Source organism: Pecten maximus, chromosome 13, assembly GCF_902652985.1.
Source record: "Pecten maximus chromosome 13, xPecMax1.1, whole genome shotgun sequence".
Classification (NCBI taxonomy): Eukaryota; Metazoa; Mollusca; class Bivalvia; order Pectinida; family Pectinidae; genus Pecten; species Pecten maximus.
The window spans coordinates 36,934,710-37,078,888 of NC_047027.1; the positions used below are offsets into that span (position 1 = coordinate 36,934,710).

Sequence of the window (144,179 nt, forward strand, 5' to 3'; positions counted from 1 at the left end):
GTAGATAACAGTATTGTAAGCACAACTTTCCAGGTTACAACCGAAAACCCTGAAATATTACTGAGTTGAACATCCCATTCAGAATGGTGCTGTTGTCGTCAAGCATGACGTCATAAGAATTCAACGTCAAAGATTTCGCCAATGATTCCCGCCCTTTCTAATCCCATATATTTCAAGAGTTTTCGTCTTCCAGATGTCTTTGAAATATGTGATAATTTAAGGGAAACAATGCAATATCTTCTGTATTTTCTAAGTGGGAATAGATTGCATTAACTGCGGTAGTTGTTGCATTTTTTATTATATTTTTTATCATAATCAAAAAAATCTTACTGCGCCGACCTCTTTACACCCTGGCCTTAAATTACTAGATATTGTGATCAACAAGGCATAATGAAAAATATATAGCACAAGTTATCATTGTACAGCGTGTATCAAAACATGTGAATGAGGAGATTTCATGATGTTTGTATTAGTCTATCCAGAGACACGTATCTTTCCAAAATCTATATGATGTTCTATTGCAAACTTCCACATTATAATTCTCATTGTCTAAGCATATAGTGAGGACGTTACGTATACCAAAATTTCCAGGAGAAAACGGACTTTGTAATTTGTTTTTATGTGTGGAAAACGAAACCTGTTTTTCACAACTTGTTCAATACGCACTCACTTCAATTTAAAAACCTCAATAATTATCATATATTTCAAATAATAGTCTAAGTGGGTGATTTAGATATACATAGATCTACTAATATATGTCCGTGCTTCAAAAACAAAACAAAAACAGAACCAAAACCCAAAACAGTTTATATAGTGATACGGTTGCCTTCTAGCCCTTTTGCTCGTCTGTAAAGCGGCTGACTAGTAAACCGGGGGTCGCGTGTTCGATCCCGGTGGAGACTACTTGCTTTTCTGTTATATTTGGTGCCGTTGACCACTCCGAGAGCAAGTTTTAGAAAATGAGAGGCTTCGTTGGGGATAAAACCTGGGTTAATGTGTGTTCGAGACGAACACGTTTGAAAAGTGAGAATAGTGGGGCAGATTTTAATTGTAAATAGAGTACATAGTGATACGGCCGTCTTGCTTCTAGTGTCGGTGATGGGTTTTTTTCCCTTTAGCTTATAGTCGGTAGAGCGGCAGGCCAGTAAATAAGGGTCGCGGGTTCGATCCGCTGTGGAGGCGCACTATATTCGCTTTCCTGTTATATATATCATGACAATCTTGTATCGTCGGCACTTTTACGTTGTTAGTAGCATATGTAATGTGGCAGTAGAATAATTTAATGATGTCATGATATGCAGTGCACATGTCATCACGGATATGATATGTGCGATCATCTGGAATCCGACAATGCAAAGTGAAGACAATGCTAGTCACATCTGGACAAACAATAAGAATTTCAGCCGATATACATATAGATGTAATGCATTGTTAATTTTACAAGGTGTTAACATGTTGTTGTTGTTTTTTGGGGTTTTTTTTTTGGTTTTGGAATGGGGGATTTATTAGGACCTATTATTGGTATACTTTGTAGCATATTTTGCAGACGCAATGTGGCATAATTAAAAAAAATAATGACAAAAACAAATAATCTAAAAATCTTAAAATGTAGTACAAGTTCTTAGACTGTTATATAGTGTTATTCGCAGGTCCCTGTGTTTCCTTTTGATTAACGGCGAGTCAGGTGATTGTAGCTGCGCTCTTCTAAGGCTTTGCCTTCATTCATATTATATTCATTATTGTAACGTGCCCCTGTGAGAAATGCATGATGAAGTTTCATGTTAGGCCTAATTGCTTGTTTTGCTAAAAAAACAGCTTACCGGCAATGTCGCATAAGAATGCACAATCCTAATTAATACACTAAAATACTTCACTGTCTTCACATATCAAAACGTTCTGGACACGCGTGGTTGAGACGACGCCATTTTCAAAAACAATCGAATCATACGCAGAAACAAAAACATCATTTGAGAAGCTCCAAATCCCGTAGGACAAGCATAGTGCACAATACACGGTGCTTTGTTTGTTTATCGGAATAAGTTTGTCGTAGTTTCGGACCTGACCAATGTATTATCATCAATAATTCATGTTTTTCCTCAGCAAATTTTCCTCTGTGCTTTCTTACCTGGATGTCTTCCGGAAATGACGAAACCTCGCATCGGTCACGAAAACGCTTCGTTTGGGTCGCACTAATAACAGGGTTGGACCGGATCCCGGAAAACACGGAGTAGACTTTTATTGGGGTTTATTTAAAGGCGCTATGATGATCAGGGGTGTTGCCCCAGTTGCCCGGGCAACACCCTTTTTTGCCGATCCTAAAAAAATTGGACCTGGGATTTTCGGGCAAAATCCAGAGTAAAATAGTTTGTTGGAGTGATATTCCTAATTGACCGCCAGTAAGATAATTATCAGACCAAACCTCAGTGTTGTCCAATACCCAGCTTTTACCTTTGGTCATTGACACTAAGGGCGAATTTGTTCTCCTAAAACCAGTTTCAGTTTCGAACCGGTTCTGTAAACTTTCCATTTGTTGAGTAAACCAGTTTCAAACCACATTTAAACTGAAATCGGTTCATTCATTTGTTTCTGATAAACCTAAACTAGTTTATTAAACCATTCAAACCACCACCGGTTGTGGTTTGGAAGGTTTCGTATCTGAAAACAAGATGGCGAATGTTGTCAACATGCAGAATGTGCTCTTGAAGTGCGCTACGTGCTCATAGTAGTGTCATTTGACTGGACAAATAAAATATAAATTATAAATATTAATAATTGTTTTCCCATTGGTATGACAGTTTTTCCCTTGTGTTTGAAAGAAAGTCTGCTAGAACTGCATGCGTTTCCCTGTCATTGCATTGTGGAAGTATGTCTTCAACATAATTAGTTATTCGGGGGATTTTTGTGCGTTCAGGAGGTATTAAACGTTTCAAATACTGCTCTGAAGCCTTTTCTTCCAAAGACACCATATTGAAAACTAGAATTTTGCATTTGTTTCTCAAGAGCAAACCAGTTTTAGTTTACAAACCGTTTTGAAAACCAGGTTTAAACCATAAACCCAAACCTAAACCAGTTTATTTGCAACAAATTTGCCCTAATTGGTAGAACATGTAAACCCTAGGGGTCAATTATAAGAGCCAGTCAACTGTGACTAATCCGACTCTCGGCCGGTGGATGCTAATTTGAACACAGGTGGCTCAGGTGTAATATTGTTAGTTTCTTTTCTACCTCTATAGCTGTTCGTATGACAATATTACAGCATCCTTATTCAGACCAACCAAACATTAGAAAACGCAGTAATTATATACATATGAAAGTCACAATTGTTTTACTTACATAAACAACTAAGCCTTATAATTATCTGACAAGCAAAAACGATCTTTTCAAAACAGTGAAAGTGCTTAAGTCGGTAAATCCGGATTTCATTACCTTATTTTGAAGAAAAAAAAAACAAAATAAAGAAAATGCTTTAATTAGTTTAGGATTTTGGCAATCACAACTTTTTTTTTTTCCAAGAGTTACTATAAACTTAGAAATCATTTATATGGAAAACAGATGTACATATACAAGTATCTATTTTTGTGCAGAGTTATTTCAGTTAAGGAACTAAATGAAAGTAGATGTTTTACTTTCATATTGTTTAAAAATATTAATAATGATCAAAAAGATCGGGTAGCAGAACGTTACTTCATAGGGGGAAAAAAATCTCTCTCTAACAAGGGAAATAATCCATGTAAACAAATTATCTCCCTTTAATCAAAATAATGTTGGTGGTCCCAGTTGACGTAGCATAGCAAAGAGATCTTTTTGTGTTGCTTGCCAATATGGTGGAGTGCCTCTTACGGGTTTAAGGACATGGTCGTCCGTAGTAAAATCTTAATTGCATCTTAGGATAAAGGTTGTTTACTCTACAAATGTATGATTGCAAAATATTGGTAATATTTGAAAAATGTAGTTTGATTAGTGATCTTATAGTTTATTTTTGTTAGCTTATATCGTCATATTTTATCCCATTTTGTCACCCCGAGGGTGGAATAGACCTATCTTACATCGGTACATATGAAAGAGTATTTTTCTCTCATACATTTTAAGCGCAAACGCCAAAAATGTGACGCACGCGCGTCGATTTCCTCTTTTTTCTATCTATTTTTGTATTGAACATTTTGGAAAATAAACAGCAGAATCTGATTCAGCATACCCCTAAATGGCAAACAATGTTTGAGCATGAAATTAAATGTTGTCTTACGTAGTGAAGGATAAAGTTAATTTCTACGAAGTTTTTTATGCGAAGTCTTACAGGGAGACAGCCATTTTGTTAACGTCGTGACGTAACGTCATATATTTTCATTGTTGCGTCATAATCAGAGCCGTATTACATGGGTAGCCATGTAATACGGCCTCATGCGACATAGGTGTATTGCATTGGATAAACCGGTACTACACCCGTAGGTATGAGAGAAAGATTTATCTTACATGGCTTTCTTACATTGGCAAACTCTATCCGACATGGCCAGGTATGAGAGAAATATATATACGTCTCTGTCCCGATTAAGTCTTTACTCCGCAAAGTGCGCATATTGTATAACAATTTATGCTGTTCAAAATGTGTATGTGTTACTCAATAAGTGCTATTTTGTGATGTTTGATTTCCTAACCATGATATTCACAAGTTAGCAATCCCGGGAAACATGTTCAGGAAAATAAAACAAATCTTCTAAAAAAATATCAGTGTAACAATTACTTTTAAATTCATATCTAAGTGTTGAGCAGAATGGATCATCCCAAGGGTGCTTGGGATTTCTTGAACATATATAGATGTCATATAATTTAGGCATGAAACATCAACATACGAATATACGAAATTTATATAGCGCCCTATCTAATTTACAAAATTACTCTAAGGCCAGCAACAAAATGACCTCAACAACACCGGCGAAACGTAGGCCTGCCGATGAAATGGAGGATGTTGTTGGATATGTTCATTATGCATCGCCAATGAAAAAAGCTGCAAGAAACAACACAAATTATTTCAACTGTCTGCTCCAAACGGAAAAGTCAACGTATGACCACCTAGTAGCATTCTCCCCCGAGCAAAGACAGCTTTTTGTGCATGCGTCCGAGACTAAAACACCTATACGACTGAAGAATGTATCAAAGTCCCGAAGTAAGTATACTTCCACTTTAAGCTCGAACAATTATGTACTTTACAATTTATTGAAATTTAAATGAATTCGCAATATCGTTATATTATAGCAATGTCCAACCAAAGGGCGGATCACTTTGTTTTAATTTTGGGAATCAGCAGGATTCTGTGCTTGGATTTCCCCATAGTTTATTTTTAGTGTAAAGACGTTATTTACCATAAATGCTGCCTTGACGATTCCCAGGATGCTCTGTACATTTAGTTTATGTAATAATGCTTCCTATAGAAAATGTCAAAAGGGTAAGAAATGCGCGATAATTTAATATTTCTTATTTTTTATTTTCCTTTCCCGGCCGACTACACTTAAGATATTGATTTTGTTTAATAATTACATCATATATGATATCTTGAAGTTGCCAAACAAATTTGACGGTAACATTTTGGGATTTGTTGCAATTGGTCATGACATGAGGTAACCCCTCTCACTCACTACATTCAGCTGTCATTCCAATATGGCGACCAACCTCCCCGCAACATGAGTACTACATTATTGAAAAGAAACATATCAGAACTTTATTCTGTAATATAGTCATGTTTTGTTACATTCGTATCGCAATACTATAACATTGGTAGTATCCTACCTAGAAATTATGAATCTCAAGAGTTACATCCCTTTGCGCAATCTTTTACTATACCAAAATGGCTGACGCTATTGTTATTAATCGACAGGCTTTTACCAGCGGGTTTACAAGTGTATGTCATCCTTTTGAACTGTAGGGACAGACTACTTAACACACGGAAGTAGTTATTTATCTGCATTTGCGACTCCTGTTTAAAATGTTTCAATGGCTATATACTGATGCCGTAATTATAACTGCTGTTATATTTTCGGTGGGTCTGACAATGTGATGACGTCTAACAGGTTGGGCATAACGTTACAACTTTTTAAAGAGAAAATGTTAACGTTTTATATAGGGTAAGCTGAACCGTAAACTACAAAGATTTACCGTAAACTTGAGATTGTCTTGACTTTGCGGTTTTATACCTAACTTGTCTAAGATGAGTTGTATATTCCCGCTGTACATGTACTTCAGGAGAATCCTCCTTTCACAACATCCGTTATCTGTCCTAGAGGTCCATTAAGCATCTATGACCCATCAGCATGCATGTTTGTGATTATATTATCATCTTTCAAAAATCCAAACGATCTTATACATTGACAGATGATGCTAATATAAGCAGACAACTTTAGTATTGTTATTACATTTTTGTTTAATTAAGATTTGCATTGAATTAATATTTTTAATTTGATGAACCTGTGTTGTGTTGTGCGAGTGTATTGAACATGGGAAATGACAAAGCGTGTTATGCATTTATTACAAATTACAATCACTTTGTCTGTTTTTATTGTTGTAGTTTGACTTCACGATACGTATCGCAATACTGGTGTATCGTGATACGTATCGTATTGTGAATTTACTAGCGATACTCAGCACTACAGTGAGCGAGTTTTTTTCCAGACTTTTTTCTTTTTGAGGGGAGATAACTTTTGACAATTTTTTACCCGAAAACATGTTCATTGAACTTACAGAATTGATTATCAATTTTCATAATCGATTGTCGCTGCATTTGTCTGCAATCAATTAATTTTCGATTATAATCGATGACCAGCGCACCACTACTGTGGATTTGTACGGTATACAATGTAATTTCCTTTCATTTACATATATGTAGGTCCGACTTCACCAAGCGGAACTAGCATCTGCTGCAAAAAGACTACTCAAATCTCATTGCCTACCACTGATGTGCAGTTCCATTTTAAACAACGCCACAACACACCACTGCCCCAAATTCAACTCGCAGATGTTCAAGAACAAATAACAGGAGCCAATGTAAGTATGCATGCATTTAAGCAGGCCAACCTTAAAAGTATGTGTGTTTCCCCTTCCCCAACCCTGTTTGTGAAAGTTGGGTAGGTACTAAGGTAGGAACTTTTTTTGTGAAGTTGATCACAATGCTACAGAATGAATACTATTATGAAGGAGTATTATTGGATATATATAAGCTGACAATTCACAATGATGAATACAATTAAGTCACATTGATATCATTATAATTAATCATTGGCGGGGCCACCATTAAGATGTTATTTGAAATACCAGAAGGTGTTAAAAGTTACCTCAAAATTTGAGGCAAAATGTCTTTCATTCTGTATGAAAAGTTCCTTGACAATTTTGTATTATGGTCGTTGAATTTTGTCTTGACGAAATCTGCATGCACCGGTACCTGACCCGGTATAGAATTGTTTTCTTTTTTTTCTTAGGTAACTGTCGCTGGTCAAATTATTCGTGAGTTCACCACACAGACATGGAAGACAAGGGCAGGACATGACATTCTCTTGAAAGATGTGGTCATAGCTGATTCCACAGCCTCTGTGAAACTAGCACTTTCGGCTGACCATAAAAACAAAGTGGTTGTAGGAAAGTCCTACAGGTGCACCTCTGTAAACATAAAAGATTTGAACGGGAAAAAGTTTGTCGCTACAACACCCAGCACCACAATTGATATCTGCAATGACATTGTAGATATCAAGGAAGATGAAGCATTGCTGCCTGTAACAATATCTGGAACTCCAACATCCATCACAGTGGAGATTATAAAATCTTGCAACAGTTGCCATGCCACCCTCACCATATCGCCCCGACAAAAATTTGCCAGTACATTCAAATGCCCCTCGTGCAAAATGACTCAACTACAGGCAAGAATACAGACCAACTTCATTGCCAAAATGCAGCTACCTGGCAACAGCTCAACCTATATCCTCACCCATAATGTAGTACAAAGCTGTCTGGATACAGCCTTTCTGGAAAATCCTCTACTAGACACTTCTGACACCAATGCTCTTGAAAAATATTTCCTCACCAACGACTCGGAAATCACCATTATGGCAGATTCGCTGTACCCGTTAACTCTCAGGGTTCATCCTGCCAATTAATAGCATGATATGATGAAGTGCTACAAACTTTCCTTCAATAAATAACTTTGACCTACTTCCAAGGTCAGGGTCAAATAATTGTACACAATCAAAAGGCCTAGGCCAACAATATTTGGTCAGTACTAGCTAGGACTGATGATATACTGAAAGGTGGTTTCCTCAAAATCACAGGTCTGGGTTAAACATACATTGTATACAAACCTTTACATTACATGTTCCTTCTTCTGAAAAACTAATAGGCCCTGACCTTGAACTAATTTAGGAATTTTCGATACATAGCCTACGAATCAGTAGGTCTCTTGGATGAAGTGTTGTTCAGCTTTGCCAAATACCGATAAACTGATCACTTTAAACCCCACAGGACGCAATGTCCAATTCAAATGAGTGATACAGGCCCTCTAGATCTGGGTTTCTTGTTTATTTGTTACCATTTAACATTGTTAATTATATACATTTAAGACTCTGCTGGTCTTTTCCAAGTAGTCTAGACCACACATAAAGATGGAATGATCACAATTTTAATTTCTTTAAAACGATTCGTTTTAGCAGACTGATTACACCAGCACAAAAGGTGCAACAGATAAAGGCCTAGGCCGACAATATTTGGTAGTGTACCTCCTATATTTCAAATGCTAATATTTGTCAGTTTGTATTATCATTTCTGTTTTTATTTTAAAAATAACCTATGTATAATCTAAACATGCACGGCTTTTCTGATTCTGATTAATGACTATAAGTGTATAATATTATCATGTATCATACATGTACTATGTTACTTATCATGATACCATTTCAAATAACATCATAATGGTGGCCCCGCCATTGATTAATTATAATGATATCATTGTGACTAAATTGTATTCAACATTGTGAATTGTCAGCTTAATAAGAACTTGGACATCAATGTTTGATGCAATTGCATTATATGTATATATCCAATAATACTCTTATTATTCATTCTGTAGCATTGTCATCAGCTTCACATGTCTATACTAAGATTGACTTTCTTAATATTTGACTGTGCATTGTTAGCTCACCTGCCCAAAAGGCAAATGAGCTTATGCCATGGTGCGATGTCCACTGTCAACGTTTTCCTTTCAAAGACTTCTTCTCTATAACTGACAGGCCCAGAGTCATGATATTTTACAAGTAGCCTCCTGGGATGAAGGCCTTTCAAGTTTGTTAAAATTAATAACCTTGATCCACTTTGAAGGGCACTGGGGTCAAACGAATTAAAATCTTAAACAACTTCTTCTCTATAACCAGAATGCCCAGGCTCATGATATTTCGTCAGTAGCATGCTGGGATAAAGGGCTATCAACTTTGTTAAAATGAATGACCTTTATAACTTACTTTCAAGGTCACAGGGGTCAAATGTGTTAAAATCTTCAAACAACTTCTCTATATTTGGACAGTGCAGATGGCATGCTTCACCCACTTCCAAGGTCACATCATAGAAGTCAAATGCATGAAAAAATTTAACAACTTCTTTTGAATAACCAACAGGCCAATAGTCATTAATGATTATAATTGGCGAATATCATGATAAATAACAAAGCCTATTTGAATATATTCTTTCTCGTAGACATGACTTAAATTTAATACAGGTGAGTGATACAGGCCCATTGGGCCTCTTGTTCTAACTAAAAAAATTTGCTTTGTGTTTTTAACTGTTTTCATTTGAAAAATTTGTTTTCAACTGTACAAGTTCTAACTTGTTTGTAAACATTCCCCTTTAAGAAATCACATCCCTGTACATTTAAGAATGAATAGTTTCCCCTATATCCTAGATTAATCCCTGGTAGTTTGTTTTCCCTTGAGTTATAATTAGCTGAATATATATATAACTGTGTACCATTGGAACAGTGAACATTCCATCTTTGTTGTACACATTCGCAATCACGGTTCATTTCGTTTTTCTCTCGCCTTCGACGATAGTCGAGGTAGGCAAGACTAAGGTGTTGCTTTTCCAACACCGACGAAGGCGGCGGCGGCGGCGTCAACATTTGCGTTAAAGTCCACTTTTGACAATGTTAATGTTAACCGATTGAATTGAAACTTGGTGAAGTTAATGATACTAATCTACTAAACACCTATGCAAGGTTTGGAAGTAATGTGATATCAGGTTCACCTATTTTTGGGTAAACAACAGTGAATTTTGAGAATTTATTGACAAAGCGGGAAAGGCGAGACATATGATTACGCGTAATTCTTGTTCCTTAACCTATAAATCTAGCTAAAATTTAAATATACCTATTCTATTACCATGTAGTTAACCGTCAATATTCCATGTTGCATATGCACTTCTACAACAGTTTCCTTCATTTTTATACGCCTGTCAAAATTGATAGGACGTATTATGGTATGGCGTTGTCCGTCCGTACGCACATAGGTCCGTCGTTGGGACGCAATTTCGGGCAATATGTAGAAAACGTCGGAACTTTTTTTTTGTTTTCTTTAATTCCTCTCAAATTTGGTATAGTACTTAGCAAAGCTATAATATTTAACATATATTACGGGCTTTGTTGAGTTGTTTAGCATTTCATAGTTAAATATAGGCATTATGTAAAAAATGCATTTCTGTTGTAAACTATTTTTTTGTCCAGTGATCTTCTACAGTTTTCAACCAATATCTTTTAAACTGAAGTTGTGTTTTCCTGAATGACAGTTTGATTCGACAATATTTACCAGAGTTATGGCTCTTTGCAATTGGAACTTTGTATCTGATCCTATTTCAGGCATTATGTAGTAAACATCAGAACATTTTTTTTGTTTCCTTCAATTCCTCTCAATTTTAGTATAGTACTTCGAAAGGTTATAATATTTAACATGTATTATGGGTTTTGTTGAGATGTTTCAAATGTTCACGTAACAGCATTGCATAGTTGCTATTGCAAAATAAAGGCATTTATATACATGTAGAACATGCATTTCTGTTGTAAACTATTGTTTGTCCGAGATCTTCTACAGTTTTCAATCAATATCTTTCAAACTTGTTAGGCTTAATCATGATTTGACAATATTTAGTAGAGTTATGGCCCTTTGTGGTCGTTATTAAGACATACTAAGTCACTATTACGACATAGCTAAGTTGTTATTATGACATACCTATTTGCTATTACGACATAATATTTTTTCACACCAGTTATCTACAGAAGCCTATTTGGGTCACAGTGGAAAAAAACATTGTCGTATTAATCACAACTTTGTATGTCGTAATAGCAACTGCACTATCTTGTAATAACGACTTATCTATGTTGTAATAACAACTTAGTATCTTGTATAATAATAAAAATAATAGACTTTATTTAAATTCGATAACACATTGAGTCAGAGACTCTTCTCACATGTGGTCGACATAAAATTTACTATATTTACAACTACAATTACAACTCGTAATCGTTATTACGACATACCTTAAGTCATTATTCACACATACTAAGTCGTTATTACGACATAACCAGTCATAATTACAACATAACTAAGTCTTTATTATGAAAATACCGCAGTCTCCCAAACACACGCTTGCAACACACGCACTCACCCCACATTATGGGAGGCCGTCCTTATATGACCTAAGCTATTAATAGGATGTACAGCAATGCAAAACCAAACCAAACCATCAGCTTCCGTAGTTATGTCTATATATTCTTCATACATACATTTGATTAACATTTCTACAACACTGGATTCTAGCCGTAGCAGGGTTACCTCCTTACAAACATTGTAATAATCACACTACTTCCTTTATTATTTTTTCTCTTTTCAATTTTATCATCCACTGCATCCCTTTTTAAGTGTCATTTTCATTATTTTGTTTAGAAAAAGTAACATTATGTTTCATTTGTGAATAGCTCAGTATGTCATGTGAAATAAATACTCCATTGTTATCGCACATTTTGTTTTGGTTGTGAATCACATAGGAAATTGGCCAGTAGCTAATGACCTTGACTTACTTTCAAGGTCAAATGGTGTGAAAAGCCCGTCAAATTGTTCCGAAACAATTTCTAGTTTAATTTGTTATTGGAAAAGGAATTGGCATTCTTTTTTCGGCGTTGTTCGAATGAACGGACAATTAATGGAATATTTTTAACAACTTTAATAGATAATGAGAAATGCGTTCAGTACCTGATATCTTTATTCTTAACGAGACCTCATTGAATATATAATATGAATGAAGGCAAAGCCTTGGAAGAGCACAGCTAATCTAATTGTCCCTTGTATAGGTGTATATATATATGTTTGTTATATATGTAATTTTTTTCATTATATTCATGCATCATGATAAGTCATCAAAAGGCCTTAAATAACAAGAATTATACAGAATTCTATATCTCATCTTTCCCGCTTTATCAATAACATTTTTCAATTTATGAAGTAGTATTCAAGTAATTAAATAATATCAGTAACCAAGTGTTCAGTGAGACATTAAGATAGGGTGAAAACTGAACTTTAATGAAAATTCTCAAAATTCAGTTTTGAGGCCAAAATATGTGAATCTGTAAAGACATTTAAGTTTCAATTAGATTAATATTGCTTTTATAACACAGTTTAAAGTGAATCTTAACATAACTTCACAAAATCACCTGTTAGTATTTTTTATTTTACCCAAAAATAGGTGAACCTGGAAAAAAATCCTCTAAATGATGGATACTGGTGCATGTACAACAGTATATATGATTGTATCAGTACCCTCACCAGTTTCAATTCAATCTGACAGCATGCAACTCAATAACACTGTCAAATGTGGACTTTAAACAAATATTGACGCCACTGCTATTAAATACATTTGTAGTGATGGTTGTAAACTCGCTTTTATTTAATAAATTAATTGAACATTTTAAATAAGGCCAAAAAGTGTGATTTCTGTATATGAATTAAACAATTATTTCAATAACCCATCCCTTGTAGAGATCAACCAACCAATTGTTTTCCCATAGACCTTAGTGTTAACGTTTTGGATTATTTCATTCAAATTCTTGAATTGAATATGACGATTATGGTTTATAACAAAAGTTTAGGGTCTGATATAACACCTAATCAAAAAAAAAAGTTGGGTCCTTCAGCTCAAATTTTCTCCAGGGTAGCCATTTTGAAAATAGGTGAATTTCGCAGTAAAAACTCTCAAAAATCTTAAATGTTTACCTGTTTACTATTATTACGTGAACTTTTGGGAAAAAAACCAATCGGACTTAAGAAATTTATATCAACATTTCTTATTGATAGTTACCTATCAGGCTACATATCTATTTTCTCACTTCATAACATACTGGCCAATCAGTGGCTGCCAGACATTTTATCCTTGGCTCAACGTTCTATACACAGGGGCTGTTTCAAAAATATATTTTTTCCATTGGTTGGTTGTTCCCTATAGGGTATAACAGATCTAGAACAGGACACCATGTGGTAAAAAAAATAAAGGAAAAAAAAACCTAATATATTGAAAAGTGCCTTAATCAAGTCTCTTTCATCCATGAAGGATGTTTGATTTCTTCATATCTGGAAGTTTAGAAGTTTCGTCAATTTTACGCTTTTTGGTCCCACTACTCAGGCCACTGTACATGTGGATCAGTCATTATAGTGCCAATATATATATTTATATATATATTTAATCGATACACAAAGTTTCTACGAGTTTTATTCTATATATATGTATATACACATATACATAAATATATAAACATATACTATTGCACAGATATTGCCCATTCCGATACTTCTATTAAAGTTTGTGTTATTTCCAATAGCAATATTCAATATAATTTCTGTTTTTGTATTTTCCCTTATTTCTGCAGAGTAAACAGAGTAAACTAATAACACGGATCCCCTCATCTTAAAAAAAAGACCAAAGGTGCATTAAATTATATCAACTTTAAAGGACTTGAATTGAAGATCCTACTACCATGTGTAATATTTGATTCTACCATATATTTGGAATGGAATAGAACATTTTGAACTGTTATTCAGTCACTTCAGCTCAAAACCGCTTTGGACCGAGGACATGTACTTATAACATATGATTTGAAGATCTGTTTATAGAGAACTTTTAAAAGAAATTCACTTAACAGTTAACATTGTGCGCCTTTAAAAATAAAATATGAATCCACTTTGGGATTACATCAGTATATAATGTTCTGTCAATTTTGTAAAATCTGATTAAAAGTTTAAATTTAGTTATTTATGTCAAAGTTTTTCGAGTTGTCAAACTTTGAATTATCTTATATATATTTTATTACTATAGAAACAAAGATTTTGACTTGGACCAGTGAGATACTTTAATTTATAATCAGTGTTTTTGAGTTATCATAGTTCGAGTTAATTAATTTTGATTGTAAATACATGTATTCTCTTGTCTCCACTAAAACAGAATTTGTAGCAAATTTAAGTTAAACCTACTAAGAGTCAACACCATAGACAATTACTCTCCTTTTGTAATTATGATTAATTACAAAATAATTATAGACATTCTATAATCTTCCAGGCTTTGAAAATTAACAGCAGTTGTTTATAAGGTTTTAATCATATTACACTGTACATGTAAATGTGTTCATAAACATTGTAATAAATTTGGTTTAAATTTGGTTTACTTCATTTCAAGGGTCATTCCTTCATTAGTTTAAATTCAAAGGTTAGGTCATCAAAATTAAACTTATTGGAAAATATGATTTTTTTTCCCCAAATAGTGAATCTTTAATTTACATAAATCAAACAGTTTGACTCGCAGGGTAATTAAGACAAGTTCTCCAAATTCTAAGTCCTAAAAATTCTTTATTCCTACCAAAATATCACTTTTTACTTGAAAGCCAGTCAGTATTTTTGCAGGATTCATCATTTTTCTGTACATTTTGGCATTGATTCATTTCCCTGTTCAAAAGTGGATTTCATCAGTAAAAAATGTACATGGTTTTGATATCTGAAAGAAGGAATGTCCCTCTTAATTGAGTCTCATTATATAATTAACTGCCAGGGTCATTTAAAAACATGCCAGGCATTGGAGAAGTGTTGGAACCTCGAACACCTAAGATTGTTTTAAATTTCCTTTTTATTAATTTCAGGCAATATTTTTGTAATAAACAGTTACTATACTTAGCAATAGAAATCTGATCTATAATACTCTCAACAGTATAATAATACAATGATTTTATAAACATTGCAAAGAATTATTTTTCAGATAAATTTCATTTAAAATTCAATCATTATTTTTGGTACAACCTACATATTTGCCATGTTGATCTATGTTTATTTCTACTGACTAATGTAGACTAACTACACATGTACTAAGCCTGCATTTCATAAATGATAAAAATCTAGGGTTATCACATGGGCTTTATATAACTATACAGTAGCCTAGTAGGCCTATTACTCGGACACATTTTAAATGGTTACTAGCCCCATGTGGCACACAGTGCTGTAGGTAATATAACCTACTTCTAATTATAATAAACAATGCGAGTCAGACACATCGTATCATCTGTAACTAACAATACAAAAGCTGGGACGTAACCGATAGGTACTTGTTTCCAATGCATACTATGCCTAGCCTAGTTGTCTTTCGGCATGTTATTGTTTACAATGTAAAATCAAGTGCCTGTGACGTAAGCCTAACGCACTGAGAAAATAAATCGACAAGGCGGCCTAAATATGTACGATTGAATCGATCATAACACAGTGTTATCGGCAAATGCCTACCTTAGATCAGATCAGACTGGAACCACATACAAAAATAATTACAAGGACCCTATACTGAGTTTAATTCTATCATACTCGCATGTCTTGTTGTGTACAATGTATCTAGGTCAGACGTGAATGGAGACGATGACGTTCGGTAATTCCCGATCGGTTACGGACGACATGATAAAAATAAAAGCGAAAACATACCGCTGTTTTGTTATTATTTTTTCATCTGAGAACAAAAGACATATATCACTAATGTTAAAACACTATAGAGAGACTTTGGTGTTGATATTGTTCAAGATTTTTACTACATCCGGTTTTGAGCCATTCCGGTACCGGTTTTTTGGACCATACGATTTTCTTTGTTCGTATGTATGTGAAGGGAGGCAACTCTTGTTGGAGGTACCGTTTTCCAGTATTTAGAGAGCTTCGCTCGGGCGCCTTCGGCGCCCTAGAGCTGCGCTCTTAATATGAATGAAGGCAAAGCCTTAGAAGAGCGCAGCTACAATGAAACACAGGGACATGGAATAAAAGTCTAAGAACTTGTACTACATTTAAAGATTTTTAGTTTTTTTTTTTTTTTGTCATTATTTTTTTAATTATGCTACATTGCGTCTGCAAAATATGCTACAAAGTATGCCAATAATAGGTCCTAATACATCCCCCATTCCAAAAAAAAAAAAAAACACAAAAAACACAAAAAAACAACAACAACAACATGTAAACACCTTGTAAAATTAACAATGCATTACATCTATACGTATATCGGCTGAAATTCTTATTGTTTGTCCTGATGTGACTAGCATTGTCTTCACTTTGCATTGGCGGATTCCAGATTATCGCACATATCATATCCGTGATGACATGTGCACTGCATATAATGACATCATTATTCTACTGCCACATTGCATATGCTACTAATGCAACGTAAAAGTGCCGACGATACAAGATTGGCATGATATATATAACAGGAAAGCGAATATAGTGCGCCTCCACAGGGGATCGAACCCGTGACCCTTACTTACTGGCCTGCCCCTCTACCGACTGAGCTAAAGGAAAAATCCCCCATCACCGGCACTAGAAGCAAGGCGGCCGTATCACTATGTACACTATTTATAATTAAAATCTCCCCCACTATTCTCACTTTTCAAACGTGTTCGTCTCGAACACACATTAACCCAGGTTTTATCCCCAACGAAGCCTCTCATTTTCTAAAACTTGATCTCGGAGTGGTCAACGGCACCAAATATAACAGAAAAGCAAGTAGTCTCCACCAGGATCGAACACGCGACCCCCGGTTTACTAGTCAGCCGCTTTGCAGACGAGCAAAAGGGCTAGAAGGCAACCGTATCACTATATATTAACTATTTGCGATTAAACTTGCGACGTATATTATCTTTTGTTTTATGCATGTTTTGGGTTTTGGTTCTGTTTTTGTTTTGTTTTTGAAGCACGGACATATATTAGTATGTATATCTAAATCACCCACTTAGACTATTATTTGAAATATATTATAAACATCGATGTTTTTAATTTGAAGTGAATGCGTATTGAACAAGTTGTGAAAAAACAGGTTTCGTTTTCCACACATAGAAACAAATTACAAAGTCTGTTTTCTCCTGGAAATTTTGGTATACGTAACGTACGCTGTACAATGATAACTTGTGCTATATATTTTTCATTATGCCTTGTTATTCACAATATCTAGTAATTTAAGGCCATGGTGTAAAGAGGTCGGCACAGTAAGATTTTTTTTTATTATGAAGTTTTGATAAAATTCTATAATAAAAAATGCAAAAACTACTGCAGTTAATGCAATCTATACCCACTTAGAAAATACAGAAGATATTGAATTGTTTCCCTTAAATTATCACATATTTCAAAGACATCTGGAAGACGAAAAACTCTTAAAATATATGGGCTTAGAAAGGGCGGGAATCATTGGCGAAATCTTTGACGTTGAATTCTTATGACGTCACGCTTGACGACTACAGCACCATTCTGCATGGGATGTTCAACTCAGTAATATTTCAGGGTTTTCGGTTGTAACCTTGAAATTTGTGCTTACAATGCTGTTATCTAATGATAATACAATTAAAAACTGTTCTATATAATGCACATGTGCAGCAAAATAACCTCTTAGTCCACTCTCGCCTCCAATTTGATCAGTACCGAAACTGGGAGGGTTCAGATTTAGGTAACTAACAAAATATCTCAAGCCAATCAAATTCGCAAAATACATTTACCTCGTCAGTCAAAAGAAAAATAGAAATGGTAACTTTTAAATGAATCATGCCTTTGACATGGGTTGTGTGGATATTTCGAGAATTAAGTAATTTGAACTAACTTTCAGTTATTTGTTTCGACGAGAGAGAAACCAGTCAGATCTCGTCGTGTAGGGAATGAGATTTCAAACATGGCTGCCTCTACTGGAGGCGCGCGACTTTTCCCGCGGGACACGATTTCAATGTTGAAGGGGTATAGATTTGATTGGAAATATAGCTTATACACATGTTGTCTTAAAGAGAGCTTCGCTCTCGCGCCCTTCGGGCGCGATGAGCTGCGCTCTTATTATTTGTCGCTGTTCAGATTCCACACTCGACTTTACATAAGAATGGTCGTTATGAGAATTCAACCTGAAATTCACTTTGGACAGAGTTTTGAAATAAGAATGGTCACTTAAAAATCCGGACATTTTCAGGCAATTGGCGCCAAAAAAGTCTAGTAAACACACAATGAATATTTACATGTTTAAATCTGCCTGCTTGAATTTAGAATTAATATTATACCCGGTTTTAAGTTTAAGACAGACTGGCTTTATTTCATAATCTACCTCTAATTAGATCAAACATCTAGCCTACATTGCATTTTTTTTTCAAATTAAAAGGGAGGCCTTGTTATATAGTCTATTCTGGGCAAATGATCACGTGAATTTTCATCTTTACGTACAGTACATAGGTCCTACATATCTTATAGACTAGCTACACGCATTGTAAGCTTAATCTCCAGCCGTCCGCGCGATCGGCAGTAAAGTTAGTCTAAAAATTTTAAGCTTTGAAAGTGAATATTTTCTACTAGAATTCTATGCCATTTCTCCTGATAAATTTGGCAAAATAATTGTTGTTATTATTGATTTAAACTGTATTGATTGTAAGTTAAAACTCCATTTTGTTTACATGTACGTGTATATAGACACCTTGCATGAACTTACTACACTTGATATGCTATGGGATAGGCCCGACGTAGATTTCTATGACGCTGGGTTAACCTGCAGTCGTCTGGCGAATATTGTCGTCTGCGACAGGAAATTTAGTGTGCAAAGTAAAAATAAAAGTATAGAATGTATCTAAGTGTTTTAAAATTTCCATTCTATCATAAAATTTATTTTTGCGACAATGGCAGTTCAAGCGCATCACAATTTAGTCGTCTGCACTTAGCGTTCCTATTTTTGGTAACAAACCAAATATTTTCATCCAATCAAATTCGCCGATTACATTCATGTCATCAGTCATAACAGAAATGGAAGATAGTCGGTATACCGGCGTATGAGGTATGTCGATCAGAAAGAAATGGATCAAGTCTCACCATACAGGTAACGAGAATTAAAACATGGCTGCCTGCATGGAGGCGCGAGACTTTTCCCGCGGGACACAATTTCAAAGTCCAAGGGGTATAGGATTGTATTGGACTGTATTGCTTACACACGTGTTATGGTTAGTAGAGCTTCGCTCTACGCGGCCTTCGGCCGCGTAAGAGCTGCGCTCTTATTAAAGAAAATTGTATACCTTGATCAAGTATTATCGCGTCAATCTGGAATGTTTTCTTTAATAAAAATAAGTTTTAACACCGCTGGTATGATTTGTAAATTTGTACATTTCAGATTTCTAACGATGTCGACACGGGAAAGACAACTGCATTTTCTCGGGAAGGCGTCGTACAGGAAAGGTTAGATATATTCACCTAGATTATTTGAATAATCAAGTGAAAAAATAGGATATGCAGGAAAAAAATAAGAAGTACATTGTTAACATTCATCAGATATTCGCCTTATGTCATATAAATGACATTTTGATTAATACGTCTATTCGGTACCGGTTTGTTATGTTGAATATTTCAATTTAAGAAATCATTGTTTTATTTCCCCCTGTAATAGTACTGTGTCAAAGATAAGACAAAAAGCGAGTATATACTGGTAGGTTTAGTTACACTCAATGGTAGCGACATCGAATGATGTAGTTCCATTACATCTGACGTTAAAAATTATTCTGATAAAGCATATACATGTACATATTTCAACACTCAAGGGTAGATAATGAAACCTTATCTCTTTTTCTCTAGGATTGTCAAGTTTGAGGATGCAATCTTAGAAGAACTATATACTCCAAGCATGGAATGCTGCTTTCCCTTTCCTAAAGTGGACGGCGAACGTCTTTGCAACTCAGACATTCAAACCTTTAAAGGAAAGATTTATATCTGGTCGGAAATTACAAATTACGTTCTTGAAGCTCAAAACATCCGTTCTGACTCAATATACATTAACACTGACTGTACGAAAGTTAACCCTCAGACTGGGTTTGCAATTTCACCAGGTACTGGTGCAATTTGGTATACAAGAAATGATAACTATGTTTTAAGACATTTTAACGGGAAATGTGAGAAAATGTTTTGGACAAATTTTCCTCCAAAGTTGCTCCTTGTAAAATCTTCAAATGACAAAGACACCCTTTACTTATCCCAAAGAAATGAACTAGAAATGCGGGGGGAGAACGGCCAAACGTCAGGGCAGGGAATACGTTTTGTTTCTCGTGGTGAGTACAGTTTTGAGCCGGCAACAATGAAAAGGGATTCAAATTCCAAAAGACTCTTGGTCACTGATGACACCCTTAGATGTCCTTACGCTGTTTTGATTGATAAATCGCTACAACAAACAATTGTCAACTTTGAATACAAAGGCCAGATTAGAAACATCCAATGTGGTTGTTTTGGCCACAATGGAGACATCATTGTTGGAAGTCCAGTGGGAATATGCGTGTTGTCGGGTTCAGATTTAACTGTTAAACAGCATTTCGAGTACCCCACATTTGCATCTCGCTTATTATGTTTGCAAAATAATTCTATTATGGCTCTTCGCGATGGAAACATTTTTTATTCATTTGAGGCAAAAAACAATCAGCATTTCCCAACACCTGTATCACAAAGCCATTGAGTTACAGCGGAGTACCGACAAATTTTGTCTGAACTGTCCTCGTGATTACATGCTGATGTAACAACTCACAATTCAGTCTAAATAATGAATTATTTTCGTAGGTCACCATTGTGTTATTGTCAGACTGCGCTATATAAATACATAACCGTGATTACGAAACTATGTCCTTCATTTGGATGAATCTTGGAATTAAAGAACCCATAATTGTATGTGTTTGAATGTATACTTTAAGCGTTTAATTCGAATCCTCGATTTCTCGACATTTTGTTACTAAACCAAGAAAGATTCAGTAGTGTCAGAAAACGTAAATGTTCAAATACATAATTTACAGTAAATTTTATTGCGTCATTAAAACACAATCCTCTACACGTTTGGACTGACTTGTTAACACCTCACTACAATTTGTTGCTAAGTTTAGCAGATGCGAAACCACATAAATCGGTGACATCATGCACACACAAAAATGCATGTCTATTGGGCCTCTTCTTTTTGAAGTACATATGTCAAGTATGTTGAATGATTTGTATACTAATTGATTGATTTGTATACTTGTTGATTGGTTTGTATATTAATTGATTCATTTGTATTTTGATAAATTGATTTGTGTACGAGTTGTTTGAATTGTATACTGATCAATTTATTTCTTGTATTTTTTTATTATATAATGAACTGGGGTTATTTTTCGCTGCAAATATTTTAATATCGTAACCATATTATTACCTTAATGTTTTGAAATAAAGTCCACATATATGTAAAACGGCCCTGTGTTGGTATGTTTATAACTTAGTATAACATATATAAGTATATTTCATCAAAACATCTCTTTGGTTTAACTATTACAAGGATGGAAGTTTGTGTTTATCATTTACATTTCTGATTGTGTTTACGATGACTTTCAACATCCAGTGTGTATTTCATACTATACCAAATTCCCAAATTAAAAAATACCTGCATCAAATTTGAGTATGACATGTTTTTCAATATTATAATAACGTCCGTCCAGTCAATGTGTGTTTTCAAATGTACCTGTATCCTTCCAAGCTATCTCTTTAAATATTGACAAAATTAGTTACACACCATAACACCATACTATCAATGTCTACGCATGAATATATTGTGGTAATTGCTCTATATATTAAGTCAAATGTCAAAATTGAACTCTTTTGAAATCAAACCGCCCCTTGTGTATTATATATATCAGGAAACTCGGCATAGATTCAGTTGATATTCACACGTTAATAATACAACAGTCAACTCCTAGTAAGGTAAGCTTCTCAAGTCGCACAGTGGGATTTAGCTTAATCTGGCATGAAATAATCTTGAGATTGTCCTAAACAAAGCTTTTTGACATTTTTTTCGGATCGATCCGAAATCAAAGATGGTCGCCATGGCAGTCATCTTGAACAAAATATTTCAATTTTTTCTCAAGTTCAACCAGTGATATTCAGATAAACCTTTCTTCAAATGATCCCGATAGGTTTTTTGTTTAAATCCTAATTATATACCCGACTAACAACTATGGTCAAAGTCAGAGATCCACTTTGTCCTTGACATTTGCATCCAAATGATGTCATTTACCTTTGATCAAGTGACCTTGATCTATGGAAAGTTAATTCTAGTTTCATTTGGACAACATTGCTTCATAGTCAATAACAAAATGTTGAGCAGTGAATAACCTACAAAATGTGACCTTGGCATCTGACATCATAACCTTGATCTTGGGTCAGTTATCTCCTTGTTTAAAGATACAAAATGTGACCTTGACTTTCGACCAAGTGACCTTGACCTTTAGTCAAGTGACTTATTTATTTTAAATTCTGATAGATTTCAGAGTGTCATTAACATATTCATCAGTAAAAATTTGGCCTTGACCCTTGACACAGTGACCTTGGCATTTTGTCAGTTTACTCTCACCAATTTTGTAATGTTGATGTTAACAGTGATGATATATAAAACGCGGCCTTGGCTTCTGACCCAGTAACCTTGACCTTTAGTCAGACTCATTTAATTGAGAGCAAGTTAGCTTAATGGTGTCATAAGAAATCATCAATCATTGAATAATTCTAACACCCAGTGACCTTGACCTTTGGTCAGTTAATTTCATTAATGTATAACAATATTGCTTCATCATGACATAGAAAAGTATTAATTAGTAAATAAAGGGCCAAACTTGACCTTAATCATGATCTTGACCTCTGACCATGTGGCTTTAATATTTCGTCAGTTGACGCCTTGTTTAATTCTGACCAATTTTGCCTGATCGTGACAAAATGTTTATCAGTAACACTATACAATATTCGACCTTGACATTTGCAGTTATCTGTCAATACCGAATAACCGAGAACAAACTTAAAGGGCCTGTTTCCAGTAATGTTAATTCTCCATAGGAGCCTGCCCCCGTATAATTTCTTATCTAGTTCAACTACAGTTTTTTTTCTTTTCCGAAGAATAATTTTACACCTTTCCGACACCAAGATTTCATAATGTCAGTGAAAATGTATTTTTATAAAGTTGTCATTTTGAGCATCAAAGACATAAGGTCGTAAATAAAAGAAGGTTATCTCGAAATAGCAATTCGCAACATAGTGTAAATTTCTTTTGATAAATATTTCCAAAACATCGTGTTTATTCATAAAACATAAAACAAAAATTTTCTCGGATGAAAATGCACTTGCAGAGACACAATTATGAACAAAAATGCCATAAAATTGCAATTTTCTCCCGTTATATAGTTTTGGATGCAAATTTCCATCACAAAATCGGATAGAGCTTTACTTGTTTCATATGTGTACCAACAATCAGCTAATTCCATGTGGTGGAACGTTCTCATATCGCCGCCTGAATGGGGTTGTGAATTGAAAGAAAAGGGGAAATGAGTAACAACCTTGTCTGAAACCCTATTATATAGCTTATTATATACAAAATTTTATATTGAATATCAGAGCGGATATTTCCATGACAGTTTTATAATATCTACGCATGTGGGTTAATGTTGCGTCCCGTTTTGTTGCTCATTAGTGTATTCATGTAAAAAATACATTGTTGTACATTGTTGCAACTTGTACATTCCAATGACGTCACATTGTTTACAGATCCCGCGTTGTGTCTGCACTGCCTGACACGAAGGCTTCATTCTGTGTTTTTTAGTGTTTTTGTTAGTTTTCTTACAATTCAATTGATCAGGTATGATTAAACAACCCCAATCAATATGAGGTGTGAATGTAACTTTAAGTTTAAACGGCATGTTGCGAAAAATACTTCAACTTTCACTTTGACAGTGCATTCGTGATCGGAGCTTCGATCGGCTGTCATGGCAACGACGAGGACGGTGGTTTTATCACAGTGTCGAATTTACAAACTTGCATGTACAGCCGAAAACGTCTAACTATACCTTATGTCTTTGGAAATCATCTGTAAATAATTATTTGAATTAATTACGATCCATTGCATTCGTTTATTAACGTTTGTTCCTTTCTATATGCCGATTTCGATACTTAAAACACTGAAGAGTTCCAATATTGGAGAATGAACATTAACACTTGCTCTATAAATTGTTCTAGAGCACCCGACTACCCTAAATCAATAATTATGAAACAGGTAAGAGCGTGAAGGTAATTGTATGAGAACAACGAAAAGTGCTGTACATTCTTACGAAAATGACAAACATCGTCAAAATTACTTAAAAAGTAGTCAATTAATCGGCACTTCGTCAATTAAGACCAGTTTATAACGCCGTTATGTAACCATACTTAAATAAATAGAAGAATGTACAGCACTTTTTCTCGGTTTCTTAGCACGATGAATAAGTGCATCGTATTTGTTTGTACGACAAAATACGTTGGTCGGGTGCTCTGGCCATATTTACCGACCAAGTGTTAATGTAGTCCTTCGTGCCGGTCACGTGACCACGCGAGAACAGGAGGACCGACGAAAACATCCCGATAAAGACGTTGGACACCTAACATTAAAATCCGATCAAGAAAACAAACAAAACTTACCGGGAAATCATTAAATATTGAATTTATATAAAAACATGACGATTTTTGTTCTTTTTAATTATAAATGCAACATTAACCCACATGCGTAACGACTAAATAAACAGTATCGATATAAAGATGTACACTGAGGACACCCTGATACATGAATACTGTTCTTTCTCAAGTTGTCCTCTTTTGAATTTTCTGATCGTGTGGCTTTGTACATTTATCCGTATCTTCTTGTCTTTGTCTATACGTTTACGGATTCATTGACTCGACGCTAGCTATTCTTGTCTCACTTTCCTTGTTTTATTGTCCCATCTCCAAAGCGTTGTGGCTCTGTCAGGGTTGGGACCCTGACTTGTCTCACTTTCTTTGTGCCTGCCGACCACGCCACATCGAATAGATAGATTATCCATATGAAATACTTTATTTTGTTCTATAAGTAATCAATCAATTCTGCGCTTCTTGGAGGTATTGAATGTGATTTATTATATTGTCTTGTTATTTTGTTTAATTAGTTGTTCGTTATTTATCACACATGTTCGCATAATTGTACCAAACTACTAAGTATTAGCTGTTTACAGCAATCATCGGTGGCTTACTATTTTGTTACTTTATCGACGCTTCATAAACCAATCGTTATTGTTTCAAGATGGAGGGTAAATGTGTTGGAGAAGGCTGTCAAGTATACTTCAAGAAACGTAGTGGCAATAAGAACGGAAGTGCACGCAATGTAAATAGTCCACAATATAAATGGCGCCTAGATACGCTGGTGCAACAAGGATTGATGTCAGCAAAGGAGCAAGCACTTATTTGCCAGAAGTGCTACATGAAGTATCTTCGGAACGAAAATCATCCTGAACCTTAACCCGAGCAGAACCAGGAAATAGAGGAAGAAGACGACTCCCCGTCCCATATCCTGCCGTTGCTGACCCTTCATGATCTTTTGAATGGATCATCTTCACACAAAAAATGCTGTCTCTGTCTTGTTACCTTTGCAATAAATGGAACAAAATCATCAGTCTTACCAAAACGTGCAAGACATCACCTGATCTATTCACACAAACTTTGGTGTCCTACCTCATCCCGCGTCTGCTCCATTCACCTTATTGGTAACGACTTAGATCCGTCTACAGACTTTTTCCTTGATGGTAGAGGTTCCTTGGTACCATCAAAATCGTCCGAAATCATTAATGACCTCCTAGAGGTGTCGCACGTCCTTTCACAGAACCAGTCTGCGTTTGCAATAAGGTTTTCTTCTCTTGATGACTCGGCATGCATGTCCTGGACAGGTTGGTCCAAAGATCAGTTCCTCGAAATCCACTCGCACTGTTCCCCATATCTTTTATCTGGTATATGTACCAATACTACACACGATGCTCTATTACTGTTCTGGGTAAAACTGAAAACCGACATTTCCTGGAGTCAGTGTTCTTCTCTTTTTGGAATTTCCAAGTCAAGTGTCCAAAACTTTCCACTTCATAGTACAGGCATTAGACACATCGATAGTCCCACAATTTCTAGGTCCGCATCATTTGACAAGAGAACAGTTGCTCGGGCACAATACTGTCTTTTCAGAAGCATTTTGTAGAGATAAAGCCACTGCCATATTAGATGGCACCTATATTTATATCCAGAAAAGCTCCAACCACAAGCTCCAGAGAATGTCCTACTGTGGCCAGAAGAAGAGAAACTATCTCAAATTCATGAGCATCGCCTTACCAGATGGCTACATTTTGGACACAGTAGGACCATTCACTGGCAGCGAAAATGATGCTACAATTACAAAAAAAGTCATGGACAAGCTAGTTACTTGGCTACAACCAGATGACAACGTTGTCGTTGACCGAGGTTTTAGAGATGTCCTACCAGTTCTCGAAGTCTCTGGCCTCAATGCTAGCATGCCGTCATACCTGATACCCGGTCAAAGTCAACATTCTGACGTCCAAGCAAATCTTGACAGAACAATCACCAAATCGAGTTGGATTGTGGAATCCTATCATGGTCGTCTGAAACACTGGACGTTCTTCCGAACGCAATTGGTGTCTAACAGCTTATCAATGTCATCGAGGCTTTGCTTCGAACCGTCAGAGCCTGTCTGAATGGAATTAGAGGACCGATCTACCAGATATTTCCAGAGAGAGATGCCAAAGACAGGCTAATGGCTGAACGTATGAAGGACCGTTTGACAACACCGAATGGTTTAGCTCAGAGAGTCAAGACAGATCCGGATCTATCTAGACGGGCAAGGTCCGTGTTTGTCAAGATGGATGCATCTTCCGTACTGTTTCCCTGTCTCGATCTCGATTACTTGAGAACCATTACGTGTGGAACGTATCAGATATCTCTGGCTCCTGGTTACATCGCCGAACATTTAAGTGATGACGGAGACTATGAGGTGTGGCTTTACCAGCACTCCCCAGACCTTCTACGATGTTCAAATACATTCTCGACACAAAAGCCAAACGAAATATAACGTTTGGATACGGTTCACCGTTTCACCCGATGATGAGGCCCCAATAAAGGACTACTACTGCCAGTGTCCAGTTGGAGAGAGAACGACGGGAATGTGTGCGCACATCTCCAGTATCTTGTACTACCTTGGGTATTACAGGGCGCTGGAAAACCCTCGACCATTACAACCACATGTGAAGAAATTCCGACAAAACTTGAAATAGTTTTCCATGCGGCAACGGAGTGCATATGTCGAAAGAATGTTTGGGGCTCGATATGAAAGATCCCCGTTACCATGTGACTAACCAAACTGATAAATATAGGTATTATACAATCGCCCGTAGCTATGAATACTCCCGTAAATGCGAAAACCAACCAAAATCATAAGGAACACGTTTTGTTTGTTGTTCTGTCTATTTGTCAGCCAATGTCTTCAACCACGGGGACTTGTGAAGTAGCCATCTTGGATTTTTTTTTATGAAAAAGTGTTTCTCTCACTTTTTTTCACATCTGTGTACATATTCTCAACTACTCTCGTGTTTTTGTTAATTATCTAAAGAAAGTCGAAAATCGGCAATTCAACCATATGCTAATTCAACCCAAGATTTGAAAATGTTCCACCACTTACATGTTGATGATTTTTCTTCTCATTAATAGCATATTACGTACTGTTCAATAGGATAAAAATTGGTTTGCATCCAACGCCCATAAAAGGGTGTATTCTCTAAAAAAAACACAGTTTTTGTGTCTAAAATGTTATCATCGAAAATGGCATTTTTGAGATTGTTTCTTCCATTAAACAGCCAAATGGCGCGATGGAAACATGATTTTTTTTGTCACAATCATGCCATGAATGTATTCTTTACGGTGACCATCATTTGATTAGATTTTCATTAATATTTTACATAACATGCACATTTTATCAACACTTAGACAGCTTCTGAAAGGTACAACTTTGAGGAGCCATAAAAAAACAAACCAAGTGACCTAAATCTGTATACTTTATAGATTTGTGACCACAACGACATGGGTAATGCACCACCAACAGGAAATTTGAATCAGAGAAGGGGCCATTTTGGAAACAGGCCCTTTCTTGACGGAATGATTGTCGACTGTGCGGATGTCGGACGAAGAGCTATCAACGTGGCTATCAAAATTGCCAAATGTCATAATGGTGGGCTAAAATGCAGTCCACACACCGATGAACAACAAAAAAGGACTATTTTGAACAATTGAGACTTACAAAAATGGATTTAATCACACTATCGCAGGAAACACGATTAATAAATATACATATTATAGCTTTTTAAATGCAGTCTAGCACGAGCAACACTTCCCTGAGGCAGTTCCAAACCTCAGTTCTATATCAGACATCTTCTTTGTTAATTAATGATGTGAGGTAAATTCATAGTAACTCTCAGAAAAAACTACCCGCCAAAGACAGAAGGAATCGTAAGAAAGCGTATTGAATAAATGCAAAGCCAGCCTATATTATGTTTTCATGTAGTCTTTCGAATTTCTCCTTTACAACATGCAGTAAAATAAATGCCTGGTAACCACTCCGATCCAACAAGGTGTATGTTTCCTTTCCTGTATGTGTTTGCATGCCTGCTTCTCATCCTAAATACTATCAGGTAGATATCTTCATTCCTCTATGTGTATGCATGTCTGTTTACCGTCCCCTATCCTACAAGGTATATATTTTGAGAAATGTCCCTCCGGTACTCAATAGTTGTAATTAATAAGGTGGCGTTGTAAATTAACTACTCGTAGGGCATCTTTCTTAGTTGTTTTATACATGACTTAAGGTCCATTGTTGTCGTAACAGTGGCTAAATGTAAACAAGTGTAAACTGGACAAATTACGGTGATATTGGGACAATACGCGTACAATACGGGTAATTTACCCGTGTCTTGATAAAGGGGCAGATTGCCTCGAAAATTCGACAATTTACTTGTCTGTACTGTCGTTATTACTACTTGACATATATCTATTTCTAGTAATACGCATCCAACATTTGTTTGTTAGGATCCAGTACCTATATTGGTTTATACCGTCATTATTACTTACTAGACCCTATATATATATATATATGAATTTCCTGTCGTAGTTGTACCGAGAGAAATATATATAATATATGTACAATTCGTATCCATGTATGTAAATACATTGCGATCCAGGTATTCTATATCACCTTATAGACGACTTCCCCAATGATCATGTCAGGGTATCGGGCCGACCATCACTGCGCCATTGAAACGTTCTTTTTTAAGAACGCCGATGTGGCGCAGCGGTATAGGCTGCGGGTATTTCTGGCTAGGCGATTGGGTGCCGTAGATCGTGAGTTCGAGGCCCGGTCAGGGCACGAGTCAAAAAGTTGTCTTCTTTCGTCATTTGTGTTTCTAAGCTATAAATATATTTCTCTCGGTACAACCACGACTATCATTATACATGATCAAGGAAAATGAATATGCTGAACTACTAACTTTTATTAAATCATATCAATGTAAATGTTTATATACAAATAATCTTTAAGTTTTATATAAAGTACTCCATCTCTTCCAATTATCAACTGGATGTTCAATTCAATTCTTTTATTAACTTAGGCCTTTCGGTTTTTAACAAACATATATACATATACATGATACATTTACACAAAATCCCACGCTCTACAGTGTACATGTTACACAAGAGGCCCAATGGGCCTGTATCGCTCACCTGGCTCTACAGCAACTTTGAAGTTGATTGAGGTCATTTCTACAGATGCTATGTTGATTACCTCTTTATTCAAATATCATAGTAAGCTAGTTTTATTCGTATTAATAAATTTTCTAGTCCTTCATTTAAGCATTCTATTGGCCTAATATCAGGTCTTGCAGGCTCTTGGCTATTGCAAAATTATTGTTAACAGATTAAAGCCGATTTCACCCTTGTGACCTTGAATGTAGGTTAAGGTCATTTATTTGAACAAAATTGGTAGCCATTCACCCCAGCATGCTCAAACCCTAATGTCAAGTCCCTGGGCCTCTTGGTTATTGAGAAGAAGTTGTTTGAAGTTGATAGCCTATTTGACCCATGTGACCTTGAATGAAGGTCAATGTCATTTATTTGAACAAACTTTGTAGCCGTTCAACCCAGCATGCTACAGGCCCAATATCAAGTCCCTGGGCCTCTTGGTTATTGAGAAGAAGTCGTTTGAAGATTATAGCCTATTTGACCCATGAGACCTTGAATGAAGGTCAAGGTCATTTATTTGAACAAACTTTGTAGTCGTTCAACCCAGCATGCTACAGGCCAAATATCAAGTCCCTGGGCCTCTTGGTTATTGAGAAGAAGTCATTTGAAGATTATAGCCTATTTGACCCATGTGACATTAAATGAAGGTCAAGGGCATTTATTTGAACAAACTTTGTATCCGTTCAACCCAGCATGCTACAGGCCCAATATCAAGTCCCTGGGCCTCTTGGTTATTGAGAAGAAGTCGTTTGAAGATTATAGCCTATTTGACCCATGTGACTTTGAATGAAGGTCAAGGTCATTTATTTGAACAAACTTTGTAGCCCTTCACCCCAGCATGCTACAGGCCCAATATCAAGTCCCTGGGCCTCTTGGTTATTGAGAAGAAGTCATTTGAAGATTATAGCCTATTTGACCCACGTGACCTTGAATGAAGGTCAAGGTCAATTATTTGAACAAACTTTGTAGCCCTTCACCCAAGCATGCTACAGGCCCGATATCAAGTCCCTGGGCCTCTTGGTTATTGAGAAGAAGTCGTATGAAGATTATAGCCTATTTGACCCATGTGACCTTGAATGAAGGTCAAAGTCATTTATTTGAACAAACTTTGTAGCCCTTCACCCCAGCATGCTACAGGCCCGATATCCAGTCCAAGGGCCTCTTGGTTATTGAGAAGTCGTTTGAAGATTATAGCCTATTTGACCCATGTGACCTTGAATGAAGGTCAAAGTCATTTATTTGAACAAACTTTGTAGCCCTTCACCCCAGCATGCTACAGGCCCGATATCAAGTCCATGGGCCTCTTGGTTATTGAGAAGAAGTCGTTTGAAGATTATAGCCTATTTGACCCATGTGACCTTGAATGAAGGTCAAGGTCAATTATTTGAACAAACTTTGTAGCCCTTCACCCCAGCATGCTACAGGCCCGATATCAAGTCCCTGGGCCTCTTGGTTATTGAGAAGAAGTCGTTTGAATGAAAAAGTTGACGCCGGACGGCCGGACGGACGCTGTACCACGGCATAAGCTCACTTGCCCTTCGGGCAGGTGAGCTAATAATACTAAAGCGGTACACATTTTCCACCTATAGTAATGATATGAAATTTCATACATATAATCATTACATAATACTTTGAATTGATATGTATTTATATGTACCAAGGTTAATCGAAATTGAACGGTTAATACTTACACCTGTACAGGTATCAAAAAAATGGAACAGGCGGACGAACGGACAGATTGAAGAACATACAAATATCGGACAGAGAGCAGCCCTTTGAAAAATACATTGCAGTAATAATGTAGTTACACAATTCTACGTTTATAGGCTTCTGAAATAAATCTTCCTAACAAATTCAATTCTTTCTGACTTCTTGAGTTTAATAATTCGATAACTTTGAGAACTGATGGCTTGTGCCAAAAATATTTCTTTATATATTTCTTCCTAATATCAGTATAACAATGACAGACAAGTAGAAAATGATATTCATCTTCAACATCTGATGAATTACAATATGGACCTCAAACTGTTCTACCCGGACATCAGTGGAAACCCCTGGTTACGTTTGTTACCGCAGTACTATTTTTAGCAATGACTCCCGAACATTCGGTCTGTGTTCGTACACAAAGCGTCCGAATGCTAATGGAAAATAAATAAATAAATAAATAATGTCCCTTTAAAGGTAAAAAAATATTGTATTGTACTTATATACCGTCGCTACATGAATCAAATTCTAAAATTTCTCAATCCTCATTTGCAGCATAATTGTGTTATAAATCTGAAGAATTTTGAAACGAAATAGTTTTTCTTTAATGCAATTGAATTTTTTTTTTTTGAATTAATGTCTACGTTCGCTGTTTATTAATGAAAGCGCCTGAAATCAGCTGATATTATATTGGCCCATTTATTAGGCCTTGTGATATTACCCCGCGGTATTCGTACCCGGAATCATAACACAATAGTAAACCTATTTATGTATTGTATTGCCACGATTCTATTTTTAGAATCATCACCAAGTAGCACTACAGGTGTGTGTTCGTATGTTCGTACAAAATTGACCAATCAACGAAGCCGCGGTCTCATTGTGAACGAACGAACACGTACGTATACAGGATAGTTTGGTAACATGACTATATAGGCGAGAACTAAAACCAGCGATATGGAACGGTCCACCCTTCTTACGGTTACAAATCAAGTATCTATATATAGACCCTGCCTGCTAATATTTCACACGGAATTCATTGTGATGATAATTATAATGATAACTTAAAAGGTTTAATCATTCGATCTTTTTTTACACTCATCCTTGCAGTGATCACTGAAAATCATTCAGGAAATGTTTATGGGGATGAAATGTTAAAATATAAGTAGTATTTTTTTGCCGATAATTTACCCGAGATTCTTCAGGAGAATAAAAGAATACCGCCTGTGAAGAAACATTAGTTCTTACCAATTTTAGAAATGAAGGAATATGTTACAACGATATAAAACTCTGACAACTGACCAGGGAAAATGGACTAGATGTTCTGGAAAGTTTCTCAAACAGAACAAATGAAGATATATGAGACATTTAGTTTGGTTTATTTTGTTTAACGTCCTATTAACAGCCAGGGTCATTTAAGGACGTGCCAGGTTTTGGAGGTGGAGGAAAGCCACCGGCCAACGGTCAGTACAGCAGTACCTTGCGTAGGTTGCGAACTCGCAACCCAGAGGTGGAGGGCTAGTGATAAAGTGTCAAGACACCTTAACCACTCGGCCACCGCGAGACCACAACTATTGTTAGATACCTACAGGATCACATTAATAAACGTTGAAATATTATATATACATCAATATGCAATAGCACAGATAATAGATATGCTCAAGTACTTCTTTTATTAAGATATACATGTACTAGGTTTTAAACATATATATGGATTTGTCTATAGAATTATGTACGTATAACTTTAACTAATTCAAACAGTACACAGTTACATCTAAATATAGCTGGCGTCGTTACCGCAGCATTATTTTTAGAAATAACTCCCGAACATTCGGTCTCTGTTCGTACACAAAGCGTCCGAATGCTTACTGGAAACTCACACGAATGCGACCAAACACAGAGTATATAAGCTATAGAATTAAAAAGTCAGCCTAGAGCAGACGACACTTCTGAAAGGCAGACAAGACAGACAGTAGGTATTTAGCTTTTTCCTGTATTGGTTGTAAGCGTTTCTTCTGTATATGTTTGCTTGATGTAATGATAAACAGGATTTATGTTATGTGTATGATAAAACATTTTTCATGTCATATGTATGATAAACATATTTTATATTATGCTTATGATATATATTTTTTCTTAAGTAGGTTCTAATAGGTATCGTTTTTGACTTCATTAAAAAATTTATTATTTTTCGATAATCTAGAAATGTACAAAATCAACTTCTTCAAAGTCACTAAATTCGTGAAAATAGCATTAGATGCATCAGTTACCATATAGAAGAAAAATTAGAAATATGTTCCCATTTCACAAAATATTCCAGTAAAGTGTGGTGGTATTTTATAATAAATAGTAGTTATGTTGTGCATTCCAGGATGGTAACAATTGAAGCTTATATTAATTTCGTGAAATTTTGACTGTGAAGGATATTTTTGTACATTTCTGTAGTGGAGTAAGTAAATTTATAATAAGTTTATTTTTCAATGATTTTATTTTGTTTTCACTATAATGTTGTTTCTCTGTGAATATCTTTCCAAAGCAATACCTAGGGAATTTGTAAAACACCACTGTTGGATAAGTTTGCAATATTTCATATAATGACATGATGTTCCAAATACTCATTTAAGATGTCTGTTTCAATACCCCTTAAACTCGCTTAGATTATAAAATAGCAGTTTTAAAGTAAAACCCGAAAACCTATGGTCATGTAACATGCATTTAAAAAAAAAATAATTACTACAATTAAAAAATAAGTACAGTAAGTTACTCGTAGCCATTAACTGTAAATGTGATTAGCTTACATTACCATAACAAAAGTTTATTAACTGATTTTATAGGACGGTTGTGACAACATGGATGGATGCTTGGATTCCGATGAGCCTTCTGATAGTCCTACGACTAGTATGGAGACCTCCAGTGATTCGTCAATGCCCTTGGCGCCATCTAGTGGCAGTATGCAGTCAGTAGATCTTGATGAAGCATGTTCATCCATCATGAACGGGTATGTGGTCACATTATATGATATCATTCAGTGATATAGGGTCAATGATTAATACTGCTTTTCTAATAGCATCTCAATACTGTTGAATGTGATATTGCGCACACCTGCTGTGTATTTGATACATTTGCTTTAATTTCAACATGCTCTTATGAAGGTGTGTGAAATGTTTCAAAGTCAAATCATCAAGGTACACATTGCATTTATTTATATCTAGTATATAGTTTATGTATTACAATTAATAACATTATAAAAATGTTTCCTTTTCACAAAATGGTCCAGTAAGTTGTGGTGGTATCTTATCAAAATAGTAGTTTAACTGTGCATTCCAGGATGATAACACTGCATTTCTCACTGTTATAGCTGAACATACTCGAAAATCCATATAAGGCCCTTCGAAAAACCAATCCTCACCAATATTCAAAATTGTCGAAATATTGCTCTTTTAACTTCTTAAAAGTAAAATAAATTACATAGAATAACATACGCTTTATCTGTTACCACCCCAGAATGCACAACTAAATGACTTTACTGAAGCATTTTCTGAAAGCGGAAAATATTTCTAATTTTGTTAATAGTAATACATAAACTATATGAAATGTAGTAATTGTAATTGTTACCTTCATTTAAATAAACTGATTTAGTGTGATCAACAATAAAACAATATTATATATGTATATGTATATGTTGTAGTTTCATTACAATAAAAAAGAAATACAAATTATAAACTATAAATGGAAAAATCGCGACTTTGGTGACATTTGACCTCGTAACATCCATCGTATATATATTTACAGCTCACAACTGAAGAGGAAACCTGACGAGAGAAAACATTTGTCACGCGATCAAAGCAGGACTTGGCGACAGAGACAAAAGCTGGATCCACCGTTTCAGAAGAAGGAACGCAAAAGATCTAAGGATAGACATCAGAAATCACAAAAGTACGGTTCTAACTTTACTTGTTTTGTTCAGCAGAACGCAATCATGAGTTTTTGAATTATCTAGTGTATACAGGGAAATTTTCAATAGATACTTTCGCGATTGATAGCCATGGTTTGCAAATCACTTAGTAAATTCTTGTCCTGTTTAAGAATTGCCCTGACCATGCGTGAGATATAAAAACATTGCTGTTTTCTATTTTTTTTTTTTTTTTTTTTTCAAAAATGATAAACACTATAGTTACAGCTCTACAGCACCAAACAGTATATCTATTTAAAGAAAAATGTAAACGTATTTACACAATGTAGGTTAATGTTACGCTTGATTCTGTGGGTCGGTTGATTACAATAGTACTATTCCCCCAAGACATTATATGTCGTTTGGTTACCATAGTAACCATTAAAAACCCATTATTAGGCAGATTTTGTCCAGACTACGCCCAGTACACTTTACTAATTTGTAGATGTGCAAGTGTTTTGTTTTGTTTTGGTAAAGTTCATTGTTGCTATGAAATTGATTTCCACTCTTTGGACCGCTAACATCACTGTCAGTCGCTCATGAATCCAAGGAGAACGAAGGGATTGTGTGGTGCAGTTTAAAATTCATGATATGAAGTATACTGTTTCTAAATTCCTCAACGCCATACCTTTATACAAATAAGCTAATATAGCACGATAAACACAAAAACAATATTCTATATACCTGGTATATTGATATGGTTTCATAACAATAAAATCCAAATACATGATATAAAGTATGTATGTCAAAATCGCGACTTTGGTGACATTTGACCTCGTAACATCCATCGTATTATATTTACAGATCAAAACCGAAGGGAAAACCCGACGAGAGAAAAATTCCGTCACGCGAGCGAAGCAGGACTTGGCGACAAAGACAGAATCTGGATCCACCGTTTCAGGAGAAGGAACGAAAAAGATCTAGGGAGAGACGTCAGAAATGTCGCCAATTTGGGATTAACTATGCTTGTTTTGTTCAATAGGACACAATCGCAGTGGGAATTGTGAGATACTTTTGTATCGATAATTTTTTTTCAAATGACCAACTATTTTTTCCTTCTGTTTAAGAGTCACCATAACCATACGTGATATAAGTACATTGTTAATTTCGGGTTTTTTTCTCGAAAATGATAAAAGCTAATGGTACCGTTTCCAAGACATCATATGTCAATTGGTTACCTTAGTAACCAGAAGACTCATAATTAGGCAGATTATGTCCAGATTAACATAATTATATTATATTTTTCCGGATTTTACCGACACTTTGTAGATGTGCATTTAGTTTTTTTGTATATTAATTTATAGCTTTTGTAAACTGTTTTTATACATTTATCAACCCGGTGTTTTTGGAATAAATTCTACTGATATGTATTAGCATGTGTTAGTTTGTTTATAACTTCGTATAAAATTTAGATTTTTAAAAGAAAATAAATTTCATCAATAATAGCTATTTGGTTTTACTACTGCAAGTTTGGAAGAATATATATAGATCATATTAATTTTGATTAAATCATACATTGCTATCATCACCCAAAGTTTATTTTATACTTCAAAAAATAAAATAAAAAATACCTGCATTAAATTTGAGTATGACTTGTCATTCCTGAGTATTGTGATAATGTGTTTTATATGTACTCACATTCTTCCAAATTTTCTCATGAAATACGGACAGAATTAGTTCATATATGTAACATAACCCCACAGTATCAAGGTCTACACCTAAGTGTATGTTGTGGTCATCTTTCTATGCATTAGGTCATAGGTCAAAATTGAACTATTTTGAAAAAAAAAATTCACCTCTTGTGTCTATCTAGAGGTAAGCCCAGGAACCTCAGCATAGATTTAGTTCATATTCACACCATAACAATTCAGCATGGAATTCTAAACCTGACTATGGCAATGGCAGCTATATTGAAAGCATATTTCAATTATTTCAACGAGTGACCTTGACCTTTGGTCAGTTGACTTCTTTAATGTGTACAAATATTGCTACATCATGACTTAGCAAAGTGTTTATCAGTAAAAAGATAAAAAAAAATTGACTTTTGACATAACCTAGACCTTTGATCATGTGGCTTTGATAATTCGTCAGTTAACCCCTTGTTTATTTCTGACTAATCCTGCCATAATGAAATGTTTATCAGTATTACTTTTTAAAAATTTGACCTTCACTTTTGGAGCTATCTGTCAACAAGAGGCCCAATGGGCCTGTATCGCTCACCTGGCTCTACAGCAACTTTGAAGTTGATTGAGGTCATTTCTAAAGATACTATGTTGATTACCTCTTTATTCAAATATCATTGTAAGCTAGTTTTATTCATATTGAAAATTTTCTAGTCCTTCATTCCAGCATTCTATTGGCCTAATATCAGGTCTTGGAGGCTCTTGGCTATCGCAAAATAATTGTTTATAGATTTAAGCTGATTTCACCCCTGTGACCTTTAATGTAGGTCAAGGTCATTTATTTTAACAAAATTGGTAGCCCTTCACGCCAGCATGCTACAGGCCCAATATCAAGTCCCTGGGCCTCTTGGTTATTGAGAAGTCGTTTGAAGATTGTAGCCTATTTGACCGATGTGACCTTGAATGAAGGTCAAGGTCATTTATTTGAACAAACTTTGTAGCCCTTCACCCCAGCATGCTGCAGGCCAAATATCAAGTCCCTGGGCCTCTTGGTTATTGAGAAGAGGTCGTTTGAAGAATATAGCCTATTTGACCCATGTGACCTTGAATGAAGGTCAAGGTCATTTATTTGAACAAACTTTGTAGCCCTTCACCCCAGCATGCTACAGGCCTAATATCAAGTCCCTGGGCCTCTTGGTTATTGAGAAGTCGTTTGAAGGTTATAGCCTATTTGACCCATGTGACCTTGAATGAAGGTCAAGGTCATTTATTTGAACAAACTTTGTAGCCCTTCACCCCAGCATGCTACGGGCCCAATATCAAGTACCTGGGCCTCTTGGTTATTGAGAAGAAGTCGTTTGAAGATTAAAGCCTATTTGACCCATGTGACCTTGAATGAAGGTCAAGGTCATTTATTTGAACAAACTTTGTAGCCCTTCACCCCAGCATGCTACAGGCCAAATATCAAGTCCCTGGGCCTCTTGGTTATTGAGAATGGGTCGTTTGAAGAATATAGCCTATTTGACCCATGTGACCTTGAATGAAGGTCAAGGTAATTTATTTGAACAAACTTTGTAGCACTTCACCCCAGCATGCTACAGGCCCAACATCAAGTCCCTGGGCCTCTTGGTTATTGAGAAGAAGTCGTTTGAAGATTATAGCCTATTTGACCCATGTGACCTTAAATGAAGGTCAAGGTCATTTATTTGAACAAACTTTGTAGCCCTTCACCCCAGCATGCTACGGGCCCAATATCAAGTCCCATCGGCAACTTGGTTATTGAGAAGAAGTCGTTCGAAGATTATAGCCTATTTGACCCATGTGACCTTGAATGAAAGTCAAGGTCATTTATTTGAACAAAATTTGGAGCCCTTCACCCCAGCATGTTACAGGCCCAATATCAAGTCCCTGGGCCTCTTGGTTATAGAGAAGAAGTCGTTTGAAGATTATAGCCTATTTGATCCATGTGACCTTGAATGAAGGTCAAGGTCATTTATTTGAACAAACTTTGTAGCCCTTCATCCCAGCCTGTTAGAGGCCAAATATCAAGTCCCTGGGCCTCTTGGTTATTGAGAAGAAGTCGTTTGAAGATTATAGCCTATTTGACCCATGTGACCTTAAATGAAGGTCAAGGTCATTTATTTGAACAAACTTTGTAGCGCTTCACCCCAGCATGCTACGGGCCCAATATCAAGTCCCTGGGCAACTTGGTTATTGAGAAGAAGTCGTTTGAAGATTATAGCCTATTTGACCCATGTGACCTTAAATGAAGGTCAAGGTCATTTATTTGAACAAACTTTGTAGCCCTTCACCCCAGCATGCTACGGGCCCAATATCAAGTCCCTGGGCAACTTGGTTATTGAGAAGAAGTCGTTCGAAAATTATAGCCTATTTGACCCATGTGACCTTGAATGAAGGTCAAGGTCATTTATTTGAACAAAATTCGGAGCCCTTCACCCCAGCATGCTACAGGCCCAATATCAAGTCCCTGGGCCTCTTGGTTATAGAGAAGAAGTCGTTTGAAGATTATAGCCTATTTGACCCATGTGACCTTAAATGAAGGTCAAGGTCATTTATTTGAACAAACTTTGTAGCCCTTCACCCCAGCATGCTACGGGCCCAATATCAAGTCCCTGGGCAACTTGGTTATTGAGAAGAAGTCGTTCGAAAATTATAGCCTATTTGACCCATGTGACCTTGAATGAAGGTCAAGGTCATTTATTTGAACAAAATTCGGAGCCCTTCACCCCAGCATGCTACAGGCCCAATATCAAGTCCCTGGGCCTCTTGGTTATAGAGAAGAAGTCGTTTGAAGATTATAGCCTATTTGACCCATGTGACCTTGAATGAAGGTCAAGGTCATTTATTTGAACAAACTTTGTAGCCCTTCATCCCAGCATGCAACGGGCCCAATATCAAGTCCCTGTGCAACTTGGTTATTGAGAAGAAGTCGTTCGAAGATTATAGCCTATTTGACCCATGTGACCTTGAATGAAGGTCAAGGTCATTTATTTGAACAAACTTTGGAGCCCTTCACCCCAGCATGTTACAGGCCAAATATCAAGTCACTGGGCCTCTTGGTTATTGAGAAGTCGTTTGAAGATTATAGCCTATTTGACCCATGTGACCTTGAATGAGGGTCAAGGTCATTTATTTGAACAAACTTTGTAGCGCTTCACCCCAGCATGCTACAGGCCCAATATTAAGTCCCTGGGCCTCTTGGTTATAGAGAAGAAGTCGTTTGAAGATTATAGCCTATTTGACCCATGTGACCTTGAATGAAGGTCAAGGTCATTTATTTGAACAAACTTTGTAGCCCTTCACCCCAGCATGCTACAGGCCAAATATCAAGTCCCTGGGCCTCTTGGTTATTGAGAAGAAGTCGTTTGAAGATTATAGCCTATTTGACCCATGTGACCTTGAATGAAGGTCAAGGTCATTTATTTGAACAAACTTTGTAGTCCTTCACCCCAGCATGCTACAGGCCCGATATCAAGTCCCTGGGCCTCTTGGTTATTGAGAAGTCGTATGAAGATTATAGCCTATTTGACCCATGTGACCTTGAATGAAGGTCAAAGTCATTTATTTGAACAAACTTTGTAGCCCTTCACCAGCGCATGCTTCAGGCCAAATATCAAGTCCCTGGGCCTCTTGGTTATTGAGAAGAAGTCGTATGAAGATTATAGCCTATTTGACCCATGTGACCTTGAATGAAGGTCAAAGTCATTTATTTCAACAAACTTTGTAGCCCTTCACCCCAGCATGCTACAGGCCCGATATCAAGTCCATGGGCCTCTTGGTTATTGAGAAGAAGTCGTATGAAGATTATAGCCTATTTGACCCATGTGACCTTGAATGAAGGTCAAGGTCAATTATTTGAACAAACTTTGTAGCCCTTCACCCCAGCATGCTACAGGCCCGATATCAAGTCCATGGGCCTCTTGGTTATTGAGAAGAAGTCGTTTGAATGAAAAAGTTGACGCCGGACGGCCGGACGGACGCTGCACCACGGCATAAGCTCACTTGCCCTTCGGGCAGGTGAGCTAATAATACTAAAGCGGTACACATTTTCCACCTATAGTAATGATATGAAATTTCATACATATAATCATTACATAATACTTTGAATTGTTATGTAGTTATATGTACTAAGGTTAATCGAAATTGAACGGTTAATACTTACACCTGTACAGGTATCAAAAAAATGGAACAGGCGGACGAACGGACAGATTGAAGAACATACAAATATCGGACAGAGAGCAGCCCTTTAAAAAATACATTGCAGTAATAATGTAGTTACACAATTCTACGTTTATAGGCTTCTGAAATAAATCTTCCTACCAAATTCAATTCTTTCTGACTTCTTGAGTTTAATAATTCGATAACTTTGAGAACTGATGGCTTGTGCCAAAAATATTTCTTTATATATTTCTTCCTAATATCAATATAACAATGACAGACAAGTAGAAAATGATATTCATCTTCAACATCTAATGAATTACAATATTGGCCTCAAACTGTTCTACCCGGACATCAGTGGAAACCCCTGGTTACGTTTGTTTGAGTCGTTACCGCATTACTATTTTTAACAATGACTCCCGAACATTCGGTCTGTGTTCGTACACAAAGCGTCCGAATGCTAATGGAAAATAAATAAATAAATAAATAATGTCCCTTTAAAGGTAAAAAAATATTGTATTGTACTTATATACCATCGCTACATGAATCAAATTCTAAAATTTCTCAATCCTCATTTGCAGCATAATTGTGTTATAAATCTGAAGAATTTTGAAACGAAATAGTTTTTCTTTAATGCAATTGAATTTTTTTTTTTTTGAATTAATGTCTACGTTCGCTGTTTATTAATGAAAGCGCCTGAAATCAGCTGATATTATATTGGCCCATTTATTAGGCCTTGTGATATTACCCCGCGGTATTCGTACCCGGAATCATAACACAATAGTAAACCTATTTATGTATTGTATTGCCACGATTCTATTTTTAGAATCATCACCAAGTAGCACTACAGGTGTGTGTTCGTATGTTCGTACAAAATTGACCTCTCAACGAAGCCGCGGTCTCATTGTGAACGAACGAACACGTACGTATACAGGATAGTTTAGTAGCATGAATATATAGGCGAGAACTAAAACCAGCAATATGGAACTGTCCGCCCTTCTTACGTTTACAAATCAACTATCTATATATAGAACCTGCCTGATAATATTTCACACGGAATTCATTGTGATGATAATTATAATGATAACTTAAAAGGTTTAATCATTCTTATTTTACACTCATCCTTGCAGTGATCCATGAAAATCATTCAGGAAAGGTTTATGGGGTTGAAATGTTAAAATATAAGTAGTATTTTTTGTCGATAATTTACCCGAGATTCTCCAGGAGAATAAAAGAATACCGCCTGTGAAGAAACATTAGTTCTTACCAATTTTAGAAATGAAGGAATATATTACAACGATATATAACTCGGACAACTGACCAGGGAAAATGGACTAGATGTTCTGGAAAGTTTCTCAACAGAACAAATGAAGATCTATATGAGACATTTAGTTTGGTTTATTTTGTTTAACGTCCTATTAACAGCCAGGGTCATTTAAGGACGTGCCAGGTTTTGGAGGTGGAGGAAAGCCACTGGCCAACGGTCAGTACAGCAGTACCTTGCGTAGGTTTCAAACTCGCAACCCAGAAGTGGAGGGCTAGTGATAAAGTGTCAAGACACCTTAACCACTCGGCCACCGCGAGACCACAACTATTGTTAGATACCTACAGGATCACATTAATAAACGTTGAAATATTATATATACATCAATATGCAATAGCACAGATAATAGATATGCTCAAGTACTTCTTTTATTAAGATATACATGTACTAGGTTTTAAACATATATATGGATTTGTCTATAGAATTATGTACGTATAACTTTAACTAATTCATACATCTAAATATAGCTGGCGTCGTTACCGCAGCATTATTTTTAGAAAGCACAAAGCACAAAGCGTCCGAATGCTTACTGGAAACTCACACGAATGCGACCAAACACAGAGTATATAAGCTATAGAATTAAAAAGTCAGCCTAGAGCAGACGACACTTCTGAAAGGCAGACAAGACAGACAGTAGGTATTTAGCTTTTTCCTGTATTGGTTGTAAGCGTTTCTTCTGTATATGTTTGCTTGATGTAATGATAAACAGGATTTATGTTATGTGTATGATAAAACATTTTTCATGTCATATGTATGATAAACATATTTTATATTATGCTTATGATATATATTTTTTCTTAAGTAGGTTCTAATAGGTATCGTTTTTGACTTCATTAAAAAATTTATTATTTTTTGATAATCTAGAAATGTACAAAATCAACTTCTTCAAAGTCACTAAATTCGTGAAAATAGCATTAGATGCATCAGTTACCATATAGAAGAAAAATTAGAAATATGTTCCCATTTCACAAAATATTCCAGTAAAGTGTGGTGGTATTTTATAATAAATAGTAGCTATGTTGTGCATTCCAGGATGGTAACAATTGAAGCTTATATTAATTTCGTGAAATTTTGACTGTGAAGGATATTTTTGTACATTTCTGTAGTGGAGTAAGTAAACTTATAATAAGTTTATTTTTCAATGATTTTATTTTGTTTTCACTATAATGTTGTTTCTCTGTGAATATCTTTCCAAAGCAATACCTAGGGAATTTGTAAAACACCACTGTTTTGGATAAGTTTGCAATATTTCATATAATGACATGATGTTCCAAATACTCATTTAAGATGTCTGTTTCAATACCCCTTAAACTCGCTTAGATTATAAAATAGCAGTTTAAAAGTAAAACCCGAAAACCTATGGTCATGTAACATGCATTTAAAAAAAAAAAAATTACTACAATTAAAAAATAAGTACAGTAAGTTACTCGTAACCATTAACTGTAAATGTGATTAGCTTACATTACCATAACAAAAGTTTATTAACTGATTTTATAGGACGGTTGTGACAACATGGATGGATGTTTGGATTCCGATGAGCCTTCTGATAGTCCAACGACTAGTATGGAGACCTCCAGTGATTCGTCAATGCCCTTGGCGCCATCTAGTGGCAGTATGCAGTCAGTAGATCTTGATGAAGCATGTTCATCCGTCATGAACGGGTATGTGGTCACATTATATGATATCATTCAGTGATATAGGGTCAATGATTAATACTGCTTTTCTAATAGCATCTCAATACTGTTGAATGTGATATTGCGCACACCTGCTGTGTATTTGATATATTTGCTTTAATTTCAACATGCTCTTATGAAGGTGTGTAAAATGTTTCAAAGTCAAATCATCAAGGTACACATTGCATTTATTTATATCTAGTATATAGTTTATGTATTACAATTAATAACATTATAAAAATGTTTCCTTTTCACAAAATGGTCCAGTAAGTTGTGGTGGTATCTTATCAAAATAGTAGTTTAACTGTGCATTCCAGGATGATAACACTGCATTTCTCACTGTTATAGCTGAACATACTCGAAAATCCATATAAGGCCCTTTGAAAAACCAATCCCCACCAATATTCAAAATTGTCGAAATATTGCTCTTTTAACTTCTTCAAAGTAAAATAAATTCCATAGAATAACATACGCTTTATCTGTTACCACCCCAGAATGCACAACTAAACGACTTTACTGAAGCATTTTCTGAAAGCGGAAACTATTTCTAATTTTGTTAATAGTAATACATAAACTATATGAAATGTAGTACAGTGTAATTGTAATTGTTACCTTCATTTAAATAAACTGATTTAGCGTGATCAACACTAAAACAATATTATATATACATATATATATATGTATATGTTGTAGTTTCATTACAATAAAAAAGAAATACAAATCATGAACTATAAATGGAAAAAACGCAACTTTGGTGACATTTGACCTCGTAACATCCATCGTATATATATCTACAGGTCACAACTGAAGAAAAAACCTGACGAGAAAAAAATTTCGTCACGCGAGCGAAGCAGGACTTGGCGACAGAGACAAAAGCTGGATCCACCGTTTCAGAAGAAGGAACGAAAAAGATCTAAGGATAGACATCAGAAATCACAAAAGTACGGTTCTAACTTTACTTGTTTTGTTTAGCAGAACGCACATCATGAGTTTTGAATTATCTAGTGTATACAGGGAAATTTTCAAAGATACTTTCACGATTGATAGCCATGGTTTGCAAATCACTTAGTAAATTCTTGTCCTGTTTAAGAATCGCCCTGACCACGCGTGAGATATAAAAACATTGCTGATTTCTATTTTTTTTTTTTTTTTTTTCAAAAATGATAAACACTATAGTTACAGCTCTACAGCACCAAACAGTATATCTATTTAAAGAAAAATGTAAACGTATTTACACAATGTAGGTTAATGTTACGCTTGATTCTGTGGGTCGGTTGATTACAATAGTACTATTCCCCCAAGACATTATATGTCGTTTGGTTACCATAGTAACCATTACAAGACCTATTATTAGGTAGATTTGGTCCAGACTACGCCCAGTAATCTTTACTAGACACTTTGTAGATGTCCATGTGTTTTGTTTTGTTTTGGTAAAGTTCATTGTTGCTATGAAATTGATTTCCACTCTTTGGACCGCTAACATCACTGTCAGTCGCTCATGAATCCAAGGAGAACGAAGGGATTGTGTGGTGCAGTTTAAAATTCATGATATGAAGTATACTGTTTCTAAATTCCTCAACGCCATACCTTTATACAAATGAGCTAATATAGCATGGTAAACACTAAAACAATATTCTATATATATTGATATGGTTTCATAACAATAAAATCCAAATACATATTATAAAGTATGCATGGCAAAATCGCGACTTTGGTGACATTTGACCTCGTAACATCCATCGTATATATATCTACAGGTCACAACTGAAGAAAAAACCTGACGGGAAAAAAATTTCGTCACGCGAGCGAAGCAGGACTTGGCGACAGAGACAAAAGCTGGATCCACCGTTTCAGAAGAAGGAACGAAAAAGATCTAAGGATAGACATCAGAAATCACAAAAGTACGGTTCTAACTTTACTTGTTTTGTTTAGCAGAACGCAATCATGAGTTTTGAATTATCTAGTGTATACAGGGAAATTTTCAATAGATACTTTCGCGATTGATAGCCATGGTTTGCAAATCACTTAGTAAATTCTTGTCCTGTTTAAGAATTGCCCTGACCATGCGTGAGATATAAAAACATTGCTGTTTTCTATTTTTTTTTTTTTTTTTCAAAAATGATAAACACTATAGTTACAGCTCTACAGCACCAAACAGTATATCTATTTAAAGAAAAATGTAAACGTATTTACACAATGTAGGTTAATGTTACGCTTGATTCTGTGGGTCGGTTGATTACAATTGTACTATTTCCCCAAGACATTATATGTCGTTTGGTTACCATAGTAACCATTACAAGACCTATTATTAGGTAGATTTTGTCCAGACTACGCCCAGTAATCTTTACTAGACACTTTGTAGATGTCCATGTGTTTTGTTTTGTTTTGGTAAAGTTCATTGTTGCTATGAAATTGATTGCCACTCTTTGGACCGCTAACATCACTGTCAGTCGTTCATGACAGCATGGAGAACGAAGGGATTGTGTGGTGCAGTTTAAAATTCATGATATGAAGTATACTGTTTCTAAATTCCTCAACGCCATACCTTTATACAAATAAGCTAATATAGCATGATAAACACAAAAACAATATTCTATATACCTGGTATATTGATATGGTTTCATAACAATAAAATCCAAATACATGATATAAAGTATGTATGTCAAAATCGCGACTTTGGTGACATTTGACCTCGTAACATCCATCGTATATATATTTACAGGTCAAAACCGAAGAGAAAACCCGACGAGAGAAAAATTCCGTCATGCGAGCGAAGCAGGACTTGGCGACAAAGACAGAATCTGGATCCACCGTTTCAGGAGAAGGAACGAAAAAGATCTAGGGAGAGACGTCAGAACTGTCGCCAATTTGGGATTAACTATGCTTGTTTTGTTCAGTAGGACACAATCGCAGTGGGAATTGTGAGATACTTTTGTATCGATAATTTTTTTTCAAATGACCAACTCTTTTTTCCTTCTGTTTAAGAGTCACCCTAACCATACGTGATATAAGTACATTGTTAATTTCGGGTTTTTTTCTCGAAAATGATAAAAGCTAATGGTACCGTTTCCAAGACATTATATGTCAATTGGTTACCTTAGTAACCAGAAGACTCATAATTAGGCAGAGTATGTCCAGATTAACATATATATTATATTTTTTACGGATTTTAACGACACTTTGTGATGTGCATTTAGTGTTTTTGTATATTAATTTATAGCTTTTGTAAACTGTTTTTATACAGTTATCAACCCGGTGTTTTTGGAATAAATTCTACTGATATGTTTAAGCCTGTGCTAGTTTGTTTATAACTTCGTATAAAATTTATAACGAAGATTTTTAAATGAAAATAAATTTCATCAATAACAGCTATTTGGTTTTACTACTGCAAGTTTGGAAGAATATATATAGATCGTATTAATTTCGATTAAATCATACATTGCTATCATCACCCAAAGTTTATTTTATACTTCAAAAACAAATAAAAATACCTGCATTAAATTTGAGTATGACTTGTCATTCCTGAGTATTGTGATAATGTGTTTTATATGTACTCACATTCTTCCAAATTTTCTCATGAAATACGGACAGAATTAGTTCATATCTACGCCATAACCCCACACTATCAAGGTCTACACCTAAGTATATGTTGTGGTCATCTTTCTATACATTAGGTCATAGGTCAAAATTTAACTATTTTGAAAAAAAAATTCACCTCTTGTGTCTATCTAGAGGTAAGCCCAGGAATCTCAGCATAGATTTAGTTCATATTCACACCATAACAATTCAGCATGGAAGTCTAAACCTGGCTATGGCAGTGGCAGCTATATTGAAAGGCATATTTCAATTATTTCAACGAGTGACCTTGACCTTTGGTCAGTTGACTTCTTTATTGTGTACAAATATTGCTACATCATGACTTAGCAAAGTGTTTATCAGTAAAAAGATAAAAAAAAATTTGACTTTTGACATAACCTAGACCTTTGATCATGTGGCTTTGATAATTCGTCAGTTAACCCCTTGTTTAATTCTGACTAATCCTGCCATAATAAAATGTTTATCAGTATTAATTTTTAAAAATTTGACCTTGACTTTTGGAGCTATCTGTCAATAAACGCTTATTAGCTGAGAACAAAATTAAATTTCTGGACGGATTGATTGACGGCTAGATAGACACCGGATGAAGAGCTAGTTAAATTGCCCACTCTCTGATGATAGTTTTCTAAAATGCAGTTTTACACAACAGTGAACAAAAAAATGATAAGCATAGCTGTTTAAATGCAGTCTAGAACAATAAAAAACACTTTTCTGTGGTGGCAATGATATCTTGTTATAATCTTCAAATTCCAGAGCCTGGATTTCTTCTATGTACCTTTGGCATATTGTTGGTCCATTAATGAATGAAAAGCGTAAAGAAAAAACATAAAGTTAGCCTATATTGGTTTTTGAAGTAGTCTTTCGAATTTTTTTATCTTGTCAAAAACATGCAGCAAAATAAATGCCTGGTTACCACTCCGATCCAACAAGAAATATGTTTTGAGAAATATCCCTCTGGTAATGTTCATGAAATTGAGAAAACAAATTTCAATTCTCAGAATCCAAGATGGCCACCTGTCGGCCATCTTGTTTTCTGATCAAAAATCTAAATTCAATTTGCACAACAAGGGACCAAGAGGAATCTACACATAAAGTTTGAGAAATATTTCTGTAATATGTCTCAAGAATTAGCGACAAGAATGATTGTTTACAGATGGACGGACGACAGACAGAAGATGGATCAGTAACCATGGACGCAGGGCGATTTGAATAGACCACCATCTGATGATGTTGGGCTAAAAAGGTGTGATGCATTTTCAATTTTTAAAGAGCTTTTATTAGATATTTAAAGATTCACATTTAACATACCACAACATAGAACAGATATGAAAGACTGGTTTATAATGAATGTACTTCTGAAAGACGAATAACATTCCTTCACATACATTTCAACACTTCAGAGTTGTATGAAAGGTCATGACCTTATTGGTTAGCCGCCATAACCCAATTAGTCATCAGCAAGTCCCATTATCAGACTGATCCAGTGGAGTAAACAATCACTTGGCCAACAGCTCTACTTTCGTTTCATTCTTATCTTATAAATAGCCATACCAATTTCCATTAATTACCAGAAGAGCGTGAAAAATTATAATCATTTAAAAGAATGAAGCAAAGCTAGGCTGGTGTGTTATCCGAGGCGGTGAAAACCATTGACGTGACATGGGTGAAACATGATTCCCTTAATATATGGTTGAAAAGTGTTCAGAGAAAACCAGAGATTGCATTTTAACGACAGAGTACTAAAAATAGATATTTATCTTTAAAACCTGGCAAGTTTAGTTCAAATAAATATCAAATAATTGGTCATTACTCTTCAAATTTAAGAAAGAGAAATGGTGTTTTTAATGTCTGGTTGACGATAAAACGCCTCAACTACAATACTTATGACAATGGTATTTAGATAAAATCGGAGAATATGTTCTATTCTGTGTTTAAACATTCTTTTGATGATTTCATTTTTCAAAAATCGACATAATCAATCTTTCTAATTAAATGATAAATGGTTGATCCCTGCGTATCACAATTTAAGCAGGTCATGGTTTGGACAGTAAAAGATTGGCCTGACCAAATCAGGTGAGCCGACAACATATGAATACATATTTGAAAATAGTCTCAAAATATTGAACACATCACACAATTGATAATTTATCAAAAAATAACTATAAGATATTAACAATAAACGGTTTTACAGAAGACTTTGTAAGGATTGTACCAGTCTGGCAAGCTGATGTAATATCATTGTATATTTCATAAATTATAAATGTAATTATATATCTGAAGAAAAAATGAAACAAATGTAAAACATAGCCACAAAAGATACAGAATTATATTTAAGAAAAACAAAAACACAATATGTTATTTTTTAGAATAAGGATTATAAAACATAATATTTTAATTGAGGTGATAAAATGATTATCAATAAATGCTATAATATATATATATATATATATACAAAATGTATTACAATTATGAATGTAAATACAAATGTAACAGTAATTTCTTCAAGAGGATGTTTTGGAGTTTGAGATGGGTTGATGTTGATTTAAAAATATTTCTTTTTAGGTTCAAATCTCAAAATAAATCTTGAAATCAGTGGTAAATTTTGCTACAAATTTTACACACATCAGTTGGAAACCATTTTTGATTGTGATTATTTATTTATTTATTTCGTTTAGATCCATCCATTCCCAGGTCTTTGCACATTTTATGTTCGCAGATTTAAGCCATTTGTGGCTCGAACAGTTTCATTTCCTACAGAAAATATCAATAAAAGAAAAAAAAAAAGTGAACAAATATACCATGTGTAAATGAGTAGGAAATTGTCAACAGAGACATTATACAAAGTCATGTACATTGTATATGCAAACTTAGAGATAAACTTTATTACATATTTATAATACAACTGTAATGTTTTGTGGCATAATATGTACAACCCACCTGGTAGCATTGTCTCTGTTGATTAAATAGCTGTTATTTATCAAAATGATGTATGCATATTATGTGATGTGCGACTTTAAACTTTTAAATTACAGAATTTTCAATTAAAACAAATGTATGTACCTTGTATAATAAATTGTGACATTTTAAAGCAGTGCTATATTAAGTAATGCACATACCTTGTTTAATAAATTGTGACATTTTAAAACAGTGCTATATTAAGTAGAGCTCCATGTACCATATATACACAAGCCTTCACAGTGTAAACTTAGATCATATTTTGAACCAACAGATTCAGTTACCGTATACAGAAATTACTTATGTTTTAGTTACCGTATACAGAAATTACTTATGTTTTAGTTACCAGATATACAAATTACTTATGATTTAATTACCACACACACAAGTTAAACTGTACTTAAGATTTTATAAAAAAAAAAATTTTTTAATAGCTCAGGAATTTATTTAATCTGAGAGTATGCCTGGCCCTAATGATCAAATATCACAAAATCAGCATTAATAGAAAGAAGTAGAAATAATTAAGGAAAAATAATGAAAGAAGTATATTTCATAAAAATACACAGAGAAGATTATCACGGTATTTAAAGAGGATAAATGTACAAGCTCTCTAACATGTATAATTAACGCTGATCTTTTGTGATGTCCAGTTTAAATGAAGACCTCGATTGTAGCACCATGAAACACATTCATTGTATATTCGCACACGTATCTGATATATTTATAAGACATATTTATTCAGGTTTATACACATTTCTGATAAAGGCATGCTTATTCAGGTTACCACACCTATCTGATAAATACATGCTTATTCAGGTTTACACACCTATCTGATAAATATATGCTTATACAGGTTTACATACCTATCTGATAAATACATGCTTATTCTGGTTTACACACCTATCTGATAAATACATGCTTATTCAGGTTTACATACCTATCTGATAAATACATGCTTATTCAGGTTTATACACATATCTGATAAATACATGCTTATTCAGGTTGACACACCTATCTGATAAATACATGCTTATTCAGGTTTATACACATATCTGATAAATACATGCTTATTCAGGTTGACACACCTATCTGATAAATACATGCTTATTCAGGTTTACACACCTATCTGATAAATACAATGTATTCAGGTTTACAGAGTATTGTGTGGCCTGCTTGTGTGGACTGCTAATATCGACTGTATTTCAAATACGGTAAACCTCCGGTCAGTTTGAATAGCAGATAGTTCAAATACACATTTTTTTCAATAAGAAAAATAATTTCTAGTGTTAGTTTGAACTCTATAATTGATAATTTTTGGGATAGTACCTATCTGTGTCACAATCCAGTCACGCAAAATTTTTCTTCATGGACAGTTAATATCAACTGTATTTTAAATACTTATCAGTCTCACAATCCAGCCATGCTTATTTTCCATCACAGAGTGTTAACATCGCCTGTATTTTAAATGACCATTTTGTGTCACAATGCAGCCTCGGTAATCCATAATCAGGATGGCTATATATTTATGATTCCTCTAAACTTCAGTTTTGCTCTTTGAAAGACCATGAAAAATACACAAAATCGGGTATACTGAAGCACTGAAAACTGATAATTCTGCAAATATGAAGAAGGCTTATTTATGATAAATATTCTAAGTTCAAAACTTATTACAAATTACCATATGGAAAATCCAGGGGAGTTAACTCTTGAGTAAACTGAAAATTCAAGGGAGTTAACTCTTGAATAAACTGACAAGTAACCAGCTGGCATGAAGTATCCTAAAAACACAACAATGGTTTCATCCTGACTTACCTCCCGAATATATAGATAAAGGTTATCAGGTAAATGTATGCAGATCTTTGTCTACATGTTAATATAGGAAGCACAGGTCTATACAGCTTAAAACTAGTAAATATTTACTTTGTAACAGGAGAGGAGAAAATGTAGCGGCCAGACCGGGGTTCGAACCTGGGACCTCCGAACACTAGCCAATGCTCTACTAATTGAGCTACCTGGTCACTGATGATCGACCCAGTCCAGTCCTGCTACACACCTCCCTCCTTTTTTTCTAGTCTTCGCCCTCGAAGACACACAGACCCTTATACCACCACCGTGGGTATTTTAGTTGGCTGCCAATTTTGTAACAGGAGAGGTGAAAAGGTAGCGGCCAGACCGGGATTCGAACCCGGGACCTACGAACACTAGCCGGATGCTCTACCAACTGAGCTACCTGGTCACCGTTGATCGAGCCAGTCCAGTCCCACTACAACTGCATGTATGTAAGAAGGTAAGTACTAGTTTAAGTTCTAAGTCTACAGATATTGAGATAAGTACAACTTACAGGTAAATTTATCAAGGTACGTAGGTATACAGGTATACATACAATACAATACAAAGTAAATGTATACTCAGTCTGGTAAGTAGGTGTATAGCATATTAAGTATACTTGCTTACAATCTAATTAAAATCTAGATGGTCATTCACACTACTTACATGAACATCTAACAACATCCCATAAGGGGTCACGTTCTGATGACCTTGTATTTCATTTTCATGGCAAATCGTCAATTTGTCGATGTTATCGAAGCAAACTATTTCGTCACAGTATGCATCTGAAGCTAACCATTTCGGCACAGCATGTATAAACATATATTTACATTAACACTGCAGCCCCACTATATAACTTTACTAAGCTCACTTGGAAGTTATGAGTCCATAACGTCCAAATCTTTATCATGACGTCATTATTATAGTGACGTCATAATTGTCACTTCGGCGATAACGAAAGATGGCTGTTGAAAAGGCTGTTCCGTCTTTGACGATAATAAGTTGTTCATTCATTATCAGAGTAAAATTCCTGGATATAGTCTTTCAAATTCGTTGTCAAATGTAAATATAAGCATTGAACTGCTTTCATTTGGAAGTTATGGGCTAGCGCGCTTCATTAAATTTGCCATAGTCCAGTTGGCATTCATCAGCCCATAACTTCCAAATGAAAGCAGTTCAATGCTTAAGTAGTTATATGCTTTCAGGGACGAAGTGACTTGAAACAAATTGACAGATTATGCAAGAAATGCACTCTAGTCATGCTAATTCGGACAAAAAAAATTCACTTCCAAGATCCTGGAAGTAGTCATTTGATTGGCTAATCCAAAAGGTCACCCTGACGTGACCCCATATGGGATGTTGTTAGATGTTCATGTAACGAAGTGAGAATAACCATCTAGATTTTAATTAGATTGACTTGCTTACTAAAATGATGTAATAGAATTTTGATATAAATGTACAAAGAAATGAAAATATCAAAATAATCACATGAAAAACAGGCTCAGTGTAAGTAACTAGGGCTGAGCAATGAAGAATATGATATTCAATAATGACTAGTTAATTAAAATATTTATAAATCAAACAAACATTGATACTTAAAATCAATATAAAATCTTACTTTAACATTCAAATATTTTATAAATACTACAAATAAAACAAGCAGAAATGACAGCAGAATAAATAATTACAAAAATAAAAATTCAAAATCAATTTGACTACACTGGGTTTCAAAGTAACCAAAGTCAGAGTTACCTCCCTTCATTTCACTCAGACAATATGACCTTGACTTTGAACCATTAATGGCTGCCAATATTGAGACAATATCAACATAACACAGAATCTATATGATCACAATTTGAGGGTACATCTATTGATCCTGTATATTGTTTCTTCATTTCATAGATAAAATCTTAGAATTTCCTCACATGAATTATTAATTGGCATTAAAAAATTAGGGCTTATTATAATAAGTAAAACCTTAATTTTTATCTTTAAATTTTCTTTGCTATTTTTCAAGCTAAAATGAAAATTTTCAGACAATTTTCATAAATTGAAATCATAGCAAATGGAAGCAATAAAACATCTTTTTATCACATAATTCTCCACATAATATTTATATAAACATTTTCTCATGCCGCTTGAAATAAAGAACGTCAATATGTTTTTGATGACATTTGGCTTCAGGGAATTATCCTAGTTAAAAGTCACAATTAAACAGCGACAAGCAAATCACACTCTACAACAGCCGAGTAAAACATATATTGTGACACTGTTGAAATTTGTTATTTATGTGATGTAACGAAAATAACCTGTGCTCAATGTGACAAAATAAACACTGGATTTTCTCCATTACCATCAACTGAAGACTGGTTAATCAGAGAATAATTCAATACCTGGTGTTTTAAAGTAATGCTCCGTAAAATAATTTACATGTTAAACATTTTTCAAAAAATGTCACCTAATGCTGGAAAGATAAACATGTCAATCAAATACAAAATTGAAAATGCTTCAAAAGGACATTATACACACACAATTTTATAAACATTATAATTTACAGGTAAATGTAATTTTTTTGATGGTTGAAAAAATCACAGGAATTTTGATCATAATACTTATGAATAAGAATAAAACTATCACATGTACTTCTTTGCTTTTGCAAAAATCATACAAAACACCATTTTTGTTTCATAACCTAAAAATAACACTTCATAGTGGACAAATATTCATTAATGAATTATTTAAAATCATGTTTGATTATATACATGAATTAAAACATCAATATTTAAGTAGTATTAAGTTAAGACTTTGAACTTTCCAGCCACATTTACACAGATCTGGTTCAAAATACAATAAAATGTGATTAATATAAAGAATTAATTGCACAGAGGAGAGAATTGGGCGGTGTGGTCGGCCGTGGGGGCTTATAGGGGAAATGAAATAATGTATCTATTAAAATTAATTATTTAATACAAACAAAGGAGACAATTCCTTTAAGTTTGGAATGCGTTCAGTGAGGAGGCGAAGTATTTACAGATTCTGTATCGTTTTGTTCCTCTTTGAGTGAAGAGTGAAAAACTTTTCGGATCTTGTCGACAAGAACATCAGATCCAAGCTTTGCCTCCGCACTGACGAGACTGAAGTTCAGAAATCCGTGAGGAAGATCTTCTATCATGTGCAGATCTACAGTCCGGCCTAAACTCCTCAGCTTCCTCGCAAACATCACAGAGTCATCCAGTAGTGGGTCTAGGTGACAACCCTGAAACAACAAACAGCACTGTCCGTCACTAAATAACCCTGTCTGTCACAAAATAACCCTGTCTCACAAATAACCCTGTCTCACTAATCACCCTACCTCACAAATAACCCTGCCTCACAAATAACCCTGTCTCACAAATAACCGTCTCACAAATAACCCTGTCTCACAAATAACCCTGTCTCACAAAATAACCGTCTCACAAAATAACCGTCTCACAAATAACCCTGTCTCACTAATCACCCTGTCTCACTAATAACCCTGTCTCACAAATAACCCTGCCTCACAAATAACTGTCTCACAAATAACCCTGTCTCACAAAATAACCCTGTCTCACAAAATAACCATCTCACAAATAACCCTGTCTCACAAATAACCCTGTCTCACAAAATAACCATCTCACAAATAACCCTGTCTCACAAATAAGCCTGTCTCACAAATAACCGTCTCACCAATAACCCTGTCTCACAAATCACCCTGTCTCACAAAATAACCGTCTCACAAATAACCCTGTCTCACAAGTAACCATGTCTCACTAATAACCCTGTCTCACTAATAACCCTGTCACAAAATAACCCTCTCTCACAAAATAACCCTGTCACAAAATAACCCTTTCTCACAAAATAACCCTGCCTCACAGATAGCACTGCCTCTCAAATAACCCTTTCTCACTAATAACCCTCTCTCACAAAATAACCCTGTCACAAAATAACCCTTTCTCACAAAATAACCCTGCCTCACAGATAGCACTGCCTCTCAAATAACCCTTTCTCACTAATAACCCTGTCACAAAATAACCCTCTCTCACAAAATAACCCTGTCACAAAATAACCCTTTCTCACAAAATAACCCTGCCTCACAGATAGCACTGCCTCTCAAATAACCCTTTCTCACTAATAACCCTGTCTCACAAAATAACCCTGTCTCACAAAATAACCCTGACTCACTAATAACCCTGTCTCACTAATCACCCTGTCTCACTAATAACCCTGTCTCACAAATAACCCTGTCTCACAAAATAACTGCCTCACTAATAACCCTGTCTCACTAGTACTAGTAACCCTGTCACACTAGTAACCCTATCTCACAAAAAAACCTTGCCTCACAAAATAACCGTCTCACTAATCATCCTATCTCTCTAATCAACCTGTCTCACTAATAACCCTGTCTCACAAAATAACCCTGTCTCACAAAATAACCCTGTCTCACAAAATAACCCTGTCTCACTAATAAGGTTCCGTGTCTCACAAATAACCCTGCCTCACAAATAACCATGTCTCACATATTGGTTTGTGTCTGGCTTAAAATTGGGAGAAAAACACTTGAATACTCATGTCTTGAAAATAAGCCACAAAATCCTTACTGTACAGAATCACTGATTTTCAAGAAACACTAGAAATAATGGCAAAAGAAACGACCCATTACGAGTCACACCACATGGTAATCTATTCCAAACTTCTGTATAAATACGTTGTGGTACCTCATTGGTAAAAAAATCCAGTATAAACAAAATATTAACTTACCACCAGATAGAGTGGAGGAAGAGACGCCAGCATCTCATCTGGGGCCACCATGGGTGACATGTACGGGTTTTTCACTATAGGAAGACTTCGGAATATACGCACAGGACTCTCTATGTGGTGTCGCGCCTCATATACGGGACTGAATCCTTTCTTGTATCCAAGACGATCAGAAATGCCAATAGCTGGCATACTGGGACTAATAGGAAAAGTTTTTTTAGGTTTTGTGGGAGAACTTGGCAGACTCAGATGTAGAGATTGACGAGGAGGGGGTAGACTCCGACGACTGTTGGCAAGCTCTAACTGAGAGATCTGTTTACCTGACTCATCAGCCTCCTCAGCTAAGGGGAGATCACCCAGAGTAGAGGCTGCTAAAGAGCTTCCCCCACTTGTGTCCAGACACACGCTGTTGAATTCATCCGGAGAAGCCACCTCACTCACACCTGCATCAGATTGTCCCAGAGTACCTGTTTCTACGGCCACAGAATCAGATTGAACCTGGTTGCCCCCGACCACAAGGACAGCAGAGTCGTTATCATCCACATTGAGAATCTGATTAGTTTTAGACACAGGGAAACCCAGATCAGAGTCGAGAGATTCAAGGGAAGTAACTCTGTTAAGAATGTCTACTGAAGAGCTATCGTCCTGAATGTACGAGTCACTGGAAGGGCTGTCCTCTTCACAGTCCACTGTTTCTATGACAACAAACTCCTCCTCAATATCCCGACTGCTACGTCGCTGGTCCAGGAAATCATTAGGAATACCAGCGTAGGCTGAAAATGTGAACAAAATTATGGTACAAAACACAGGGGCTTGGCACGATTTTATAAATGATAGTCCATATATATATGTATTATAGTGAGGCTTGGCACAATTTTATAAATGGTAGTCCATATATATATGTATTATAGTGAGGCTTGGCACGATTTTATAAATGATAGTCTTAGTATGATAGTCCATATATATATATGTATTATAGTGAGGCTTGGCACGATTTTATAAATGGTAGTCCATATATATATGTATAATTGTTTCTATAATACATATATTTATGGACTATCATTTATAAAATCGTGCCAAGCCCCTGTGGTACAAGAGTTTGTGAACAAACAGATTCAGATCTGGTATGAAAAGAAAATGCAGAAAGTTATAAATGATAAAAGTAGGCGTGTTCACATAGAATTAAAGCCCCCTTCCCCACTTTTTCAGTTTACGGTGTACGTGACAATATTGATTCAATCTATTTCTTCTAAACTTATATTTGAATCTGATCAGAGAATCTTCAAAACAAGCTCAGTGTTAGGGATTGACTCATATAACAATTAAACGCTTGGTAGATTGTATTTATTGGCAAGATTAATGCAATCTAGGTGACAGATAAATAGATTGATGCCCGTTAGCGCGTCATGAATATTTATCTGTCACCCAGATTGCATTGATATTAACAATAAATATAATCTAACAAGCGTTTAATTGTTATATTTACATTAAGACACGTTAAACTTCACTTTCTCTTTGCTAAATTTGGGGTTTAAGTTCAGCTATACCCCTGTTTGTTCAATTGAAAGAACGGCACATGTGAAATCGATTTCATTGTAGTGCTTTTCTTGCATTCAAATTCATGTGTAATACAAAGCCTCGGAGTGACTATGATCAACAAAGCACCAAAATGATTATATTTACGCGATTGTTCTAAAGTCGAAATCCGTGCTAGGTTTGATTCACCCGCAACGCATTGCCAAACATTTTTTTGACACTGACGGAAGTGACGTCATGTGATCTGGGCTGCATTTATACGGTGATCAATACCATCTGGTTTAACACAGGAGTAATGGGAGACCGTCACACACAATGTAAATATAAACCAATGAATGCAGAGACAAAGACTATTATTTACCCTCCCCTCCACAGCCAATTTTACAAACTTGGGTAAAGGCTTTCAATTAGTTTGATATGAATTATAGGCATACAATTATATTTATGAGACATTAATTGAATGAAAATTAATAGTGATAGATGTTTAACATTCCATTCATACGTAACTTACCAATACGCATGATCAGCAACAAAAATACTACTGTTAACGTGATTATTTTTAAGGGGGGTTAATTTCACGGTTTTAATATGTAAACTATATGCGTGGGGGTAATTTTCACGATCGATCCACTTTCGCTTGTAGTTCAAGATTACACAAATTGATATCAAAATAATATGCGTGGGGGAAATTATCGCGAACAAAAGGAGTCCCCGTAATTAGCGTAAATTTCCCCCTCACGTAAATTTTAACGTTTACAGTATAAACTAAGAAATTTTGCTAAATATTTATTGTTATTTTATACTTTTGACACAAACAATAAAAGGAACTAACCGGCCATGCAGCGGACGAGAATGCCAACAGGAAGAAGGGGGTCCATCAGTGAAAGCATGCGAGAAGGTGACGGTGTGTAATGGACCAATACAGGTGTGTAGGCGGCCACAATCCCATCCGGGACTCGGATCCCAAACGAGGCTGCTCTCATCGCCGTGGAGATCATTAGATTGCCTCCAGCACTGTCACCTGCGAGGCAGATTACCTCCCCTGTCGAGCCTGTTAAACGAAAAAATAATTCACTTAGCAGAGATTTCGGTGTACTTATACCCATTTTCTGAGAAACAATCTACATGCAGTCTTTAATGTTGATATTTAAAGCGATCATCAATAAATCGGTACAAGTGTATTACAATAGAATCATATTAAAATCAGATGATGTAAACTTTTACATCAAAAAGGATTAATACTGCATTCATAGTTAATACAAGAGGCCCAGAGGGCCTGTATCGCTCACCTGGTTTCATGAGATATGAAACAAGAATGATGCTTGAGTATATTTGTTGCTGGTATTGCTACATTGTATGTCAATATATATCATAAGCATATGGGTACATGTACATTGGTTTTATTTTAATACTAAAAATGCCACAAAGTGCATTAATCCATGAAATGAAATTGACTTTTGGCGCGACCCATAGGGATGCTACCACACAAATGTGAGTGATATCCATTGCTTATTTTCAGAGGAAAACTTGTTTAGACCAATTGACCCCGTTTTACCCTGCCCTCTGCCCCCTGGGGGGTCAGCTCCTTCCTTTATACAATTTTGAATCCCTACTCCAATCCAATAGGATGATACCAGTCAAACCATCGCTAAGTTTCCGAGAATAAGTTGTTTAAATCAATTTAGCCAAATTGACCCCTTTTGGCCCCACCCCTCAGCCCCCTGGCGCCCCGGGTCAGCCCCACCATTTGTACAATTTTGAATCCCCACCCCATAACCATGCTACCAGGCAAATATGAGCGATATACATTACTTAGTTTCATAGCAGAAGTCGTTTATATCAATTCTGCAAAACTGACCCCGTTTGACCCCGCCCCTCAGGCCCCTGGGGGGTCAGCCCCATCATTTGTACAATTTTGAATCCCCACCCCATAGTGATGCTACCAGGCAAATATGAGCGACAGCCATTGCTCGATTTCAGAGAAGTCGTTTATATCAATATAGCCGGATTGACCACATTCGGCCCTGCCCCTCATGCCCCTGGGGGGTCAGCCCCATCATTTGTACAATTTTGAATCCCCACCCAATAGTGATGCTACCAGGCAAATATGAGCAATATCCATTGCTCGGATTCAGAGAAGAAGTCGTTTATATCAATGTAGCCCAATTGAACACATTTGGCCCCGCCCCTCAGGCCCCTGGGGGGTCAGCCCCATCATTTGTACAATTTTGAATCCCCACCCCATAGTGATGCTACCAGACAAATATGAGCGATATCCATTGCTCGGTGTCAGAGAAGAAGTCGTTTATATTAACAGAGCCAAATTGACCCTTTTTGGCCCCGCCCCTCAGACCCCTGGGGGGGTCAGCCCCACCATTTGTACAATTTTGAGTCCCCACCCCATAGGGATGCTTCTGACCAAATTTGGTCAAATTCTGATCAGTAGTTATGAAGAAGAAGTCAATTGTTGACGGACGGACGACGGACGCCACAGTATGGCATAAGCTCACCTTGGTCCTTCGGACCAGGTGAGCTAATAAAATGAAATGATGTTGACTTTAACATCAAAATGTATTGATATGGCATTCATAGTTAATATCAAATCAAACAGCCTTGCAGGCAAAATTTATGCATGTCAATGTTATTTGCCTTCAAAATTCTGTCATTCATATTGAGTGTACAAGCCATATCTATAAACTGATTATTTCACTTTACGGTGATCTTTGATGTAACATGTAAGTGAATCCTGATCCAACTTAATTTATCACAAATCAGTAATTTAACTACTTTTTGTACGGATTAAAACTAATCACTTCACAAGCTTTCTCTCTCTGTTGCTATCATAGTTACTGAAATATGATTCATAACGGGTCACATATAAGCAATGGCATTTACAGTCTGATAAATGCCACTTGTGTACAAATTCCACTTCAGTCTAGTAAGTATTTAGGGAATGTAGCTACATTGTACAGTATATATAGGTTGTCACACTTCAAACCTTCATAAAAAATATTCTATATTGTAACAAAAACAGAAATGAAGACCAAAAATTAAATTCAAATTTGATAAAAATATCTTGGGAAAGTTGTTTCTTGATATGAATAAGGAAATATTTTAAAGCAAAAATGATTATTAAAATTTCATCAGCTTTAGTTCAAAGCCAGGAATTTTTTTTTATTTTGCAAAGATCTCAAAATTTACCAAGACTGCGGCAATTTTTGACAGCCCATGCATAAGCATAGAAACACTCCTCCAGTGCACGAGGGAATGGATGTTCTGGCGAGAGGGAGTAGTCTATTGACAGGATCGGCGCATTCAAGTCCTTTGCCCATTGTCTCAGATAAACCTGAAAATAGTACAACAAACTGAACGTGTAAATAAAAATAACTAGAACTGTCGCCAGGATGGCAGACTAATACCCCCGCAATCTGCACGAGCCATGGTGAATTGGAACTCTTAATTAGAGGCTAACTAAGATAACCCAGTAATATAGTGACCAGTTGCCATAGCAACCATAATTTTGAGAAAAAGAAAGTGGCATGCACAGCTACACATGGTCCTCTATATTTGTGTGAAGTTTCATTGAAATTGGCCCTTCGGTTTAGGAGGAGTTGTCCGGACAAACTTAAAGTTATGGTTCTTATCGGATAACCTGTTTATAGTGACCAGTTGCTATATAGCAACCATAATTTTGAGAAAAAGAAAGTGGCATGCACATCTACACATGATCATTAATATATGTGTGAAGTTTCATTGGAATCAGCCCATCGGTTTAGGAGGAGTTGGCCGGACAAAATGTGTCTACAGACACATTTTGTCCCCCCCCCCCTAACTTCGTTGCGGGGGTATAAAAAGTTATTGGTTATCTGAGCTCCATAATCAAATCATCATTATATCAATGAAAACGAAGTGCCATAATTATACAATATCATTTTCTAGTTGAATCAAGCGAGTTTGTAACAATTCATACAATTTTTTATTTTTGAAATAAGGGTTTACGCCGAAAGTTGAAAATTTTACCTCGTGTGATTTAGATGATTGGGCTACAAATCCTCCGCCATGACAGTGGACTAGAAGACAAGGTGACAGGGGCAGTGGTACTGTCTTTTTCGGTAGTGGCTTGCTAGATTTCCTGGGCTGAAAAAGGCAGAGGTCAATTAATTGTCTAGATGTTTTATGTAAAAATAAAACCAAACACATTGTGAACCTGTAGGTAATGATGACTTAGAAAGGCCAGTATCAGGAAATGAAAACATAGATAATCTGACAAGAGGTCCAATGGGCCTGTATCGCTCTGACAGGTATTTTATAGACAAGAGGCCCAATAAGCCTATATCACTCACCTTTTTTTAAAGACAGGAGGCGGGATTGGCCTCGTATCGCTCTGACAGGTATTTTATAAAGACAAGAGGCCCAATTGGCCTGTACTGCTCACCTGATTCTACAGGTATTTTATAAGGACAATTGAAAAACAACAGGCACTTGGGGCCTACATTGATCACAGAACCATGTATTGAACTTCCTTTTATGTTACATTTAGCCTTCTTGTTCCAAAGAAGATTCATAGAAAATTAAGACGAAAAGCACTCAACATTAATTGCAATAAACATTTAGCCTTCTCGTTCAAAGGAAGATTCATAGAAAATTAAGATGAAAAGCACTCAACATTAATTGCAATAGACTTCCTTTATTTGTCATGCGCCTCTACCTCTGGGAGGAATAGACTTGGTGTAAAATCATATTCAGCTTTTGTTGCCCAAGGGTTCTGTAGCCCAAAATTGATCAAAAGCCTTTCTTCTTCTTAATGGTTTGCTAACTCTCTCAGAATTGATGATTACATTAGTATGGATCTGTTGGAGAAATTCCACTTCCCTCGTTTGGGCCCTACTGTTCCTATCACTCAACCTCAAAGTCAAAGTAATACAGAGCCTGTATTTCAACAGCATTGTGTCTCCTTCATCAAATACCACAAAATTGAAAATTATTTTTAAAAAGAATGCTTCAGACCAGATACCAAATTTGGTCAAAATCCACAAAGTCATTCACAACTAGTAATGATTATATATGTAATCAAAGTACTGAAAGTACTGAAGTGGGCGTTAGTCAGATATAAAAAGGCGATATTTGAAATAAAGCAATAATACCAATTAATTACATGACGGATTTAAACAGCCCTGATGAATGTAATGGTTTAAATTGTCCCAATGTACATAATAGTTTAACCATATTCAAGTTCGACAGAAAGACAATACATTTTGACATAAACTCATCGGTCCTTCTGTCCAAGTTAGCTAATGATTAGTTCCATGGATAAAGTTTTATTTTACAACTTTGGCAATAAATGATGTATCTGCTTCGAGTAAAGCGGGGTATTCAAATTTTGAGAGTTCGAGTTAACGAAGTTCCACTGTATCTGATGTCCTTTCTATCATTGAATGAGTCTTAGTTTAGGATGAAATAGACTATGTTAATGTAAACTTTATTTATAAGCTGCATAAACTTATATTAATCACGTTCGTTGGCTCCCGGGGAACCATGGGAAAACCCACATGGCCGGGCAGGTGACCCCAATACCTTTTCAAGTCCAATCAGCGAATTGAACCACGGCCGCCTAGGTGACAGGCAAGTGTGTTACCACTGTGCCACCCGACCACCCTTAAATAGACTATAACTTCTTAATTTGATCTTAAACTCATTTTGCAAACAGGGTGCATTCTAATGTCAATAATTTAATATCTTTTAGCGATAAAAACATTAATTGTAAACCAACTATTAAGGTCAGAGGCTAAATCTTTAGTGACAGCTTTTTTCTTATATCTTTTTTAAAACGACATAACATATGGCGTTATCTACCCTAACCAAAGGTTCATCACCATTGGTAAAATCAGATCTCTCTATGAACTGATATACTGACCTGGCCAACTCTATACTCGCTGGAGAGAAGGCGGACGTTCACTGGACCATGACCGGTATGGGCACATGGAGGTGTAATTGTCACAGTTTCTTTACTCTCGACTGCCTCTATTTCAAACGACTCTGGCTGTAGTGCCATCACTTCATTTACCTGCACTGACGGACACACAAATGTTGGCAGCTGCTGTAAACACAAAAGAAATTTCTGTTTTTGTCTTGCCTTGAAAGGTTTTCATTGTAAAGTGAAACCTGACTTTACCGACCATTGACAAGTCAGTGGGCAGTAAAGTCAGTGATCGATAAAGTCAGTGATAGGTAAAGTCAGTGGTCGGTAAAGTGGTCGGTAAAGTCAGTGGTAGGTAAAGTCAGTGGTCGGAGTCAGTGATCGATAAAGTCAGTGGTCGGTAAAGTCAGTGGTCGGAGTCAGTGATCGATAAAGTCAGTGATAGGTAAAGTCAGTGGTCGGTAAAGTCAGTGGTCGGTAAAGTCAGTGGTCGGAGTCAGTGATCGATAAAGTCAGTGGTTGGTTAAACTCAGTGGTCGGTAAAGTCAGTGGTCGTTAAAGTCAGTGGTCGGTAAAGCCAGTGGTCGGTAAAGCCAGTGGTCGGTAAAGCCAGTGGTCGGTAAAGTCAGTGGTCGGTAAAGTCAGTGGTCGTTAAAGTCAGTTGTCGGTAAAGTCAGTGGTCAGTAAAGTCAGTGGTTGGAAATGCCAGTGGTCGGTAAAGCCAGTGGTCAGTAAAGTCAGTGGTCAGTAAAGTCAGTGGTGGGTAAAGTCAGTGGTCGGTAAAGTCAGTGGTTGGTAAAGCCAGTGGTCGGTAAAGTCAGTGGTTGGTAAAGTCAGTGGTCGGTAAAGCCAGTGGTCGGTAAAGTCAGTGGTCGGTAAAGTCAGTGGTCGGTAAAGTCAGTTGTCGGTAAAGTCAGTGGTCGGTAAAGTCAGTGGTCGGTAAAGTTAGTGGTCGGTAAAGTCAGTGGTCGGTAAAGTCAGTGGTAGGTAAATTCAGTGGTCGGTAAAGTCAGTGGTCGGTAAAGTCAGTGGTCGGTAAAGTCAGTGGTTGGTAAAGCCAGTGGTCGGTAAAGCCAGTGGTCGGTAAAGTCAGTGGTTGTTAAAGTCAGTTGTCGGTAAAGTCAGTGGTCAGTAAAGTCAGTGGTAGGTAAATTCAGTGGTCTGTAAATTCAGTGGTCGGAGTCAGTGGTCGGTAAAGTCAGTGGTCAGTAAAGTCAGTGGGCGGTAAAGTCAGTGGTCGGTAAAGTCAGTGGTCGGTAAAGTCAGTTGTTGGTAAAGTCAGTAGTTGGTAAAGTCAGTGGTCGGTAAAGTCAGTTGTTGGTAAAGTCAGTAGTTGGTAAAGTCAGTGGTCGGTAAAGTCAGTGGTTGGTAAAGTCAGTGGTCAATAAAGTCAGTTGTTGGTAAAGTCAGTGGTCGGTAAAGTCAGTGGTCGATAAAGTCAGTGGTCGGTAAAGTCAGTGGTCAATAAAGTCAGTTGTTGGTAAAGTCAGTGGTCGGTAAAGTCAGTGGTCGGTAAAGTCAGTGGTCGATAAAGTCAGTTGTTGGTAAAGTCAGTGGTCGGTAAAGTCAGTGGTCGGTAAAGTCAGTGGTCGATAAAGTCAGTTGTCAGTAAAGTCAGTGGTCGATAAAATCAGTGGTCGTTAAAGTCAGTGGTTGGTAAAGTCGGGTTTCTCTGTACAAATTTTACTTTGACGTAAAAGTCTGTAAATTTTTTAAATATGTTTCAGGCTATAAATGAAAATATTTCAAAACAATCAAAATACCTCTTTAGCTTTATAATTATATAAACAATGTACACATTATCTTTAGACATCTATCTCCATAAAAACCCCTCCATGGAAGTCTTTACAACAATCTAACTTTGCTCAATTATAACTTTTTCTTACCTGCATGATCCCAGATTCGGTGATGGACCAGAATGCCTTGCAAAACCTGACATCAGCCATTCTTGTTACTGCACATATCTGTTTAAACAATTCTCATAATATACAAACAATGTCACCAATGCAGTTTCCTTCACAATATCTCAAGAATGGTACCGGTAATCTAAAATGAAGATAACGAGTAAGAATCTAGAAACATCAAGATGGGAGTACATGTATTCTAAAAGGTAATCCAGAGAAAGATGAATGCTTCAATTTCTTAATGGTTGTATGATATTGTTGCAATCATGGTTGTATGATTATGCTGAAATGGTTGTCATGGTTGTATGATATTACTGTAAAGGTTGTATGATATTACTGTAATGGTTGTATAATATTACTGTAATGGTTGTAAGATATTGCTGCAAAGGTTGTACCTGTCTTGCACGGAGTTCAGGATTTAGGAGGTACTTTCCACTACTAAGCACTGTGCCTGCAAACTGCATGAAGTGTGACTTATTATCCAGGTAATTTTCACTGAAGGAAGCCATCGTAACTCCAACTGTGCTCAGCGGCTTCTGCATAGAGCTGCAAAACTGGAATGTAATCAATAATAGATAATTAAATAATTACTTAATAATAGCTAATATTAAGGTGCAGGGATAACTCTGGCTCTTTAAACCTATGGGAGATTTTATGAGATTAGCAAAATTCCGATGAGATTTGTCTGTATAAAGAGGTACAATTTTGAATTTTTAATGAGATTTTTTTTAAAAACATGGGTAAAAATCCCCAAATCTCTGCCCAAAGTGATCCCTGAAGGTGAATCAATTAAATTTGATCATAATTTAATCCCAAAAGAAGAAATTATACAAATGAAAAACCTTGAATACTAATATACAACTGAGGTTTTATATCTGGGGGAGGATCCTTTTTCTATAGAGAGACGACCAAATCATTAAAAAAATAAATAAATCAGAACTAGTTATGCATCAGATACTGCACTAGCTACAAATTTGAAATGCAACAATAGCAAGCCATGAATCTCCCAAACACTGGAGTAGTAGTGCTGGTTGAAATATTTAAGTGTAAGTATATATTGACCATGGCCAGCAAATTGTCTGTTGATGATCACCAGCAAACTTTTGATGCAAAGTCTTAAAATGTAAGTAGAGAGCTGCAAGTACATTGCAGGCCGAAATTATAGAGATATAATGCCCGAAATATACCTAGTTATTTTTTGCAGTATAAATGATAAAAAAAAATTAAGATGTCATTTTGCTACCAGTATTTTTAATCAAAGGTTTGATCTATCTGGTCCCCATATATATATAGCTCCATATATATATATATTGTCAGGGCTTCCAGATAAATAGTAGGCCCTTTGAGAGCTTGTTTTTGACATCCAAAACCCATATTTGACTCTTGAGAATGAAGGGTCAGGTCTATTTGACAATGTTTTGATCATTCAGATTTCCATGAAAAAGTTATTTGACTTGTAAAATTGTTAATTTATATATGTTTGCCAAAATATTGTAATTCTGCTAATTGTCAGTAACCACACTTGCATCCCCCAGGGATCGACCCTTTGACCAAGTCTGTACTTATATTTTACTAATGACAATAATAAGAAATATTCCTATCAGTCTAATGATACCATTCCGTTGTTCATAGATGATCATAGTTATACCATTGTGAATCTAGTCATAAACTCCACCAAGCAAATAATCTTGGAAAAAAGAATGGCTTCTATCAGAGCAAATGCAATATTGTATACAATATGATGTTCTCTCTAGTTATAAAAACAAACTCTCCATATTTCATGATTATTTCCTACATGGACATATATCTTAGAATACATCTAGATCAAAAGCAATACCCAAATTTATCTATTCAATCTTACCTAAAATGAGATTCCACTATACTGACAATTGATATGCATATGTTCAAAAGCAAATTCCACTGTGTGTTTTTAAGACATAACCTGATGACAGACTCGACAACTGTCAAAACTCACACTTACAAAGCTCTAAATTGGGCCTGTGGTGTTTGAATTTGAGATCCTTGCAACTGGGAGATCGGCACAGGACAACATGTTCTATACATGCTGAATTATCACAGTCAAACCACTGTGCACATATCTGATGTGTCACTGATGCTGGATCAACTGAGATGCATATATGTCTCACTGTACATGTGCTTTTCAATATTGTCGATATTATAGACTTCTAGTCTGCTTCCCGACTCGGCCCCCAGTTAGGCATTCTAGGCATTATTAATTAACTTCTCTCCTTGTAAATCCCATGTCAGAAAACAACTGTTCTTCCCCCAGCACCATAAATCCGAACAAACTTCCACTAAACCTAATTACTTCCTGTTCAACTACAGATTATTTTGAAGTCATCCTTTTTGTACACATTTCTATCGCTTGTAAATGTATCCCTCCTATAAAATTATCAAGTTAGCCATTATTCTTTAAAAGAAGCAGAAAAGTCAGAGAAAACTGGGGCTATAATTTTGGACAAGTTGTAGAAGGGAACATACATATATATTTTGAAATTATACCTGAAAACCCATGGTTCTGCCATAAAAACATTCTTGACTAAGTTTCTCTACTTGTTGTGTTAGTTCCTCTGCTATTGCGTCATCGATCATCTCCTCGTCGGCAAAAAGACTTCCATCCTTACAAAAGTCCATCAGTTTGTAAGCGTGTTCCAGACAAGCCCGGAGTTGCCCGAGTGTCTCCACATAGGCCTCCAACTCTGAACTGTAATGGGATGACCGAAAAAACATGGACTCTCTGTTGACATGGATGTGTCGTACCAGCTGTAGAATATGGAGGCAACATTTGTGGATGATTTTGATAATGCTCCGAAATCCATTGGCCTGAACGTCTGGCGAGAGGTCGTATTCGTCCAAACGCGGGGCGATTAACTCCACAGTCGGTTGGATACCACGGTCAATGTGTTCGTGTAATAAACAAAATGCCGCATGAAATCTGGCTTGCGTGTTACCTTTACCATTTTGAAAATACGCTATGTTACTGACGGCGAACGATCGGAGGTCTTTGAATAATGCGGTGAACATATTGAGTAAAAAACACGAGTTATGTTAGAGTTCAAAGTCGACGTTTGTTTTCATGTCAGCCATTGCAGATACCCGCAGTAAATATGTCACCTGTCAAACTTTCAAAAATCAAATAAATTACTTTGAACTAAGATTTTTATTACTATGATCACAAAATATGAAACGATATCTTTTCATATAATAAAATAATTTTTGAACGTCGCAGTTTTAGAAAGTTACATTTATTAGCATTATTGACCAATCATATTGGAGAATTTGATTTACCTCGGTGAAAACGCAAAAAGGAAAACAAGAACCAGCCAGCGAGAAGCTGATGATCATGGACATTTGAAGAAAGGATTGTATGTATAAATGTCATGTCTTCGTTACAATTTTGTGTTTGACGTCACAATTTTAGTATGAAAGACTATCTAGCGTGTTTCTTACAAATAGACAAGGTTCCCTTTTTGGTAATTTCCATCTCTGAAGTATGGCTGAAAACGATTTTTTTTACAGAAAAAAATGTCAGCATAACAGACGGATATAAAATAAATACGTTAATTATTTGTTTTAACTTAACCCCTAGGCCCGAAACTATTACTAAAACGAATCTAAGATTATGTCAGGATTACGTCGTATCAATTGAGAATTGATATTATAGATGCATGATTCATACGGATAAAAAAAAATGCTATTCATTGTGATGTGTAAGTATATATGTACAGCGAATTTGCATTTCATGTTGTCTATATCAAGTATCTATTTCTGGTATGTGTGCAGGAGCCATATGGTGCCAAATCATTTATAACCAAATAAATGAATCTGATTAAACATTTTTTTTTTACGAAAAAACAAAACTAAACAGCATGACCGGGACAAATTTGCGCTATTGGAAGCTTAAGATGGCCTTAATTACTCCAACAATGTTAGAGGTTTTACACGGCAAGATACTTTTGACAGGCGCCGTGTATTTCCCGATGTGAACGATGAAATTTTCAAAGTTCGTATATTGAGAAAATATAGCGTGTCAACTTACATTTAAATGATCAACGGGGTCCAATATGTATTTCTTTCCATAATCCAATGAGCATGATTAAATGAGAATAATTTCGTAAAAGACACAAATTATGAAGTTTTCTTCTTCCGAAGCAGAGCAGAGCTCAAGCAGACAATACTGCTGGTATAGTGATAGTAGAAATATCGGGGATATATACAAAAATGGATAACAACCTATGTCCTACAAGCGGAATACAATAAAGTCTGTATCATTTCGTTCCGTTTGAAATAACTACAACTGTTTTGTACCAACCTTTAAGCAGCCATTTTTAAAAACGACTAGAAAAGTGCTACAACGACATGGGCATGTATTTTATGTGCTCTACACCGTATTATACTATATATTTGTGTGTGTTACATACATATGGGACATATATTGCATACATGATACGTATTGCATACATGATACGTAGACATCATTGTAATGACCTGTCAACCACTAAAGTGTTTTTTTTTCAAGCATATTTCGTTGCGCCCGGATTTCGGGCGGAAACTGCATCAAAGAATTAGTGCTTCGGAAATAAGAGGTCGCAGTGGGCAAAATAATATCCGATACAAAAAGAGCCGGCCAGCGGCCTCTTATGTTATAGTATAGGAGTAAAGATGGCCTATGCTATATAAGCCTGAGCAAGTGTAATATGTTGTCTGGGGGGGGGGGGGGGGGGGGAACCATGTCCATAGTTACCTCATTGGGCTAGAAAATGTCACAGGCTCCTGGAATGTAATATATATATATATATATATATATATATTGTGGAGTATCATAATATTCTGCAATACAATTTTGAATGAACATTATTGTTCAATATTGAATTGATATCACATCATCAGGGCCAAAATTAGCTCTTCAACATATTATACAGGACACACATTTTTTTAAGATTATTTATTTGATAAAGTTCCTGATCATACACAAAGAAATGGGTCGAATGAAAGCAGAAAAATGTTACAAACAATAATGAAACCTAAACAATATGCATTTTGGTTGATGTACCATTTTCGATAACTTCAGTTTTGATTTTTAATCATTCTTCGATCCCGTGGGTAACCAGAAGTGTTTACAAAGCAATGACAGTTGGATGAACTATACTATAGCTGTTTGTTCTAGGTATTACTGGTGAGGCTTCAGTGCAAAGATGGCTGAAGTGGGAAATGACGATAGTGACATCACCAAAGAGAAAGGGCAGAGCAGCAGCTCCCCTGCCAAGGGAGACCACTCTCACAGTGAATCTGGAATTGAATGCGACCTGGTTTCTCCTGTGAAGCTGGGGGCCATTGTTATAGATGGAGCTAGTGCAGATTCTTCCCATTGTGTTGACAGAGAGCAGGAGGTAAGTGGGGCTGTAGAGGAGGAAGACAACCACCTTAGTCTGGGTTTCATGAAAAAGGACGACAGTGGCATTGATATCAGTAGATCTCCCACCAGTGGAAAAGACAGCTCAATCCTCTCGGACAATAATGAGTCCCTTAGTGACAGTGGTGCAGGATCTAGGACTAATTCAGTCAGTGAGGCCTCTTTATCTAAAGACTGTATGCAGAAACCTTCAAAGGGTGGAGGCAAGACATTTGTAACCGAAACTGAAAACATGGACACCGATGAAAACAATCAAGCATGTGCACAAAAAGTCTCCTCCTCATCAGTGTCTTGTTCGGAAAATGATGAAAAGGACAGCGATGACAGTGTAGATGATTCTGGCCAGTCAAGTAGAGTAAGAAAGTTGCGCGAATCGATACGACGGAGACTCCGTGACAAACGCCGAAGACACTTTCTCTTGGATAGTGATGACACCGACAGTGACAATGACGATTTATCTCCTTCAAATCAAGAGAACGCAAAAACCAATGATGATTCTGATGAGGACAATTCAGATGATGATGACGATGATGATGATGATGAACACTCCAGTGTGAAAAAGGCAAAATCATCTAAAGATAAAAAAGCAGATTCTGACTCGGAGGAAGATATTATGGTGGATATGAGTAAAAAGCCAAAGCAAATTTGGCGAGCATTGTATGACTGTCGTGATAGGGAGTATGGCTTCAATAGTCGTGTGCCCCCTGCCAGCTTCAGGGAGAAAGTGCAAGGTAGTCTACAGATGGTACAGAGGTTTGATCTACAGTATAAAATGGAATACCATGAAGGTTGCGTGAATGCTCTCCACTTCAACAGAATTGGTAAGGAACATTAATTTGCAATTATATGGGGCCTTAATTTTTATCTCATGAATGATCTTTAATAATATTTAATCTCAGGGCATCCAGTAGGATTAAAATCTCAAGAGTCAGTGACCCTCAGCTCTAAAATCCTGAGAGTCAAATCAAAATCCTGAGAGTCAAAATATGAAATTCTCAAACTTGACGGTTAATCGTTTCCAAATGTTAACTGATAAAAGTGTCTTTTTTTAAAAATTATAATTAATTGAATAATATTCAAAAGAATTTAGTTCATCTTAATTAATTATCCAATATTTGTTTTTATTAAATAAATAAAAGTATTTTAAAAATTTGAACTTTTCTTTTAATTATATATTTTTGTTTGAATAAAGTACAATTAAAAATTATATATTTTTGTTTGAATAAAGTACAATTAAAACAATTAAGTTTTTTATTTGATTTAAATAACTGAAATAAATTTCTTGTAAACCTTTTAACAAAAAAACTTGTATCACAGTTTCCTTGCTGAAATTATGTTTAAATTTGTTACATTGGTTAAGCATAATTTGTAAAACTATCATTATATTTCTTTTTTTTTAATCTGCTCAGCCTCTAGAGGTTATTTTTGTATGCTAATCATGTTTTCATATTTGCCGCCAAAATGGAACATGAATCAGTGATCACCATTGCCTGTTTTAACGTGGCGGCCCGCCACCCTTAGCTGGGTACCCGCCACGCTTACACAACCAAATTCACTCGATCCGCCACGCATGTAATTGTTACCTAACACCCCTATTTTGTATCGATTTCAAGCAGAAAACTGACCCGTTTCTATAGCGTCCGATACTCATTACCTATGGCCCCTGTTTTTACAGGTGAACTAGGCCTAATTGACGAATTGCGATCTCGGTAAGGTGCCTCACCGTTATGTTTTGATACGGTTGACTGATCTCTTGATCACACCTATATCGATGGTGATAATTAATTAATAGTAGGTGTACTGTTCTGACCATGGGAACAGATGTGAATGTATGGTTTCAGTCGATCGGGACATCAGAGAAAATGTTACCATCGTCTACATTGGAAAAACCGACGGTCCGATAAGATTTTTTTTTTCACAAGAATTAATATTCAGCTGGGATAATCAAACTGATAATATCAATACCTAAGCCGATGTTTGAGAAGCATGGATACATTTTTGAAAACTTTATGGCAATGTCACCATGAAGAGAGGAGTATCAGCTCCTTTTTTGGAACACCATGTGAACGACATGCGATCGCGACAACCGATCTAGAAAACCTGCAGCCAACAGACTGAAATCTGATATATCGCGCAAGCCACGGCTACAGAAATGCGCATGGATTAATTGTGTATGAAGATGACCAAGGTAAGCTTACAATTAGCCTATATTTGATTTGCTAGATAATGATAATAATCTAATGAATATTTCGTGCATTGGTTTTCTTGTCACGTGCTATTTTTAGAAAGTACTATTAGAGTGATCTCCCTTCCAAAAACGATCTCGAAACGTCCAATAATATAAATAATCTCAGAATCTCTCCTAATGTATCTCTCTATTTATTATTTGATAAGTGTTATCTAGGTTTTTGATTTTCTTTAATTATTATTAAATAAAGATAAGTTAATTAGCACCTCAAGTATATACAATGTAATTAAAAAATAACATGTACATTTGTAATGAATATATACTAGATCTAATTTGATTATATTTGTTAAAATATAATTAATTTGTTTTTTCAGAGACATATATACTGTATATATGTCTCTGGTTTTTTGGGGGGTTTTTTTTCCAAAGATTTATTGATGGTTTTAATTGTTTTGCTTATTACAAATTTGTAGGAATAAGAAGTTCATAATTATAATATGGTAATGACCACAATAAGATTCATTAAGCTTTTCAAAAATATTTATTTATTTATTTATTTATTTATCTATTTATTTATTTATTTATTTATTTATTACCACCAGCAGGAACAGGCTCTCTCAGAGGATCTTGAACTCTCTGATGATGGTGTTTACCCAGAAAGTTCCCTACAAGAAAGCTGCTTCATTTTAGAAGGGACTGTGCAACAGCAGAATGTTCATGTCATTTGGAGAGACAAATTGTGTTTGGCTTCAATTGTTCATATACACTGGTAACTGTAAAAGTCTGAATTTTGGCGAAAAATCTGAGTTTTAAAATACATATCTGAATTTCAGCCGAAAAGTCTTAGTTTTTCAGATATACATTTTATATTCTGATAAGTTGGGGGAAACTCAGATAAGTATTATAAAATTCCGATTTGCATGCTGGAATTCAGATATGTTGGGTAAAATTCAGATGTTTTCTTATTTGTGCCCTCGGGCACCCCTTCTTGCCGGCGAGAGCAGCACGGGGTTTCACACCTCCCGCGGAGCCGGGTGTTCATGGTCCACCGGCACCAGCTTACCTTTACCTGTGCTGTATAAATCATCCACGTGCGACTCGATCGGTCACCAATATAGACTATCCTACACCGGTAGCTGTAAACTTCAACATTACGGCCGGTAAAGTGTTTTAATTTGTGATTATCTTCGTCTGTTTTTAGTGTAATGACCAGTGTCGTTGTTCCGTGTGTTGCGTGTGTTTGATACTTTTCTACCTCCGATAACAAAAGATCTGACTGCACGGTGATGCAATCGGAACGACGACGTTTTGTACAAGGGCATATCACAATCGACAACCAATATCTCTTATTTCCAATTGGTATCTAAGCTTAATTAAAATGATATTCTCAATAAATCTGTTCACCTGTTGTTATCTGTTGAAACAGTCGGTTCGTAACGTAAGTAGCCGCCCATATGTACAGTACTGTGCAGTGCGTAATTAATAAAAATCGTGTGTTGATACCGATATTCACACTGTTATAGACCAAACATTATTTATGTGCACTTGACGAAAAATCAGACGCAAATCAACATTACTAGCCTAGATCTACTGTGTATAAATTGTTCGTACACTTTCGATGGCTTGTGGTCGCATGATAGTCATACGTCTGGCCGTACGCAGCGCCAGCAGGCGGTCTATTTTAAGACCGATCAAAAGCCGTACGTCTGTCATGGGCTACCAGCTAGCTACCAGTACAAACAGAATCACCTACCGTAAGTGTCGCTGCTGTCCTTTATATTTCTTACAGAACCATCGTTTTGTTAATGATTATTTGGCGAGATTGGAAAATGTTAGTCTTTGTGAACAACTTAATCGTATAATTGTTTTGACGTATAGATAACACAGTTACTATATTCTTGTTTCAGGTATCCCATGGCTGTAATACGGTTGCAGAAAAATTAGACCAACTTTCTAACCAGTTGCAGTTTTCTTCTTTGTGCCTGGCCTGAACCATGCTTGCTATTTATTGACTTTGATATATACTGTATACCTTTATCCGTTAACATTATTTGACATATTTACCCTGTAGCATTTTAATAATTTCCTAAATACGTAGACGTATATATCGCATACATGTGACCTTTATATACGTCTCTGCTTATAAAATAATGGGGCATATCAGAACTCATTTCACGACATGTATGTCGTACAATATGTTTTATACTTTGCCGAATACAACAGAGATACACATTTAAATATATATTTTAGATCGTGGAAAAATATTTCGATAATTTTCTGAATCGCACGTATATATCGTGTAACATTTTGATGATGTTCTGAATAGAACTCGAGCATCAAAGTTTCTTAATGTATCGGTACGAATATATATCGGCAACATTTTGATAATTCTTCGTGATTTATAGCGGGGCGTTTTTTGTTTGTTTGTTATGTTTTTGTATTTTTAATATAATCGAGGGTAGAGAGTGGTGAAAATTTGATCATTTTCTTAAGATAATTGGACAGACGTAAATGGTGTGCCATATATCCTGCAACATTTTGATAATTTTCTAAATAGATTGGGACGTATACATTGTGTAACGTTTTTTTTTTTTTTTTTTTTTATAATTTTCTAAATAGAATGGGACGTATAAATTGTTAAACGTTTTTGTTTATATAATTTTCTAAATGTATCTGGATTTATAAGCATCATTTTGCTTTCATTTTACGTGTTTTACTCCCGACCCTCATAAAGTTAAACTCATAAAATCATAGCCGGAATCATTTTATCGATATCAAATCTTCTAATAAAATCCGAAACGTTACGTGTAGATTATCTTTTTATTCATACAATACATGAACGAACATTTCATCTTAACCCTGGGATACTGTCCACCTTTTTATAGTCGATAAAATATGGGTCTCCATTCCCTACGGGATGTCGCCACAGCAAGTACCCATTTCTCCCCGTAGCTCAACAAGGACTCTTCTGTATTTTACCTTCGAGATAGGATATTACGTAATTCAATTCATTTCCAAAAGCAACACAGTATGAAGGATTCCAGGATACATACAGAATATAGTAGTCTTGTCACAGCTCATGGTCTTGAAATTTGTTTAAATATGCATTCCTATGTCATGGGTGTGTAATGAGTTCCTGCCTATACAATTGTCCCTATATTTATATTATTGTAGAACTCGACACTGCGACATTGTCGATGGCACGCCGACTTCTCCACGGTCCAGTGAACAAGATAATTGACCTGTAATCAGTGTCATCTGGACTAGCAGAGGTTGTGTATTGTAACTGACTAGGGCAGTGACCACACCATATTTGAAACAATGATCTAGTACATGAACGTTTTGCTTATGAAAACTCCTCACCTTAACAATAAAGTTCGCAAAATTGGTAAAACGAATTATGGATTGACGACTGATATCCAAACCGGTACAAATTAAGGATGTATCGTGGATTCCCATAGCAAGGACCCATTGTAATACTTTGATCAAACATTCGTTACGATAATCTACAGTAAGTATTTAACCGAGATAAATACTTAAGATAAATGCGAACTGTTAAGTGATTAAACAGTATGTAGTATTATTTTTTTTTTTTTTTTAAGGACAGTGATGGAATAAGAAAGAGTGCGTGTATGAAGACTAGTATTTTGCACGAATTTACCTGGACCCGAGACGTGAATATCAGATAACGCGTCTCTGTCTTGACAAAATTAAAATTATAAACGATGACATATAGACATAAAACATGGTCGATTATTAATTCGCCTATTGTAATTTGTAATTAATTAGAAAACATCTTAGGTGGTGTACAAATGATATAACTAAATAGCCAAATAAAAAGTTTGCTATGAAGCAAACGTTTCTGTTTTTCTCCACAGTCCCCACAAAACTCCGCCAAACCTGAGGCCAGCGGTTAGAAGTGACAATGTCGGGTGGCAAATTCCATACTCCTGACTGACAATAGTATGTTTTGACGTAAATTGAATCGACTGTTAATTATCGACAAACGAAATCTAGGACCCGGGGAGGGGTCATGTATATGCATGTGTGGATTATATATTTTGATCAATGTTACATAAGAAGAAAACGAGATGCTGATATCGAGCTGCTTAACTCACCTGCGTATCATCAATAACAACTGCTGTGTTTAATCAATAAGCATCTTGATTATCTGATTGCTCCAAGCTATGTCCCTTACCTGTACTCGAATCAGATCAAACGGACTTGAGGCGTCCTTTAGAAAGGTACTCTACCTACCTGTCAAAGCGCTATCCACGGGTGGCCACATTAGCCATGTGCAGGTGTCAGGTACATCCAGTTCAAGTTCTTTAGGACTTTGAGCGAATTAGCTCATCAGTTTAGAGCACAGACATATTATTTAACATAATTCACAAAATCATATATATACAGGTTCAACCGTGGAACGGCTGATAAACAACGATGATTGGAGAGTGTATTTTTATATTCGTTACATCAAAGTTTCATGTATTTATGATTATGTAATTACATGTTAAAAAGTATGTGTACACATGAGCACATGCATTGAAGTAATAATTCTAACCTTTTCTTTTCCATGTGCAGGTGTCAGGTACGTCCGGTAGACATTCTTTTCTGACCTGATGTAAATGTAATTTTTGATAGCGTTGGCGCTTTCGTAACTGCAGCAAGTTATTTATATAACCACGAAAATAACATATTTTTGTTAGTTTTACATCATTTGTGAAACGGGATATTTTCACCTATATCAGACGATTCAATGTTGACGTTTTACAGCCGTTTTACCGCTCCCTGCTATGTACACAAACGGGGTACGGACAAAGCCCGCTCTTGACATTAGCCCCCGGGACATTAGCCCCTAGGACGAAAGCCCTTCACACTAATAAAAAGGTGGACATTTGCGACATCGATCATATAATACTTGCAAAAGGGAACACTATAATAATTCAACAAGTTCGGTAAGTTAATTTGTGTTTCTGTTTTATGTTCTATTACGGACACGTATCTAATCAAAAGTCCGTGGAACAACTGACGTAACAACTAACAGTGATAAATAAAGGCATTCAAAAACCTATTGTATATTCAAATCCCATACGACTAATTTATCAGACGACACGTACCCATTCCGACTCGTATCCGTAAATCTATACAGATGTGGTTTACTCTACTCACAAAAAAATACCAACATTTGGTTAAGTCGTTCCTTAATTATTTTCGGATTTGGAAGATGCATTTATTTCAGCTTTAACGAAGTTGTCAAATAGCTGGTTTAAATGATGCATGTGCAGTCGATATCATACAGTAATGTGGTTGCAAGTTGCCAGAATTTGCATTGACTGCTTCCACTCGTTCTACTTACTTACTTAACAGGTGTTACGTCCGCTGTATTACGACCTTACGGTCTTTCAGCTGACGAAATGACGAAGATGCCCTCTTGCTGGTCATCAATTGATAAATATTTCCACTTCAAGAATGGTTTTGAGGAAGATGGACATCAGCTTGACCGGCATATTCTGATGGACATCAGCTTGACCGGCATATTCTAAGTCCTGTGCATCGACGAATCATTACATAAAATAATCTTTTGGTTTTCATTCCTTTATATTTGCCTAGAGACCAATTACATTACATCGTTAGCATGTGGAGCTTTATCAAATTGTTGTATATGAAGAAAATTGTCAAAATGTTATGCAACACATATCCTGTTATATAAATATATAAGAGAAATAATCCAATAGTCGTACGCTGTGCGCTTCGTCCTGTTCTGCTTAATGAATTATCAAAATGTGACCCAATATGGTAAAATACGGCCCATTATTGATAGAAAGTTATCCTGATGAACAATACATCCGGTCCTGTTACATTTCACAAAAGTATTAACATTACGATAAACGATACACATGCAAGTTCTATTCAGAAAATTAGCATGATACATTATATGTGTCGGTATAATATTTACGTATACCATTTATTTAGAATATACGTCCCAGTATATCAAGAAATTTGTCAAAATTTTACACGATGCACATATCAAATTATTTAAAAATGATCAAATTCTAAGAGCGTGTTTGAACTGAACAAAGATAGTCAGAATCGCCAGGGCTAGATACAGGAAAGGGAACTGGTAAGAAAGTTGGTTTGATGTTTTCAGTTCTCGGACACCTGAAACAAGAAAATGGCAATAGTGTTATATTAACGTAAACACAATTATGATATAACGAACCTGCTCCCTAAGACAATTATGAAAATGTCAAAGAGAACACGACACTTACGGCGACACACTGCGTAAGTATGCCTTTTGATCGGTCTTAAAATAGACCGCCTGCTGGCGCTGTGTTCGTCCAGACGTATAACTAGTCATGTGACAACAAGCTATCGAACGGGTGAAAAATACACACAAAAATATAGATACAATGTGGGTTTGGGTCCGTTTTTTACGTTAAATGTATGCTGATCAGCGCATATATAGTTAATATTAGGTCTATAACAGTGTGAATATCGGTATCAACACACGATTTTTATTAGCTCACCTGCCCGAAGGGCAAGTGAGCTTATGCCGTGGCGCGGCGTCCGTCGTCCGTCCGTCGTCCGTCCGGCCGTCCGGCCGTCCGTCCGGCGTCAACTTTCCATTCAAGCAACTTCTTCTCAATAACCAAAAGGCCTAGAGACCTAATATTGGGCCTGTAGCATGCTGGGGTGAAGGGCTACCAAGTTTGTTCAAATGAATGACCTTGACCTTCATTCAAGGTCACAGGAGTCAAAAAGGCTAAAATCTTCAAACGACTTCTTCTCAACAACCAACAGTCCCAGGGAGTTGATATTGGGTCTGTAGCATGCTGAGGTAAAGGGCTACCAAGTTTGTTCAAATGAATGACCTTGACTTTCATTCAAGGTCACAGGAGTCAAAAAGGCTAAAAAAAAATTAGACGACTTCTTCTAAATAGCCAAAAGACCCAGGGACTTGATATTGGGTCTGTAGCATGCTGGGGTGAAGGGCTACCAAGTTTGTTCAAATGAATGACCTTGACCTTCATTCAAGGTCACAGGAGTCAAAAAGGCTAAAATCTTTAAACAACTTCTTCTCAATAACCAAGAGTCCCAGGGACTTGATATTGGGTCTGTAGCATGCTGGGGTGAAGGGCTACCAAGTTTGTTCAAATGAATGACCTTGACTTTCATTCAAGGTCACAGGAGTCAAAAAGGCTAAAATCTTTAAACGACTTCTTCTCAATAACCAAGAGTCCCAGGGAGTTGATATTGGGTCTGTAGCATGCTCGGGTGAAGGGCTACCAAGTTTGTTCAAATGAATGACCTTGACTTTCATTCAAGGTCACAGGGGTCAAAAAGGCTAAAATCTTTAAACGACTTCTTCTCAATAACCAAGAGTCCCAGGGAGTTGATATTGGGTCTGTAGCATGCTGGGGTGAAGGGCTACCAAGTTTGTTCAAATGAATGACCTTGACCGTCATTCAAGGTCACAGGAGTCAAAAAGGCTAAAATGTTTAAACGACTTCTTCTCAATAACCAAGAGTCCCAGAGGCCTAATATTTGGCCTGTAGCATGCTGGGGTGAAGGGCTCCCAAGTTTGTTCAAATGAATGACCTTGACTTTCATTCAAGGTCACAGGAGTCAAAAAGGCTAAAATCTTTAAACGACTTCTTCTCAATAACCAAGAGTCTCAGGGAGTTGATATTGGGTCTGTAGCATTCTGCGGTAAAGGGCTACCAATTTTGTTCAAATGAATGACCTTGACCTTCATTCAAGGTCACAGGGGTCAAAAAGGCTAAAATCTTTAAACAACTTCTTCTCAATAACCAAGAGTCCCAGGGAGTTGATATTGGGTCTGTAGCATGCTGGGGTGAAGGGCTACCAAGTTTGTTCAAATGAATGACCTTGACTTTCATTCAAGGTCACAGGAGTCAAAAAGGCTAAAATCTTTAAACGACTTCTTCTCAATAACCAAGAGTCCCAGAGACCTAATATTTGGCCTGTAGCATGCTGGGGTGAAGGGCTACCAAGTTTGTTCAAATGAATGACCTTGACCTTCATTCAAGGTCACAGGGGTCAAAAAGGCTAAAATCTTCAAACGACTTCTTCTCAATAACCAACAGTCCCAGGGAGTTGATATTGGGTCTGTAGCATGCTGGGGTGAAGGGCTACCAAGTTTGTTCAAATGAATGACCTTGACCTTCATTCAAGGTCACGTCGATCAAGTATGCTTAAATCTTTAAATGACTTTTAGAGAAAAGCCAAAGTGCAGAGAGACATTATATTGGTCCTGTAGCATGCTTTCAAATAACTGCAGGATCCATATATGAAAAGATCACTGCATTGCAGGTGAGCGATTTGGGCCCATTGGGCCCTTGTTAATTACGCACTGCACAGTAGTCTACTGTAGACTCTACATATGAGCGGCTACTTACGTTACGAACCGACTGTTTCAACAGATAACAACAGGTGAACAGATTTATTGAGAATATCATTTTAATTAAGCTTAGATACCAATTGGAAATAAGAGATATTGGTTGTCGATTGTGATATGCCCTTGTACAAAACGTCGTCGTTCCGATTGCATCACCGTGCAGTCAGATCTTTTGTTATCGGAGGTAGAAAAGTATCAAACACACGCAACACACGGAACAACGACACTGGTCATTACATTAAAAACAGACGAAGATAATCACAAATTAAAACACTTTACCGGCCGTAATGTTGAAGTTTACAGCGACCGATGTAGGATAGTCTATATTGGTGACCGATCGAGTCGCACGCGGATGATTTATAACAGCACAGGTAAAGGTAAGCTGGTGCCGGTGGGCCATGAACACCCGGCTCCGCGGGAGGTGTGAAACCCTGTGCTGCTCTCGCCGGCAAGAAGGGGTGCCCGAGGGCACAAATAAGAAAACATCTGAATTTTACCCAACATATCTGAATTCCAGCATGCAAATCGGAATTTTATAATACTTATCCGAGTTTCCCCCAACTTATCTGAATATAAAATGTATATCTGAAAAACTAAGACTTTTCGGCTGAAATTCAGATATGTATTTTAAAACTCAGATTTTTCGCCAAAATTCAGACTTTTACAGTTACCAGTGATATAGTGAAGACTATTTTCAGGAGAAAATTATAGTGACTGTGTTGAATTGATATCTTAATTGAAATTATATTGTGGCTTGTGCATTGCTTTAAATACATTATATATTCTTATATTATGTCCAGTAAAAGTTGCCATTGAGTTTGATTTGTAGATGCTGTATCATAGATATAATAGTTGCTATTAATATGTTCACTGATAATATTATAGTGCAATTTATGAAATTAATAATTGAAATGTTTTAACTTATAATACTTGACAATGCAATATGATCTTGGTGTGAATGTTTATCATATTTATAACAGTAAAAGATGCTATTTGAGTTTGTTTTATTCAATGTTATATTAAAGAACAGCGAGTTGGAATTGAGATTGAAATGGTTTTGTGAAAATAAATTGATGATTGTTTAAATGAGGAATGTATGTTTGTAGTTTTTAGCCCACCATCATCAGATGGTGGGCTATTCAAATCGCCCTGCGTCCGTGGTCCGTCGTCCGTCCGTCCGTCCGTAAACAATTCTTGTTATCGCTAATCCTCAGAAAGTACTGAAGGGATCTTTCTCAAATTTCATATGTGGGTTCCCCTTGGTGCCTAGTTATGCATATTGCATTTTGAGACCAATCGTAAAACAACATGGCCGACAGGCAGCCATCTTGGATTTTGACAATTGAAGATTGTTATCGCTATTTCTGAGAAAGTACTGAAGGGATCTTTCTCAAATTTCATATGTGAGTTCCCCTTGGTGCCTAGTTATGCATATTGCATTTTGAGACCAATCGTAAAACAACATGGCCGACAGGCAGCCATCTTGGATTTTGACAATTGAAGTTTGTTATCGCTATTTCTGAGAAAGCACTGAAGGGATCTTTCTCAAATTTCATATGTAGGTTTCCCTTGGTGCCTAGTTATGCATATTGCATTTTGAGACCAATCGGAAAACAACATGGCCGACAGGCAGCCATCTTGGATTTTGACAATTGAAGTTTGTTATCACTATTTCTGAGAAAGTACTGAAGGGATCTTTCTCAAATTTCATATGTAGATTCCCCTTGGTGCCTAGTTATGCATATTGCATTTTGAGATCAATCGGAAAACAACATGGCTGACAGGCAGCCATCTTGAATTTTGACAATTGAAGTTTGTTATCGCTATTTCTGAGAAAGTACTGAAGGGATCTTTCTCAAATTTCATATGTAGGTTTCCCTTGGTGCCTAGTTATGCATATTGCATTTTGAGACCTATCGGAAAACAACATGGCCGACAGGTAGCCATCTTGGATTTTGACAATTGAAGTTTGTTATCGCTATTTCTGAGAAAGTACTGAAGGGATCTTTTTCAAATTTCATATGTAGATTCCCCTTGGTGCCTAGTTATGCATATTGCATTTTGAGACCAATCGGAAAACAACATGGCCGACAGGCAGCCATCTTGGATTTTGACAATTGAAGTTTGTTATCGCTATTTCTGAGAAAGTACTGAAGGGATCTTTCTCAAATTTCATATGTAGATTCCCCTTGGTGCCTTGTTATGCATATTGCATTTTGAGACCTATCAGAAAACAACATGGCCGACAGGCAGCAATCTTAGATTTTGACAATTGAAGTTTGTTATCGCTATTTCTCAGAAAGTACTGAAGGGATCTTTCTCAAATTTCATATATAGGTTCCCCTTGGTGCCTAGTTATGCATATGACATTTTGAGACCTATCAGAAAACAACATGGCCAACAGGCAGCCATCTTAGATTTTGACAATTGAAGTTTGTTATCGCTATTTCTGAGAAAGTACTGAAGGGATCTTTCTCAAATTTTCATATTTAGGTTCCCCTCGGTGCCTAGTTATGCATATTGCATTTTGAGACTAATCGTAAAACAACATGGCCGACAGGCAGCCATCTTAGATTTTGACAATTGAAACTTATTATCGCTATTTTTCAGAAAGTACTGAAGGGATCTTTCTCAAACATTTTTATAAGTTCCCCTTGATCTGTAGTTCTGCATATTGCATCTTGGGACCAATAGGAAAACAACATGGCTGACAGGCAGCCATCTTGTATTTTGACAATTGAAGTTTGTTATCGCTATTTTACAGAAGGTACTGAAGGGATCTTTCTCAAATTTCATATGTAGGTTCCCCTTTGTCCCTGGTGTTGCATTTTGGGACCAATCCGAAAACAACAGACAGCCATTATCGCTAAATCTTAAATTTTATATATAGGTTCCCCTTGTTTGAAAAGTACTAGAGGGCTGTTTCTGAATTTACACAGATTAGTAAGACATAGAGGAAGGGAAAAGTAGAGAAAAGATCAATCTGACATGGAACCTATAAAGATCATTCAATGGTGGGCGCCAAGATCCCTCTGGGATCTCTTGTTTAAAGTAATGGTATAAGCTGTTATTTTGTTTTAATTTACACGATATATATGGCATAGAGTGAGCAAATGATTAAAATGCAAATTTATTTAGAACTAAATCAAACAACATAATTAAATCTCTATTCTTAATGTCATAATTGATGTTGTTTCTCGAAACGTCGCACCGCGAGGCTGCATGACATCCACAAAAATACATATTCAGAAAAAATTGTCAAAAAATTTTCCTCCACCCATCATTTTGAAATTGTGGTGATCCCTGATGAATGATTTACGCTTCCCACTCTGTCACAAGCACTACAGAGGTCATGTACATGTAAGGTTATTCAGGTTAACAACAAAATGGCTGCCGCCTGTGTTGGCATGCTGGGCCTGCTTACGATCTCATTCTTGTTATGTACATGATTGAAAGTTATCACAAACATATGTTACATTTATTTGTTGGGATGGGAATCTACTATAGCTTACTTATTTTAATTATTAAAATGTGATTGCTTAGAACAAAGTGCAGATCGGCCGCTACAGGTAGGTACAGTGGATACTTCACCTGTACCCCAATATGACAATCAGCAGCGACAGTTGGATTAGTCACAGTTGAGTGGCTCTTTTAATTGACCCCTAGGGGAATTCTACTAATTAGTGTCACTGACCATAGCAAATATATCCTTTGTTGAGCCTGGGTATTGGACAACACATAGACTAATTACAGTGGTGGTCAAAATGTGAAGCGTCAGATTGACGCACGGCATGCAAAAGTCGTGCGTCAAATTAAATTTTGCTGCGTCATTGACCCGAGGTCTCGGGTTAATGCATGCCCTGAATCTGATAACATGATATATATATATACATGACTGAAAAAAGCGTTGGATTCATTGTTTGGACAACAATCATATGTATGTAAACTTTGTTGTTTTGTGAGATTGTGTGTGTTAGTTAATGTTGTAAATAGTCATAATGGTTTGTAGGAACATTACTGGCCAGTGGATCCGATGATTTAAACATCGTCCTGTGGAACTGGATAAGAAATCGTCCTGCACTTGTTTATGACAGTGGACATCGTAGCAACGTCTTTCAGGTAAGTTAAATACAATTGAAATTCAGAATAATACATGCATATAACCTTTATTATTTTTGTATTGTTTCATGCAAAAGTGAAACTTGTGATCATGATTGATCATGACTTAAAAGTATTCTTAAAAAGAGAAATATTGTAGCTTGCTGTCTCAATAGTGTCATATATATATGTTAAATGATACAAACGTCATACTATATTTATGACATGGACAGATGTTGTTTTTCTTGTAGGCAAAGTTCATGCCATTCAGTGGCGACTGCCATGTAGTGAGTTGTGCCAGAGACGGCCAGGTGAGACTAGCTGAGCTGTCCCTCACCGGTATATGTAAGCAGACCAAGAAATTAGCACAACACAAAGGTGGCGCTCACAAGGTAAGGCATTCCTGGGGGCAGGGATTTGCTTTCCCAGGGGTAAGGGTGCTCAGTGGTCAGAGCTTCCCAGGGGGTAGGGAAATTATGTTGTTAAAATTCAAACATATATATAAGTCATTTTCTAGGCTAACAAATTAAAGGAAAGACCTTTCCTTGGGGCAGGGATTTTTATAATATAAAAGAAAAATTCTACTGCAATATTTGGAAAAAAGAATTAAAACTGTGTTTGCCATCTTTCAAAATAATATGATTCCTTTGTCAAGCAAAGAGTGCAAATGACTGAGCCTTGATGACCATTCATTATTTAGATGAAAGTTAAAAGTCAGCTGTTAAATGTCCAGATGCATTTTTGTTCCAATTACGCTTTTATACTGAGGGACGGTTCATGATGTTGTAACCATGATGTTTAATGTTAAAATGGGGCACCGATATGTATGGTCATGGACTGGTAACATTTAAAATCTTCTTTATTAATAGTTTTGTGTTTACCTTTATTAGTTTCTCAAAAGTATTCTAACTAAACCTGGAATATAGTTGTATTATAGTTTGGACATATAATTATGTGTTATTCTTGTGAAGTCTAAATATTAACATTATTTTTGTGTAGCTGGCCCTGGAACTTGACTCTCCTCATGTATTCCTAAGTTGTGGTGAGGATGCAGTTGTGTATGAAATTGACCTGAGGGAGGACAAGTCAAATAAGTAAATGCTAAGAAAAAATATATGTGTGTATTTTTTTACCACAGGCTTCTGTAGGTGTTAAGAAAAAATATATTTGTGGTTTTTTTTATCACAGGCTAAGAAAAAATATATTTGTGTTTTTTTTATCACAGGCTTCTGCATCTGGTAATTTAATTATTTACAGAAAAAAAATCTTAGAAATGTTTTTTTCTATAAATACAAATCAGATACAGACCCCTGTGCTTGAACATAAGGATTATAAACATGTTAGTATAAAACATACTCCTTGTATTGTCCTAGGCAACATAGTATATATAGTGAAACTAGACCCTATCACTCTATTACATTAATTTCATACATCATACCATGTAACTCCATATTTATAGAATGACAAACATTTATTAAAGAACTTTTTACTTAATCCACTTTTTGATTTCTGTCATGATGGTACATAAAGAATGCTTCGGGTCTAGTAGGATTCACAGAGAAAATATTGTTTGTATTGAAGATGGGAAATCAAATACTGGAATATATTTCAAAAAAAAATCAGGTAAAAATTACTAAAAAGTTGTTTTTCAAATGTCATGAAATATTGAAATATATTGTCCTTTTTCCGTGATGCACTCAGCAATGTAATTATTCAACTAAATTTGTACTATAAACTCAATTAACTTTGAGTATTTGTGTGTGTGTGTGTGTGTGGGGGGGATTAAAACATCAAAAGACGAAAACAGGATTTCTAATTTCCAAATGAAAATCAGACTTTTCTAAAGCACTCTCATACAAATTCTGATAAGGAATTGTCATACAAATGTAAAAGGTGTGTAATTTAACCTTTTTCATATGTTTAAAGGCTTGTCCTCACAAAAGAAGGGGAGAAAAAGGTGCCTCTCTATTCCATCCACTCCAATCCGGCAAACTCCATGGAGTTCTGTGTAGGGGGTCGAGACCACTACATCAGGTAAATATACCCCAAACCAGAGTTCTGTGTAGGGGGTCGTGACCTCTACATCAGGTAAATATACCCCAAACCAGAGTTCTGTGTAGGGGGTCGTGATCACTACATCAGGTAACTATACCCAAAAACGGAGATCTGTGTAGGGGGTCGTGACCTCTATATCAGGTAACTATACCCCAAACCGGAGATCTGGGTAGGGGGTCGTGATCACTACATCAGGTAACTATACCCAAAAACGGAGATCTGTGTAGGGGGTCGTGACCTCTACATCAGGTAACTATACCCCAAACCAGAGTTCTGTGTAGGGGGTCGTGACCTCTACATCAGGTAAATATACCCCAAACCAGAGTTCTGTGTAGGGGGGTCGTGACCTCTATATCAGGTAACTATACCCCAAACCAGAGTTCTGTGTAGGGGGTCATGACCACTACATCAGGTAAATATACCCCAAACCAGAGTTCTGTGTAGGCGGGTCGTGACCTCTATATCAGGTAACTATACCCCAAACCAGAGTTCTGTGTAGGGGGTCATGACCACTACATACCCCAAACCAGAGTTCTGTGTAGGCGGGTCGTGACCTCTATATCAGGTAACTATACCCCAAACCAGAGTTCTGTGTAGGGGGTCATGACCACTACATACCCCAAACCAGAGTTCTGTGTAGGGGGGTCGTGACCTCTATATCAGGTAACTATACCCCAAACCAGAGTTCTGTGTAGGGGGTCATGACCACTACATCAGGTAAATATACCCCAAACCAGAGTTCTGTGTAGGGGGTCGTGACCTCTACATCAGGTAACTATACCCCAAACCAGAGTTCTGTGTAGGGGGGTCGTGACCTCTACATCAGGTAAATATACCCCAAACCAGAGTTCTGTGTAGGGGGTCGTGACCTCTACATCAGGTAACTATACCCAAACCAGAGTTCTGTGTAGGGGGTCGTGACCTCTATATCAGGTAACTATACCCCCAAACCAGAGTTCTGTGTAGGGAGTCGTGACCTCTATATCAGGTATATATACCCCAAACCTGAGTTCTGTGTAGGGAGTCGTGACCTCTACATCAGGTAACTATACCCCAAACCGGAGTTCTGTGTAGGGGGTCGTGACCTCTATATATCAGGTAACTATACCCCAAACCTGAGTTCTGTGTAGGGGGGTCGTGACCTCTATATCAGGTAACTATACCCCAAACCAGAGTTCTGTGTAGGGGGTCGTGACCTCTACATCGTGTATAAATATACCCCAAACCAGAGTTCTGTGTAGGGGGTCGTGACCTCTACATCGTGTATAAATATACCCCAAACCAGAGTTCTGTGTAGGGGGTCATGACCACTACATACCCCAAACCTGAGTTCTGTGTAGGGGGTCGTGACCTCTATATCAGGTAACTATACCCCAAACCAGAGTTCTGTGTAGGGGGTCGTGACCTCTATATCTGGTAAATATACCCCAAACCAGAGTTCAGTGTAGGTGGTCGTGACCTCTATATCAGGTAACTATACCCCAAACCTGAGTTCTGTGTAGGGGGTCGTGACATCTATATCTGGTAAATATACCCCAAACCAGAGTTCAGTGTAGGGGGTCATGACCTCTACATCAGGTAAATACAGAGCAACCCGCTTATTTGCATACCCCTTTTTCCACGACAAAATATGCAAATAACCGGAGTATTCGTATAGGCGGAGTTGGGTTTTGGCCCCTCTTATACATTATGTAGATCGTCAGGTAGGTACTCAAAATGGGCGCTTTATGATTGTTTACGTTATTTGCATTAAAAATATATTTAAAAAAAAAAAACATTATTTAAAATATAAGAGTAAATACGAAATACATGGGCTGTTATTCTTTGTAAATGTACAAATATTTGCATACACTTCATCGTTTACTACTTGTCACTCCGAGTCTCTGGGTCCGATATCGGTCATACGCGCGTGGGTTGGCACTACGATGTACAATGTCATCGTTTCAATTAACATTCATTATCGTCTCGAGATGCGTTGTGTTCCTGCTATGAGTATATTAGTTGTTTGATCATAGATGATGAACTGCTGAAGCAATAGACTGTCTTAATGACCGTGACATGTTATTGTCGTTTGGGTTTGTTTTGGAAAATGGCGCACACACACAAAGAGTTGTCGTTCATTACACATATGCCCCCACAATGCAACGCGCCTAGTAAACAATCATGGCGATCGCAACCTGCCTCAGCGAGTGTACCGGTTTGGATCGATGCTATAATAAATAAACAAATCTCATCAAAAGATGAGGCATATAGATATTTTATTCAGTTATTCTTCTGCACATTGCTACTGATATGGTCTGAATAATAACTTAATGTCGATATCGAACGTAACCTGTAATGACGAAGTGTGAACCAATGATAAGATAATGTTGTACATCATGTCAAATCAATATGTAAGTTAAAACACATTTCATAAAACTTTTATCACGGGAAAATCACAAAAATACCCTAAAATCAATTGAAATTTTTTGATTTTTTGGAATTTTTATATGCATATAAGCGGGAGTCGGTGTTTTAGTCGATGCAAATACACGGGATTAAAATACAAAGATGAAGGAAAAAATCGGGACCTGAGAATTTTATGCAAATAAGCGGGATATTCAAATAACCGATATGCAAATAAGTGGGCTCCTCTGTATACCCCAAACCGGAGTTCTGTGTAGGGGGTCGTGACCTCTATATATCGGGTAACTATACCCCAAACCGGAGTTCTGTGTAGGGGGTCGTGACCTCTATATATCAGGTAACTATACCCCAAACCGGAGTTCTGTGTAGGGAGTCGTGACCTCTACATCAGGTAACTATACTCCAAACCGGAGTTCAGTGTTGGGGGTCGTGACCTCTACATCAGGTAAATATACCCCAAACCGGAGTTCTGTGTAGGGGGTCGTGACCTCTACAAAATATACCCCAAACCTAAAATCTGTTTGACAGAGCTGGCATCGATCTTTATTTCAAAATATTGCCGTAAAACAGTCAAATATCTAATTTTTTTCCCAAAATATTAAGCTGTAAATTCCAAGTATATGTGTAGTTTGATAACTGTTACAGTAATGATTTATTCAAGAGTAACCTAACCTGGACGGAGGTTGTTTGATCAACAGCAATACAACTTGTCATGAACATGTATGAATATTAAATGATCTATTTAGTTATTTTTGAGTCAAAAAAACATCTTGCTACAAATGAATTGATTCGAATTTCTCTTTAAATTTTTTTAGCCATTGATGGTTAAGATGCATGTAAGATCTATACAATAGCTAATGGATGATACTGTCTACAACAGTTCAATCTAGCTTGTCTTTGTTACAGAGTCTATGACAAGAGAAAAATCAACAGTGTAAGTACCCACTCAGATAATCAACAATTGATTCCATTGTTGTTGTTTATCATCCCCTTACGACGAAAGTCAGGGAGGGCATATAGCGTTCCGTTCGTACGTAAGTACGTATGTTCACTTTTTGTCAGCGCTCTTGCGACTTCATTTTTGAACGGATTCTGACCAAACTTCATATATGGGTCCAGCATGGGAATACCTCAAACGAGTTCGTGTTTCAGGGTGCCAAGGTCAAGGTCAAGGTCAGCGTTACTATTTATAGAAAATCTTATTCAGCACTCTTGCGACTTCATTTCTGAATGGATCCTGACCAAACTTCATATATGGGTCCAGCATGGGAATACCTCAAACGAGTTCGTGTTTCAGGGTGCCAAGGTCACGGTCAAGGTCAGCGTTACTATTTATAGAAAATCTTTTTCAGCGCTCTTACGACTTCATTTTTAAACGGATCCTGACCAAGCTTCATATATGGGTCCAGCATGGGAATACCTCGAATGAGATTGTGTTTCAGGGTGCCAAGGTCAAGGTTAAGGTCAACGTTACTATTTATAGAAAATCTTTGTCAGCACTCTTGCGACTTCATTTCTGAACGGATCCTGACCAAACTTCATATATGGGTCCAGCATGGGAATACTTCAAACGAGTTCGTGTTTTAGGGCGCCAAGGTCAAGGCCAATGTCACTGTTACTATTTATAGAAAATCTTTGTCAGCGCTGTAATGCGACTTCATTTTTGAACGGATCCTGACCAAACTTCATATATGGGTCCAGCATGGGAATACCTCGAATGAGTTTGTGTTTCAGGTTGCCGAGGTCAAGGTTAAGGTCACTTACTATTTATAGAAAATCTTTGTCAGCACTCTTGCGACTTCATTTCTGAACGGATCCTGACCAAACTTCATATATGGGTCCAGCATGGGAATACCTCGAACGAGTTCGTGCTTTAGGGTGCCAAGGTCAAGGCCAATGTCACCGTTACTATTTATAGAAAATCTTTGTCAGCGCTGTAATGCGACTTCATTTTTGAACGGATCCTGACCAAACTTCATATATGGGTTAAGCGAAAATAAATCTCTCATGAAATATGAGTGTTTACAGTAGTATATTTGACACCTATAGTCTTCATGTGACTATATTGTATTCTGTATTTTTCTTGAATGGGACTCCATCCAAGAAAATAATCATGTACTATGCCAATTAAACCTTCTGAACAAAGGAAAATGCTGATATGTGCATTTAGATACACACATAATTATAATAACTATCAGGAAATGAAGTTGCTAGTGTGATGCGTAACCAGATACTGTTGAATGCATAACAATATATACCGTATTTATCTGGCAATGAGCCCATGCCTGATAATAAGCCCATCCATGTCTATTGCAGTTCAGTGCAAATGACAACTGATGTTATTTCAATGTCCTGCAATAACCCCACCCCCCATTTTGCGTCAGAGTTCATGTGTTAGCACGCCAGGGGATTTGTATCGTTTGCGATGCCTTGTTTTCATCATGCATTGTTTGAATTCTGTGGTGTGAGTAGACCATGATCACCAGTATGTGTATCCAGTGAGTAAACCAGTCCTATCTGTAATTCATGGCTAAACATTTTAAACTCCTCATTATGCAACTTAGCCTTTTGAGAGAAAAAATTAAAACTACCATAGACATATGCCTTTATTTCTTCTACCTACAATACCGAGCCACACTTGATTTACACTCTTCTCCTTCTAGAATATATCTACCGGTCACTCGATTTGTAGCTCTTCTGCTTCTGGAAGATCTTCTACCTCTTCCGTCTCGAAGCTGGAAGATTTATCTTCCAAGATGGCGGCGACTATGTTTTAAGTGTGCGAGTGATGAGTTTCACTAGAGGAGGATATATGACACATACATGCACGTGTTTGTGCCATAGTGTTTGAGAAAACTTAAAAACTTGTTTATTTTGGGTTATATTCTCCCGGTTTACTCGATTTACATATAACGGAATGCGATCTTCTTAGAATGCTTCTCTTCTGAGAAGAGTGCAAACCTAGTGGGGCTCTTATTTTGAAAGTTTTAAGGTTGCAATCAGGATTCTGCTGAATCAGGGTTGTGCTAATTTCTGTTGTTCGTTACAAGTACACTCTCTGTGGTAGTGCTATTTATCGTTGTGCAATCTGTGAAGATTCACAAATGAAAATGTGAAAATATCAAAATAAATATATGTTTACAGTATGCAGTGTATGAGGAAGTCATGGGAATAGCCTTATTATTGCTCTCTTTGTGAATTATTGAACAAAAATTACAGAATATAATTTGAAAATTCAGTAGTTTGATGTGCCCAAGAGATAATGTATGTTCTGGTTTATAGAATGAAGATGATGGTCTACTAAAGAAATTCTGTCCCCATCACCTGGTAAGTATAAACATTTTAAATTCTTGATTTGGATTCTTCAGCGTTGAAATGTGTTCATAAAATACCAACTTGAACTGAAATATCATGAAGTGAATTTGTGGCAATTTTCCTACAAAACGAAGAAAGCAAATGTCGAAAACAAGATTTTGTTTTAATATGAGATCTGATCAGTGACTGGTAGTTTTCAATGTAAATGAATCATCATATTATAAATTGGTTATAATTCTTTCAAAGTTTCCTGTTAATGCTTGAATGACATTTACAATCCAAAAGGTTACAGACAGATGTTATTGTATACTAATCTGAAAAGTTAATTAGAAATGTTGGGTGACCCAACTTTTCCAATTGGCGCTTAGCTAGATATTGTCTGGTAGCTCAAGGCCACCTGGTAAAAATATCTACTTTGAGCCCTGCGGATAAAGAACATAGAGGCAGTCATTGGCAGCCAGCATAACACTTCTCACATCAAATTATGATGACCACAATGGATCTATGGTATTTATTACCTATATGAACGCCATCTGAATTTGGTAGCCTGGCTCAGTGAATCTGCTGGTCTGTTTCAGGTGAGCAGCAACATGAAAGCCAATGTAACGTGTGCTGTGTATAACTACAATGGAACAGGTAAGATATCGTGGAACAGGTAAGATATCGGGGAACAGGTAAGATATCGGGGATCAGGTAAGATATCGGGGATCAGGTAAGATATCGGGGAACAGGTAAGATGTCGGGGAACAGGTAAGATGTCGGGGATCAGGTAAGATATCGGGGAACAGGTAAGATATCAGGGAACAGGTAAGATGTCGGGGGAACAGGTAAGATATCGGGGATCGGGTAAGATATCAGGGAACAGGTAAGATATCGTGGAACAGGTAAGATAATGGGGAACAGGTAAGATATCGGGGAACAGGTAAGATATCGTGGAACAGGTAAGATAATGGGGAACAGGTAAGATATCAGGGAACAGGTAAGATATCGGGGATCAGGTAAGATATCGGGGAACAGGTAAGATATCGGGGATCGGGTAAGATATCGGGGATCGGGTAAGATATCGGGGAACGGGTAAGATATCGGGGATCAGGTAAGATATCGGGGATCAGGTAAGATATCGGGGATCGGGTAAGATATCGGGGAACGGGTAAGATATCGGGGAACGGGTAAGATATCGGGGATCGGGTAAGATATCGGGGATCGGGTAAGATATCGGGGATCGGGTAAGATATCGGGGAACGGGTAAGATATCGGGGATCGGGTAAGATATCGGGGAACGGGTAAGATATCGGGGATCGGGTAAGATATCGGGGAACGGGTAAGATATCGGGGATCGGGTAAGATATCGGGGATCGGGTAAGATATCGGGGATCGGGTAAGATATCGGGGAACGGGTAAGATATCGGGGAACGGGTAAGATATCGGGGATCGGGTAAGATATCGGGGAACGGGTAAGATATCGGGGATCGGGTAAGATATCGGGGATCGGGTAAGATATCGGGATCGGGGAACAGGTAAGATATCGGGGAACGGGTAAGATATCGGGGATCGGGTAAGATATCGGGGATCGGGTATTTGATATCGGGGATCAGATAAGATATCGGGGATCGGGTAAGATATCGGGGATCGGGTAAGATATCGGGGAACGGGTAAGATATCGGGGATCGGGTAAGATATCGGGGAACAGTTAAGATATCGGGGATCGGGTAAGATATCGGGGATCGGGTAAGATATCGGGGATCGGGTAAGATATCGGGGATCGGGTAAGATATCGGGGATCGGGTAAGATATCGGGGAACGGGTAAGATATCGGGGATCGGGTAAGATATCGGGGATCGGGTAAGATATCGGGGAACGGGTAAGATATCGGGGATCGGGTAAGATATCGGGGATCGGGTAAGATATCGGGGAACGGGTAAGATATCGGGGATCGGGTAAGATATCGGGGAACGGGTAAGATATCGGGGATCGGGTAAGATATCGGGGAACAGGTAAGATATCGGGGAACGGGTAAGATATCGGGGATCGGGTAAGATATCGGGGATCGGGTATTTGATATCGGGGATCAGATAAGATATCGGGGATCAGGTAAGATATCGGGGATCAGGTAAGATATCGGGGAACGGGTAAGATATCGGGGATCGGGTAAGATATCGGGGAACAGTTAAGATATCGGGGATCGGGTAAGATATCGGGGATCGGGTAAGATATCGGGGATCGGGTAAGATATCGGGGATCGGGTAAGATATCGGGGATCGGGTAAGATATCGGGTAACGGGTAAGATATCGGGGAACGGGTAAGATATCGGCGATCAGGTAAGATATCGGGGAACAGGTAAGATATCGGGGAACAGGTAAGATATCGGGGGAACAGGTAAGATATCGGGGATCGGGTAAGATATCGGGGATCGGGTAAGATATTGGGGATCAGGTAAGATATCGGGGATCAGGTAAAATATTGGGGATCACATGACCTGGTGATTCAATTAATGACACAGGCTCCTACAATGATTGGATGGTATAATAATGTGGATATCTGTTTTATGATTACAGAAATCGTAGGATCGTATAATAATGTGGATATCTGTTTTATGATTACAGAAATCGTAGGATCATAAAATAATGTGGATGTCTGTTTTATGATTACAGAAATCGTAGGATCGTATAATAATGTGGATGTCTGTTTTATGATTACAGAAATCGTAGGATCGTATAATAATGTGGATGTCTGTTTTATGATTACAGAAATCGTAGGATCGTATAATATTATGGATGTCTGTTTTATGATAACAGAAATCGTAGGATCGTATAATATTATGGATATCTGTTTTATGATAACAGAAATCGTAGGATCGTATAATATTATGGATATCTGTTTTATGATTACAGAAATCGTAGGATCGTATAATAATGTGGATGTCTGTTTTATGATTACAGAAATCGTAGGATCGTATAATAATGTGGATATCTGTTTTATGATTACAGAAATCGTAGGATCGTATAATAATGTGGATATCTGTTTTATGATTACAGAAATCGTAGGATCGTATAATAATGTGGATGTCTGTTTTATGATTCCAGAAATCGTAGGATCTTATAATGATGAGGATATCTACCTGTTTAACAACTCCCATTCCAGTGGTGCTGAACACACACATAGATACAAGGGTCACCGTAACAACGCCACAGGTACAAGCTTCAATATTTATATATAGTAACAACGCCACAGGTACAAGCTCCAATATTTATAGTAACTATAGCCTACTGTAGTACGTAAATATATTGTTTTGTATTTAACCTCAAATAAGCCCCTCTCCTAGTGTTACTCTATCTTCTTTAACCTCAAATGATCCCCCTCGCCTAGTGTTAAGTTTAGTACCGTATTTATCCTTAAATAATTCCCCTCCCCTACTGTTGATGTATTGTATTTATCCTCAAATAAGCCCCCTCCCCAGGTGTAAAAGTTTAGTACTGTATTTATCCTCAAAAAGCCCCCTCCCCTAGTGTTGCTGTATCGTATTTAACCTCAAATAAGCCCCCTTACCTTAGTGAAAATGTTCAGTACTGTATTTATCCTTAAATAAGCCCCCCTCTCCTAGTGTAAAAGTTGAGTACTGTATTTATCCTAAAATAATTTCCCTCGCCTAGTGTTGCTGTATCGTATTTATCCTTAAATAAGCCCCTTCCCTATTGTAAAATTTTAGTACCGTATTTATCATCAAATAATCCTTCTTCCCTAGTGTAAAAGTTTAGTACCGTATTTATCCTTAAATAATTCCCCTCCCCTACAGTTGATGTATTGTATTTAACCTCAAATAATCCCCCTTCCCTATTGTAAAATTTTAGTACCGTATTTATCCTAAAATAATGGCCCTAGTCTAGTGTAAAAGTTCAGTACTTGACTTATCTTCAAATAAGCCCCATCCTCTCAAGTTTAGTATTAAAGTTTGTTTTTCACTTTTAGCTTACTATTTAAAAATGGATGATTTTACAAAAATGAGAATGTTTCAAGACAGGGGCTTATGTACAGATAAGTAATATGTATAGCAATGTCATAATAATATTATTATGTATTTATGTAAAATATTGTGAAGAGATTTTCAGTCTTTCAAGTTGGAAAATATGAAAAATTGTTTTACCAAATTAACTTTCTGTTCATGATCTGTTAAAATCTTATAGTGAAAGGCATCAACTTCTATGGGCCACGGAGTGAGTTTGTCGTCAGTGGCAGCGATTGTGGCCATATCTTCCTCTGGGACAAGGAATCTGAACAAATTGTCCAGTTCATGGAGGGGGATGAGGGTGGAGTGGTAAGTCGAGCTTTGATGTCTAGTTTGTCTCAGAGGCTGGAGTTGTCAGATCTGAAAGAAAGTGAGAAGAAACTTTTTAAATATAAAAATCAGTGAAGAAAATCTTAATATTGATATAAATGGTAAGCTTTTAGAAATTTAAAGAAGAATATCTATAATAAATAAGTTCTATATTACTCCAAATCAAATCTGACTGATAATTATTATGATAATGATATATTTTGGGTATATGGGATGATGAGTGAAGAATATGTGCATTTAAAGCGGATGATTGTATGTTTTGAGTTTATGCTAGGGCTTACAATATACAATGAGTTGATGATAACATAGCTATGGTGATCAGAGTGTGATGGCAAATTGTGATATTTAGTATGTGTGTGAGAATGTTTGTTGGTAAGTGTGTATGTACCTGTGCCTATGTTCTTATCTTATTATATATATCTGTATTTAAATCTTTGAAAAATAAAACAATTAAAAAAAAATATAATGATAAGGTACAGTTTGAACTTCATTGTATGGTTTCAACATTTGTTCGGCAAATATGCAGACAGGATGATGATTGTGTACGTATTCCGATATTCAGATCAATGTCCTTGAGCCACACCCGTTTGCCCCAGTACTCGCTACCAGTGGCCTCGACCACGACGTCAAGGTATGGGCTCCCACTGCCGAGGAGCCAACACAACTGGATAAGCTCCGGAAGGTGAGGGGACCTTAATCTGATTTCAACTCTTAATGAGCTTGTCTGTGTAGTTACCTACCCAATCATTGTATCAGTGGATATATGGAGTAGAAAACTCTTAGAGACCTTAAAGGGATGGTAATACTGTAAACAAAGGGGATGTGATGCTGTAAACGTAAGGGGAGGTAATACTCTAAACGTAAGGGGAGGTAATACTGTAAACGTAAGGGGAGGTAATACTGTAAACAAAAGGGGAGGTAATACTGTAAATGTAAGGGGAGGTAATACTGTAAACGTAAGGGGAGGTAATACTGTAAACGTAAGGGGAGGTAATACTGTAAACAAAAGGGGAGGTAATACTGTAAATGTAAGGGGAGGTAATACTGTAAATGTAAGGGGAGGTAATACTGTAAACGTAATGGGAGGTAATACTGTAAACATAAGGAGAGGTAATACTGTAAACATAAAGGGAGGTAATACTGTAAACATAAAGGGAGGTAATACTGTAAACATAAAGGGAGGTAATACTGTAACATAAGGAGAGGTAATACTGTAAACATAAAGGGAGGTAATACTGTAACATAAGGAGAGGTAATACTGTAAACATAAGGGGAGGTAATACTGTAAACGTAAGGGGAGGTAATACTGTAAACATAAGGGGAGGTAATACTGTAAACATAAGGGGAGGTAATACTGTAAACGTACATATTTTAGCAGTTATTATATTTTAGCAGTAATCATATTTTAGTGCTTTTAGATCTTGAAGTATTGCACTGAATTGTGATTCTACTAATTATGTGTGTTCTTTTCCTCAGAAAATATGAGAATGTGCTAATTCTTCATTGTGCTACTTTGCTATAATTTGGAAACCCATGAAAGTTTGAGTGCACCAAATTAATACATTTACCACCTGTTATACTGATGCATGTGAAGCCTTTCTGTAGCTCAGCATGCTCAGTTAGAAACATGATGTGAGCATTATTAACTGATAAAAGTAATTCCAAATTCAGTTGGGGAAAAAAAGTGAATTTGACAAAAGTGTAGCAATATTCATTACATTTATGAACAAAATATTGAGAAGTGTGATTTTTTTCCCATCTTCTGTAACACTTAAATCACACTTTGAAAACTTTTGATGTACATTGTTTTAGACAATGAAGAAGAACCGGAAGGAGAGAGAAGAAGAAATGGTGAATGAACCAGACATGATAGATGGACAAATGTTGTGGTATATTATGCATCATATCCGCCGTGCTCAGAGACGAGTAAGTCCAACAGTATTCCTCAGAATCTTGAGACTTTGATAGATACACTGACAAAAGCCTTCGATCGTAATGATGTGTCTAAATAGCATATGTTGTTGAAAAGGGTTAAGTTTTGGATTTAAATTTTGTAAAAAAAAAAAGAGGGAATTTAATCATTGCTTTAAATTTAGAATTCTGGAGTATCTGGCAATACTTAGTTTAAGTTGATCAGTTTTGGTATGAAATCTGACGAATTGACTCATGGCTAGAACACTTGTATTTGTGTTTTAAAAAGTGTATAATTAATTTTCCATTGTTTGTACACAGAATGTGGCTTTCTGATTGGTTGTGATTTTTTTTTCATACCACTATGAAAAAAATTCTGAGAATAGCGCGAAAAATGTGACGTCACAATACGACAATTGACGTTGCGTACTGATTTGAGAAAAGGAATCCCATATAAAACCAGTAAAATAGTACATAAAACATGTTTTAAATTAGAATTTGTTTTTCAAAAACTAATTATAAGCGTTGATGTCAATTATTTTTTAGTTTCATCGGGGTATGAAAAAAACGCGGATTCATACAGTCTGTCAAGGTGATTAAGTTAGTGTCAACCCCTGAACTGTCACCACTAGTGTTTGTTAAAAAAAGTGTATGAGTTGTGTCCCTTGTTTGGATGTATCCGATTCAATGTGTTTGATATTTTCTTCAGGCAGATCAGGACGGAACAGAAGGAGATCAGGCGTCTAGCTCCAGCGATAACAGCGAGTATGATACCGAAGATTCAGAGGAGAATGCCCCTTATAGAATGTCCTGTAATCCCTCATAAACATTCAACTTGAGCACAGAGTCAAATAGAATGTTCAACATTGAAGTTGGGTGAAATTTGCACAATTGTTGAATTTCTCCAAAAATAAGATTTCAACAGTTTGTCATAGAATTAATTTTTGACTACGAAGATAAATATTTATAAAATCTGTATATTTGCCTGAATTTTATCAAAATGTGACATTATTTATTTTGGTTTTCTGATGCTAGGTAGGCCAGATAAATGAATATGTTTCAAATCATGGTTTCATATCTTCTTATGTCATGGAGCGATGTCTGTCCAGCTTCAGATTTTCTCTGTTAACACGTTCTTAATATTACACCAAGAGGCCCAAAGAAGTGATATTGAACCTTTAACAGCTGTGACGAAGAACTGCAAAAACTTTTCTCTGGACCTACTTTCAAAATCAAGGAGTCCCTTTGCTGAAATCTTTAAACCAATTCTTGTCAAAAACAAAGAGGCCAAGAGACATAGATTAGGCATGTAGCTTACTGGAATGTTAGGCTAATAATGACCTTGACCTACTTTCAAGGTACATCTGTCAAATGTAAATCTGTTGAACAACTTGTCAATAATTCTGGGAACCTTGGTAATAAGTGGTCGAAAGCATCCTGGCTTGAAAGGGTTGGTACCCTTTGTTCAAATGAATGACCTTGACTTACTTAAAAATTTATTATATGGACTGGGAAAATGCTCAATTAAAGTGCTAAAAAGTTTGTAGAAAAATTAATAGGTAACTGAAACTTGTTCTCATATTAAAATTAAGTGGTATTCAGCTTAACATCAACATAAATGATCTAGATTAATCTTTAAAGTTGCATTTATTTAGTAGCAGGTGAGCAGTGCTGGCTCTTTTGGCCTCATTGTTTCTCAAAATGTTTGTGGTTATATTGACATGAAAATTACTCAGTGTTTACTTGGTGTTAATAAATACAGTTATTGCAAGAATTCGTGGAGAGAAAAATTAGATATTTCATTGAGAAATAACGGACAGGATTGTAAGACTCACAGAGTATGTTTCGCCATTTGTTGTGAAAATATAATCTGACATGTATACCAAGTGTTATCAAAACTCATGACTTAAAACATTTTCGATTTAGTGACAACTTGTGTTGTCCATATTTATGCGAGGTTTGTATGTGACAGGTGCAATAAGTTTGTTATACATCAATACTATTTCTACGTGATATTGTAGCCGTTCAGACTACAATGTTAGAATTGAAGTATGAAGATGAAATGCTAGTGACAATGATGTACAATGTAATTATCGGGCAAGTGAAAAAAAAGATTTCAGGTGAAGAGGAAATGTTGTTGATGTCCAAAATGTTTTTGGTTGATTTAATGTTGATACAGTAGGATATGAAACTGAGAATGTCACTGCCAGATATTTATCATACTAAACTTGTACACTATGGGAGGAGTGGGAGTGGGGATAAATACCGAACCAGCCCATGCCTAGTGCTTACATTATTCCTGGGCCTCTAGGTCAATTGAAAGTTTTTTGAAGGTCAACATTTTGTCAAGAGAAGTCTTTATCAATGTCAGATGCAAAATTAAACATTCATTTTAGAATTAACTTTCCCTCGTAACAATTCCAGTTATTCTGATAGTGGTTTGTAGTAGAGTTTACAGTTAACATATCATTTAAGAAATTCCGTGAAATTTGCCATAACTGCATTTAGAGTATCAGAATCTCAGTAAACCTTCTTTCATTTCATTTCCTTTATCGGTGAAACTGGGAGATTATAGGTTTCCTCTCCGTCCGTCGAACGTGCGTATGTACGTAACCTCAGAATTTGTCACTTCTCCAGCAGGGGGTCGCAGTGGCCGAGTGGTTAAGGTGTCCCGACACTTTATCACTAGTCCTCCACCTCTGGGTTGAGAGTTCAAAACCTATGTGGGGCAGTTGCCAGGTACTGACCGTAGGTCAGTGGTTTTTCTCCGGGTACTCCGGCTTTGCTCCACCTCCAAAACCTGGCACGTCCTTAAATGACCCTGGCTGCTAATAGGACGTTGAACAAAATAAACCAATAAGCTCTCCAGCAGTTTCATTCCTTGAGAGACTTTTATTAAACTTCACGCAATGATCAAGAACCATAATTCTCCAGAAAAGTTGGACTCTCAGGGGTTTTGGATCAAGGTCAAGGTCACTGTTACTATTTTTAGCTGGGCCGGTAGGGGACTTGTATTGCTTTTAGCAATACCCAGTTTCTGGATTTGTCCTGTAAATCAAAACCTGTCATAGATACCGGAGTGTACACTGATCATGTGACAGTAATTAGTCCAGGTCATGTGATCACTCCTGTTGTGACCTTTGCTGAAGGACAAAGTTCTTTGTCGAGACAATTGATCATTCCTTCATTGTCCTGTTAAATATCACAACAGAAGATAATTATCAACATGCAGTGATGAAACTGGTACCATAAATCTACTACAACCTCGTTATTTATAGACCTGAAAATTAAAAAAGTTATTTGTCAAAAAATTTTATGATATAATCCTAATGCATGCATCATAACTAGAATATTGATAATGTGATTTGTTGTATAGAGATACAGGTGAAAATTAATTTATTAAACCACATCTCTCACTCTTAGACGACAAGCTAGTAGACAGTTAGGATGGGGTCACAAGCAAATAAGGAGACTTCCAGTTTCATCAAAACTATTTATGTCTTCAACGTTAATATGTTTGGGTGGGGTCACGAGCTAGTAATTAGGAGATGCCGTGTTTGGGTGGGGTCACAAGCTAGTAAATAAGGAGACGCCATGTTTGGGTGGGGTCACAAGCTAGTAAATAAGGAGACGCCATGTTTGGGGTGGGGTCACAAGCTAGTAAATAAGGAGACGCCATGTTTGGGTGGGGTCACAAGCTAGTAAATAAGGAGACGCCATGTTTGGGTGGGGTCACAAGCTAGTAAATAAGGAGACGCCATGTTTGGGTGGGGTCACAAGCAAGTAATTATGGAGACGCCAAATTTCATTATTTATTTCTTGAGCTTTCTGACTATATAATTACTGTATTTGGTGTCAGAACTCCTTAACAACACTAAATACACCACTTGTATATTTAAGAAGTAACTTGATATGTGCTGTGATAGTTTAGAACCTGGATCTCAAAGATTTTGGTGAGTTTTGGGTTTGTCAGTATTATAGATCTCAAAAGGAATTCTGATGAAGAGAATATTCACAATAACATTGATTTATAGAAATCCTTAACTTTCGTTAAAAAAAAAAAAAAAAAAGTTTACTTATCACATAGGTTCCTGCATCATTCATGAAATGGAACCTTGTTTGATTATGATTATGATTTGTTAAGATGAACTTTGAATGTGTAATTTGACATATGACATCATGTAATGATGAATTGATGCCATGAACATTTACCTGTTGTGATGTCATGAAATGATATTTAAGTCACGAGCTTCAAGTTTTTGTTGATATTATATGTTGCTATGGAATTACTGTTGCCAGCAGAGATGGCATGATTTTGCACTTCAAGAATGAGCTAGAAAGCATATTTTTGCAGTTAATGTATTCAAAGAATTTTTGATAAAAAATGTATTACCAAAAATGATTGTCAATTTGTTTCTATTTCTAAAACAATTTATGAAACAATGTAAGAATTTTGTTCATTTTAGTTTGTTGGAGACTTGCAAATGTTTCGTCAATCTTGTATGGATTGAAATTCGTGTTCAGTCATAAACTTTTTATTTTTGCTGCATGTCTTTTGATTTATTTAATGTCTTTTTCTGTAACTTTACATGCTACTTGAAGTCATTAAAGCTCTTACCCGGCCACTAAAGTCTGCTAGTATGTACCTGATCACAGAAACAAAATGTCAATTTGGAAAAAAAAAATGTCATTTTACAACAATGCTGATACACTCATTGGCCTAGATGTGATCTGTAAGCCAAGAAAGGTCATTGTTGATGTAGTTTTTCTGACCACCTTATGAGTGGCCCAAGAAAGGGTTTTTCTGACCACCTCTGAGTGGCCCAAGAGAGAGATGTATCATTATTGACCTTTAGGTGATCAATGTTAGCCAGTGAAGGTCATTGTTTATGTTTTTCTGACCACCTATTAGTGGCCGGAGAAAGAGGTATGTCATTATTTGTCGTATTTGATTTGGAATAGGTACAAGGAGCATGCATGCATCTGATTTTAAAAGGTTGAATTGTTCAAATTATGTTTGGTATATTTATTTATGATATGTCGTCTGTTGAAGAGCCTTGAATGTGCAGTGTTTATTGCAATTTGTCGGAAAAACTATTATGAACATTCTTGTATATATATTGAAAGATGATAAAATTATCTGACAGTTTGCTATATAGGTATATTAAAGCAGCATTGTATGACTGGATATACTAACATTCTGTGAACAGTGGCACTCATTGTCTACAGACTTAGAAGGTGTGTCAATCGGGGTGTCTACAGACTTAGGTGTGTCACTCAGTCGACAGACATAGATATGTCACTCAGTGTCTACAGACTTAGGTGTGTCACTCATTGTCTACAGACTTAGGTGTGTCAATCGGTGTCTACAGACTTAGGTGTGTCACTCATTGTCTACAGACTTAGGTGTGTCACTCAGTCGACAGACTTAGTTATGTCACTCAGTGTCTACAGACTTAGGTGTGTCACTCATTGTCTACAGACTTAGGTGTGTCAATCGGTGTCTACAGACTTAGGTGTGTCACTCAGTGTCTACAGACTTAGGTGTGTCACTCATTGTCTACAGACTTAGGTGTGTCAATCGGTGTCTACAGACTTAGAAGGTATGTCACTCGGTGTCTACAGACTTAGGTGTGTCACTCAGTGTCTACAGACTTAGGTGTGTCACTCAGTGTCTACAGACTTAGGTGTGTCACTCAGTGTCTACAGACTTAGGTGTGTCACTCAGTGTCTACAGACTTAGAAGGTGTGTCACTCAGTGTCTACAGACTTAGAAGCTATGTTTTATCATAAGTGTTGATCATGTTCCTGAAGTATTGGTCTCTCCATGTCTAGTCGCGGTATTAGAGACCTTTCAATAATTGAGAGAGTTTGAATTAAATTTTTTGAGTAATAAAATATTTGACAAAACCATGGTTTGTGCTCCTGTATCCTTCCTGTACAAGATTGATTTCGAACATGATTCTTGTGTAACGGTGTTGCTTCTACACATATTAGAAATGTCGGTTTTAGGTTTTTAGCCCATCATCATTAGATGGTGGGCTATTCAAATCGCCCTGCGTGCGTGTTCCGTCTGGTGTCTGTCCATCTGTAAACAATAATTGTTTTCGCTATTTCTCGAAAAGTACTGGAGGGATATTCCTCAAACTTTGTGTGTAGGTTCCCCTTGGTCCCATTTGAATTTAGGTTTTTGATCAGAAAATCAAAATGGCTGACAGGTGGCCATCTTTGATTTTGAGAATTGAAGTATACCCATATTTCTCAAAAAATACTGGAGGGATATTCCTCAAACTTCATGTTTAGGTTCCCCTTGATTCCTAGTTTTGCCATTGAAATTTAGATTTAAATTTAGATCAGAGAATCAAAATGTTTGGGAGGTGGCCATCTTGAATTTTGAAAAATGAAGTTTGTTATTGCTATTTCTTGAAAAGTACTGGAGGGATATTTCTTAAACTTCATGTGTAGGTTCCATGTGTAAGCAGATTAGTAAGAGAAAAATAAAGAAAAAAGGAGACAAATAGAAGATCAGTTTGACATGGAACCAATAAAGATCATTCAATGGTGGGCGTCAAGATCCCTCTGGGATCTTGTTAGTTCTTCCCATTCATTCCGACATTCAGCTAGGATTCATAGATGACATTTAAAAGCTCAAGTTGCAGAGAGGCAACTTTCAGCATTTTCTTATTGGAGGGAACGAATCACTCTGTAATAAGTATATGAAAATATACTAAGCACTGAGTGGAAGAACAGTGGAAATTACACATACATAACTAAGGGAGATAACTCCCTAAAAAGTGGTTAATCCCTCAGTCAACTATCTATATTTTTAGCCCACCATCATCAGATGGTGGGCTATTCAAATCGCCCTGCGTCCGTGGTCCGTCGTCCGTCCGTCCGTCCCTCCGTCCGTCCCTCCGTCCGTAAACAATTCTTGTTATCGCTATTTCTCAGAAAGTACTGAAGGGATCTTTCTCAAATTTCATATGAAGGTTCCCCTTGGTGCCTAGTTATGCATATTGCGTTTTGAGACCAATCAGAAAACAACATGGCCGACAGGCAGCCATCTTGGATTTTGACAATTGAAGTTTGTTATCGCTATTTCTCAGAAAGTACTGAAGGGATCTTTCTCAAATTTCATATGTAGGTTCCCCTTGGTGCCTAGTTATGCATATTGCGTTTTGAGACCAATCGGAAAACAACATCGCCGACAGGCAGCCATCTTGGATTTTGACAATTGAAGTTTGTTATCGCTATTTCTGAGAAAGTACTGAAGGGATCTTTCTCAAATTTCATATGAAGGTTCCCCTTGGTGCCTAGTTATGCATATTGCATTTTGAGACCAATTGGATAACAACATGGCCGACAGGCAGCCATCTTGGATTTTGACAATTGAAGTTTGTTATCGCTATTTCTGAGAAAGTACTGAAGGGATCTTTCTCAAATTTCATATGAAGGTTCCCCTTGGTGCCTAGTTATGCATATTGCGTTTTGAGACCAATCAGGGAAAAAAATGGCCGACAGGCAGCCATCTTGGATTTTGACAATTGAAGTTTGTTATCGCTATTTCTCAGAAAGTACTGAAGGGATCTTTCTCAAATTTCATATGTAGGTTCCCCTCGGTGCCTGGTTATGCATATTGCATTTTGAGACCAATCTGAAAATAACATGGCCGACAGGCAGCCATCTTGGATTTTGACAATTGAAGTTTGTTATCGCTATTTCTCAGAAAGTACTGAAGGGATCTTTCTCAAATTTCATATGTAGGTTCCCCTTGGTGCCTCTTTATGCATATTGCGTTTTGAGACCAATCGGAAAACAACATGGCCGACAGGCAGCCATCTTGGATTTGACAATTGAAGTTTGTTATCACTATTTCTGAGAAAGTATTTAAGGGATCTTTCTCAAATTTCATATGTAAGTTTCCCTTGGTGCCTAGTTATGCATATTGCGTTTTGAGACCAATCTGAAAACAACATGGCCGACAGGCAGCCATCTTGGATTTTGACAACTGAAGTTTGTTATCGCTATTTCTGAGAAAGTACTGAAGGGATCTTTCTCAAATTTCATATGGAGGTTCCCCTTGGTGCCTCATTATGCTTATTGCATTTTGAGATCAATTGGAAAACAATATGGCAGACAGACCGCCATCTTGGATTTTGACAATTTAAGTTTGTTATCTCTATTTCTCAAAGTACTGAAGGGATCTTTCTCAAATTTCATATGTAGGTTCCCCTTGGTCCCTTGTATTGCATTTTTGGACCAGTCTGTCCTGAAAACAACCTGGCAAACAAACAGCCATTATCGTTAAATCTCAAATTTCTTATATAGCTAGGATTCCCTTGTTTGAAAAGTACTGGAGGGATATCTCAATTTGCACAGATTAGTAAAAGGAAGGGAAAAATAGAGAGAAGATCAATCTGACATAGAACCTATAAAGATCATTCAATGGTGGGCGCCAAGATCCCTCTGGGATCTCTTGTTTGCTTTTTATTCTGATTTATTAGCGCACTATCAGTTGCTGAGCTATTCAAAATGGCCTGCATCGTGGTCCATGATCCTTCATCCTTCCCTCTGTAAACAATTTTTATCACCTTTCTGGATAAGTACCGTTTGTGGGTTCCCTTAGTCCCGATTTGATTTCAAGTCTGATCTGGACACAAGATGGCCGATAGGCGGCCATCTTGGATTCGGATTTTGACAATCGAAATTTGTTATCGCTATTTCTTGAAAACTACTAGAGGGATATTTCTCAAACTTTACGTGTAGGTTCCCCATCATCCTATCTTTGGTTTTGACATCTATTATAGCTATTTCTATCTCTGGGACCTCATTTATATTTTGCCCTTGTTTAATCAATTTTGAGCTTAAATCAATGATTTCATTACTTAATATTCTTTTTCAAGGGATCCTCATTGTAGCTGGCACACTTGATATTGCAAAAGCACAGTACATACAGAAAGTTAGTAAAATCTTTAATTTCTTGTGAATTTCTTTACTTCTATCCTGTGACAAGTGACCACAGTTATATCATGCAATCGAATAAACTCTAGATCTTTTACTTTGCCATGGAATTTGAAGCTCCTAAATACAAGTACAATTTTAGAACAGAGTCAAACACAACACAAAAACGTCATAACTAACAAATACCTGCTTCATTATAAAATGATTTTATTTTAGACATCAACATTATATAAATCATATTATTGAATCATATGCTGGATAAAAAACAGGTTTTGAGAAAGGAGTCGAAACAGATCATGCAAAGTACTATAATATTACCGTATTTATCACTTAAGAGGCCCCAGAGGATGACCAGTCCTTAAACAAAGCAAGAAGTGGACTTGATGCAGGACAGTTAAATGAAGAGTTTTCAATGAACTGCAAAAGACATGGTTTGTTATAACCAGGCATGGGCTTATTGGCAGATAAATAAAAAAAAGACCTTATAATCTGATTCTGGAATCAAACACATGATACACTTATACAATGTAATGGTGTTTTTAGATGTCACATATAGATTTATATCTGGACTTGACATTCTGTAGTGTTACTATGGTAACTGATAGTGATTACAAAATGGTCACACATGTTTACATGTATTGAGTCAAATATATATGTTTACATGAAACACATATATACGTTTACATGGGACACACATATACGTTTGCATGCACATCACCAATCTCAAGTCATCCGTGTACTGTTACATCAAGGCCATTACTTAACTCTGGACCATACATTCCATGGTATTTCTGATTACTTATTACACCTGACAGTCACACATGTGTACTTTACACATACACACATCACAATTCAACCGTGGACTGTTACACGTGTACTTCACACATACACACATCACAAGTCAACCGTGGACTGTCACGTGTACTTCACACATCACAAGTCAACCTTGTATCGTTATGGCCATTACTATACTCCAGACCTTACATTCTGTAGCGTCACTGGTTATAAAAACATTACACACCTCCATTATACTGATTATACAGACCTATGTTTACTTACATGTAACCTATATATAGTCACACACAGGTACACTATTACAGTCTACACACATACACTTCACCAATCATAGCTCATATGTATACCACTACACATACTTCATCAAACTCGTACGTGACAACCACTGAACAACTACAAATGTAGTACTGACACTATATATAGATTAGAATATAAATACTCCCTAACACCTATCGTCTTACAACTAACTCAAAATATATATAAACATATAAATACATACATACATACATATATGCATTGTCCCCTCTTTTTTACTGTAAAAAATCACTAATTACAGTACTGTATTGGAATATTAATTTAAAAGCTGAATATTTTACAAAAGCTGATGTAGAAAATCTGTAAAAATACATGTAATTGCACCATGATTTAATGTTATGTAATATGTATGAAATATTTTGTTCTCGATGCATAATGAGTTACTTTTGTATTAATAAATACAAATTTAATGGCGTTTCTATCCCAAATCTACCTCCATGACAAACTATTTCATATATTATTTCTTTGACTTTACTATGAATATCAAATCAGCATGTAACGATCCGACACTTAAAAGATGTATTTTAATACCGATAATACCTTTTTCCTTCAATAGGAACTAAAGCTTCAATAAATATATTTCTAAATGGCCATATTTTCACATCATCTCAACTAGACAGAAATCTGATAACTCCATACAAATATTTCCATAAAGTCATATATCAAAACACTGAAAATGAATCCGGGCCATTCATATCACATTCCGTGTTTCAAAACTGACGAGATTTCTCTGGAAACTTCATTGGTATTGTCAATGACTTGTCTGACGGTCATTTCCCCCGCATGATATCTCCTAGAGGCAGTGGAGGAATTAGAGGACTTTTGAGATTTGTAGTAGTTGGTGTATACATCGTTCAATAGTAGGAGTTTGTGGCATGTACGGTGAGACTGAGGCAAAGCTGAAGGGCAATAACTCCGACACACCCAGTAAACATGGCCTTGGCCAGGAGCAGCGTCCAGGATCCTAGGCCCACAGCATGGATCAAAATCCTACAACAGAAGGTAGTGTATATTTTACTTGACCATATGTAAGACGAGTCTTTGACTCAATATGTAATCAAGACTAAAAAAAATAAATAAATAAATAAAGTGTATACTTAAAGTCTTAATAACTTGTATTTAAGCTATGCTTGGATAATTTCCATTTTTAAGATTTTCACTAATGTTTTGTATGAATTTGTTATTTATCCTAGCATGTATTTTCTAAAATATATCCTGAATAGAAACAAAGCATTAAAAACACGTTACTATAACATAAAACCTTATATTCATACACATTTCATGTTAAAATCTATTAATCAAGAAGTGATTTCTGGTTATTGAGAGAGGATCTTCATCAATATTGAATAAAGATACGACGAACTCCTGAAATACATCATATTAATAAAGTCTATTCACCAAGAAGATACAAAGTACTTGAAACAAAATTCTAATCTGGAATATCGGACAGGTGACAAAAATTTTGAGAAAAATGAAAAATGCTGCATTCTGCTACATAATCTGATCATGGCTTCTGGCTGCTACATTTCTTAATATACATTCAAGAATTATTAGACCAGGCAACACAGACACCTTGATAATTATCATGAATCATATACACTCAAACCTATTTATAATGACTCCTGTATAAAGTGACCTCAGGTACACGATGGCCACCTGTATATTGGTTTTGGTTTGATATGTTTTTGTGTAACGTCCTATTAACAGCCAGGGTCATTTAAGGACGTGCCAGGTTTAGGAGGTGAAGGAAAGCCGGAGTACCCGGAGAAAAACCACCGACCTACGGTCAGTGCCAGGCAACTTCCCCATGTAGGTTTCGAACTCGCAACCAAGAGGTACAGGGCTAGTGATAAAGTGTCAAGACACCTTAACCACTCTGCCACCGCGGCAACCCAGAGGTGGAGGGCTAGTGATAAAGTGTCGGGCCACCTTAACCACCTGCCCACCTGTATATTACGACCCCAGTCTTGCCCTTACCAGGTAAACAGAAAGATGTTCATAGTAAGTTTTCTCATTGTAATTCAAACATCCCACTTCTGACTTATACACCCTGTATATTTTTTTCTGTACTAATAAAACAACAGTACTACTTACTCTACAATCAGCGGTTTGTAGCAGCTGAGAGCTAACAAGGTCAGTACGACAGGTACAAATGACCTCTGAAGGTCACTCCTGCTTCGTAACCAGACGAGCATGGCGGTACTGATGTGGTGAACCTGTAATGAAGTAAACATCATGTCAGGTGTTTTCTTGCTACAAATAAAGCAAAATGGACCAGGGACCTACCATTTGACTTACTGAATCTCTGTAATGTTTCAAATACATGAATGATATCCTCATCTGTTTTTTCATGAATGCACATGTATGGCATAACACCATAAAGAAGGTATATTTTCATCCACATGTATAAATTTCATTGTAAGATAACTACATTTTTTTCTGCATTTTACAAAATGTACAATAAGTATAAAAGATTTGAACATTATATCAATATCTTCAATTGAGAAATTTGATTAGTACTTACTTCAGTTGATAACATCTAACATTTCAATAAACCAATAAGTGGAAAACCCTTTTTTCCCACTTGGTGACCCTTTTGATCTTTAGCCCTTCACACTAGCCTTACATTTCCCCCTGATCAACCATGTTGTTGAAGGGGCTATTGAGAGGGAGCTAAAAACATGTAAATACTCACTAAGGGGCTATTGAGGGCTATTGAGGGGGGGAATTTAGAAATATACACATGTAAATACAATTTTACAGGTACCCATTAAGGGGTTATTGCATATGTAAATGCGCAACAAGGGGCTCTTGAGGGGGGAGCTTAAAAGTATATATGTAAATGTGCACCAAGGGGCTCTTGAGGGGGAAGCTTAAAAGTACACGTGAATACTCACCAAGGGGCTCATGGGGGGGGGGGGGGGGGGGGGGGGGGCTTAAGAGTAAATATGTAAATTCTCACCAAATTGATGTTAGATTCAAAGCTCATCTGTATGTACTTCCAGTCGAATTCCACTCCTCTAGCTCCCACCCATAGTGGCAAAAACCTGTAGGACAACATCATCATAAAAATATAGTCATGTACAGGCCAACAAGCAAAGTCGGTAACCATGTCTTCTTATCCAGGTTTTCCTTGTTATTTTGATATGCAGGGTCTAATGGACTCTCAGATACGAAAATTGAGAGTAAAATTTAGAAATCTAGCAGTCTCGTGACATTTTAAAAATTGACAAAATCATGGTAAAGCAGTTCCCGCATTCAATTTGGTCATAAGGTATAACAAAGTTGCCTTAAGTATTACAATACAAACACAATAAGATACTAGTGTTAATTGAAATCAACTGTTTCACTGCATGGCAGATTTTTGAATAAATTAAACACAATAAAATACTAGTTTTAATTGAAATCAACTGTTACATCTACATTGCATGGCAGATTTTTGAATTACAATGTATCCCAAGGATGCACAGACATTTTATCGGTCTAAGATGCAGGAAACCTAAGTCAGATAAAACACAGATCCTATCAGGACTGACATTATAGTCTAGCTATGTCAGAATTTACATTGGTACAGCTATCAGAAGAAAACAAAACTGTTATATAAAGTTTTATTAAATTATGACAGATCGATGATCATGGAGGTACAAAACAGAATTTATAGAAAAAATGAATTTTATCACAAAAAAAACAGCATTAAACGTCTGCATAAATTCCAACACTTATTTGATTTGATATTCAGTCTTTTCATTTCAACAACAAAAATCTGAATGGCAGCACTGTAATAGATTCATTTAATACCAATCTTGATCCTACCTAATTCATTAATCATATTACTTATCCTTGTCATTGATACTTTGACATCTTTCAGGCTCTTTTCCACAGTACAGTCAAACCTGTCTATAGTGACCGCCCAAGGGGAGGCAGAAAAACGGTCACTATAGACAGGTTGCCTTTATAGACAGGTCAAAATTATTGCACCAACAAATTTACTTAAATCTGCCATATATAAATTGGCATTGAACAGGGCATTCAGAAGACCAGTCAGAAGTTAAATAAATGCATAAACTTTATAAATCTGAAGGGTTTAATATTTAATGATTTGTGGACCGAAACACAAAATATAACTCAAAATGGTCTTATGGATATTTTTTTTTTAATATTTTGTTCTGAAGTAATGCTATATGTATCTATCAAACTATCTCCCTTTGTTTCATAAATAAAGAAAAAGAATACACAATAATTAATTAATTAATTATATTTGTGTTACTACTAATTATTTTGTGTTATAGTCTTACTTCTTAATACCAAAATATTTTTTTTCTGACCCAAATTGAAATCCGGATATATTTGTGTCAGTTTACGACTTTTTATTAGTATTGACTAATTAAAGATGGCGGCAGTACAAACGCCAGTACCGACAGCTACGATTAAGAAAGGCATTATTGGTTTCCTTGTGAGTAAATCTTGTTGACAGATATGACCAGTGTTTGTTATTGAAGTGATGTATCCTAGTTGTTATCACAAAATTAACTGACCGTGTCAAATGAAGCCACCTGTGCACAGTTGTAATGTAATACCGACACGCATGGTGACCCTCTCTTACCGACTCCTCTCTTACCGAGCCCCAGGCCAGGGCAGCTACAGTAATTATAGGCTTACAGGTGGTAGGGGTCTTATGTTTATATACTCAGGCCAGGGTTGTGGTGGTCCTTTGTTTGTATAATCAAGCCAGGGTCTATGTGTCTGAATTTTCCGGGGATTTTATGAGGGATGACTGCGGAGATCAGAAGATGGCTGACAGAAATTGGTCGCTATGGAAAACAAATTAGCGACCGCCGTTCCGAAATCACCGGTCATTAGCCACATTAGACAGGTAGTCGCTATACAGAGGGTCGTTATAAAGTAAAATCTCACGGGGAATCTTAAAACCGGTCGTTATAGACAGGCAGTCGTTATATACAGGGGGTCGTTAGAGCAGGTTTGACTGTATTATGATATATATACCTACCTAGTCATCAGAAGCTCTGCTGTTGCCCAGCCTAGTCCAGCCACCATAAACTTTAGCTGACCTTTCCCGGCAATTTTTGACATTACAAAATGAATTCCAATTAAATCTGCCAAATCTACTGTTGATTTAAGAAATTCCTAAAATAAGAAAAAACAAAACAATTATCAGAGAGAGGAACAGGTTTAATATAACAATGCTGCAAATATCATTCCCCCATCGGATGTGAAGTTAAATGCCAAGAATGCACAGACGAAATAAAGAGTCCAGACAAATGTTTTCACTGATGTAGGTCAAAGGTAAAAAATATAGGTCAGAGTGACCTAATTTTGATAATGACACACTGCCTAACCAAGATGAACTCATACCCAATGTATAGGAGGTCAAGCCCTGACATTTTTTTTATGTGGGCCGAAGTGGAAAATGAAGGTCACACGGTGACCTTATTTTAGAGTAGGCGACAGAGTCTGGATAATATTTTTCTTTGATGGATGTCAAAGGTCAAAATGAAGTTCAGAGTGACCTAATTTTGACACAAAATACCACTGCACCTTGACGAACCCATGTACAGATACATCATAGATATTGGGGTTTATAAGTCTAACGGATACACATTGTGTTCATAAGACAAAAAGATATATCATAAGTATATTGTTTATTACGTACCTTACTTTGAAAAAAGCGCAATGTCATAGTCAAAATAAGTCACTTTAATATTTAAACAAGGTAATGATCAAATGACTCAAATTTATAAGATATTTTTCATACATTTTGAACTCTGGTATATGAATCTAAGAGATGCCCTGATAGATTCAGTTTGATCAAATAGCATTAAATAATAAACACAATTTCTTCATGAATGTGTCTTTACTTCATCAAATTCATAACCAGAAGTGTGCAGTCTTTCTCCTTGTAAAGACTAAAGTTGTATATGAACAGTCACCAAGAGGTGCTCTACCAGCTAACCATTTAAAATCTTATAAGTCCTAAACCAGAAAGTGATAAAATACTCACACCAATGACATCCATCCCACCGGGAACGATGTCTGTTGATGGAAAGAATGACGCAAGGATAAGGATTTTACACAGCTGTGTAAACAAGTAAGCTCCTCCTGCCTGGACACATTTCCAGAAAGCACTGTACTCTGCTCTGTAACAGAAAGTTTTTATCTTGCCTTACATTTTTTGGACTAACTGCACTCAATATAAACATAAATGTAATTTTAAACCTTATTACCGGTATTTCACAAAAAAATGTGGAACAAGTTATTTTTGCTGATAAATTTTATCTTGTATTGATACAAATCATGCTTGTTGAACCGGATGGAAGTGCATGAAGCTTTCTTACTGTGGGAGGAAACCAGAGTACCCAGAGAAAACCAATGTGTAAATCATTGGCTAGCTGACCCTGTACGTCCAATTGGATAATCAAAGTTCAGCCGCCTAGGTGAAAGGCAAGTATATTACCACATGTGTTATCTAGTTACATTTAGTAAGGTAGGCGAACTCAGTTTTGTTTTAACATGAAATTTGTGTATTTGCCCTTGGTTAGCTACTCATTAGCAACTGTTTTCACATTCCACAGGATAGACATTTGCCAATACTTGGTCGATTTCTTTGTGTGAACACTCGTTTGAAAGTTTTAACATTAACATTTCTGTTTACGGTAACCAGACTGCGTTAAATCACAGTTGATATATGATAAGTGAAATTCGTGACCAGTGCTACAAGAAAAATACAAATTTCAAAATTCTTGTGCGATTTTCTCTACTGAGAAGTTACTTGATGCAAAGTCCTTGCGCCCAGATCCAGACGACTACAGTATGACTAAGAGTGACAAATCACTGCTATTTTATTAGAAAAGTCATGTTCTCGAGGGCTATGGCAAGATTTGCCAGTTCATTCGATAAATTGACCCCCCTCCCAATAACAATAAGAAAGATTCTGATTTAGCACACGTAAGAAGCATACTTACAACCCAGAGCATTTGTATACAATAACGTATGGGACATACGCTAAGGCCACACAGTTTCCGAAATGGAAGAGAGTCATTTTGTCAACTAAATCGCTATGAATGTGCCGGTGAAAAATGTTTCGCGTGTGACAATCTAAACCGGAAACGATCCAAATACTACTTCCGGTAGTGCAGAAGTAAATTCCTATTTTTCCTTTTAAATTTGCTATTAATTATAATATAATCTATTGAGATATGTTTTAACGCTTTCTTTCAAATACTGACTCAATCTTTAAAGTTCCAAAATTTTGCAGATTTAAACAAACAAAAAGTTAATTTATCGAATCACTTCCCTTAGCAACGGCATAGTGTTATGGCGATTATCTGAGTGGAAAGTATTTCACGGGGGGTACGATTGGATGTAACAAAGGACCCATTCTTTTAAACCAAGATGGCTCTCCATTTTAGTGCAAACCAGGTAAGAAAATGCAATAAAATAGACCCATTGTATTATTTAACACGGCATTCTTGTCGTGCGTGTGTGGTTTCACCATAGCAGTCGCCAGCAGCCGATATAAAGACTTGCCTTGACGTGTCCGATATCATAAAGTACAGTATTATTGAAAACATTGATGGATGTCTTCACGCATGTAAAAGGGGAGATTGTTAACGACATATGGACAATGCATTTAATTGTTGCATGTGGGCCACAGTTTCAAAATTCCTACATATAATTAATTTTGACTGATCGTAAAATATTTGTACTTACTGCAGGCGTCACTAAAACTCATTTCATCCTGATCTTTAATATTCAATTGTCAACTGCAATTATATTTATAATATTTATAAAATCATTAACTGCATGTTAATGTTCTTTGATTGAAGCAAACTGCCTTAAAATAGACCCGTTAAATGTCTTTAGACTATGAAATATCATAAATTGATTGTTTTGTTTACTGTTTACTGAAGCTTATATTAGACAGTGACCATGTCCTTGCTTCTGAAGCTTCAATGGAATGAAGAAATTTATGTTGCATATTTTCTGTTTACAGTACAACAAGTCGTTTGACCCAAAACTTTTACAGAACTGGGAAGTCCCTGCACAATACAGAGTGGTAAGCCAGAGTGCTAATCCTATAATTAAGTGCCTTATAGTTCTCTACCTTATTTCAAGTATGCTGACACACATATTAAATACAAAAAAAGTGCATTCACTACAAAGGCTGACACATCACACTAACTTTGCTGCATCTTTTGGCAGTGCAAGAGCTAGAGGGCACCTCTGAAAAATTGATACACTTTTGCTGAGATTAAAGGTGACCATACAAATTTTGACTGTGTGGCATTTAAAAAATCTTATCACTATCCAAGACAATCAAATGTTAAATGTCTAAACACATATAGAGTGTTTAGGGTTTTGTGTTGTGGTAACTCTCTTAACTGAAATTTGAATCCAACTCCTGACTGGTGTTCTAACTTCAAAAATGTTTTTTGTCAGACTAAAGTCTTTAAAGGCATACAGGTTGCATGTTTACAGTCGGTTGGCAACATAACAAAATAATCAGCCAGAGACCTTTAGCTAGCTAAAGAAATGACGATCATGTAATGCTATTCTAATATTACTACATTAGTTATGGAAGATTTCCCATGGCCAGTTCAGTGTATCACTAATACACAAACTGTTCACCTTCACCCCTGATATTGCGTAGTGGTACAGTCAATCTTTTGTCCACAGCTCAGATCATTTAAATAGCAAGGGAAATCACAGTGATAGGCTTTGTAGGTTTAAGTTTATTCAGCCCAGGTTTGTTGTGTACAGTTCACACTTTATGAATTAGACTTCAAATATGACAACCTTCCAACAGTATCTAAGTAAACGTGACCGATGTGTGGTGAGTAAATCAGAATTGTTCCATTCAGAAACAGTTTTGAAAAGTTTCTGTAATGAGTATATAGATGTGCCCAGTATATAGTTGTTTGTATTGTGAATTTGTTTTATTTCTTTAAATGCCACACTATATAGAAATTGTATTTTTCAATTCAAATCCTCAACCCATTCACTCTATCTATGATCTTAATTATTTCATGAGAACATTTTAGCTAAAGATTTGAAGACATGACTAAAACAATTCTTAGTACAGTACATGCACAGAGTTACATTTAAATATTTGAAAGATCAGATGTAGTTTTTCACTTCTTATATGAATATCTGGTATGAATTAGGCCAGAGATCATAATTCTATTGAACTATTTTGAAAACTGTTTTTTCTTTTCTTTTTTTTTTTTTTTTTGTTGTGTGTTTACAATCTTATTTTCATTTCATTATATTGGGGTGGGTGTTTCACTACTAGAGATAACATCAGGTAAGGCAAGGAGTTTTCATATTCAGTTTGTTACATGGTTGCTAAGCTGCAAAAAGCAATAACAGATAAACTACTAAAAAGTCAACTTAACTAAAAAGTTCCCAATGAAGGGTCTTTGAACAAATATGACAATTTTTTCTTTCATTCTTTCTTTTGTTTTTGAAATGAAACTTTAACAATGTTGACCTAAATTTAAATGTACAACTGATTCATATTTTCCTATAATATTTTAATTACAGTCATCTACAGTCTTTGGTCACATAGCCAGTGTATTCATTTAAATCAAATATCATATAACATTTCATGTTTAAGTGTCGTTTTAAAATTGTGTTTATCACTAGCCCTCCACCTCTGGGTTGTGAGTTCGGAACCCACGTGGGACAGTTGCCAGGTATACTGATCATCGGCCGGTGGTTTTTCTCCGGGTGCTCCAGCTTTCCTCCACCTCAAAAACCTGGCACGTCATTACCCTGGCTGTTGTTGGGACGTTAAATAAAATAAACCAAACCAAATAAGGATTTTTTAGCAGGATTATACACTATGTACATCACGATCACAGTATTGAGAGGAAATTTATTTAGCACAACTTGCCACAAGGTCCTGGATGTTCCCTTAGAATTTAATTTACATTGATTTTATCAGTTTTAAGAAATGTTAACCGTAATAGAAATATGTTTCACGAATAATAGACAGTACCAAGTTTTGAAATGACCATTTTCTGCCATCTGGCTTGACAAAAAAAGGTGATCATTTTCATTGCTCTAAAATCTTAGGATTCATGACATTACTTCTGTTTTTACTGTATTTAAATGTAATCAAGAGTTTAGAAACTTGCCATAGATTATAGATGTACAAAATAGATGTTTTGAGATGTCTTTTTATCATAGCTCAAAAAATTTACAGATAATATTACCATAATGAAATTATGAAACTTTTTTGAAAAAATATCATTTTTAGAAATGTGAGATAGACAGAAACTTCAGAAGGAATAGATTTTTATTTTTTTATCAAATGAAATTTTATTCTTGTTTCAGAGACCCAATGCATACCAAGGTTTCACACAGATCAAGGCCAATGATAGAGGTCACCTCCTCCCCGGGGTCAAAAGGTCAAGGGAATCTCCATGGGGAACATATGTTGGTACCTGGGACTTACCCCTTAAGATACCAGGTAAGATAGAATAAAAGGAATAGCTTGTGGATGTGTTATACCCAATCTAATTAAAATCAAGATGGTCATTCTCACTACTTTACAGGGTGACGTTTTGGATTAGCCAATCAAATGTCACTACTTCCAGAATCTTTGAAGTGAATTTTATATGTTCGAATTAGCATGACTAGAGTGCATAGCTTGCATTATCTGTCAATTTGTTTCAAGTCATTTCGTCCCACATAGCATATAGCTATATACCTGCTGTGCCGAAATGGTTTGCTTCAGATGCATGCTTTGACGAAATGGTTAGCTTTAATTTCATCAACAAACAGACAGTTTGCCCTGAAAGTGAAATACAAGGTCATCAGAACGTGACCCCGTATGGGATGTTGTTAAATGTTCATGTAACGTAGTGAGAATGACCATCTAGATTTTGATTAGGTTGTGTTATACCTGATGTACAGGTAAATAGAGGAAATTTTGTACAATGCATACTGATATTAAAATTATTATTACATGATATTGTGGGTTTTTTATTGAAATATAATGCACTGAAATATATTTTTTTCATTTGAAGAAATTATTTTGTGCCTTTTTTATATATATCTTTTTTTTTTTGATTTGCTACTGAAATATAAAAATTCTTTACCAGGAAACACTATGACAAATCAAACAGCAAGGACTTTCGATGCTGTACAAAGATTAGATCGGTGTAAGACCGACGGAGAGATCATATTGAAGGGAAAACTAAAAAAATGCAAGGTAATCAAAGATTTTATTGAAAATTTGAATTAAATATAAGTATCATAATTGGTATAAATATTCTTCATAAACTTAAAAAAATTAATTAAATTAAAAAATAAAAATCTTCGTTAACTTTAATAAAGCTTGTGTGATTTTAATCAGAAAGGAAAAATGAAAATATTGATGTTATGAAACAAATTATGGGGTGACATCATACACAATTGCCAGAAAATAAGAATAAGTTAAAATTAAAAGACAGAATGTCTTTTAAAAAGAATCTTTTCACTATGTTGATAAAAATAATGATAATAATCATGATTTGTTGCAATAATAATGTATAACTTAATTATAACAAGGATGTTTATCATAAACATATCAAAAATACAGTTTCAGAGCAAAGTTAAAACCATATTTTATTTTAATAGATCCCTGATGCATTGCCGGTGAGGATTGATGAGAAAGCTGATGCGGGGAATTCTTCCAGCTGCCCTACAAGCCACAGCCAAGGATGGTTCCCCACGATCTGGCGCCATTTGCCCAGAACCACTATCTGTCAGTCCTAAAGACATTATCTGCTCCCCTAAACCAGGTACGCCTTCTATCAATTGGCCCAAGCCAGGGTCCCGAGCACAATCTGCCGCCCCTCGTCTCACCTCCCCTGGAACAGGCCGAATCCTCACTCCACAGAGGCTGCTAACACCCGTCCCTCAAACCAACGTAGCTGTAGCAGGAACAGTGGATCCGAGAAGGGCGTCGCCCTATGCCACACCCATCAACTGGCCCCGCCCTGCTTCTATAGAGGCCCCGGTATTTCCTCCTGGTATCTAAACCAAACAGGAGGAGATGTGGGTCCACCTCAACCAGGTGTCGCTACACTTTAGGAAAGAAACTTTTTTAAGAGTGATAGATTTTCCAATTTTGAAAAAAGTCACTTATTAATAGAAAAATGTTCACTTGGCACTAAATATTTTCAAACTTACGAAGTTACATTTTCTGAAATATTATAAATCTAGTGCTTTGTTTAGCAGTCTTGGGATCAATGATAACCCAAAATAAAAATGTATAGATCTCGGTGATAAAGTAATAGTGCTGTTGTGGCTTATTAAAGGTAAAAGTTATAGAAAAGAAAGAAAAATAAAAATATTTTACAATATGGAATATTCTTGGAATGAACTCTGATATTGAATAACTATTTGATTTGATTATTAAATCTTATCTTTTTTAAATATATCAGCCCTAGTACATTTTTCAAAATGGTTTTATTACATAATTTTTATTGGAGATTCCAGCACATAACATTTTGTAGAATTACAAAAAAAAAAGATCATTAAAAAAAAACATATTTCCATACTTTTTTTTTTTTGTGCAAAATATTCTGTTATAAATGCTAACAGAGGTCGTAAATATTTCACCAATCAAAACGATTAACACAATGGTACAGTAGGTTGGAGTTTTAAATATATGACGATTCTGTGTTGCCATAAGTATGTACAATGTATCTCTATATACACACCAGATATGTTAACATCTAACTGTGATATTTCTGTCAACTGTCCACCAATATTGTTTTGGGAAGTAGATACACCCAATGTCAGCGAAGAATTTATTTATATGCACTCGCACATTGGATGATATATATATATTTATGTCTTGTTATGGTAAACTTTTTGATAATGTTTTATAAAAATGTCTGGACATTTGAAAGAAAATATAAAAAATATATCATTTGTTTGTCTGAAAATCGTTGAATGTTTGGTACAATATTTTGGGAATCTACATATAACCTAACATACTGATATCATTCCGTGGCAGAATCTTCCGGCAAGAAAACCTTTTCCTCGTACAGGATACTTTAGGATGTAGATATTCAATGTTTTGATCTATAATCAGTGATTATTACTAGAAAGTAGCAACATTTATAAAATGATTTAAATCATTTTTTAGAATTTGTTTTAATGTTTTGTTAGCATATTATTCCTTATTACTTCTATTTCCGTTTTTTTTTTTAAATTGGCAAATTTTTATAATTAAATGTTATTAATTATGTCGTTAATCTGAATTCTGGAACCACTGACTGCTACAAAGCACCACACATAATATATATGTTTATATTGAATTTTTTTCGTTTTAAATCATGGACGATTGCTGTATGTGTTTATATATGTCAGTCAAATTTTATGTTAAATATGAGATTGGTAATAAAATGTCTTTATTCAGTTTTAAGAAGTTATTGTTTTGCTTAAGTTTCCCAGTATACCACTTTCTCGTTATGCTTAGGCTAGTTTTGCAAAGGCCTAAATTCATTTTCAAATCTGAAAAATGCTAATATATTTATTGTCGTTTACAATGTTTAAAAATTTAGTGAAGTTAGATATTTTAAATATGTTGTTCAAAATATAATAATTAAGTCTAATCACAGTTAAACAAGGATTTTAAAATCCTGGTGAAATCATTTCTGGTAAAACTAATGTGACAAATATTTCACACTTGGGCTCTTTGTACCTACCTATTTTAGGGAATGTACACACACAGATTTTGAAATAAAGCAGAAATGAGTTTAAGTGATTAAGCTAATCACCTTTTGAATGACGAGGCCATGTAGTGTTTAAAAAGTTCTAATCCCTGAAATTGTATGTTTAGTAATTGTGTAGTTTGTGTTTAGCTTCAGCAGCTGACCCTATTTTGGAGGAGGAGATGTAGGTGAGGTACCACTGTACATGTCTGTTTCCTGACACAGAGTTGTCTCCCCTTTTTGTAACTCTTCACTCCTGGTGTGATTATGATGTTCACCCCTCTCACCTTAAACAGAGTGGAGAGATGAATTCGTCACCATCAATGTTAAACGTAGATTTGTTTCTACCGTGTTCCGTTCACCTGCAGACTACATATTGACGACACGATCTGGAAGTTTATCAGTGTATTGAATCACACAACAAAATGTTGCTTGTTAATTAGTCCTGTTGATTAAGCGTTGCCTGTTTAGTACGTACTGTTAATTAGCTCGTCCATGTTTAGCTGATGTCAGCTTAATACTGGCACATTTTGTGTTAATTGATAAATCACTGTTGAACATATGTAAAATGTGTCACAAATCATTGTAATATCACAACATTATGATGATGGCATGAATGCATCTTTTTAAAAATATTTAATGGAGATAAATGAGCTCAGGACTTTAAAAATCTAGTTTAAAAAGCATGTATGAAGGGATTTTAACAGAACTGGAACTGAATCAAAGACATGCAATATTGCATATAATTATACATGTATGCATGTATTTACTATGTTACACATGTATGCATATATGCATGTAAAACCTGCATTTCTAGGAAAGTGGATGATCTTTCAAATGATTGATTAATCGCATTTAATAAAGAGAATTCAATGTTTTTGTAAATTTTAAATGTTTGACACTTTGTCTGAGAAAAGTAGCACGCTAGACAGGCAGATAGGACAAAACAGATGCAATGACCAAAAAGGGAGACAACTTAAGCGCTATATAAAGATTTCTCCAGAGATTTATAAAGTTAAGAAGAAGACCAAGTGTTCCGCAAGGGTAAGGGTAATCTAGATCAAATCCCAGCTGGTGATTTAATTGTTTGTTTGCTGGGTAAATTATCGCCCTGTGAACAGCCAGCGTCATTTTGAAGCTGGGCCTCATAGTAGTAGTTGGTGACTACCTCACTGAACAACATAGGAGAGGCCCGTCGTATGCCATCCAGAGCAATAGGGTAAAATGTCTTTCCCAAGGACACAACCATGGCAGCACAGACTGACCCGTTTCCCAGCTTCCCGAGAATCACAAACGGACACAGGAAGGGAACGTCGAACAACGTATCTAGTATTTTCACCCAACCAGGTAATGCCTGAAAAACAGGATGGTGACAACATATCCACGAACATTGAACTGATCAGACTTCATGTCGCACAAAGGAAATTAAATATTTTCTCAGTGACGTCATGCTGCCGACCATATGACTTACCATAAGTTGGAAATAAAGATAAGATTTACAGGATCAGCAACAATTACGGGTTAACATCACAAAAGCTTTTATACTAAAACTATCAATCTGATCGTTTGACCTAGCCCACTCACAATTCACCTCCAGTATCAAAGTTTTAATTGCATTCCATTCGAATGTCATTCACACAAACATGATGAGCACGATCAATTGAGTTCATTTAAGCATTGAACTGCTTTCATTTGGAAGTTATGGGCTGATGAATGCCAACTGGACAAAGGCAAATTTAATGAAGCGCGCTAGCGCTTCATGTTGAATTTCCCTTTGTCCAGTTGGCATTCATCAGCCCATAACTTCCAAATGAAAGCAGTTCAATGCTTATATTTGCATTTGACAACGAATTTGAAAGGCTATATCCAGGAATTTTACTCTGATAATGAATGAACAAATTATTATAATCAAAGACGGAACAGCCTTTTCAACAGCCATCTTTTGTTATCGCCGACGTGACAGTTATGACGTCACTATAATAATGACGTCATAATAAAGACTTGGAAGTTATGGACTCATAACTTCCAAGTGAGCTTCGTAAAGTTATATAGTGGGGCTGCAGTGTAAATGTAAATATAGTTGTATAAATGCACGATGTGATAAATTTATGTTCGTGTGTCGCCACAAAATGTCCGCGATTACGAGCTTTATTTCAGTGAACTGTTAAAACCTGATTGAATTATATGAAGAAAGTTTCCAATGAATACTGATCTTCGACGTTACTAACAATTTTAATGTGAAATAAACATGTTTTCTACATCGATCTGAAAATAAGCGGGGAAAAAACATGCAGTACTTATTATAAGGCCCAACCACGGAGGGAAGGCACGAAGTTGAAAATCTCGCGTAGATGTACGATTGTGATTTAGAGCAAAACAAAATTGTCTATTTGAACCAGAATTCTTATGAGATGCTATTTATCAAAATTTCACTGAAACCCAACTCAGCTTAGCATTTTTCTTCTTTAGTTTTACAAGAATCTAATTATTTGCGTAAATTGGAAATAATTAATTTTTCTTTGTTTTCATGGTAAATACTCAAATGTGATTGGTCGAAAAATCCTTTTCATTCTTCTGAATAAAGTGATTTTCTTTCTTTGGAATAAGAAAAATAAACACATTTAGCTTTGGGAACCGTCCTTTTTCGGCTGTAAAACAAGGTAAAAAGTATCTGTATTTTGTCTCAGAATTCGGCCAGCGATATATCTATTGAGCTTTTAATGTTTGTGTTTTTTTCACAGAAGAACTGGTATCGGTTGACGAACCCGAAATCCATCATGCTTCTTTCCATAAAATGTTACGTCACCCACGTGTCACGTGACAGACAATGCAGAGCGATGACATCACAGATGTCAAAATGGTTTAGAAGATTTTGTATTATTGTTTGTATATATATTCATTACGTGTTGAAGGCTGTATCTGTCCATTATATTGTAATCAAGCTGTGATTCTGTGATTTTGTATCTGGTTGTTTTACAACTTATTGAAATAAAACATTTTCACAAAGTTCTGAAGGGTTTGTAGTCCTAGGCACATCATATATCGAGTTGGATGATTTGTTTAGGATCATCCTACATTTCTAAATTTTGTGTTTGTGTTTTTTGTGTGTGTGTGTGTGTGTGTGGTGTGTGTGTGTGTGTGTGGGTGTGTGTGTGTGTGTGTGGTTTTTTGTTGTTGTTTTTTTTTTTTTGGGGGGGGGGGGGGGGTGTTTGCTTTTTTTTTTGTCTTTGTTTTTTTGTTTTTTTTTATTGTTTTGTTGTTGTTGTTTTTTTTACTGAAATACTACAAGAAACTTATTTCGATGTTAAACTGTATTTGAAAATGAAGATATTAAGGAAAACTGCACGGCTTCCTTATGTTTGTAATCATAGTGCTTCGGTTTTTTCCATGGATGGTTTAGCTAGAGAAGTTGTAGAAATCTGTGAAGTATTGAGCTAGGTACCTACAAGTTGAACTATATCATCTCTATATCATGTAAGATTTGTTAAGGTTGAATAGATAAAAACACAACAACAAGACTATCTCGCTGTTTATGTGCTCAAATCTGTGCAATTTACATTATATATAAACAAAACAAAAAAAGAGATTGATAACTGAAACAAATTAAAAAAACAAGACAAAAAAAACACACGCTTACAAAAGTAAAAGAAAAAGTACAGGGCCATTGGATCTTGATGCACCCAACAAGACATCTTTTCTTTAGTTTTTTCTCCAGACACAAAAATTTGACATGTTTATAACAGGAGCAAATGAGAACATAACATTGCAGTAAAATATTTTAAAATATGAATTATCATAAATTTTTAAAACTGTCAATTGATGTAACACATTGCAATGAGTTTTACAGATTAGCGTATAGTACAAGTAAAAGATCAGAGATAAACGCATTCCTGACGAGTTTCATCCCCGACGGGAATCGAACCCGGATCTTCGGCATTGTAATCCACGACTCTACCTCCTGAGCCGAAGAAGCATGCTCCATCAGCTGAGTGACAGACGGTTTTCCCGCTCTTTTTTCATACATACACTTTTATAGTTTAATGTTGATTTTAAAGCTATGAAATGACAGGATACATAGCGTATTTTCATAATAAGCTAAACAGTTCATTAACAATAGCATACTAAATGACAAAAAATGAAGAATTCTGCTTTTAAAGAAGAAGCGTTTGATTGTGATACAATATTAATACTCATCTACTGTCGCTGAAATGCACAGCACAACACGCCCAAAAATCAATGTATGAAACTTGTATTTATTATTTTAATCTTTATAATAAAGAACATTTACATAATATTTTATAAGCACAAATAGATTGGACAAAAGTTGTACAACTTACTTACGTCCTTTCCGTAACAAGGGAATATACAAAAATCGTCACGCAACAGATTATTTTAACTTATATTGTATTTTAACGAAGACGGGAATAAAGATAGAAAGGGACAGAACAGATAAGGAACATCAACGAAAGCAGAATGTGGAGTTTTGCCAGATGAAAACATGTATGTGGTTTATCTGGTCTTAATAATTAGATAGTAAACATGGTTGATAACACAGAATCATAGTTACATCAAGAAATGGGTGTGTATTTACAGGAGAAAGCAAAACACAAAAACAAACAACAAAAAACAAACAAAATGAAAGTGGAGATAACTCATGTACAAATATACCTGCATGTCAACAAAACCATAGTTCTGATATAAAATCGATAAACAGAGGACACAATACTTAATGATAAATGTACACGCAGGTAATTGTAAAATATGCAAAGTCCCGATTTCATCAACGTTCCTTATGTTAAAGTGTAACTTGTCAGTACTTAACATAAATTTTCAATCGAAAAGCATAATTGGATTTAAGAGAAAATATTCCCTAATGCTTCTGAATGGATTTCATATTGATGAAATAAGAACAAGATAATTGGTAGGTGTATTCTGCCAAGTTGGTAATATTCGCTATGTGAATCTAGGTTAAATCCGATTGGTTTAACGTTCTAAAAATAAGAAACGGGGAAATGACAGGAGAACCGCCAGGTATATCAATGAAGATCACGAGAGCAAAAAGAAACCGATGTGTTGACCAACAAGCCGATATAGTGGGGATAATATTTATATATATAAGTTATTTTCTGCTTTACAGCACAAATTAAAATATCTAGAGCATAAATCACATATTTTTTAAATATGAATCTCAAGACTTCAGCTAATAGTCGTCGTATATTTTTGAATAAATTAGATGTTAAAACAATACAACTTTAATCGTTTTTTGTACCGATTAAGTATGTAATGCTTAAAAGAATTATTTTACGCGATATGATACTTTTTTTCTTTTTTTATTTACACTTACCATCGTAAGGAAACAAAATATATGTATTTCCCGATGAGCGTTCGCGAGATAATTACTATAGACAATCGGAATAAGAGCATTTTTGATAATAAATAGTTTATATACTGTAACTAATACCTTACTGCATTAATAAATATGACTCATATCAGAATATTAAACACTTGAAAATAGACTTTATTTACCTACAAATATAGGAGTCACTCACTCGTCACATCTCGGCAGATTCCGTGCCGCATCGCCGAAGTTTACCGAATGCTAACAGGCTATGCCGAGTGTTTCAAGGGAGCGAACTCTTGCAAACGCTCAACTGTTCTATTAGTTTTCATGCATGAAACATTTACCATTGCGCAACATCCACAAAATATTAAGTTAATATTTGTTATGTTGTCATTTTATTAGTGCCGTTGTAAAAATAAGCAAAGCAGAAAGGGTATTTGAATTATCTAAATGTAAATAAACTGTGTCTTACCTGGTGAACTGTTGAAAATGACGATGTTTATTTATAGCGTTGAACTAATAGCAAAGATTTTGAGCAAATTATTTTTATCGATGATATGAGGAATACTGAGCCCGATCGACTGTTGGCGGTATAGTTATATGACCATATAAGGGATGTGATAGTAACTAGAACCATATATGGCATGAAAGGAATTATTTCAGGAAATTAAGCTCTTGATTTCTGAGAATGGAAGAAAATAACCTATATAATAGGTAAACGGTATGGAACTTGGCACGTGCGGGATATGTGGTTGTACCTGACAGAGGTAAGACTTAATATGTTTTACAGCATATTTTAAAATGATTGGTTTATTTGCATGTTTTATAGTTTAGATAATCAATTAATTAATTTTTCTTTACTATTTGTATACTTGAGATATTTGAGTGTGATTTTACTGACCCCCATACCTTTTCACGTCCGATCGGGGAATCGAACCCTGGCCGCCTAGGTGAAAGGCAAGTGTGTTACCACTGTGCCACCCGACCACCCAATTAATAGTATGGATAATATTAATCATAAGCACTGAATCGACATTTTTTTAGTTTCATAGGGACATGAAAACAAATTGTTTGCAAACTGTATGAATCCATGTAGTTTGCATACATTTAAAACATAGTTTATATCCCTATGAAACTTAACAAATATTGACATCAATGCTTATGATTAATTTCTAAAAATATATTTTTCAAATTAAAAAAAAATGTTTTATGTGTAATATCTTTTATTTAATAAAGGATTCTCAGATTTTGTTTCCTAGACGTGTATGATTAATTTTAAGACTGTTCGGAAAACAAAATGGGCGACAGACGGCCATTTTGAATGTTGGCAGTTGAAGATTGTTTCCTTTATTTCTCAAGACGTATTTCATATGTGGGCTTCTTTTAGTCCCTAGTTGTACATGTTCAATTGCGAGGCTGGTCTGAAAACAAAATGGCCGACAGGCCGCCATATTGACTTTTGATAGTTGAAGTTTGTTACCACAAATGATCTGATCTGAAAGTTATAAATTAATATATCTCAAAAACTTGTATGTATGTTTTCCTTGGTCCCCAGTCCTTCGTGTTAAATTTAGACACTGATCGGAAACAAAATGGCCGACAGGTGGTGATCCTGGATTTTGACAGTTGAAGCTAGATTGCTATCACGCTTTTTTTATAAGTACTGGAAGGATATTTCTCAAACTTCAAATATCAGCTACTCTTCTTGCAGTTTATTATCACTATCCTTCTTAGGTTTCATATCTATGGTTCCTTTGGCCCTTACCTATGCAATTAACAAATACATAATGGCTAACATGTAGCCATCTTGAATTTTAACTGTTGAAATTTGTTATGGCTATTTCACAGAAAGTTCTTCTTAGATCTTCTTGGGATCCATATGTATAGGTTTATATAGAGCTTGATATCAAATGGTAAAGCAAAGAAAAGCTCTCACGTGGAATTGGTTTGGTTTGGTTTGGTTTATTTTGTTTAACGTCCTATTAACCACAGGGGCTTGGCACGATTTTCCAAATGATAGTCCATATATATATGTATATAGTATCCATATACATATATATATAGACTATCATTTGGAAAATCGTGCCAAGCCCCTGTGCTATTAACAGCTAAGGTCATTTAAGGATGTGGAATTGATAAAGATCGTTCAACAGTGGTCGCCAAGATGTTTTTGAGATCTCTAGTTCGACTATATTGCTTATTTGTTTGTTTAATTAACAATATTATGATAAATTATGATGAATGTTACAACGTTACAGCTTAAATCTACGAATACAATCACGACAACTTAAGATGAACCCGGAAGACGAATTAGCAGCACTAATAATTGACAATGGATCCGGAATGTGTAAATCCGGATTTGCGGGAGATGATGCGCCGAGGTCTGTCTTTCCTGCCCTTGTTGGACGTCCTAGATATGATGTAAGAAAAAAAAAAAATTCCGTTGATACTAATTAAGGTGGTATCCAAACTGTGTTATGAAATTCATGAGAGTATGTCATATTTGCAACCGAATGGAGAGACTGTGTCATAGATCACATGACTCCTTAACCTATAGTCCGAGTCTCCTCTGACCCTGACACCATGTCTGTAGGCCTACACCAGACATGGTGTTGTGTATATGGTTGTATGGGCGTGATGAGATTACATAATATCTTGTAATAGTAAAGTCATATTGTCTGGAGGGAGATAATTTTGAACCCAAACTTTAAGAGTTCTTTCCCTTTATTCGGAAATAACCTGATTCATCAGTATGTTTACCCGACTTAGAACTTGAAGGCGTGTTTTTGTGTGTCTGTGATATTAATCGCCATGTAAGCGAATCCTAAAACTCTACCTCACATCAACAACAGAACAATGGTGTCAGGGCCAGAGGAAACTCGGGCTACGTAACCTTATAGATTAATAACCACGAAAGATAAAGGATATTCGGAGAAATCTTTGAGCTCGTCCCGCCAAACAAAGGCAATTCTATAAGTAACACACCCTCGGAGTTTTGAGTTTGGAACTAATGGCGATTTTAGTCATTATCTTTGCCCATTTGTTTGTTTTACGGGATTAAAAACAAGTCAAGGTTGATGACGAAGACACGAGCACAGAAATCAAAACAAAAGACAGACAAGAGAAAGAAAAATAGGATAAATAAACGTCGCAAATATTGGTTGGCAGATCAGTTTTCATCTCTTCGCTGTTCGCTTTGCAGAACGCGTTGAAGAAAAATCCAAATTATGGCCTTATTACGTATGTAAGTGGATTGTTTTTCACAGGTTGTGATGACGGGGATGGGAACTAAGGATTGCTATGTAGGGGACGAGGCTCAGAGTAAACGGGGCATACTCTGTCTCCGGTATCCTATAGAACACGGCATCGTCACCAACTGGGACGACATGGAGAAGATCTGGCATCATACCTTCTACAACGAGCTTCGCGTGGCGCCCGAGGAACATCCGGTCATGCTCACAGAGGCCCCACAGAATCCCAAGGCTAACCGAGAAAAAATGACACAGGTAAGTTCATATCGATTTTATTAATATATACGTAGAAAGATGAGAATATCATATATATCTTGTTTTCTTTTTCATAATTTTTTTCCCGAGTTTATCGCTTCGTGAAGAGCCAGATTTATTTTAAGACGGGGTCTCCTTGTAGTAGTTGGTGACTACCTCACCCAATAATATACGGAGGCCTGTCGCATACCAACCAGAGCGATTATTGTAAAGTGTCGTGCACAAGGACACAGCCATCATATTTCATTTTTAAATGAAGATGAACGTTTAAGTACATAGCGAATGTTACATGTGTGACAATGAATTACAAAATTTAATTAAAGAGTTATGTCGCGAGTCCTTAGCGTTTATTTATTTAACTTTAACAGGAGAATAAGTTCACGGAAACAATAAAAACATATTTAAAAAAAAAAATTTGAAAACATCTCGTCCAAACGAGAGCCACGTGTGGTTTTTAATGTTTGAATACTCATTTTGGTTAATAGTCCTATAACCCTAAACGGAACTTAATTACTAGTTATACAAGCATACAGTATGACGGAACAGACTAATGAAGTGATACAAATATCTACAGTTGTCATTTTCTTGTTTTGTTTCAGATTATGTTTGAGACATTTAATTCGCCCGCTTTCTACGTCAGTGTACAGGCAGTTCTCTCCCTTTATGCCTCCGGTCGGACCACAGGCATTGTGTTTGACGCAGGTGATGGTGTCTCACACGTTGTCCCAATATATGAGGGTAAGTCAAACGTTCAGACGTCTCCGTGATGACTCGGGCGTGTCCGTGATGACTCGGGCGTTTCCGTGACATCTATGATAAATCCGTAGTAGTTCGCCTATTTTCGCCGTTGAGTCTAAATTTCTCTAACCATTTTTAGCATAAGTGTTTATCACCAAAACCACATTGATCAGTGCGATAGTACATGTTAAATAAACCATGTTATTGTTATAAAATAAAAGCTAAACGACATATCTTTGCATGTTTCTGGAGAAAAATCGTGTGCTTTTGTCCACAGGCTACTCGCTTCCCCACGCCATTAATAGGATGGACCTCGCCGGGCGAGACCTCACGTACTATTTAAAGAGGATTCTACATGAACGCGGATACAATTTCAACACAACAGGTAAATATAAAGGACCTGTTCGTTCATGCGAAAAAAAACCCCAATTTCGTCTATTTTAACGAGTAATATATCAGGCCTTAATTTAATGGACTTGCAGATGTTGTACCATGGAAGCTTTTAAGATTTTAAAAGTAAACAAAGTTATCATTGAGCTGCTGCTGCTGCTGCTGCTGTTGATGACGGCGACGACGTTGTTGATTATGATGATGATGATGATACACAATCTATATGGATACAAATTTGGTGACATAGTGACAGATAGGACTACATTATTTTTTATCCAAATTGTATTCATATCGCTTTTATACTAAAATCTGGTATCACCTGATTTTTATATACATACTTACATATTCTTAACCTGAAGCGAAAAGGGAATTCAAACGTTTTGCCGATTACCAAACACTGAAAAAAAGTACAAGTTCTAGAACAGCTGCTAGTTTCAGCAAAATCATAGATGCATTGGTCATCACAAAAACGAGCACCTTACTTTTCTTAGTGGCCTTTAACTAACACTAACAAATCCAGAAAGATCGGTTTATTGATATTAAGAGTGAACGACAGCCATGTTTGTTTACATCTAATTTACTGTATTCCTACGCTAGACGAATCACTGGAAATTGAGGTATACAGTAGTGTCATTAAAAATGGTAGTTGCTACTCCTGCTTAGCGCTCAGCATATTTCGAGTGGGACGACTGGTTCGCCCGTTCTCAGTATAATGTGACCGGGTGGGGTGTGCTGTTGGGTGTCTTCGGCAGTATTCTTCAGTGAGGGAGCACTATAAATCGGCAAAAGTTCCGGCCTATCACAAACACGAACATACCGCAGCCTCCCAAAACACACAAACGCATTCACCACACGCATGCATATCGCTTACACGGGAGGCCGTCCTTAAATGACCTTAGCTGTTAATAGGACGTTAAACAAATAAAACCAAACCAAACTGATATACTGCAATATGGTTTACTAACGACCTATAGGTAAACGTCACACACAATGTAGATATAGGGAAACCATTTTTAAAGCATGCCGAACGTGCGACATACAAGTTTCACAGAAGTCCTGGTAGTTCCTTTAATCATGAATTAACAAAACACAAACTTTACTTTTGCAGCTGAACTCGAACTTGTCCGGGACATGAAGGAGAAACTGTGTTACGTAGCTTTGGACTTTGAGTCGGAAATGAATGCAGCAAGCACCTCGTCAAGTGTAGAAAAATCATACGAACTCCCGGACGGGACAGTAGTCACTATTGGAAATGAGCGCTTCCGGTGCCCGGAAGTGCTATTTCAACCATCTATGAAAGGTAAAAGAAAATTGTTCTCGTCGGTCCGGTTTCTTTAAATGGTACTTTTGTTTGTACGTGTATGTTGGCAAAGTTGTTGCCTCACTGTAAAATCGCTAAATATATTCCTTATGCTTCGCAGACATTTAAAGAAATATGATCGTTAGACATGTCGCATACAGAATTGCGAGGGAATGAGTTATACTTTCACAACGATTAATACAGTATAAACAATCAAGTTAATTAAGATCATATTTAATGTTCTTGTTATAGACACATTGCGTAACGCCATAACGACTTTTTTGCATATGTTTCTGCGCGACAAAGCAACTGTTCGCCCTTCAACAAGAGGTAGAACTTGGTACAGGCGAGGACTTTTAGGTGATTTGAACACTGGACAAACATTGTTTTAAATCCATACGGTAATTTTTGTGAGACAAGAAGACGAAGCAGAGGGCCTTATAGTTTCTGTCCCTGTTATTGCAAGGGTTGTTCTTACATTTTTCTTTAATATGTTATTCGTTTGTCGCGCAGAAGCATTTGCAAAAAAATTTGTACCATTTTACAAACAAACCTCATTTTGGTATGACATATATGTAATGCATTGTAAAACATGCTTTATTAACATCTAACATTGCATGTATATCAATCGAACAGGAATGGAGGCGGAGGGGATTCATGAACTTGTCAACAAGTCAGTGATGACGTCAGACATAGATATTAGAAGAGACCTTTACAGTAACACGGTTCTTTCAGGGGGGACAACCATGTTTCCAGGTAAGTCCGTCTTTTTCTTCTTCTTCTTTTTTTTTTTTTTTTTTTATAAAAGTCATAATTCTGGAGGGTGTATAAGAGCCGGCCTCTTACTGTTGAAAAAAAAATCTTTAAAAACCTCCTACCCTACATCTACGACAAAATAATCTCCTATGTAGACGTATATATATGATGTATTACGCCAGACTGACCTCTTTCCATCCACAAAATCAAGCCATCTTGCAGCCATCCATGAATGCAAGCCAGCTTGGCCGGTTTCCAAATATTGGCCGTGTTGACGTCACCCTGTAATGTCATTGGCTGATTACTTCAAAGGTGCACATGATTATTTTGTCAGCCAAGGACATCGCAGCTGCGTGATGGAGGATAAAAGACAAACAATAATTAACACTATTGCTCCTCTTGCCGTAGATTGATTAACTTTTCAATGTAGAAAATTTCTGGCTTTATTTTCGTCAGGCATTGCTGACCGGATGATGAAAGAGCTATCCGCGATAGTACCCAACAGCACGAAGGTCAAGGTCATTGCTCCACCTGAACGGAAGTACTCTGTGTGGATTGGTGGATCAATTCTTGGGTCGTTATCAACATTCCAACAAATGTGGATCAGCAAACAGGAGTATGACGAAAGTGGACCATCTATTGTACACCGGAAGTGCTTTTAAAAAAGTGTCTCAAACTTAGTGGTCATAGACCATCTCCATTCGGCACACCTCGGCGGATTCTGCTTCCCTTCCAATTGCAACATCTCGGGGAAATTTCTGGCAACACTCGTAGATTTCCGAGTGTTGCCGGAAATTTCCCCGAGATGTTGCGATTGCTACCCTTCATCTAATTAGATGTAGGGTAGCGGAATCTGCCGAGGTGTGCCGAATGAGACCATCTCAAATGGGAGAGGCAGAACACTCACTAATGCATCGTTTGTTAGTGGACATATCGGAGAGAAATCAGGATTGATGTATTTTTTATTTTTATTTCATTTTCTAAAAATATGTAATAATGCCTGTGAATATCAATCGACCTATTGTTTAAGTTGGAGATATTTATATTGAGCTTACAATGGCTGCTCTAATATGCCATTATAGGTACAACACTTCATTAGGTGATTGTATTCCATGTAAATATTTTTCTGATTGATTCAAAGAGACGAACATTTTTATCTGATTTTGTATATCGCTACCCTCATGTTTGTTCATTATGAAGTAGTAAATGAATCGTCATGGCCCTTAATGACAGCCGTCGTTGTGCCGTGAAACCCAAACAAACAAAAGCAGAGAGGGTACTCGTAGTACGGTAAAAATAACACCTTAGCATTGACTGATATCGAATCATAAACGTCCGTGTATAGAATGAAGAGTGATAGAATGTTTTAACTCATCCGTTGTATGTGTAGGATGAGTTAACTTTTAAAATGAATCGCAGCATATTGTAGCAATTGAATGGAATGCTCACGTGCTTGAACTTTGATATTAAAGTCTTAGGACGATATTCACGTGAAAATATATGTTCAGTTTTGAGGGTAACGATTCTGAAGATGAATAAATGAGTTTAGAAACTGCCATTGTTTCGTTTTCACTTATATTCGTAATTAAGGAGATATCGATGATTGTTTTTTCCGCCAAAGTTTTATCATCGCACCGGTAATAACTACAAATGTACCTACCGATTTTTCAACATAGAAAAAATAAATATGATATATATCACGTTATATTTATTATTTATGGTAAAAGAATGTTTCGTACATTTTTTTTTTTTTTTTTTTTGCAAATTATATCTATTAAAACGGGGGATGTTTTGGGAGTAAATGTCGTAGATCATACGCCTTAAAGAAATGTTTTTTTTTCTTGATTTACACGTTGGCCATAAGACCTACAGTCAATATTCATTAAATCGAATTGAGTATTATAATCTCTTCTAGCAATCGATGGTGCCAAATATGTTGCTGATTATATTGCTATGCGTATGATCGAAGGCAAAAAAATAATGTAACTCTTAATCGAATGTTTCTAACAACAAACAAATGATATTGTGTATAACAAACTTTTAAGGTAGACCGACCCTTCGGGTTTCCTCTGATAGATCTCCTTAATTTTATTTTTATTCCAATGTTAATTATGCTCTTATCACAAAAAGCACATAAAAAACATATGTTACCACGTTCGTTTTACTACCAGGGCCACATAAAGATACGTATTAATTAATAGCTGAACCATATTTTTAAGGATTTGGGTAGATTTTATCTTTCCCCGATAATATTCACCTCAAGCATTAAAAGAAGTTTATATCCTATTTATATCATCAGTATGAGCAATATCATTCACAATTATCAAAAAAAGAGAAGATTCTTTGGGTGGTTAACAAAATATGGCTATTTTTATACGAAAAACCGGTTATTTTTAGTGAAAAATTGATTTAAAAAAAAAATACACGTTTATTTTTTTCCTCAAAAAATGAACAGAAAAATGACCCCCTTTTTTTTGCTTAATTAAAAATTTCATATGTATGCTTTAAGAAAAAAAATAAAAATAACACCTCACCATAAGACGTACCCTCTTCTCTAATTAAAACAATAATAAATCTGGAGGTTGTCACTGATTTAGACTTACTCCTCATAGGAAATGAATAAAATGTGCAAAAATCATATAAAATCCAGCCAAATGTTTCGGTAATATATGCAGAGATGAAAATGGACTAAGGGCAAAAAGGCTGAAAATTAGATTACTCAATCTTTTCAATGGGAAAAATTACAAAAAGGTTACATTACACTGATATTCTCAAAAAGGCTGAAATCAGCCAATCGGCTGAACATTTTCATCTCTGTATATGATATACACCCTTTTCGAATTAAATGGTATTCATTGTGATCAAATGATGCTATTTCTCAATTTATATATCATGTATTGTGGAGAAGGCCTTAGTAATGTTGTAATAACTTTTGCTTAATCCTTTATGATTTTGAAGCAAATAAAATATGCTTAAATCAAAAATAAAAGCTTCACAAACTTAACTCAAAGGTATTAATTCAAAAAACAGATATATTAACACTAAAATGTACAAATGCTACACCCACAACGGTTATACACTGCCGGTATAAACATTGCATTCAATGGCACTCACGGTATAGAAAGTCCTCTTTAATCTTTTTCTGCTATTCTTTTTTTCTCTCCTCTACTCCGAATTTCCCCATTTTTCATCTATTTAAAGAGGCTTGCCCGCAGAGAGATCAGAAAAATTGGCTAATAGAAAAAGATTTTTTTACACATGACAGATTGTTGGAATTGTTGAGTTTTTCATTTTATTTTCCTTATAAAACGCTGAAAAGTGATATTAAAACCTCATTTTTTAATATTATTTATTTAATCGCAACCCGCAATAAGTCCCCGCTATAAAGTGGAGTTTAATTTGATTGACACATCAAAGAAACAAGCACGTGCACAGTGCCGCACAGTGATAACTTCAAAGGCAGCGGCGATTTACAAAGAAGATTTGCCGTTATATTCCATACATTTCCCTCTCAGGTTGAGTTTTAAAACGTCTTTTAAATACATATTCTGTAATTGTTTTCAAGAAATAAAGTCGGAAAGCCTCTAATTTTGTCACATAGAAACGTGTACTGAAGTTTATTTAGTGATCGGAGATGTGCCGTTTACCGGTCCGTCTGCGGGTAAGCCTCTTTAAGTATTGCATTGCCCACTTATGTATTCTCCCACTTGCTGTCTATAAACACTATTATACATGTAAATAAGTATTCCTTATCAACTGAAATGCTACTCTTCGGTGATAACGAACTCGCGTATGATGAAAATCTTTTGATTTTGTTCAGTGTTCAAGAGTTTATAATTGTTTTTAAAATATTTGGATGATTGGTTTTTATTTTTTTGTCCAGTACACAGCTGTTACAGCAGGTTGTATATCTCATGTCATGGCATAAAATTCCGCTCTAATTTTTCTCTTCTGATCTTTTCATCTCTCCTCTTTTCCAAATTTCCCCAATTTTCATCTATTCAAGTGCTCACCGACGCTCTTTTCCATCTATATTAATGATTTAGCGCAGGAAATTAAGGACGCGCAACTCGGTATATCAGTAGACGAAATCATCATTGGGATTCTCATGTACGCAGACGATATTGTCCTAGTGTCAGAGTCGGAGGAAGACATGCAATCCATGCTGAACATAGTAAATACCTGGTGTAGTAAATGGAGACTGGCTATTAATACTGATAAAACCAATATTGTACATTTCCGCACAAAAGGAAAAGACCGTTCAGACTTCAGTTTTAAATGTGGTAAAACGGATATTAAATTTATCAACTCGTACAAGTACCTTGGACTCTGGTTGAATGAGTTCTTGGACATGAAATATACTGCGAACGAACTAGCTAAGTCGGCCAGTAGAGCGCTCAGTGCAGTAATATCAAAAAGCTACGCAGCAGGAGGTATGTTGTTCAACGTAAAAGTTATACACTGCTTTAGTAGAACCAGTATTATTTTACGGTACATCGCTTTGGGGACTTACTAAATACCCTAAAATTATTGCTGTCCAAAACCGTGCCAGTCGCTTTTTCCTAGGAGTAAGTAAAAACGGAACGTCAGCCGCTCTCCGTGGTGATCTTGGATGGAACTCGTGTGGAACCAAACAAAAAACTGAAGTTATAAGATACTGGCTACGCCTGAAGGGAACCAGAACCGATAGACTTTTATATCATATTCATACTTGGTCTTATCTAAAGGTCGATCATGGGAATCAAGATTTAAAACTGTTTTAACTGAACTAGATTTTAACCCTGCTACTTTCGGATGTAATGGTAATAAGAAACTAGTGTTGAAATCATTTATGCATAAATTAGAAAGTGTTGATAGGATGAACTGGTTCAATGAAATTTGGAATGATAGTGGTAATATTAATGGAAATAAGTTGAGAACATACAGATTATATAAACATGTATTGTCACGTGAAAAATATGTAGAATGTAATATTCCAAGAAACCACCGTCGCATTCTAGCCTCGTATAGATGTGGTAATTTACCACTGGCAGTTGAAACTGGCAGATTTACCAAACCGATAACCCCTCTATGCCAACGATTATGTATATATTGTAAAAAAGGGGTGGTGGAGGATGAAAAACAGTTTTTAATAAGCTGTGATTTTTATTCAGATATCAGGCATAGCCTTTTTACCAAAATGCAGTTGGAAAATGGCTCTTTTGATAATATGAGTGATACAGAAAAGTTAAATTGTATAATGCAGAGTGCAGAGCCACATTTTCTAGCATCTACCATTTTTAACATGTACAATCGCAGGAAAAATATGCCAATAGCATTGTTATAGTATATGTATCATACTGCGTGAACCCTGGTATGTTTAATTCTTCTAAAAGTAATATCTTGTATGCTGTAATATATGAGGGTTAGCCAGAGACTAACCATGTTCTACACTACATGATGGTTTTTGTGGAATTAATTAATTACTAAGTTGAGCAATTTGCTCGTTGAAATACGGTACAATTGTGGTATTTACTTAATTCAAGGCTGATGTATGTTGCCTGATAATATCATTACAGACTAATGTTAGTCTCTGAACCTCAAAATAAGTGTGATATTGATAAAATGATAATCGATAGATTTTAATCATTGTAGATATCAATGATAATGGATAGCATTTCTGATAGCTTATATTAGCAGCTACCATTTTTAACAAAATGCAGGAAATATATACCAACAGCATTGTTATAGTGTGTTTAATTCTCCTGAAAGTAATATCTTGTATTTTGTATATATGAGGGTTAGAGACTAACCATGTTCTACACTATAGGATGGTACAGTTGTAACTTTCATATATCCAGTGTGAAATTTAATTAATTATTAAGATGAGCAATTTGCTCATTAATATGCAGTACAATTATTTACTAATTAATTCAAGGCTCATGTGTAGCCTGATAATACCATAACTATTACAGACTAGTGTTAGTCTCTGAACTCCAAAAAATAAGTATGTGACATTGATAATCTATATATTTTAATCATTGTATAATTTAACAATAACGGATAGCATAATTGATAGCTTTTAATGGATTTTAATCGTAATTAGTGTCTCATAAGCCAATAATAGCTGGATGTCAATATGTATTTTATTGTTCTTATGTACATGATTACATATAGGTAGTCTCACCTGTACCGTATATACACGTGTATATTTTGTGACAATTGTACTGTTTGTGAATATGGCTTCTACCAGGAGTGCTAGTGTAGCGGAACTGGACCGGGTCGATCATCGGCGACCAGGTAGCTCAATCGGTAGAGCATCCGGCTAGTGTTCGGAGGTCCCGGGTTCGAACCCCGGTCTGGCCGTGCATTTTCGCACTCCTACTACATTTGGTGCCTGTGACCAAACCTTGTTTCAAGTGAGGTGAATACTTGACAAGGGGATACCCGAACCTGGGTTGTGAGTTGTGAAGTCTTCGGGGTCGAAGACTTAAACAAAAAAAGGAGGGAAGAGTGTAGCGGAACTGGACCGGGTCGATCATCGGTGACCAGGTAGCTCAATCGGTAGAGCATCCGGCTAGTGTTCGGAGGTCCCGGGTTCGAACCCCGGATGTGCATTTTTCCACTCCTACTACACTAGCACGAGCGGTGGTAAAGGTAACACAATTTCCTTTGCTGGGAGGCTTAATGATATCTCCAAAGGGAAATCACACTTGACTTCGGATGAAAAACTTGATAGTATTTTTGATATACTTACTGCACTCAAGGATGACATGAGAATTCAAATGAAAAGTCTGAAGGAGGTGATAAAAAAAGAAAACAGAGAGTTGATCGAAAGACTGGAAGGTCACTACCTTCCAGTCTTTCGATCAACTCTCTGTTTGACCTTGAAGAACAGAATGACGATTTGAAACAAACAGTTAGCAAATTAGAACAAAAACTGGCGGACGCGGAGGATAGACATTGGGAGTTGGAAAATAAACAAAATGACCTCGAACAACATGAAAGGAAAAACTCGATTCGCATTGTGGGATTAGAGGATACCAACAGGAATGAAACGGTG

The 144,179-nt window shown here is 36.2% G+C and overlaps 7 protein-coding genes and 1 long non-coding RNA gene across 15 annotated transcripts; 5 read left to right on the top strand and 3 right to left on the bottom strand.

Annotated features, from left to right (window-relative positions):
* The first annotated feature begins 4,911 nt into the window (after positions 1 to 4,911).
* Positions 4,912 to 10,125, top strand: LOC117340741. Its single transcript, XM_033902503.1, has 3 exons — positions 4,912 to 5,161; positions 6,875 to 7,032; positions 7,464 to 10,125. Exons 1-3 carry the CDS (start codon positions 4,912 to 4,914, stop codon positions 8,133 to 8,135), a joined length of 1,080 nt encoding a protein of 359 aa, XP_033758394.1. The 3' UTR covers positions 8,136 to 10,125.
* Positions 10,126 to 33,473: 23,348 nt separating this feature from the next.
* Positions 33,474 to 47,920, top strand: LOC117341456 (nucleolar protein 58-like). Of its 6 annotated transcripts, none has more exons than XM_033903304.1 (6): positions 33,474 to 33,858; positions 34,721 to 34,842; positions 35,679 to 35,822; positions 45,434 to 45,577; positions 46,394 to 46,537; positions 47,359 to 47,920. In XM_033903304.1, the coding sequence occupies exons 2-6, from the start codon at positions 34,736 to 34,738 to the stop codon at positions 47,534 to 47,536; spliced, it is 717 nt and encodes a 238-aa protein (XP_033759195.1). In that variant the 5' UTR covers positions 33,474 to 33,858; positions 34,721 to 34,735; the 3' UTR covers positions 47,537 to 47,920. The 6 variants fall into 6 exon arrangements, with proteins under 6 accessions (XP_033759195.1, XP_033759194.1, XP_033759193.1 ...); XM_033903303.1 differs by having other exon boundaries at positions 33,476 to 33,862; positions 34,721 to 34,884; XM_033903302.1 differs by having other exon boundaries at positions 33,477 to 33,858; positions 34,721 to 34,884.
* A 1,566-nt stretch (positions 47,921 to 49,486) lies between these two features.
* Positions 49,487 to 52,040, bottom strand: LOC117341008. The gene is made up of 2 exons (XR_004535534.1): positions 51,350 to 52,040; positions 49,487 to 51,293 (listed from the first exon to the last, which is right to left on the bottom strand). It is a non-coding gene; the product is annotated as an uncharacterized LOC117341008 (long non-coding RNA).
* A 2,289-nt stretch (positions 52,041 to 54,329) lies between these two features.
* Positions 54,330 to 70,260, bottom strand: LOC117341288 (hormone-sensitive lipase-like). Its single transcript, XM_033903141.1, has 9 exons — positions 69,669 to 70,260; positions 67,541 to 67,699; positions 67,128 to 67,205; positions 65,239 to 65,421; positions 63,345 to 63,461; positions 62,526 to 62,670; positions 60,157 to 60,375; positions 57,792 to 58,561; positions 54,330 to 56,271 (listed from the first exon to the last, which is right to left on the bottom strand). The coding sequence occupies exons 1-9, from the start codon at positions 70,188 to 70,190 to the stop codon at positions 56,023 to 56,025; spliced, it is 2,442 nt and encodes an 813-aa protein (XP_033759032.1). The 5' UTR covers positions 70,191 to 70,260; the 3' UTR covers positions 54,330 to 56,022.
* Positions 70,261 to 70,460: 200 nt separating this feature from the next.
* Positions 70,461 to 107,219, top strand: LOC117340198 (DDB1- and CUL4-associated factor 8-like). Of its 3 annotated transcripts, XR_004535395.1 has the most exons (15): positions 70,461 to 70,531; positions 72,334 to 73,400; positions 87,196 to 87,305; positions 87,536 to 87,676; positions 88,284 to 88,378; positions 89,211 to 89,318; positions 92,652 to 92,679; positions 95,028 to 95,072; positions 95,639 to 95,696; positions 98,145 to 98,252; positions 99,243 to 99,373; positions 99,957 to 100,076; positions 101,207 to 101,320; positions 102,015 to 106,543; positions 106,878 to 107,219. XR_004535395.1 is itself a non-coding variant. In XM_033901954.1 (14 exons), the coding sequence occupies exons 2-14, from the start codon at positions 72,362 to 72,364 to the stop codon at positions 102,129 to 102,131; spliced, it is 2,214 nt and encodes a 737-aa protein (XP_033757845.1). In that variant the 5' UTR covers positions 70,461 to 70,531; positions 72,334 to 72,361; the 3' UTR covers positions 102,132 to 107,219. The 3 variants fall into 3 exon arrangements, 2 of the variants coding, with proteins under 2 accessions (XP_033757845.1, XP_033757846.1); XM_033901954.1 differs by having other exon boundaries at positions 102,015 to 107,219; XM_033901955.1 differs by having other exon boundaries at positions 70,479 to 70,531; positions 72,321 to 73,400; positions 102,015 to 107,219.
* Positions 107,220 to 110,440: 3,221 nt separating this feature from the next.
* On the bottom strand, positions 110,441 to 118,521 carry LOC117340290 (transmembrane protein 147-like). Its single transcript, XM_033902057.1, has 6 exons — positions 118,357 to 118,521; positions 117,396 to 117,531; positions 116,385 to 116,521; positions 114,339 to 114,423; positions 113,471 to 113,592; positions 110,441 to 112,366 (listed from the first exon to the last, which is right to left on the bottom strand). Exons 1-6 carry the CDS (start codon positions 118,431 to 118,433, stop codon positions 112,231 to 112,233), a joined length of 693 nt encoding a protein of 230 aa, XP_033757948.1. The 5' UTR covers positions 118,434 to 118,521; the 3' UTR covers positions 110,441 to 112,230.
* A 153-nt stretch (positions 118,522 to 118,674) lies between these two features.
* LOC117340289 (protein Flattop homolog) lies at positions 118,675 to 124,811 on the top strand. Its single transcript, XM_033902056.1, is given in 6 exon segments — positions 118,675 to 118,813; positions 119,388 to 119,450; positions 121,733 to 121,868; positions 122,503 to 122,612; positions 123,020 to 123,090; positions 123,092 to 124,811. Coding segments are annotated over 6 exon segments (738 nt in total). The 5' UTR covers positions 118,675 to 118,786; the 3' UTR covers positions 123,423 to 124,811.
* Positions 124,812 to 131,035: 6,224 nt separating this feature from the next.
* LOC117341010 (actin, cytoplasmic-like) lies at positions 131,036 to 138,695 on the top strand. Its single transcript, XM_033902805.1, has 8 exons — positions 131,036 to 131,214; positions 132,706 to 132,868; positions 133,714 to 133,953; positions 134,553 to 134,691; positions 134,969 to 135,076; positions 136,190 to 136,381; positions 137,018 to 137,137; positions 137,594 to 138,695. The coding sequence occupies exons 2-8, from the start codon at positions 132,740 to 132,742 to the stop codon at positions 137,797 to 137,799; spliced, it is 1,134 nt and encodes a 377-aa protein (XP_033758696.1). The 5' UTR covers positions 131,036 to 131,214; positions 132,706 to 132,739; the 3' UTR covers positions 137,800 to 138,695.
* Positions 138,696 to 144,179: the final 5,484 nt, after the last annotated feature.

What these genes read in the sequence shown, in the direction of transcription:
- LOC117340741 (XM_033902503.1), top strand. Translation starts at nt 4,912, where the DNA reads ATGACCTCAACAACACCGGCGAAACGTAGGCCTGCCGATGAAATGGAG. An exon ending in GAATGTATCAAAGTCCCGAA is followed by an intron (nt 5,162 to 6,874) that starts GTAAGTATACTT and finishes ACATATATGTAG; the next exon opens with GTCCGACTTCACCAAGCGGA. An exon ending in AACAAATAACAGGAGCCAAT is followed by an intron (nt 7,033 to 7,463) that starts GTAAGTATGCAT and finishes TTTTTTTCTTAG; the next exon opens with GTAACTGTCGCTGGTCAAAT.
- LOC117341456 (XM_033903303.1), top strand. Translation starts at nt 34,736, where the DNA reads ATGGATGGATGCTTGGATTCCGATGAGCCTTCTGATAGTCCTACGACT. An exon ending in AGACATCAGAAATCACAAAA is followed by an intron (nt 35,823 to 45,433) that starts GTACGGTTCTAA and finishes ATATATCTACAG; the next exon opens with GTCACAACTGAAGAAAAAAC. An exon ending in AGACATCAGAAATCACAAAA is followed by an intron (nt 46,538 to 47,358) that starts GTACGGTTCTAA and finishes ATATATTTACAG; the next exon opens with GTCAAAACCGAAGAGAAAAC.
- LOC117341288 (XM_033903141.1), bottom strand. Translation starts at nt 70,190, where the DNA reads ATGTTCACCGCATTATTCAAAGACCTCCGATCGTTCGCCGTCAGTAAC. An exon ending in GCAGAACCATGGGTTTTCAG is followed by an intron (nt 67,700 to 69,668) that starts GTATAATTTCAA and finishes ATTACATTCCAG; the next exon opens with TTTTGCAGCTCTATGCAGAA. An exon ending in CTGAACTCCGTGCAAGACAG is followed by an intron (nt 67,206 to 67,540) that starts GTACAACCTTTG and finishes TTGTTTAAACAG; the next exon opens with ATATGTGCAGTAACAAGAAT.
- LOC117340198 (XM_033901954.1), top strand. Translation starts at nt 72,362, where the DNA reads ATGGCTGAAGTGGGAAATGACGATAGTGACATCACCAAAGAGAAAGGG. An exon ending in AGGGAGGACAAGTCAAATAA is followed by an intron (nt 88,379 to 89,210) that starts GTAAATGCTAAG and finishes ATATGTTTAAAG; the next exon opens with GCTTGTCCTCACAAAAGAAG. An exon ending in TCCGCCGTGCTCAGAGACGA is followed by an intron (nt 101,321 to 102,014) that starts GTAAGTCCAACA and finishes TATTTTCTTCAG; the next exon opens with GCAGATCAGGACGGAACAGA.
- LOC117340290 (XM_033902057.1), bottom strand. Translation starts at nt 118,433, where the DNA reads ATGACTCTCTTCCATTTCGGAAACTGTGTGGCCTTAGCGTATGTCCCA. An exon ending in GTATACAAATGCTCTGGGTT is followed by an intron (nt 117,532 to 118,356) that starts GTAAGTATGCTT and finishes TTTCTGTTACAG; the next exon opens with AGCAGAGTACAGTGCTTTCT. An exon ending in GCAGAGCTTCTGATGACTAG is followed by an intron (nt 114,424 to 116,384) that starts GTAGGTATATAT and finishes GTTGTCCTACAG; the next exon opens with GTTTTTGCCACTATGGGTGG.
- LOC117341010 (XM_033902805.1), top strand. Translation starts at nt 132,740, where the DNA reads ATGAACCCGGAAGACGAATTAGCAGCACTAATAATTGACAATGGATCC. An exon ending in TTGGACGTCCTAGATATGAT is followed by an intron (nt 132,869 to 133,713) that starts GTAAGAAAAAAA and finishes TGTTTTTCACAG; the next exon opens with GTTGTGATGACGGGGATGGG. An exon ending in GGGGACAACCATGTTTCCAG is followed by an intron (nt 137,138 to 137,593) that starts GTAAGTCCGTCT and finishes TATTTTCGTCAG; the next exon opens with GCATTGCTGACCGGATGATG.